Raw genomic sequence first — 144,179 nt, 5'->3', positions numbered from 1 at the left:
CTGGAGTGCTCCTTGCAACTCCGGCTGCCGATACGGGGTCCTGCACTTCGAGTCGGGGGTCCGCGCATACCGGCACCAAAACCATTTGCCCCTCCCCCCCCGATCGCGTGCCTTAGCCATCTTGGAGGACCACCCACCCCCTCGCCAAAGGATCCCCACGCCCCCCTCCCCCACCGTGAAGACCGCAGACTGTGTTCGCAGTCCCCATGCCGAGTGCCCACCGGGTGGAACCATGAGAGAACCACGCCGGCGGGAACTCGGCCAGTTGACTTTGGAGAATCGCCATGGAAGTCTTTTTCTTTTTTTTTTAAATAAATTTAGAGTACCCAATTCATTTTTTTCCAATTAAGGGGCAATTTAGCGTGGCCAATCCACCTACCCTGCACATCTTTGGGTTGTGGGGGCGAAACCCACGCAGACACGGGGAGAATGTGCAAACTCCACACGGACAGTGACCCAGAGCCGGGATCGAACCTGGGACCTCGGCGCCGTGAGGCTGCAGTGCTAACCCACTGCGCCACCATGCTGCCCCTTGGAAGTCTTTTTCAATGGCCCCCGATCGCCGCCATGTCGACCACATGCTCCCAATTCGCGGCAATTCTCCTGATCGTGGGTTTGACGCCCATTCTCCGCCACCCCAGCGCCGAGCGCGATTCCGGCGCGAAGGCTCAGAGAATTCCGCCCAAAGCCTATTTGGGAGAAATAGATCGTAAAGTAAGGCGGAAAGATGACCAAAAACGGGACAGGGAGGGTTGAGTCATGCGGGAAGACTGGAGTTATTGAAAGAGAGAGATTAAGAGAACATTGGATGTAAAGGAGCAAGTGAGTTGAAAGAAGTTAAGGCTGTGGTCGAGAGGCGAGTGGAGAGCGGGATTGTGCAGGATGGGAGTTGAATGCGAGTCGGGGCTGTAGCAAAGAGAGAGGAGAGTGTGAGGGCCATACAGAAAGGCGGTGCTACGATTCCTCTAATATATTTGCAGCAACAATTTTCAATACAATCTTGGAACTAAGGAATTATAATGGAAATAAAAGTGAGAAGAATTTGTGACCTTAACATAGAAACTGAATTAAATAGAAAGGAGAGTGTTGCGAAATGGATCATACACTCTAAGTGTGTTAAATTATGTCTGCACGGCCTTGGCTAATTACCCCACCGGTCTTTCCGGCCGCAGTGCCGCGGAACCCGCTGTGGGGAATGTGCCAGTTAAATTTACACTGATGTTTAGCGGGACTGGATGTTCCTGGTGACAGGCAAGGGTGGAAAATCCTGCCCTTAATTGTGACAACCCAGATGCAAGACTGACTTGTGAGAGTGAGTAATGACTGACTGACCCTTCTTTCCACAGCCAAAAAAGCATTCAGAATCAAGGCAACATTGAGATCCAGAAAATTCAACAACCAGCTGAGGAATCCCAGCAGTGTAGCCTACAGGAATTTATCAGCTGAAATCAGAAGTGCGGTAAGTTTAAAAACAACCATCCCTCTTTACAATTGTGGTCTGAGGGCAGATCCCGGATGGTGCGATTGACCGTGGCTTGGCCGAGATATTTAATTGATTCAATGCTCACCTTTCTGAAGGTGCCCCAAAGCTGAGGCTCCCTCGCGCTCTCTTGTGCCCAGCCAGCATTCACCTGTCTCCGTGGCATTGCCGAAGTTCCAGAGCTGCCTCTAATGGGGCAGGCAGTGTGGATGGTCAGATCACCCACGTCTTTAATTGGCCATCACCCACTGCCCGCCGGCTCCCAATGACCTCTTCCTGCCAATATTGGGGGCATGGCCCATCTCCTGCCTGGGTGTGCCGGCCACCCGAAACCCACCCTGATGATGGGACCTCCACCACTTCAGCAAAATTTCACCCACAGATACAATTTATGACCCCTGGAAATAATGCATCTCAGACAATATCCAATCAGTGCCCTGTTATATGGTTACAGGGAATCAGCCTCAGAGTTGGTTGTTTAAAGGTGTTTATGGACCTGTAGACAGTCACTGGAGGACAATTGTCCTCTTGACTTCCCCAATCATTTGTATTAATTTCCCTCTATTTTAAAAATGGAATTATTGGTGATGATACCAGATGATTTCATATCGAGTTACATTTAATAGATGTATCATTGAGAAATTATATATCTGAGAAATTCTGTCATCTGTAGTAAGTTTGCAGGTGACATCACGATTGGTGCCATAGTGGACAATGAAGAAGGTTATCTAGGATTGCAATGGGATCTTGATTAATTGGACCAGTGGGCCGATGAAGTTTAATTTAGATAAATGTGAGGTGATCAAACCGGGGCAAATCAAATTAATGGTAGGGAGTTGGGGAGAGTTATAGAACAAAGAGATCTCGGGGAAAAGGTTCATAGCTCCATAAAAGTGGAATCGCAGGCGGACAGGGTGGTGAAGGAGGTATTCGGCAGGCTTGGTTTCATTGGTCAGAACAATGAATACAGGAGTTGGGACGTCTTGTTGAAGTTGTACAATTAGTAAGGCCCACTTGGAATACTGTGTACAATTCTGGTCACCCTATTAAAGAAAGGATATTATTAAACTGGAAAGAATGCAGAAAAGATTTACTAGGATGCTACCAGGACTTGATGGTTTGAGTTAGAAGGAGAGGCCATATAGACTGGGACTTTTTTCCCTGAAGCGTAGGAGGCTTAGGGGTGAACTTATGGAGGTCTATAAAATAATGAGGGGCGTAGATGAGGTAGATAGTCAACATCTTTTCCCAAAAGTAGTGGAGTCTAAAACTGGAGGGCAGTGGTTTAAGGGGAGAGATACAAAAGGGTCCAGAGGGACAATTATTTCACGCAGACGGTGGTGAATGTCTGGAACGAGCTGCCAGAGGCAGCAGTAGAGGTGGGTACAATTTTGTCTTTTAAAAAGCATTTAGACAGTTATAAGAGGTATAGAGGGATATGGGCCAAATGCAGGCAATTGGGACTAGCTCAGTGATAGAAACTGGGCGGCATGGACAAGTTGGGCCAAACGTCCTGTTTCCATGCAGTAAACATCTATCACTCCATAAAGAGTAAAGGAGCTTCCATTGGCTGTAAAAAATAGAAAATGCTACAATTCACAGTGTAAAGATGATACTCAGGAAAGGTGAGTAAGCTCGTTTGTAAGATTGATACAAATATTGGAGAAAGAGAACAACAGGAAGATACGTTTAGGATCAGTGAGTGATTTAGGAGGTTGTTTTTGGGTGGCATGGTGGCACAGTGGTTAGCACCGCTGCCTCACAGTGCCAGGGACCCGGGCAATTTAGCACGGCCAATCCACCTAACCTGGACTGTGGGAGCAAACTGGAGCACCCGGAGGAAACCCAGGCAGACACGGTGAGAACGTGCAAATTCCACACAGAATCACCCACGGCTGGAATTGAACCCGGGTCCTGGGCATTGTTTGGCACCAGTGCTAACCACTGCGCCACGGTGATGATGATGTAGATAACACATTCGATTAACTACTCACTGGCATTCCTTTTAATCATCGAACTAACTATTCCGATGATCATGAGACTGGATTGTTCCCCATTAGTCTCTAGGTCAGTGTCAAAACAACAAACTTCCATGGTTTGTACAGCACATACCATCCACAGGACTGACACAAAAGAAATGTCTGTCGGACATCTGGATGAAATTACTCCTTCATCACTGGTTCTAATTCACTCACCAATGTTGGAACAAATGGTGGGCAAAATTCTCCGACCCCACACTGGGTCGGAGAATCTTCCGGGGCCGCCGAAAATCCTGCCCCCGCCGTGGCAGAAATTCTCCGCCACCCGGGAATTGGCGGGGGTGGGAATCGCGCCGCGCTGAGCGGCGTGCCCCCCACGGCGATTCTCCGGCCTGCAATGGGCCGAAGTCCCGCCGCTGGGAGGCCTCTCCCGCCGCCGTGGTTTGAACCACCTCGGGTGGCGGCGGGATCGGCGGCGTGAGCAGGCCCCCGGGGTCCTGGGGGGGGGGGGGGGGCGCGGGGCGAACGGACCCCGGGGGGGTGCCCCCACGGTGGCCAGGCCCTTGATCGGGGCCCACCGATCGGCGGGCGGGCCAGTGCCATGGGGGCACTCTTTCTCTTCCGCCGCCGCCACGGCTTCCACCATGGCGGAGGCGGAAGAGAAACCCGCAGCGCGCATGCGCCGGAGGTGTCGTCAGCAGCAGCTGGCCGCTGACGTCACCGCCGGCGCATGCGCGAACCGGCGAAGGCCTTTCGGCCAGCCCGGGCGGCGGGCGTCAAATGCCGCTGGCGCCGGGACCCCCCGCCCTGCCGTTGAGGGGAGAATGCCACCCGGTATCTCTTGAAATTTCCTGCTGTATATTATTTTAAATTAAAACAAGTGATTTTACACCACACCCTTAGCCCAGTAGCAGGGTTTATTTATGATTTCTGCTTTCCAGTAAACAATTTTTTGGAAATCAGAATTAATTGTTAAATCCAGGCTCTATTTGCCAATATGAACACGGTGGGGAAACATGAGGATAATTTCAGTTCTTGAGATATTTATGCCAAGAGATATTGTGATCTCATTGTGAAGACAAGAATGGTGTTAGAATGGTAACATTTGGGTAATCCTAGAGCTGCCAACTCAGACACACCCTACCTTACTAATGAGATGTGTGAGAGGATGAATGGAACTAGAAGACATTCTTAACAATAGTTGCTGGTGCTTTCCTTGTTATTACAGTGAAAACTAATATTTGTGTTTATTCTTTTCAGGTTGTGAAAACAGTACAAAATAAACTGATGGATGACAATTTTAATATCACCATCATTGGTTTTCAAAATGGAAGTGTGATAGCGAATCTCCTGGCTTTCCTGGACATCAACTCAAATGTTTCCACAGGCACACTGCTCAGTGTTTTTGGCGATGCGCTCAAGGCTGTCGATAACCAAAGCTTTGCCAATGTAACAGGTAGGCACTCTGATAGTCATAGAAAGAAATAACTTGCATTTATATAGCACCTTAGACAACCTCAGAATGGTCCAAAGTGCTAGACCGACGACAAAATGTGGTTGCAACTTGCCCAGGTCCGGACTTGCCGGGGATTACGTCATTTCTGAATTTTCTGGATTATAGAATGGGATTGGAAAACCGAACCACAAGTGTGTGAACCGGAAAACACAGCAGATGTACATTTTTACCAAAAGTTTGATAAAAGTAGTGATAAAAATTGTTTTAGTTACCCAAATACCTCCTTCTGCTCCCAGAGGAGTGAACTGAAAAGATGTTTTGGTCTGATCAAAAGAGTCCCAGACTATTGGTGTTTTCATACAATAGGTGCTGGACTGGAGAGGTTACAGTGTAATTCATTTCTTAAAAATAAATTTAGAGTACCCAATTATTTATTCCAATTAAGGGGCAATTTAGCGTGACCAATCCACCTAACCTGCACATCTTTGGGTTGTGGGGCTGAAACCCAGGCAGACACAGGGAGAATGTGCAAACTCCACACAGACAGTAACCCGGGACAGAATCGAACACATGTACTCAGCCTCGTAGCAGCAGTGCTAACCACTGCCCCGACCTGCTGCCCATTACAGAGTAATTCTGAAGTGTTCTCAATGTTGTCATATAGGGAAATGTGGCAACAAATTTATGTGTAGCACACCATTCCACAAAGAGCATTACGGCCGTGACCAGATTGTCTGCGTTAATGTTGTTGACTGAGGGATAAATATTGCTCAGGACACGAGGAACAAATCCTCTGGTTCTCTTCGAAAGAGTGCAGGGTACTTTATGTTCACCTGAAAGGGAGGATGGAACCTTAGTTAGTTTAATGCCTGATCTGAAAGACAAAAGCAGCAACACTGCAGCATTTTCTCAGTATTACATGGGAGTGTCAGCCTAGATTATGTTCTCAAGACCTGTAAGGGGAGGGGGTTGGGGGGGGGGGGGGTTTCAACCCATGACCTTCCGACCCAGAGGTAGAAGTATAATAATGCTAATCTTTATTGTCACAAGTAGGCTTACATTAACACTGCAAAGAAGTTACTGAATACTGCTCACAGTGTCTGGATAGTTTCCTTACATTTTGCAATGGTTCTAATTCATGATCTTAAATACTCTGGAATATAAAAGGAACATTAACAAGGGTCCAGTTGCCTTGGTTTGTTTAGTATATTTATATATCACATCTTTAACATACATCTCAGGGAATTTGAATTTCAGGGGTGGAGGAGGGTGGGTTTTGTCTTTATTCTTTCATGAGATGTGGGTATTTCAGGCACGACCATATCAGAGCCAACCACATTACTCTGAACCAAACCAAGTAAGGATGGCAGATTTCCTGCCTTAAAGTACTTTAGTGAACCAGGTGGGTCTTTTTGACAATTAGGCTTTTAGTTCCTGATATTTATTTATCAAACTCAAAATTCACCTCCTGCCATAGAAGCTCAGAAAATAGGACCAGGAGGAGGCCGTTCGGCCCTTCGAGCCTGCTCCGCCATTCATTGTGATCATGGCTGATCAGCCAGTTCAATAGCCTGATCCCGCCTTCTCCCCATATCCTTTGTTCCCCTTCGTCCCAAGTGCAATATCTTTTTTTAAAAATAAATTTAGAGTACCCAATTATTTTTTTCAATTAAGGGGCAATTTAAGTGTGGCCAATCCACCTAGCTTCACACATTTTTGGGTTGTGGGGGTGAAACCCACGCAAACACGGGGAGAATGTGCAAACTCCACACGGACAGTGACCCAGAGCTGGGATTGAACCTGGGACCTCAGCGCCGTAGGCAGCAATGCTAACCACTATGCCACCGTGCTGCCCCCAAGTGCAATATCTAACTGCTTCTGGAAAGCATACAATGTTTTGACCTCACGTGCTTCCTGTGGTAATGAGTTGCACAGACTCACCACTCTCCGGGCGAAGAAATTTCTCCTCATCTATCCTAAATGGTCTTCCCTGTATCCTCAGGATGTCACCTCTGGTTATGGATACCCCCACCATCGGGAAGGTCCTTCTTGCATCTATCCTATCTAGTCCCGTTAGCATTTTATAAGTTTTTATGAGATTCCTCCTTCATTCTTCTGAACTCCAGCAAAAACAATCCTACCCAACACAATCTCTCCTCATATGTCAGTCCCACATTCCAGGAATCAGTCAGGTAAACATTCGCTGCACAATCTCTATAGCAAGAACATCCTTTCTCAAATAAGGAGACCAAAAAACTGCACACAATATTCCAGGTGTTGCCTCACCAAGGCCCTGTGTAATTGCAGCAAGACATCCCTGCTCCTGTACTCGTATCTTCTCGCCATGAATGCCAGCATACCACTTGCTTTCTTTACCACCTGCTGTCCCGATGTCAGGCCAACCAGTCTATAATTCCCCGTTTTGTCTCTCCCTCCTTTGTTAAAAAGTGGGGTTACATTAGCTACCCTCCAATCCATTGGAACACTTCCAGAGTCTATAGAATGCTGGAAAATGATCACCACTGCATCCACTTTATTAATAACTCCGAATTCTCTTCACCGGTGAACATCCCCAGCAAGTGTCCTCGAATGAATGCTACCAAATCCTCTCAGCAGGTGCAAAAAGCCCAGTTATCCTTCCTCATTTTTATACTCTTTATGCAAGCAATGTCCAGCTCAAGAATTTACACCTGTGTCAACACAAATAATAACTTCCAACCACATTTTGACCTTACTGTACCTGATAATCTTACCTCAACTCATACCCTTTTGACCAGAAACCCATATTCAGAGCATTCTTCTAGTCCATCAGTAAGGGGAGCGGGAGTGCTGGAGCTCAAATGGGCAAAATGTATTCGAGGTATAAGACCATAAGACATAGGAGCAGAATTAGGCCACTTGGCCCATCGAGTCTGCTCCGCCATTCAATCACGGCTGATATTTTCTCATCCTCATTCTCCTGCCTTCTCCCCATAACCCCTGATCCTCTTATTAATCAAGAACCTATCTATCTCTGTCTTAAAGTCACTCAATGATTTGACCTCCACAGCCTTCTGTGGCAAAGAGTTCCACAGATTCGCCACCCTCTGGCTGAAGAAATTCCTCCTGATCTCAGTTTTACAAAATGGACCCTTTAGTCTGAGATGGTGTCCTCTGGTGAGCTCCATGTGTTCTTTCTTAAAGCCACATTGCATTTTTTGGCGCTTACAGACTTCTTATCAACATTCTGATAATACATACAAATTAAGACAGTTTATCACTAAGCTTATGTACAGTACATATTTGGCAATTTAAGCACTACTAATGACACAAATGCGCCAAGAAAGTGAAGTCTAACGATTGTTTCCTGCATTTTTTTGTCCCACGTGAAAAGGGCTCCTCCTGGCCAGGCATCCAGCTCCTGGCACATTTGGCTGGGTGAAGAAGCCAAGGTTGCTTTCCTGCTCGAGCATCAGGTTAAAATTGCAGATCAGGTCACTGTGTGCATTTAAAGAGAATCCTGTTGGCTTGGAATGGGGCATACAATGGAACAACTCCCCTTGAGACACAAACTACCAGGAATGTTGCTGAATCATGATAGGTCTTTAAACACACTTTCTATCTTATCCTGTTCCAGGTATTACACAAGCGCCAACGCCCCCGGTGCGGGAAGATTCCGGATTCCGAGTGTCCACAATAGTACTGGGAGTTCTTCTAGGTTTGGCTCTGCTGATTTTGCTGGCAATGGTTGTGGCAAAGATCCATGCGGCGAAAAATTCTGGGACATATTCTTTGAATTCCATTGATACACCCGCCCAAAATCCGTGATCTGATGCATAGTTTGCCATGGAAAACTTCAAAATGGACACATTTATTTACTTGGGGTGTGTGTGATGTTTAAAACCAATCTTGAGGTACTTTAAAAATTCATGTAAGGAAAGTAATGCTGTCAAGAAATACCAATGCTCAAATGTTCCAGTCTCTGACAATCTGGAGATCAGACTTCTGGCGGAGAATATGGGTAAGGACACAGTGGAGGATCTGCCGCGATCAGCTCCATAAGAATTGGCTGGGAAGGTTCAACTTTGAATGGGCAATTCTCCTGCTCTCTGGGACCCTCCGCAAATGTATCTGACTCGGGTCAGAGATTTTGGACGGATCTGCTGTACAAACTTGAATAGGTATCAAGGGAATGTTAGACCTAAAAATCCCAGTCCAATCCTGGATAACTCCACAGCTGAACACTCTACCGCCTTGACTCACACTGATGCCACCCTCCCCCACCCAAATCACTGCATACCCTCGCCTTCCCACCCACCCAACCAAGCGACCAGCACTGTCAACCAAACAGCTAATCCCTTGACCTCCCAACCACCCCCCCAACCCTATATTTAATAAGAGCACGGTTAATCTTCTACCTCAGTGCCACATCCCTCTGCCCATATCTTGTTTCCCATCGTGTCCAAAAATCTACTGACCTCAGCCTTGAATATATTTAACAACTAAATAACCAAAGCCCTCTGGGGTAAAGAATACAAAGATTCACAACCCTTTGAGTAAAGCAAGTTCTTGTCATCTCGGTCCTGAACAGCTCATTTAAAGATTAGTGATTCCGCTTATTCAGGGCGTGATTCAGTGGCCTCATCGCACCCGACCTGGTGTCGGGCGAGTCTGCTGAATCTTGCGCGATTCCCAATGCTCGAAACGCCTCGTGATCCAGATCACCGTATTTTAAAGAGCTATTAGGAACTCAGTGGCCACGCGTAAGAGACCCCAGCGGGGCATCATTTAGAATTAGTCCATAGAAATGTGGACTAGTCGGAGTGGCACTAGGGGGTTGTCTCCCAGGTCAATGGAGACACCCGGGTGGTCGGGGTCAGGGCAGGGTGGCGCCTTGACTCTCCCTCTGGCACCCAGTCACCTTGGCACTTCCAGCCTGGCAGCGCCACCCAGGCCTTCTTGCACTGCCAGGGTACCCAGCATGCCCGGTGAGATTGGCACTGCCAGGCTCGCAGTTCCAGGATGTCCGGGTGTCAGTTTGGTATTGCCAGGTGTCGGGCCTGGTTGGGGGGGGGGGGGGGGGGGGGGGTTCTTGCCAGATTTGGGAGAGGGGGCATTCCAGGGGACCTGGAAGAGGGGTCAGACGGGTTATAAACGGGGGAGCGGGAGTGCGGGAAGATCAGGGCAGCCTTCCAAAGTGACGCCGCAATCTGCGGAGGAATTTCCTGCAGCTCACTAGCGCGAAATCCCTTTAAGTGCTGCCTTGGTGGAAAGATTCCAACCCCCCCCCCCCCCCCCAATACACCAGAGCGGAATGTTTCTCGCCGTTGCAGGCACAGAGAAATACCTCGCTAAACATGCCATTCAGCAGATATTAACTCAAATTCGTTGAATCGTACCCGCCTTTTCTTTTTCAGTATATAGCTTATTCAGCGAGTGGGAGACTATTGAGCAATGTTCATATTGCCTGATTGATAAATATCAGCGGTGGTTCAGTGAACGATACATCAGTACCCCAAAAGCATCACTCAAGGGCATTAAGAACTCTTTCCAAATGGGATTTGAGGAACAAGGTTATATTTTTAAAGAGTGCTGATGATAAAGCATTGCCCAACGTAACAAGACCTTGAAGAAGGTTTGAGATTCTTCCACAGGTTATATTTTTAAGAGCTCTCAGCACGTTTGAAGAAATATTTTAAACTTGATGTAAACAGGTGAAAGGAATTATATTTTAGAGTGAGGACATCAATTGCTTGGGACCTGATTTATTAATTTTATTTTGAAACCATGCAAGTTAGTCCATTGCAACTGGGAGAGATTGGATGGTGCTGTGCCTGAGGAGATGCAATGATGTGCACTCAATGTTTACGATAGAAAGTGTGTTATAAGTCTCACTTTAGTGATTTAATTAAATGTTTGCAGCCGCCAATCAGATAAATAATCCCAATTCAAAGGATTTCCAGTACTTGACTATGGATGCTGTGTTACAACAATATTTGCAGTTTTTACCATCATACTTCAAAATGTTTAAATTTACAGGTGCAGCATGCACATTTATACGTGGTCAAGCCATAGGGAATAGTTTATATGTTTTCCAATGCAGATTTCCAGGTCAATACCATTATAACTCGGTTAACTATCTGCATCAATTGATCCAAATTTATTATCTTACTGCTATCCTTTGTCACTTTGTGAAGAAAGAAGTAACAAAGAAACATAGAAAATATAAGCAGGAGGAGGCCATTCGGCCCTTCAAGCCTGCTTCGCCATTCATTATGATCACAGCTGATCATCAAGTTCAGTACCGTGATCCTGCCTTCCCCCATATCCTTTGATCCTTTTAGCTCCGAGAGCTATACCTAATTCCTTCTTGAGCTCACACAAGTTGATTTTGAACTGGAGCAAGATGACTTATCAGACATCAGTAAGAATGTGCGCTAACTGCAAGAGACGAGATCAGGCAGCCTTCCAACGATGAACGACCGTGGACCTGCGTCAAAAACTTCCATTTCAGATGGGGCGTACTCATATGGAGCAGTAGTGGGCAGGTTCTGCCACAAGTCTCCCACATGAAGCCACCAAGTGTTGTGGGCAGTTGCTTTCGGATTTGCCATCTGTTACCGAGCTGCTGTAACCACTGGTCATCATGGTGGTGCAAAACAGACCATTGGAGATGTCACCATTTTTTGTCAGCTAGTGACACCCAGGTACAGCAACCAATTTATAGGGCCTCCCCTTCACCCTTGCAATCATCGTCCAAGCCAAGGTTTGGGAATCCGATTGGCCATCTGGGTACGGCTAGCTAACCGTACAGAATGTTCTTGGGTATGTGACCGTCTTCCACCTTTCAGACTTGCCTGAACGAACAAAACCACCTGACTGATGATGGCCAACAAACCTGGGAGCTAGGTCTTTGTGAGGACTGCCCCACTTGTGACTTTGTGCTGTCAGGATTTACCCACAATGCACTGCAGACAGCGACGATGGAAATTGTTGACCTCCTTGAGAGCTGGAGGCCATCCGCGTTTCACAGTCATACAGCAAAGTGCGGAGAACACAGGCCTGGGAAGCCACCAGCTTGGCTCAAATGGTCAGGTTGAAGTTATTCCCTGCGTGTTTCGTGAGTCAGCCACAGGTGGCAGCTACTCTTCCTCTGGGCGTATCAAAGAACAGTTTGTCAGTCACCTTGGACTCTTAGCAGAATTTGCCAACCACTCCAAGTGGGGTGTTATTTAGTGTGATTGAGAGGAAGATGCCACACTTTGTCCCATGCCCATAACTATCCTGGCATCAATAGCCAGGACAAACAAGTTCCAAGCATGTAAAAACAGACTGTGAGTATATATAACACAAGTCCTTCTGCTGCAAGATCTCCAACTGAAACAGAGACTGATTATTCTGAGCCATTGCTTTTGTTTAAGGAAGCGAGGATAGCAGCCCATTGGAAATGAAGTCACTGTAGAAAACAATTCCAAATCACTTGAAGCTTTGATAAAGGGTCACTGTCCGTGTGGAGTTTGCACATTCTCCCCGTGTCTGCGTGGGTTTCACCCCCACAACCCAAAGATGTGCAGGTTAGGTGGATTGGCCACGCTAAATTGCCCCTTAATTGGAAAAAATAATTGGGTACTCTAAATTCATCAAAAAAAAGGGCACTCTTTCAAAGGCTGGTGCAGATTCGATGGGCTGAATGGCCTACTTCTGCCCTTTAAATTCTATGATTCTATGATTATCCATATTCTCTGGATACTTTATCAAGGGAGAGTCGGCGACCCAAATATTTCAAGTACCCCTATCTGAAGATGAGACGAACCAGATTCAGAAACCTACTACCAGCGGACGAAGATGTGAAATTGCGGAGAAGGACAATTAGTAAAAGAATATCTGGCACAAGGGCTGGTTATGTTCCAACACTCAAGATGAATTCAGCACACAGGACGGATTGATGTTCAAGGCAGATTGAGCAGTTACCCAGTAAGAGATAGCTTGAAGCATTGAATTCATTCGAGTCGCACTTTTATTCAAAGTTGTCTCCGGAAGACTGGAAAACTTTACTGCTGCCATTAAATAAAGATGCATATAATGGTTACGGAGCTCCAGACTCGAAAACACCTCGATTTCTCTCAGGCACCTGACAGCAATTTAACCTGAGGAAATTGCAACAATTGGTGTAATGTATTATCGCTGTTCTGTCACCCATTGATCAAAATGCCAACTGGCAACTGGCAAAGTAGAGAATGCAAATTGCAAAGACAGTCTGAAAAAAGGCCCAGAAATTCAGTACAGACTCTTACCTCAATCTTTGCAATTACGCCGAGAGAAATTCTGAATTGTACACCGGCTTAACAACTGTTTGGCAGATGAATCAATATGTTCCTTCTTGCCAGCAAGTCAGCTCCTGAAACCAAGGCTGATGAAAAAGCTATGAGAGAAGCTGGACCTCAGTAAAGTGAAACAGATCCCGCGCTATACGGAAGATACGGAATACACATTGTTCAGGCTGGGAAAGAGGAAGACTGTCTGCAATCAACCAATGGAAAACTGTTCAGCAAAATGGAAATGATTACCATTTGCAGAAAATGGAACTTCGATCGAGAGGCATGAAAATTCAACACATTGTGTTGGATCAGTCAGTCAGTGCATCCTGAATAAAGGCAGTCACAGTAAGGGTGTTCAACACAAGACATTGGCAAGCGGGAGAGCTCGATGCAGAACCTCATGTTCCTCCCATCATCACCACAAAGAATAAACTCTGAAACAACACTCAATGGTCCAATATTGTCAAAGCCCTTGACAATGACTATGGGCGGGATTTCCCTCCGCCTCAGCGGCGTTTCCAGCAGCGTCAGAGGGCAGCTCGCCAGTGACCGGCAGCGGGGTCTTCCAGTCCTGCCGTTGTCAACCCACCCTTGGCCGCAGCGAAACCCGCAGCAGGAGTGCGCCATCGGCGGGACCGTAAAATCCCACCAACGTGAACGGTCAGAAAATCACACCCATAATTATCAATTTGGACAAATTATGAATGGCAAAATATTAGTGGGGGTGGGTGGGGTTGGGGTTGGGGGGAGGTGAATTGTAAATTTCCAAGTGATTCCGCTGCTTGCCCTCCACGACTTTGGCAAAAGAGTCTCGAGCTCGCAGAATTTGATGCTGAGCGATTGCTCTCTCACCAACGTTTATTTTCCTTGTGGAGGGTAATATATTGTTGTAACTTGTACCTGTGGTCAAGTACAGGAAGTAGGCAGACTGTTCTTTCTGACCTGGGAGTATTTGTATGATGAACGGATGCAAAGAGCGTGTTTTTATGTTCCTAAGTCTAGTGGCAGAATTTTACAGGACGACACAGGGAGCACACGCGCACAGTCTCAGTTGTCGATCAAATTAATTTGAAGGTCAATAAAATTCCATGGTTAACCCTTCTGCCATGCTTCTGCTCGCTCCCAACCTAGCTGCAATCGTATGAGGTCTTGGTCAGCCCTTTCCTACTCGTTCCAATCGAGGTGCTGAAGTGGCCATTAGGGGGCGCTTAATGCCTGGCCTTTATTATGAAGCCAGTACGAGGATAACTGGCTCCCTTTCCAATTGGTTGCACCACTTCCCCAGGGTCTTCCCTCCTGTTGAATGGCGGGAAACCCCACCCCTTGCAGAATTCTGCACTGTAACACTGGGCACAAAAACATTACAGGTTAGCGATTGCGATTTCCCGTCTACCTAAATCGGTGCAAAGTAACTGAGGGGTGAAGGTCTGAAGTGGCTCTGAAATGAAGACCGCCTGAATTCTAAAATAGATTCCTACTCCTAGTAAATGTATTCCTGTAACCGGACTGTCAAAATAAAACTATATTAAAAATAATCTCCAATTTAAAACCACCTTTGTCACTGTACTCAAGCTGGTTGTCACAAGATTCAAAATTGGCACTGAAATTAATGTGACTGATGTGTACCGCACTGATTTTCTTTACATTGTTGTTATTTTTCAGGTAAAATATTTATGGGTATTTATTCTTTCTCTGGGAATGTTTGATGTAATTTCAATGTTTTATTCTGTAAATAAAAATATACTTGTAACATTCTGGTGGAATTTGTATTGCAGACTCATTATGGAAGGATTAGTTTTACTGTACTGTGGTGTTCTTTGTGTTGTTTATTTCAGGATGGTTGGCGTGGTGTTCCACAAAGACCACAACATAGCTTTAACTGAAACAAAGCTATGATTTCATTTATACTACTAAACTGGGATTCGACACTTGGTCTTTAAGAATACACAATTGATCAATAACATCTGACTGCACTCATCTATTGCGAATCTCACTACTGGTATAAACTATAATCTAACCTTACTCACACTATCTGCTCTCCTGACCTTCACTAGCTATCTCCTGCATCCACTCCTCCCCTAAGGTCTAGCATCACTGTCTTATATAGTTGTATCTGCAGCTCCCTCTAGTGGCTACTCTCGACATCACATTAACCGTTGCAATGCTGATAGTTATGATAATACCACACTATACCCCTCCTGGTGTTGCTCACAGTGAGATGCCTTCCATTTATATAGCAGCTTTCACACAGTAACACACCAAGGGACTTCACAGGAGCATTGCTGGATAAAACAAGGCACTGGGTATAGAGATACTGAAACAGGTGACAAAAAGCTGGGTAAAGGGTGTTTGTTTTTAAAAGTGCCTGAAAGAGAGTTAGAGAGATAGAGAGATTTGGGGAGTGAATTCCAGAGATTAGGGCCAAGGAGCTGAAGGCAGAGGCATTAATGGTGAAAATTGGCAATGCTCAAGAGGCCTGGATTGGAACACTGGACGATTGAAGGGTGGGAGGAGACTACAGAGATGCAGTGGGGGCTGGTGCTGCGTGGAGGGAAAGGGGGTGGTGTTTATGGGAGGAGGGGGAAGGGACTAATGTTGCTACCCCTCCGGGAATGCTCTGGAGTCTCCAAGTATAAAAGATGGGCCTTTAAAGAATTCTTTCCATAGTTACATCTTTTTTTTTAACGCATTTTATTACAAACTTGTATCAAAGTTGGTTACAGCAAATAAACACCCTGGGAAACATACTTCCCAATAATCAGCTGTACAGTTTGTACAAATTTTTCTCCTTTTTCAACCCCCCCTCTCTCCCCATCACCGCCCCCACCACCCCCCTGCGATGCGCAGCTCCTCAAACACAGTCACAAACATCCCCCACCTTTTCTCAAACTCCCCTGCTGAGCCCCATAACTCATACCTTATCCTCTCCAACCACAGGAAGTCATACAGGTGACCCAACCATGCTGCTACCCCGGTGGCAATGCCGACCGCCACTCCAGCAAAATTTTCCGCCGTGCAATCTGCGAGTCGAAGGCCATGACATCGGCCTTCCTCCTCTCCATGAGCTCCGGCTTCTCCGAAACCCCAAATATCGAGACCAAAGGGTCCGGGTCCACTTCCTCCTTCACTATCCTGGCTAAGACCGCAAACACTCCTGCCCAGAATCTTCCCAATTTTTCGCCACCCCAAAAAATGTGCACGTCATTCGCTGGCCCCTGCCCACACCTCTCACACTCATCTGCTACCCCCTGAAAGAACCCACTCATTCTCGCCCTAGTCATATGCACCCTGTGCATCACCTTAAACTGTATCAGGCTCATCCTTGAACAAGAGGAGGTGCCATTCATCCTTCGCAGTGCCTCACTCCATACTCCCCAATTGATCTCCATTCCCAACTCCGCTTCCCATTTCTCCTTGATCTTCATTGGAATACTCGTTGGAATTTAGAAGGATGAGGGGGTATCTTATAGAAACATTTAAAATTATGAAGGGAATAGATAGGATAGATGCGGGCAGGTTGTTTCCACTGGCGGGTGACAGCAGAACTAGGGGGCATAGCCTCAAAATAAGGGGAAGTAGATTTAGGACTGAGTTTAGGAGGAACTTCTTCACCCAAAGGGTTGTGAATCTATGGAATTCCTTGCCCAGTGAAGCAGTTGAGGCTCCTTCATTACATGTTTTTAAGGTAAAGATAGATAGTTTTTTGAAGAATAAAGGGATTAAGGGTTATGGTGTTCGGGCCGGAAAGTGGAGCTGAGTCCACAAAAGATCAGCCATGATCTAATTGAATGGCGGAGCAGGCTCGAGGGGCCAGATGGCCTACTCCTGCTCCTAGTTCTTATGTTCTTATGTTCATCACCCACTCACCTCCTTGCTCCCCCAGCCACTTATATATATTCCCAATTCTTCCCTCCCCTTCCACATCCGGAAGCAGCAGTCGCTCCAGCACGGTGTATCCCGGCAATCTAGGGAACCCCTTCCAGACCTTTTGTGCAAAGTCCCTAACCTGTAGATACCTGAACTTACTACCCCTTAGCAGCTCTACCATCTCCCTTAGCTCCTCCAGACTGGCGAACCCTTCCTCCAAATATAAATCCCTCACCTTGACCAGCCCCACTTCCCTCCACCTCCTGCATACACTATCCATCCCTCTTGGCTCAAACCCAGTATTCGCGCACAACGGCATTAGCACCGACAACTCTTCCACCCTAAAATGCCTCCTCAGATGATTCCATATCTTCACCATGGACTGCACCACTGGGCTCCCTGAATACCTACTCAGAGCCATTGGCAATGCTGCCATCACCATAGCCCTCAAACTAGATCCCTTACAAGATTCCTCCACCATTCTAACCCATTTGACCCCTTCTCCTTCCCACCACCGCCACACGTTGTCCACATTCGCCGCCCAATAATAATGAAGCAAGTTCAGAAATGCCAACACTCCCCCTGCTGCCTCTGCCTCTGTAACAGGGTCCTCCCCACCCTCGGCACCTTCCCCACCCATACAAATTCAGAGAAGATTGTGTCCACTTTCCAAAAAAAGGCCTTTGGTATAAAGACCGGGACAGCCTGAAAGATAAACAAGAAAACCTCGGCAGAATATTTATTTTCACCACTTAGACACTGCCTGCCAATGTTAAGTGCAGTGTATCCCACCTCTTAAGATCCTCCCTGGCCTCCTCCACCAGCTTCGTTAAGTTCCACTTATGGAGCCCCATCCATTCCCTCACTACCTGAATCCCCAAATACCTAAACCTACTCCCCGCTACCGTAAATGGCATCCCCCCTAAATTAGCCCGCTGTGCCAACTCATTCACTGGGAATACCTCTCTTTTTCCGACATTCAGCTTGTCCCCCGAGAACCCTCCAAACCTCCCCAACAGGTCCATAATCCTTCCCATACTCTCCAACGGATCCGAAACATACAGCAAGAGGTCATTGGCACAGAGTGACACCCGATGCTCCCTCTGTCCCCTCAGTTATATCTTTTAGTTATAAAAATATTGTAGACGTGTTGATTGATTGGGATGTGGCTGCGGAGGGGCAGGGGGGCATTCGTGGGGAGGAGTGAGGAAGCTGATCTTCTGGGCAGATGGAGTTGGGAAACCATGTGGTGAAACCTCCAGGAATATGTCCACAGAGAGTTAGCAACTCTAGCGGTCAAGCCAATTGCGAGATTTGAATGAATACAAGCATGAGAATTTTAGGGGGTGCTGAATTTGAAACCAATGCAGATCATCATGCAAAGGATTGATTGATGCAACTTTGGACAAGGGATGTGTGTTGGATGAACTCAGATTTGAGGAGGGTGAAAGATAATAATAATTAATAATATAATATTAATCGCTTATTGTCACAAATAGGCTTCAATGAAGTTACTGTGAAAGGCCCCTAGTCACCACATTCCAGCACCGGTTCGGGGAGGCCGGTACGGGAGATAGGAGCCGGCCAGGTTTAAATTGCAAAATTTCAATAGGGGTAATTATTCCCATCGGTGCTTCAGCGATAAATGGACTAATCGGATCACCCACACATTGTAGAAGCCACCTTCTGTTTTTAAGAGGGCAGCACGGTAGCACAGTGGTTAGCACTGTTGCTTCACAGCGCCAGGGCCCCAGGTTTGATTCCCAGCTTGGGTCATTGTCTGTGCGCAGTCTGCATGTTCTCCCTGTGTCTGGGTGGGATTCCTCCGGGTGCTCCGGTTTCCTCCCACAAGTCCCGAAAGATGTGTTTGTTCGGTGAATTGGACATTCTGAAATCTCCCTCCGTGCACCCGAACAGGCATCGGAGTGGTGACTAGGGGATTTTCACAGTAACTTCATTGCAGTGTTAATGTAAGCCTACTTGTGACAATAAAGATTCTTATTATATAATGTGCCCTGTTCCTCTGATGCAACAAAGACTCACATTTGTGACCTTAAAGTGAGAATTTCAGCTTCAGAGCATTGGGGGTCACAGAGCAATAGTTCGCCAGGTTACAATTTCAGCACTTCCTTTCCTGATTAATTACACTACGGTCCCAGCCAGGGGTCGGCCTTCACCCAAAGATACCTAGTGTGTCTCTACAAAATCCATTTTACCTGTGTCACTGTGCGCTGAGATTTAAAACAAACAAATATGCACATACATGCACACCTATACAAACACACACACGCACACAAATAGATTATAGAGTGGTAACGGTCAATTAAGTAATTTGGAGTTCAGTAAAGCTAAAGGGGTTTATGGCTCTTGAAGGTTGGTGAATCAGTGGACTTCAGGTCAAATTCAATGGTCCTTCTGCTTTCAATTGGTGGCCCTGCTACTTAAGTCTTTTGGGGAAAAAAATCGATTCGGGGCTTCCAGCCAAGAAATTCAAAAATCTTTTTTTGGTTTAAAACCATAAGGCACGGTTTCACACCAGAGTACACAGACACACATACTGTGGTGAATAAGGTTGGTGAGTTACAAACACAAATAGTGTCGATGGGTCACCTCGCTTGGATGGTTTTCATCTCAAATTGTCAAAGGAAGTGGGAGGTGCAGATAGAGAAAGGGCTTGCCTTAAATTCTTTTTTTTTCTTTTTTTAAATTTAGATTACCCAATTATTTTTTCCAATTAAGGGGCAATTTAGCGTGGCCAATCCACCTACTCTGCACATTTTTTGGGTTGTGGGGGTGAAACCCACGCAGACACGGGGAGAATGTGCAAACTCCACACGGACAGTGACCCAGAGCCGGGATTCGAACCTGGGACCTCAGCGCCGTGAGGCAGCTGTGCTAACCACTAGGCCACCGTGCTGCCCTTGCCTTAAATTCTTAAGCTTCTCTAGATCTGTGGAAGATGCCCGAGGTTTGGAGAAAGGCAAATAATCTTTAGTATTGTCACAAGTAAGCTTACATTAACATTGCAATGAAGTTACTGTGAAAATCTCCTAGTCGCCACATTCCGGCGCCTGTACGGGTACACAAAGGGAGAATTCAGGATGTTCAATTTTCCGAACAGCACGTCTTTCAGGAGGAAACTGGGACCCAAGCCAGGAATCTGCCAGGACCCTGGCGCTATGAAGCAACAGTGCTAACATCCTTATTAACATGACATCCTTATTCAAGAAAGAGTACAAAGGCAGTCCAAACTATCACAGACCAGTTAGTCTAACATTAATGGAACTTAAGTGTTTGCAACCATTAATCAGTGATTTGAGTTAATTAAAGAGAACAATCCCAGATTTGGAAAAGGCATATTTTGTTTGACTGATCTCATTGAACTGTGTGATGACGACACAGAGGAGGTGGATGGAGGGAATGCAGTGGAAATTGTCTTCATGGATTGTCAGTAAGTGTTTGAAAAATTATCAGGTGCAGGATTGGTAAGCCAAATTGAGGCTTGTGCAATAGGAAGAGCAGTGTGCATAGTATCCATAGAATCCCTACAGTGCAGAAAGAGGCCATTCAGCCCATCAGGTCTGCACCGACCCTCTGAAAGAGCACTCTACCTAGGCTCACTCCCCCGCCCTATACCGGTAATCCCGCTCATTGATCATGATCAATCCACCTCACCTGCACATCTTTGGATAAAACAATTGGATAAAACATTGGTTGAAGGAGAGAAAGGAGCGGGGTGTGGTAGATGGTTGTTTTTCAGATTGGAAGATATTGACAGTGACATTTCCCAAGACCCAGTGTTAGGACCTTTGATTTTTATGCTATGTATAAAAGACTTTGATCCTGGAATACGGACTAAAACTTCAAAATTTACCAATAATAACAAAATTGGAGAAAAAGATAAATGGTGATACAAATTGCTTGTAACAAGACATAACCAGGCTGGTAGAACAGGCAGATAAGTAATTGGTGGAACTTAATTCAGAGAAGTGTTCGGTGCTGCATTTTGGAAGAAAGCATGGCAACGGATGATATAGACAGAATTCTGAAAGTGTGCAGGAAGAGAGGGACCTGGGGGTGGATAAGCAAAGATTAATTAAAGTAGCAGGACATATTGAAAGCATGTCTAGCAAAGCACATGGGATTTTTCACTTCATAAATAGAGACATTGCCCTGGGGTTTCGTCAGGTGCACAGAGTCGGGGAATTGCTGGCTCTGCGATCCTCACTTCAAAGGTGGATGCCCAAACATCTTGGCCGGGATTTTCTGCTGCACCGCCTTGATCGCACACCCTGATGAGACAAAGAATCAGGTGTAGGGGAAAAAAACGGGTTGATGTCAGGTGCCGACCTCCCACTGCCAGTGGGAGCATGTAAATAAATGTAAATAGGTCTCATTGATCCAAATGCATCCATTTAACGGGCCCGGTGAACTATGGTCCGGCCTCCTATGATTCTCCCTCTCCTCGGCCGGGAGTCACATGGCCACGGTTCACTTGTGGTCTCTACCAGCGTAGCCCTGGCTTGGTGGATCTCACGGTGGGCCAAGGGGGCAATGGTAGTCCCCTTAGCCCACCACACCAGGGCCACGCTGGTAGAGACCATCCAAGCCTATCTGACAGCCTCCCCCACAAAGATGCACCGCCTGCCCACGCCTCCTCTACCAGACTCCTCCTGCCCACAGGGTCACCCTACAATAGGGAAACCCCCCCAGGGACCCCTGCAATAGGGAAACCCCCCCCCCCCCCAGGGACCCCTGCAATAGGGAAACCCCCCAGGAACCCGTGTAATATGGTAATATGGTGAACCCCCATAGGTACCCTGTAATACAGTGAAGCTACAATACAGGACCATTTGCATATCAAACAACATAATTCATTTACGGGATGTGGGCATTGCTGGTTAGGCCAGCATTTATTGCCCATCCCCAATTGCCCTTCAGAAGGTGGTGGTGAGTTGCCTTCTTAAATCACTGCAGTCCTTCAGGTGTAGGTACACACACTGTGCTGTTAGGGAAGAATGCCCAGGAATTTGTCCCAGGAACGGCGATATATTCCCAAGTCAGGGAGGTGAGTGACTTGGAGGGGAACCTCCAGGTGGTGGGGTTCCCAGGTATCTGCTGCTCTTGTCCTTCTAGATGGTAGTACGGTAGCATAGTGTTTAGCACAATTGCTTCACAGCTCCAGGGTCCCATGTTCGATTCCCGGCTGCGCCACTGTCTGTGCGGAGTCTGCACGTTCTCCCCGTGTGTGCGTGGGTTTCTTCCGGGTGCTCCGGTTTCCTCCCACAGTCCAAAGATGTGCAGGTTAGGTGGATTGTCGATGCTAAATTGCCCTTAGTGTTGATTGAGTGGGGTTACTGGGTTATGGGGATAGAGTGGTGTGGGCTTGGGTAGGAGGCTCTTTCCAAGAGCCGGTGCAGACTCGATGGGTCGAATGGCCTCCTTCTGCACTGTAAATTCTATGATTATCTAGCAGTCGACGGTTTGGAAGGTGCCGTGATGGAATACTCTCCACTTGCCTGGATGAATCCAGTTCCAACAACACTCAAGATGCCCGACACCTTCCAGGGCAAATCAGCTGCTTGATTGGCATCCCTTCCTCAAACATTGACTCGCTCCTCCATCGGTGCACAGTGGCAGCAGTGTGTACCATCTACAACATGCGCTGCAGGAACTCACTAAAGTTCCCCAGACAGCACCTTCCAAACCCATGACCAATACAATCTAGAAGGACAAATGCAGCCTAGGATCACCACCACCTGGAGGTTCCCCTCCAAGTCACTCACTATCCTGAGTTGGAAATACATCGCCGTTCCTTCACTGTCGCCGGGGCAACATCCTGAAACTCCCTCCCTAGCATCACTGTGGGTGTACCTACGCACCTAGACTTCAGCAGTTCAAGGAAGCAGGTCACCACCACCTCCTCGGGGGCAATTAGGGATGGATAATAAATGCCAGTAAATTCCACATCCCATGAATACATTTATAAAAATCAGAATTTGAAGATTCCAACCTTCCAGCCAATTAGCTGCCGATCCTGGGCAAGGAGGGAGTGACTCTGACACTCCCCCAATTCCACCCCCCCCCCCCCTCCCCCCACCCTCACTCCCCCACCCACCACATGGTGCCACGTTGGGACTTCAATCCTGCTCCAAATCTGAATCGAAGGTGGGGCCCTGGAGTTGTGAAGCAACTGTGCTAACCATTGTGCTACCATGCTGCCCAAATGGCCGAGTCTTGATCCAGTGGTGGAGCAGGCTTGAAGGGCCGAATGGCCTACTCCTGTTCCTGATTCTTGTGTTCTTGGGTTTATTGCACTGCCCCCGCCCCAGGTCTTGGCCTCTTTCTTGGAGGTCCTGCTGCAGGGTCTGGGAGGTTGAAGATCGTAGAGGAATAGATTATTAAAATCCAAGGAGTGATAGAGAATGGGAGTTCGAGGGGGCGCTGCAGCTGTCACATTGGCCACTGCGGAATAACAGGCTTTAAGCATTGTCAGTGTGGCACAGTCCAAGGGCATGGCTGAGAGAGAGATTGTGCCCTCCCAAGTACACAGAATCGAAGAAGGCCCATCGTGTCTTCACATCCTCAGGGCTGAGAAAGAACTGCTCAGTTTAATCCCACCTTCCAGCTCTGGGCCCAGCACGTTACTGCACCTCAAGTCAGTGTTTCTTTTAAAGGCGATGAGGGTTCTTACCGCACCAGCCTTCCAGCCAGTGATTTCCACATATCACCATCCTCTGGGCAGAAATATTTCTTCTTGTCTCCTGGTGGCACAGTGGCACAATGGGTAGCACTGATACTTCCCAGCGCCAAGGGCCCGGGTTCAGTACCAGCTTCGGGTGACTGTCTGTGTGGAGTTTGCACTTTCTCTCCGCGTCTGCGTGGGTTTCCTCTCACAGTCCAAAGATGTGGAGATTAGGTGGGTTGGCCATCATAAATTGTCCCTTGGTGTCCAGATATGTGTGGGTTAAGTGGGGTTACGTGTTTGCTGGAATAGGTGGCTGGTTAGGGTGCAGGCTCGCTGGGCCGAATGGCCTCCTTCAGCACTGTAGGGATTCTGTGATTCTAATTCTTTCACCAATTACTTTTGTGAGCTGTCTGCTCGCTTTTTATCCACACTACCCTCATGGCTGTATCTACCACCATGGAATCTCCCCTCAGCCACCCCTTTTTCAATGAAATCCTCACAGTTAAAACTGTGTCTGGCAGCATCCTCGTTGATCTTCTGTGCACCCTCTGCTGTCCAGTCACATGCTTCCTGCAATATGGCAACTCAAACTATTTGCAGTACTTCAGATGAAGTCGAACTGCTGCTTTATTCAGATTCAACATAACCTTGCTGTTTTATACTGGAGCCAATAAAGGAAAATGGGGCTGGATTCTCGGTTTGGGAAAACGGTGGTGTTTTACGCCAGGAGAACTTCCGCAAAACGACCACCGATTCCCCACTCGGGGAGGGGGGGAGGGGGGGGCTAGCAGGGGGGCAGCGTCGGACTCCCAACTCCAGCTGCCGATAAGGCCCGGAGCATTGGCAGGTCCGTGGCCCCGTGGCCGCGCATGCGCACGGTGACGGCCTGCAGTATCGGTAGCGTGCTTTGGGGCGGATGCAGTCCACGGACGGATCTCAAAAATAGTCGTCCCCCCCCCCCTTCGGCCAGCTCGAGCGCAACGGACCACCCTCTCTCCCCCCCCCCCTCCCCCACAGTGTCTCCACCACCGATTGAAGCACCCCACTGCCCGTGGACCGGCCCTCCCCCGACTGTGGCAGCGCTGGACTGAGTCCGCAGCCGCCACGCTGAGTTCCTGAGGAATGAGACCACACATGTCCCAAGCCGTCGGGAACTCAGCCGGTCGGGGACGGAGCATCGCGGGGCGGGCCTACGGCAATGGCCTGAGGCCGTGGATACAGCATGCGGCGTACTCTCAGGCGGTGGAGCATCGTGAAAGCGGCACCGCCCCCGACTTGGTTGTCATCGGGGATTCTCCGCCCCGTTGCCGAACGCGATTTCAGCGTCAGGGATCAGAGAATCCTGCCCCACAGTTGTCTTCTTGACCACCTTATCGACCTGTCCTGGCACCTTCAGGGACCTCGGTCATGGACACCCTCTTTTCCTCTACATTTTCTGTGTCCCACCATTTTTACCTGTTCTAGCTACATTAGATATCACGCTGTCACTTGGCACATAACACTCACTCATGTCGGACTGATATCACCTCTAACTCAAACATCATGATATGAACAATGTAGATTCTGGAAACTTATCCCATGTCAGCAATAATTCATGTTAAAGAGTCACAGTGTAATTTAAGGCCATTCCGCCAATTCACCTCCGAGCAATCCAGTCAGTCTGTCATTCATCCCCGCCCTTTGAAGGTGGGCGGGAGGTAAATGTGAGTCCTCAGAGGAGGGTGAGGACACTGAGGAGGCACTGACACATGATTCATGCGTGCCCCCCAGCACCCTAGACGCACACATCTCAGTGGGTACGGCAGTGGATAGAGCGAGGTTCCCACATGCTGAGGAAGAACAAATGCTGGAGACAGAGACATGGCTGGAGTGTCCCCGTCGAAGGATACTTTGTGCAAAGCTGAGCTGAACGTAGATGCTGAATTTGGGGGCAAGGAGGGTGCCAAAGCAGCCTTCTCTGTCACCGTCATCTGTCCATAAATGTCTGAGATCCTGCCCTTCTCTAGCTCGTCCAATGACAGAACCCTATCCAAAACTGAAGGCGCTAGCACTAGGGAAAACAAAGGAAGATCTTTACGCACTAAGTCCTGCACCTGCAGATATCTAAATACATTCCCTCTCGGAAGCTGGAACTTCTCCGAACTATCTTCCAACTCTGAACACGCACCCTCCAAAAACGGGTGCCTAAAGCTCTCTAAACCCTCCCTCTGCCATGCCTTAAACGTTGAATCTAGACCAGCCAGCACAAACCTATGATTCCTACAGATCGGCACCAACACCAACAAAGAACCTAATTTAAATGCTGCCTAAATTGGTTCAAATCCTCAAAGAGGCTATAATCACTGGGCTCGACGACAATCTCGCCGGAGAGGACAGGAGAAGGGCGGTAACCAGAGCCCTCAAGCTCATTACTGTACAAGAAGCCTCCTCCATCCGCCCCCATATAGAGTCCGGATCCTTGAACCAACCCCTTATCCTATCAATGTTCGCTACCCAGTAATAACACAATAGATTAGGTATTGCCAGCAACCCCTCCTCGATTGTCTATCCCTCTGGAAAAGAGGTGTCTTGAAAACCCAAACAAAAGAAGATATTAACTTATTGATCCCACCAAATAAACTCTTAGAAAGAAAGACTGGGAGACACTGGAACAGAAGCAAAATCCTAGAGGGAATATTCATCTTCACCGTCTGTACTCTGCCCGCCAAGGTCAGAGGAAGGACACCCCACCTCTTCAAATCAGCCTTCACCCCATCAACCAGACTGATAAAATTAAGTTTATGGAGTGAGGTCCAATCATGAACCACCCGAATTCCCGGATGCCGGAAACTCGTCCTGGCTGGACGAAACGGCAGCCTCCTCCAATCAGCTCCCCTTCCCAGGGGTTCACTGAAAAAACTTCACTTTTGCCACGGTCTAACTTCTACCCCGAGAAGGAACCAAACTTCCCGAGCAACACCATTACCTCCTCCACATTGGAGAAAGGGCCCGTAATGTACAAGAACAAATCGTCCGCATACAGGGACATCCTAAGCTCCCTCTCTCCCCAGTCTATCCTCCTCCACTTAGAACACGATCTGAGCGCAATGGCCAGTGGCTCCATAGCTAACGCAAACAGCAGCAGGGATAATGGGCACCCCTGCCTCGTACCCCTGTTCAAGTGAAAGTAATTTCCCCAACGTCTCGGTCATCCACTGAGGGAGCAACAATGCTACAGACACCTCTGCTATTTTCTCCCCTTGCCTGATTTATTCCGAGTATTATACCCCATAGACATCACTCGACAGAGGGGATCTAATTCTGTCACTCTGTACCACTTTCTTCCGAAAAAAACACCCATTGAACGGGTCAAAAGGGCCAAAACCCAAATCCCCAGGCAGGAGCCACCTCGTGTGTGACTACTCCCCTCGTAGCTGCCACCGGACGTCATCCCAGGCATTTTCACTGAGGTTCGCAGGTGATGGACGAAGTGAATACATGCATAAATGATCAGATGTGGATGCCAGCTCACTAAATGTTATCTCGGATCAGGCCTGTACATTATGACTGCCACTTTGGGTAGGATAGAGGAAAGCCTCACCATAATGGCTCAACTAATTCAGCAGGGGGATGGGAACCTAAATTGTAGTCCCAGTGTACAGGATGTTGAGAGTAGTGAGGTCAGGGATAGGGTTAAAAGTTCGAAAGAGGGCACCGGCAAGCAGGACGCTGGTTTGAAGTGTGTCTACTTCAACGCCAGGAGCATCCGGAATAAGGTGGGTGAGCTTGCAGCATGGGTTGGTACCTGGGATCTCGATGTTGTGGCGATTTCGGAGACATGGGTAGAGCAGGGACAGGAATGGTTGTTGCAGGTTCCAGGATTTAGATGTTTCTGTAAGAACAGAGAAGATGGTAAAAGAGGGGGGGGTGTGGCATTGTTAATCAAGGAAAGTATTACGGCGGTAGAAAGGACGCTTGAGGACTCGTCTACTGAGGCAGTATGGGCCGAGGTTAGGAACAGTAGAGGAGAGGTCACCCTGTTGGGAGTTGTCTATAGACCTCCGAATAGTCCCAGAGATGTCGAGGAAAGGATTGCAAAGATGATTCTTGACAGGAGCGAGAGTAACAGGGTAGTTGTTATGGGGGACTTTAACTTTCCAAATATTGACTGGAAATACTATAGTTCGAGTACTATAGATGGGTCAGTTTTTGTGCAGTGTGTGCAGGAGGGTTTTCTGACACAGTATGTAGACAGACCAACAAGGGGCGAGACCACATTGGATTTGGTACTGGGTAATGAACCCGGCCAGGTGTTAGATTTAGATGTAGGTGAGCACTTTGGTGATAGTGATCACAACTCGGTTATGTTTACTTCAGCAATGGGCAGGGATAGGTATATACCGCAAGGCAAGAATTATAGCTGGGGGAAAGGCAATTATGATGCTATTCGGCAAGATTTAGGAGGTATAGGATGGGGAAGGAAACTGCAGGGGATGGGTACAATCGAAATGTGGAGCTTTTTCAAGGAACAGCTACTGCGTGTCCTTGATAAGTATGTACCTGTCAGGCAGGGAGGAAGTTGTCGAGCAAGGGAGCCGTGGTTTACTAAGGAAGTTGAAGCACTTGTCAAGAGGAAGAAGAAGGCTTATGTTAGGATGAGACATGAAGGCTCAGTTAGGGCACTTGAGAGTTACAAGTTAGCCAGGAAGGACCTAAAGGGAGAGTTAAGAAGAGCGAGGAGAGGACACGAAAAGTCGTTGGCGGATAGGATCAAGGAAAACCCTAAGGCTTTCTATAGGTATATCAGGAACAAAAGAATGACTCGAGTAAGATTAGGGCCAATCAAGGATAGTAGTGGAAAGTTGTGTGTGGAATCAGAGGATATAGGGGAAGCATTAAATGGATATTTTTCGTCAGTGTTTACACTGGAGAAAGACAATGTTGTCGAGGAGAACACTCAGGTTCAGTCGACCAGGCTAGATGGAATTGAGGTTCAAAAGGAGGAGGTGTTAGCAATTTTAGAAAATGTCAAAATAGATAAGTCCCCTGGGCCAGATGGGATTTATCCTAGGATTCTCTGGGAAGCCAGGGAGGAGATTGCAGAGCCTTTGTCCTTGATATTTATGTCGTCTTTGTCGACAGGAATAGTGCCGGAAGACTGGAGGATAGCAAATGTTGTCCCCTTGTTCAAGAAGGGGAGTAGAGACAACCCTGGTAATTATAGACCTGTGAGCCTTACTTCGGTTGTGGGTAAAATGTTGGAAAAGGTTATAAGAGATAGGGTTTATAATCATCTTGAAAAGAACAAGTTGATTAGCGATACTCAACACGGTTTTGTGAAGGGTAGGTCATGTCTCACAAACCTTATTGAGTTTTTTGAGAAGGTGACCAAACAGGTGGATCAGGGTAAAGCTGTTGATGTGGTGTATATGGATTTCAGTAAGGCGTTTGATAAGGTTCCCCACGGTAGGCTATTGCAGAAAATAAGGAAGTATGGAATTGAAGGTGATTTAGCGGTTTGGATCAGTAATTGGCTAGCTGAAAGAAGACAGAGGGTGGTGGTTGATGGCAAATGTTCATCCTGGAGTTCAGTTACTAGTGGTGTACCGCAAGGATCTGTTTTGGGGCCACTGCTGTTTGTCATTTTTATAAATGACCTGGAAGAGGGTGTAGAAGGATGGGTTAGTAAATTTGCAGATGACACGAAGGTCGGTGGAGTTGTGGATAGTGCTGAAGGATGTTATAGGATACAGAGGGACATAGATAAGCTGCAGAGCTGGGCTGAGAGGTGGCAGATGGAGTTTAATGCGGAAAAGTGTGAGGTGGTTCACTTTGGAAGGAGTAACAGGAATGCAGAGTACTGGGCTAATGGCAAGATTCTTGGTAGTGTAGATGAACAGAGAGATCTCGGCATCCAGGTACATAAATCCTTGAAAGTTGCCACCCAGGTTAATAGGGCTGTTAAGAAGGCATATGGTGTGCTAGCCTTTATAAGCAGGAGGATTGAGTTTCGGAACCACAGGGTCATGCTGCAGCTGTACATAACTCTGGTGCGGCCACACCTGGAGTACTGCGTGCAGTTCTGGTCACCACATTATAGGAAGGATGTGGAAGCTTTGGAAAGGGTTCAGAGGAGATTTACTAGGATGTTGCCTGGTATGGAGGGAAGGTCTTACGAGGAAAGGCTCAGGGAATTGAGGTTGTTTTCGTTAGAGAGGAGAAGGCTGAGAGGTGACTTAATAGAGACATATAAGATAGTCAGAGGGTTAGATAGGGTGGACAGTGAGAGTCTTTTTCCTCGGATGGTGATGACCAACACGAGGGGACATAGCTTTAAATTGAGGGGTGAGAGATATAGGACAGATGTCAGAGGCAGTTTCTTTACTCAGAGAGTAGTAGGGGTGTGGAACGCCCTGCCTGCAACAGTAGTAGACTCGCCAACTTTAAGGGCATTTAAGTGGTCACTGGATAGACATATGGATGAAAATGGAATAGTGTAGGTCAGATAGGCTTCAGATGGTTTCACAGGTCGGCGCAACATCGAGGGCCGAAGGGCCCGTACTGCGCTGTAGTGTTCTATGTTCTATGTTCTATGTTCTAACACTGCACTGAAGTACAGTCAAGTGCTACGAGGAGGAGTCGAAGAGTTCAGAAGCTGCTTCCCTTCTCGCAGAATGCATTCACGACTAATAAATAGACTTTCATTAAAATGTTATGGATATCACACTGATTGCAGAATTCTAATCAAAATAAAAGCACTTATAAGGAATCCGGGACCTCGGCGTTGTGAGGCAGAAGTGCTAACCACTGTGCCACTGTGCCGCCCCTAACTGATCTATATTCTTAACAGATAACAAAGGACTGTTAACCAATCTATATTTTTAAAACACTGAACTGTTATAAATCTAGAATGCAAGGGTGGCACAATGGCGCATTGGTTAGCACTGCTGCCTCACGGTGCCCATAATACTTTGAATGACCTTTAGAAATGGCACAGGATCCACAACCAAAAGAGGTAGACGGTTTAGTTACGACTGATGTATCTGAATATCTCCCATTAGAATGTAACTGAACTCCTGTTTAACTGTTTGAGGCACGGAGAGGTAATCTCCCTTTACTGAGAGTGGTTCCGTGTCTTGTGGGAAAATAGATTTACCTCCTTCAGTGGCTTTATCAGAAATAGGCTAGTAAGATAAATCAGTCGGGACCGGGAATACCTAAACTACTTGCAAAGAATAGTTAAAGTTTCACTGCTGCGATGGATCCGTGAGCTATATTACTTTCGTTAACAAGTGACGGAGCCAAATAGACCACAAGGTTTCCAAGTTCAACCCTTGGTCTACATTGGACTCACTGGTCCGAGGTGGAGTAAGTGGTCGGGGTGTTGCAATTGGGATCAACAGACTATGCCGACCAGGGAGGGTAAAAGCAGCCATGATTCCTGTACCCGGTTGCTATCTGGGAACCCCTGCTTGAAATGTGTATGCTCAGTGAGTACTAGATTGGAAGCAGCTGAATGACATGGATTGAACAATTGCATTCCTGCGGAATAGCTTACAATAAAATTTCGGTGAACTGTCACAGCACAGACAAAAGATAAAACATCCCATGCCCTGGGCTAACATGGCTGTCTTTGCAAACAACCTTGAAAAGATACCTGTTGCTGTGTTTTCCTCAGTGCAATCATGCAACTACCTTTTGATTTTTCCTCCACGCCCAACATTCTCCCTGCATTGCTTTCAACCTCCACAGCCACAGGAGCACCTGCGCTGAAATTTTTATTACTGCCTTAACAGAAACCACTGGCCATGCAAAGCTGATTAACTGTTGCAACACATTGGGCGGAATTCTCTGCTCCCCACGACGCCTGGGAGAATAGCGGGAGGGCCTCCCGACATTTTTTATGACCCTCCGCTATTCTCCCCCCCCACTCGCCCCACTCCCCGAATCGGCGCTTGCCATTTTTCACGGCGAACGGCGATTCTCCGAGCCCGATGGGCCGAGTGGCCGGCCGTTTACGACCTTTTCACAACGGCGGCAATCACATCTGGGCGCCACTGTCGTGAAACGGGCGCCAGAAGCCCGTTTGGGGCTTCTAGGCGCCCGATTGGCACAGCAGTACCACGGCCGTGCTAAGGAGGGCAAAGGCCCGCGATCGGTGCCCACCGATCATCGGGCCCGCGTCCGTAACGGACGCACTATTTTCCCTCCGCCGCCCCGCAAGATCAAGCCGCCACGTCTTGCGGGGCGGCTGAGGGAAAAGATAGCTCCGCGCATGCGCGGGTCGGAGCTGTCTGCATGATGACGTCATCCGCGCATGCGCTGGATGGAGCCGTCCAATCTGCACATGCGTGGCTGACGTCATACAAGCGCCAGCAGCGCGTCATTCTTCGCGCGCGGCCTTGACGACCGTTGTCAGGGCCGCACCGCCGAGACCCCCGGGACCCCGATCCTAGCACCGATGGGGGGGGGCGGGAGAATCGGGTCCCGGGAGGGGGCACGTAGGCTGCCATGGGTGACGGCCTCTTCAATGGCAGCCTTCCCGATTCTCCACTGTTGCGGAGAATCGCACCCATTGTAATTCACAGCTGAAACTGTCAATGATGTTTTAACCTGTCAATCGTCATTCTCACATTTTTAAGTTGTGGAGATGCTGGCGTTGGACTGGGGTGAGCACAGTAAGAATTGGGGGGTGAATGCAATGTGACGTTAATCCAAGGTCCAGGTTGAGGCTGTACTCATGTGTGCAGAATTTATAGAAACTTAGCAGAACTTATAGAAACAGCAGAAACTGACAGCCACGTTCCGCACACATGATACGGCCTCAACTGGGACCTGGGATTCATGTCGCATTACATTCACCCCCCCACCATCTGGCCTGGGCTTGCAAAACCCTACTGACTGTCCTGACTTGAGACAATTCACACCTCTTTAACCTGTGATTATCCCTCTCTCCAGTTGCTCCGTCTCAATTACCTGCAAAGACTTTCATTCAAAATATCGCCTTGCACCTTTGACTTTGTCTATATATATGTTTCTGAACCCATCTCTTCATTCACCTGAGGAAGGAGCTGTGCTCCGAAAGCTGGTGATTTGAAACAAACCTGTTGGACTTTAACCTGGTGTTGTAAGACTTCTTACTGTACATTTTTAAGCTGCGCTGACACATATTATTTTACCTCGTGGCAAATCTATTGCCAATGGCTGGCCATTCAGCAATTCTTCTTCCTCTGAGGCAGTCCCCCGGAATGAGGGTGACTTGTTTTCATGCCAGTTCAATGGGTTCTGGGATGGCTGAAAAGTCCAATGCACGATATACGGACTCTGCCACATTTAGGACATGTGGTGCTTGGAGGTGAAGCGTCGTGTCCCTATAGTGCCCAGTCGGCCAAAATACCCACCATAAGAAGAATTCATGAAGAGGTCCTTGGCCTCTTTACCAGGAGACATTGTGGCTGGTTTGACAAAAACAACCAAGAAATGCAGGCCATGATCCAAAGATGTACAAGTTAGTTGGATTGGCCATTCTAAATTGCCCCTTGCTGTCCAAATGTTAGGAGAGGATATGGGGTTTCAGGGATGGGGCAGGGGATTGGGCCTGAGTGAGGTGTTCTTTCAGAGGGTCAGTGTAGACTCGATGGGCCAAATGGCCTCCTTCTGCACTGTAGGGATTCTATGATTCTATGATCAAGCATAAGCACAAAGCTTCTATGATTCTATCATAAGTTTGAATGTGGTTAATTTAGAGGGCTACTGAGATAGGGCTGGGGAATGAGACTAACTAGGTAGCTCTTTCAGAAGTTGTTGCAGACACAATGGGCCAAATGGCCTCCTTCCGTGCTGCAAAATTCTGTGACTCAATGATTCGAAACCTGTCAGTGATTGAAAACTTAATCAAACCCAAGTAGAAAAGGAACCAACCTACAGGCATCTGAAGGCAGCAGTGCAGCACCAAACAGATAGTTCTTATCCAGCAACTTCCCAACCACAGAGGTCAAGCTAACTAGGCTATAGGTTCCTACTTTTTACCTCTCTCCCTTTTTGATTAGGGGCGTCAGGTTAGCAATCCACCAGGACCCTTCCAGAATCCAGGGAATTCTGAAATATCAAAAGCAATGCATCCACTATCTCTACTGCGGCCCCCTTAATACCCGAGGGTTCAGGCCATCAGGTCCTGGAGACTTAACTCCCTAATGATGGTTATTGCACCAAGTGGAGTCGGGTAGCAAGGTTCAGGGGTGCAGAGGATTGGGTGATTGGAGAGGGTAGATAGTAAGGATTGGCAGGGGAGACGATAGGGGGTGGTGGAGTGGCCAGGGTGGCTGTGGCTGAGGCCGAGTTAGGATTTGGAGGTAATTGGGTGGTGAGAAGTGTGGGAATAGTGGGGGTGTAGTCGGGTGCCAGTCGGGGATTGGAGGGGAAGGTGGGGGAGGTGGGGGGGGGGGGGGGGGGGTCAGGTGGTCGGATTAAATGGGGGTGGGGGTCATCAAGAGGGTAGGAGGGTGGGGGGTGGGTAATTAGGGATACACCGAGGGTATTGGAAGTGTCAGTACCACAATCACCCTGGAGTTAGAGGTGGTTTTAATCCTCACTATTCATGGGTAACTATTCTGCTAAGAGAGGCCGCGTCACTCAAAGTCTCCAATTCAAAGCAACGTTTGGGATGGTTCCAGGTGCAGAACAGAATTTTGAGCTTCCCGAACAATTCTGTACAGTCTTTCCAATGTAGACCTCCTGACAGCCCCAACAATTTACACTGCAGGAGAGAACAGTGCTGATTGGTTGAGAAGTTGACTCTGATTGCCTGAGGCTACCTCATCGAGATCCTCATCCGAGTCCTCGAGGAGAACTGATCTGCGATCTCTTCGTCCAGTAAGTTGGCACACACGATTTCCCTTTCACCAACTTGCCGATCGTCTTTTTGGCGATCGTCGTCAAGCATTAACTGTTTCCCTCTCCACAGATGCTGCCAGAGTTTTCCCCGAACTTTCTGTGCCTTTTTTCCAGATCTCCGGCACGCACAGTGTGCTGTTATCACAGTTCACCCATGACTGCTGATGCCCCGCGTGCGAATCCCAAGTCTAAACCATGTTTTTAGATGCACAAGGTGCCAGTTTCTTGAGCTGCTGGCCACGATTGCCAGATCAAGCGACTGCTTTTTCACCAGAGCTAGGGTGTAGCTGTGGCCATTCATCATGAGGTTGGTGGAGCTGGCATAGAGTCATAGAGGTTTTACAGCATGAAAACAGGCCCTTCGGCCCAACCTCTCTGTGCCGCCCAGTTTTTAACCACTAAGTTCATCCCAATTGCCCGCAATTGGCCCATATCCCTCTGGACCCAGACAGGGGAGCTGGGTTTAAGGCAGATACTAGGCTATTTAGGATTGAGATGACGAGAGATTTATCTGTTCAAAGGGTTGTGAATTTCGACTCTCATGAGCAAAAAATGCCCAGTCATTGCATACATTCAAAAAAGAGACTGAGAGATTTCTGGATCCTTCGGTATTCATATTATATAGGGGCAGGGAGGTGGAAATGATGGACAAGATCCGCTTTGATCTGTTTATTCTGCCAGTTATCTGAAGGGGTTTGACAGGGTGGATAGTTATTTCTCCGGGTCGGTGAATCTAGAACATGATGAAATCGAACACCGGCAGCAGGGTAGCACAGTGGTTAGCACCATGGCTTCACAACGCCTGGGTCCCAGGTTCGATTCCCGGCTTGGGTCATTGTTTGTGCGGAGTCTGCACGTTCTCCCCGTGTCTGCGTGGGTTTCCTCCGGTTTCCTCCCACAAGCCCCAAAAGATGTGCTTGTTAGGTGATTTGGACAATCTGAATTCTCCCTCTGTGTACCCGAACAGGCGCTGGAGTGTGGTGACTTGGGGGTTTTCACAGTCACGTCATCACAGTGTTAATGTAAGCCTAATTGTGACAATAAAGATTATTATATTATTATTAGTAGTAAATAAAGTTAGAATGGATTGAGAATTGATGGACAAAAAAAACAGAGACGAGGAATAAACAGGGTGATTCTCGGGGTGACAGGCTGTGACTAGTGGGGTACTTGGTCTGCAGCTGGTCACAATCTACATACATTTCCAAATTTCCAAATTTAGTGATGATACTGACCTGGGTAGGAATATAGTTGTGAGGAGGATACAAAGACGCTTCAAGGGACTTAGAAGAAGAATCCCTACAGTGCAAAAGGAGTTTTTTCAGCTCATCAAGTCTGCACCGACCCTTCAAATGAGCACGTTACCGATGCCCGCTCCCTGTAACCCCATAACCTGACCTGCACATCACTGGACACGAAGGAGCAATTTAGCATGGCCAATCTACCTAACCTGCACATCTTTGGGCTGTGGGAGGAAACCGGAGAACTCGGAGGAAACTCACACAGGCATGGGGAGGGGCATCACGGTGGCATAGTTGTTAGCACTGTTGCTTCACAGCTCCAGGATCCCAGGTTTGATTCCTGGCTTGGGTCACTGCCTGTGCGGAGTCTGCATGTTCTCCCCGTGTCTGCGTGGGTTTCCTCCGACAAGTCCTGAAAGATGTGCTGTTATGTAATTTGGACATTCTGAATTCTCTCTCCGTGTGCCCGAACAGGTGCCGAATATGGCAACTAGGGGTTTTTCACAGTAACTTCATTGCAGTGTCAATGTGAGTCGACTTGTGACAAAAGATTATTATTATTGTCATGACATGTATATTGACTGTGATGCAAAGGGTTAACGTAATGATAATGATTCACACCACTAGAGGGAACCACAGAACAGTCATATGATTTGGGGATTCTGGGATTAGATTAAGACGATCAGATAGTGAAAGGATTAGATAGTGAGGTGTGAGAAAGAACAGTTGTATACTTGAGAGTTCTGTAAATTAGAGATAGCATAATTTTATACAATAACCTTTTACTTTAGGAATGCAAACTAATCTTAGTAGTGTAAATACATTTTGTTTGTTAACAAAGCTTTGTGTTCTTTATTAACACTACGCATCCGAGCCATCCAGGTAAAACAGAATAGAGAACACGACAATAATTAAGTGCAAACTCCACACAGACATTCACTCGAGGCTGGAATTGAACCAGGGTCTCTGGCGCTGTGAGGCAGCAGGACCTTTGCCACCGTGCAGCCTGACTTGGACAGGTTAACTAAATGGACTGGGACATGTGAATAAGTGTGTAGTTATTCACTTTGGTAGAAGGAACAGACGGGCAGAATGTTTCTTAAATGGGGAGAGATTGGGAAGTGTCGATGTCCCAAAGAAACCTTGGTATCCTTGTTCATGAGTCACCAAGAGCAAGCACACGGGTGCAGCAAGCAATTAGGCAAGGAAATGGCGTGTTAGCAGTTGTAAAGGGCCCTGGTGAGACCTCACCTGGAGAATTCTGCACAGTTTTTCTCCCCTTATTTTAAGAAGAATATGATGTCCTTGGAGGGAGTGCGACGGAGGTTCACCAGATCAATTCTTGGGATGGCGGGATTGTTTTATGAGAGTTTGACATTTATTGACCTTCTGCCAAATGATCCTACCCCCACCCCCGCACCTCGGCAATGGCCTCCGACTAAAGCCTCATCTGTGCAGCTGGGAAGATTCTGCCCATCAAGCACAAAAGCAAAGAAGTCATGTAAAACCTCTATAAAACACTAGAGGGCAGATGAGGCCACATTTGAACATCTTCGCCTCCACTCACTGATCCCTGAGACTGGATGTGCAGTTTGAATCGATACCCTTCGAGCCCAGAGACCATATCATCATTCAGTCAAATCAGATCTCACGACTCAGCTTATCCTGATCTTTGATATTAAACAAACGCTCCATTCCTCAATCGTCACCATAGTTACCTCAGGCAAATCAAAGTTCATCCCTCGTAAATGGGCTTGGAGCAAAAATGGACCAACTCTATTGCAGCAATTCCTCATTTACTTATTAAATAAACATGAGGGTAAACATGAGGGTTCCAAGAGTTTGGATTTTCTTTAAAGTGGGTAGATATCAGGAGTTCTCCGACCACTGGGACTCTCTTTACCCGGCAGCAGTGCACCCCCGCCCACGGGTTTCATGGCTTCAGTGGGAAATCCCATTGACAAGCGGCGGGAAGAGAGAATCCAGCCGCCAGCGAATGGCACGCCGCTGAGAAATACAGGGCTGGATGACCAGAGAATCCAGCCCCATATATTGCGAGGGGAATAGAATACAAGGGTAGCAAAGATATTCTTCAGCAGTTACACAGGGCATTGGTGTGTGAAACCGCAACTGAGGTGGATTTGCCCCCCCCCCCCCCCCCCCCCCCCCAGAGGCCGGAGGCGGCTTGCCACTGTCAATGGGATTTCCCACAGAATCCAACCCCTGCTGCTGGGGCACTCTCGGTGGGTGTGGAAGATCCCGCTGGTGAGAATGGCCATACGATCCTCCCCCTTGGTGTATCGTGCACAGTATTAATCTCATCATCAAGGAAGGTGGAAAATGTGTTGGAAGCTGTCCAGAGAAGGTTTATCAGGCGAATGCCGGGAATCAGGAAAGGTTGGACAGGCACGGACTGTATCCGCTGGGAGAGGTGACCTGACTGAAACGTATCAGATCTGGAGGTGAAACTGAGGTTACAATCGGACCAGACAGGATGTTACTGAATGACGGAGTGGGCTCGAGGGGCAGGAGCGGGTAAATGGGCCTTCCCGCAGCGCTAACGTCGCTACATTTTATATGGAAATGTTTGATGACGACAGTAGTTTCAGGGAGGGGTGAACTCTTGCGTGCTCAGAAATTGATCCCAATCTTTTCTGCACAAATGTGACGCCAGGTATGACGTCTATTTTGGGCAATGCTGGTTCCCAAGCTAACACAATGGCTAACAGTTGAGGTTAGTCAATAGAGAGAAGCTGGATGGATTGTATGAATTGGAAGAGGCCTGAATTTGCTGAATCAAAGGGTGGGATTCTCCAGCCGCTCCCGCCCACTGACCGGATATTCCCGCCCAAAGCCAATGGCCCTTTACATGGTCCAGCTCCCGTCCGTGGCGACCCTGCGGCAGACGGGGCAGAAGAATCCGGCCCAGTATCATACATTTGGATGCAGAAGTGCAGAAAAACTCAGAATAGGACTAAGCTGGAGGAATAAGATGCCAAAGAAGATCGAAAATGGCATTCTTTCCAACATTTTGGGCCTAGCGTTGGAAGAAAACTGAGAAATGGGAGATTTGGAGATATCGGTGTGATATCGGCGCAACCTAACCATAACGAGAGAGAGTCCATTCTGTGCGGAATTAGAGGGGTCATTCCCAGAGTGACTCCTCTATCTAACGACACTCTGTGTGTTTTCGGGTCCCGGCAGGAAACTTTCCCCGAGGTTGCACTTAGCACCACTTCCTGCACTGAGGTGTTCCGAAGAGCACAGCTCGTCAGGACAGGAAGAGATCTCGCGTCCTGATCTCTTGATCCTCCGATGGTATGGCCGGACCCCTTCCCCCAGTGACCCAACTCACTTGTTGGGAGTCCTATGAGCCCCCCCCCCCCCCCCCCCCCCCCCCTAACAGCTCACCTCATATGGGCAGGGCGCCCCTGGTCTGATCCCCAGTGTGGGAAAAATGCCACCTGCACCACCACCCTGGCACCCTGGCAGTTCCACTGCCACCTTGGCAGTGCTACTTGGACACCCTGACAGTGCCAGACTGGCAGTGCCAAGGTGGGCGGGTGGCACCTGCAGTGCCAGCATGCCATCCTGCCCAGATACCAACCACCCGGGGGCCTCCGGTCCCGTTCCACCTGGTACCCATTTGTGAGGACCAGTGCAAACTGGCACCCGGCTGAGTTGTCCTCAGTGAGGCATGTAGCTCCTGGGAGCCGGTGAAATATGGCGTCGGCAGAGTTAAGTGAGCTGTTGAACTCACCTGCAAGTCTGCACCCCGCCCATTGTGGGCAGCGTCTTGATCACGACCTTCGGGAATCGTGGCAGAGGCCTCTCCCAGTATCCGCCGGCCCCTGGGCCACGCGGTTACTCCAATCAGTCCTTTGAAGGACATTTCATTGACCAATGTTCAGGAACTCCCAGAATGGTCATAAACAAATCCAATTGCATAATCTGATGGGTGAACATTTGAAGAAACAGCAATGGTTCTTCAGCGTTTCACATACATTTCCCTCCTGTCTTCATCCACAGGTTCTGTCCAGTGGCCCCAGTAATATGTCCTGCCCAAAAAGATTGATATATATATATAAATATTCCTTTCTTCATTAATCATAAATTAGCTGGTGATGGTGGTTGGCAATTCTTCAATTTGTGCACAATATAGAAATATTCCAGCAAGGATTAATATTATAAAGGAAAACCTATACATGGAAGTATATTCCCTTAGTCAGCGCGTCATTAAAAAATAACCTGTAATTGGTGCCTTAGTGCACTGCCACAGCATCAACTAGCCCCAGAGCGAAGAGGCAGAGGCTTGCCACCATCACCTGCATGCTTGCGTTGAGTGGGAGTGACGAAGTGAAGGGGCTCGCCCCAGGGAGGTAGATCCCTTATCGACATTGTGGGTCTTGGCTTCTGTGGTTCTTGTTCAGGATTGATGAAAACCTCGGTGTGTGTGTGTGTGTGTGTTGGGGGGGGGGGCAAAGCTTGTTGGTAAACCTTAACGTTTATTCACCAGTCTTCAAACTACGCGCAGGCCAAGGGTTAATACGAGGCTTCACATGGAACCATCAGAATGCTCTGCTGTCACGGTACATCGCGGATGCAGGCAGCACGGTTGCACAGTGGTTAGTACAGTTGCTTCACAGCTCCAGGGTCCCAAATTCGATTCCCTGCTTAGGTCACTGTCTGTGCGGAGTCTGCACGTTCTCCCCGTGTCAGCGTGGGTGTCCTCCGGGCGCTCCTGTTTCCTCCCACAGTCCAAAGATGTGCAGGTTAGGTGGATTGGCCATGCTAAATTGCCCTTAGTGTCCAAAAAAGGTTAGGTGGGGTTACTGGGTTACGGGGATAGGGTAGCGGTGTGGGCTTAGGTAGGGTGCCCTTTCCAAGGGTCGGTGTAGACTCAATGGGCCAAATGGCCTACTTCTCCACTGTAAATTCTATGATTCTATGCTGTGGACTGTCTTTTGCATTCCTTAATATGAACCCTTTACACATTGGATACAATGACCCCAAGTCTTATCCCGCAGGGTATCTGGAAGGAGAAGTGTCAGGGGTCAAGGGGCAGGTAGTGGCTGTGCTTTCAGGTTCCATTAGTGAGTGACAACTGAACACCAAAAACCTACGAGAATAAATAAAAAGTGTTGATACCTGACTGTTTTTCAGTTTCATATTGTCACTGCTTGCTATTGTTTGCCTGCTTGGAAAAAACCTTTTGCGAGTCACAGGTATGTAAATCATAACTGCATCGATGAAATCTGGAAAACACAAAGGTAAAATAGGTATTTAAGCTCTGCTCATGCCAGAAGCTTTCTATAGCCACTCCCCTTGACGCACCTACAGATAATGAAAAGTTGGTGGATCATTGCAATTCTTTAGCCTCTTACATAGGAAAGCACCTCTCGCAAACACCTCGAGAATGTTTAAATAGGATTTCACGCATCTACATCCACTCACTGCGAGAAGTCCGGTGTTCCAGCACCAATATGGAGCCAGGAAAGATATTCAGCTTAGCTTTAATAATTATGAGCTCAGGTAAGTCTGCCAATGATTAGTTTAATTTTAAATGTTACACTGAGCTCCCAGTTTGGGGGGGGGGAAGGAAGTTATATCATTTTCATATACATTCTCGTAATATTTATGGATGAGAAGTTGGATTGCAGAGTGGAAAAGCAGAAGATAAATAGGCCCTTTTACAGAGCTAAACAGATAGGTAGAGGGAACTGAGAGTCAGTACTCATGGACCCAACTCGAAAGCCTTGATGGAATTCAGCGCGGGTTAGTGTTAACATGCTGTTGGCTGGAAAAGTTCAAAAAGCTTCGAAGCCTTTACTGACTTCAATAGTCCGGGAGCAGGATTTAAAAAAAATTCGATTGGAAGAATTCCAACCAAATGCATAGCTCTAGACTGGCTGGTGAGGCGCCAATTAAACGCACAATATAAAGTGTAGTATCAGTTTAATGTCTGATACAACCCCCTTATCTGCGGAGCATATATTGAGTTAACCTTTGGAGCAAGAAGATGGAATAGGGGAGAAAAAAAACATTAATGCAGAGGGTGGTGGAAATATTTCTTAGTCAAAGTGTGGTTAGAATATGAATGGTTTCCGTAACAAATTCTGGGGGGGTTGGGGCGGGGGAAAGAGAGTCATGAATTATTTTGGAAAGATAAACAGTCCCTGCATTTGAAAAGAGAAATGTTGAAAAGTAGGCAAACTCAAGAATATGGTTGGCTATGAAGAGAAGCTGGATAAACCCGGGTCGTTTTTTTTCTTTGGAGCAGAGAAGGGGCCTGTTTGAGGTGTATCAGATTACGGGGGACATGGACAGGGTGGGTAGGAAGCAGCTGATCCCCCTTAGTTGAAGGATCAATAAAAAAGGAGGCATAATTTTAAGTTGAAAGGGAGGAGGCTTCGAGGGGACTTGAGGACATTCTTTTCAGTCAGAGGTTGGCGGGAACCTGGGATGCAGGACACATTTTAAAAAACATTTTCAACTGGGAAGCTGAAGCAACAAACATTTTTAAAATCAGAAAACCAGGAAATCAGAAAACTAAAGAGGTGAAAGAGCCACAAAAGGACTAAAATGGAAGTTGAAAGAGTGAGGATAGGTAAGCCGATAAGAGTTAAGCTAAGTAAATGGGGAAAAGAGAGACACAGCTGAAAAAGGGGCTGGTTTAGCACAGTGGGCTAAACAGCTGGCTTGTAATGCAGAACAAGGCGTGGGTTCAAATCCCGGACCAGCCTCCCCAAACAGGCTCAGGAATGTGGTGACGAGGGGCTTTTCACAGTAACTTCATTGAAGCCCACTTGTGACAATAAGCGATTATTGTTATTATAAAAGTGGAGTATATTAGTAAGGCAGTACATTGCTGGGCCTTTTAATGCCAATTTTAAATTCTGTCCTACAGTGCTATGCTTGGATGTGCAGTTCCACTGGATTTAGTGATTTATGATTGTTGAGGATGTTTGTCACAATAAACAAAGTACATTAACTTGAAGAATACAGCCTACATTTTCAGATACTTTGGCAACAACGCGTTGAAATGCTTTAACATTGTGTTTCTTTGGAAATATTTTAAGTCCTCCCTTGCTTAACTCAGGCAGCTGTTCTGATATTGCAAAGCCAGGTCCTTTATACATTTGTGCGACATTCCTGGTGCTCACAATTGATACATTTCAAAGCGTTGTTGCCAACATATCTGAAAATGTAGGCTGTATACTTGGGCTTTCAAGTTAATGTACTTTGTTTGTTGTTTGTAAAGAAGGCAAATGGTATGTTGGCCTTCATAGCGAGAGGGTGTGAGTATAGGAATAGAGATGTTTTACTAAAATTGTGTAGGGCATTGGTGGGTCCACACCTGGAGTATTGTGTGCTGTTTTGGTGTCCTTATCTCAGGATTTGGATTTTTGTTTATTGTCACGTGTACCGAGGTACAGTGAAAAGTATTTTTCTGCGAGCTGCTCAACAGATCATTAAGTACATGAAAAGAAAAGAAAAGAAAATACATAATAGGGAAATTTTAAAAGATTAGAACGATTGTAAGATAAATAAGAAGAGGACATAGGCAGCACAGTAGCATGGTGGTTAGCATAAATGCTTCACAGCTCCAGGGTCCCAGGTTTGATTCCCGGCTGGGTCACTGTCTGTGTGGAGTCTGCACGTCCTCCCCGTGGGTGGGTTTCCTCCGGGTGCTCCGGTTTCCTCCCACAGTCCAAAGATGTGTGGATTGGCCATGCTAAATTGCCCGTAGTGTCCTAAAAAGTAAGGTTAAGGGGGGGTTGTTGGGTTACGGGTATAGGGTGGATATGTGGGTTTGAGTAGGGTGATCATTGCTCGGCACAACATCGAGGGCTGAAGGGCCTGTTCTGTGCTGTACTGTTCTATGTCTATATGCTTGGGAGAGCTCACAGAGTTGCTAGCTCTTTGGCGTCCTCTTTCTTGCTATGGAGTGCTACGAAGGTTTACCAGGTTGATTCCTGGGATGACGGGACTGTCATATGAGGAGAGACTAAATCGGTTTGGATTATATTCATTGGGATTCAGAGGAGTGAGAGGGGAAACTTGTAAAATTCTAATAGGATTAGACAGAGTAGATTCAGAAAGAATGTTCCAGAACTAGGGGTCATAGTTTGAGGATAAGGGGTAAACCTTTTGGGACTGAGGTGAGGAGAACTTTCTTCACCCAGAGAGTGGTGAATCTGTGGAATTTGCTACCACGGATAATAGTTGAGGCCAAAATGTGTGTAATTTAAAGAAGGAATTAGATGTGCGAAAGGGATGAAGGGATATGGAGGGGAAGGCTTAATCAGGGTGCTGAATCTGATGATCAGCCATAATGAATGTTGGAGCAGGCCCGAAGGGCTGAATGGCCTCTTCCTGCTTCTATTTTCCATGCATGTTTCTAAAACTTAATAAAACAGGTAAAGTGTTCAGCTGGCAAAAGAATATTTTCATTTTTTTCAATTGGACAATCGTAACAATCGACGTAATTATTACACATTCCTTTTCTTTCTCCTTGTCTCTTTCTCTTATCTCAATCTCCCCCATTGCCCCTGTGTGACCAGTCTTCCCCTCAGCCTGTCTCTCCCCTTTAGGTTAATGATTTTGAAAGTTTAAACACAATAAAATCCAAAGCAGGTGTGTCAACAGAAGTATGCCATTTCCCTCCCCCGTCTCACATGCATTGCGCCCAATGTAAAGTCACACCTCAGTCGACCTTGTAAAACCTGCCCTCTTAGTTTTATAAATCATTTGGCAGAAGGTCAATAAATGTGCAATGATGCATCCTGTGAAATTGGGCAGACTGCATGTGTTCAGGCCGCGTAATACAAAGAACACAGTGAGGTTCTGGACAAATTAAACAGCTTCAGGTTCCTGCTTTCGTGAGGCTGAGAGTTCCATTTGAATATTTTGACAAATGCGTTAAAGGACAAAAGAAAATTCAAATGACAAACATGATCACATTATGTAAAATGGTACCTAAATTAATATGAAGTTATTTTGATCGCATAAATCGCTGGCTTTTAAAGCAGACCAAGTAGGCCAGCTGCACGGTTCGATTCCTGTACCAGCCTCCCCGAGCAGGCGCCGGAATGTGGCGACTAGGGGCTTTTCACAGTAACTTCATTGAAGTCTACTCGTGACAATAAGCAATACACATTTTTTTTAATGTGTGAAATTATAAATATTGCAGCTAAGCACATTTCAGAGAATTTACAGTGCAGAAGGAGGCCATTCGGCCCATCAAGTCTGCACCGGCTCTTGGAAAGAGCACCCTACCCAAGGCCATATCTCCACCCTATCCCCATAACCCAGTAACCCCACCCAACACTAAGGGCAATTTGGACCCTAAGGGCAATTTAGCATATCCAATCCACCTAACCTGCACATCTTTGGACTGTGGGAGGAAACCAGAGTACCCGGAGAAAACCCACGCACACACGGGGAGAACGTGCAGCCTCCACACAGACAGTGACCCAAGCCGGGAATCAAACCTGGGACCCTGGAGCTGTGAAGCATTTGTGCTAACCACTATGCTACCGTGCTGCCCATCATACACTGCGGCTTTTGTAACACAAATTAAAGGCAGTCACAGGAACATCAGCTGCTGCCATTACTTAGAATGAGGAAGAAGTTAACTTTCGTGTGTCTCCTTTGTTGAGATGTGGGGAGTCGCTGGCTGGGTCGGTATTTATTTCCCATCACGAATTGCCCTTGGAAGGTGCTGCCTCCGTGAGCTGCTGTTGTCCATGTAATGTGGGTACACCCACAATGTTGTGAGGGAGGAGGGGTTCCAGGATTTTGACCCAGCGACAGTGAAGGAACGGCGATATATTTCCAAGTCTGGATGGCGTCTGGTTTGGAGGCGAACTTGGAAGTTGTGGTCTTTCCCTGCATCTGCTGTCCTTTTGGGTGACACTGGCAGTGGGTTTGGTAGCTGCTGTTGCAGGAGCCTTGCGGTACATCTTGTAGATGGTACCCACTGTTGTTAATGCGCACCTATGATAGAGGGAGCAAATGTTAAAGTTGATCAATGAGCTGCTGATTAAGCAAGTTGCTTTGTCCTGGATGATGCTCCTGGAGTGTTGTTGGAGCTCTGCACACCCAGGCTAGTGGTGAATATTCCATCTCGTGCCACACAGATAGTGGACAGGCATTGGGAAGTCAGGAGGTGAGTTACTCACCACTAAAGACCAAACATCAAACCTACAGCCAAACTATTTCGCTAGCGAGTTCAGTTACATTGAATGGAATCCCAGAATGTTGATGATGGGGATTTCAGTGAAGGTAATGGTTGGATGCTATGGGAAGATGGTTAGATTTTCTCCCAATGGAAATCGTCATTGCAATAGTGCTTCCAAAGCACAAATGTTTCTTTCCTTGATCAGCCCAAGCCTGAATGTTGTCCAGGTCTGCATATGGGCAGAGACTACTTCAGTGCTTGAGGGGTGGCAAATGGTGCGGAACCCTGTTTTAACTTCACCAGGTTGGCACCTTTTTTTAAGCACGCCTGGTACTGCTCCTGGCATTATCGCCTGCACTCCGCATTGAACCAGAGCTGACCACTTGCCGAATCATGAGGTTACCGATTATGGTTGAAGACAATTCTGCTGCTGTAATGGTCTGAGGTGCCTCTTGCCCGTTTTTGAGATGCTAGATCGGTTCTGAATATAATCGATTTAGCACAGTGGCCGTGCTACATTAAGGATGGGCAACAAACGCTACCCGAGAGCAATACCTCCATTGTGTGAAAGAATAACAAAAAAAGGCAGAGTGTCTGTCACTCTTCCCAATACTGTTGTGGACAGATCCACCTACGACAAGTAGATTGATGAGGGCAAGGTCAAATATCCCTTCTGTTCTTTCCTCATCACAACCCGCAGGTGCTGCCTGGCAAATATTCCCTCCCGAAACTTGGTCAGTTTGATCAGTGATGCTGGCACTGATCTTCGTCATGGACATTGAAATCCTCCATTCGGAATATATTTGTCAACTTGCTAGCATCAGTTTTCCTCCCAGCCAGAAGGAGGCGTTAAATTTTTTGAGTGATATTTTCTCTGTCATGTGTCTGTCCGTGTCATCAGCCTACATCCTTCTGAACTCTGATACCGTCCTCCTCTTTGACTTCCTAGTATTAGTGTCAGATTATTTTAAATATTTACATAAATAATGAGTGTGGTAGCATGGCCCCTTTAAAGGTGGGGGGGGGGGGGGGGGGGGGGGGGGGTGCGGGCTCCAGGACCATGTGGCCGACTCAGAGCCAATCGCACGGGAATACGTGTACCCCGATGTAGTAATCCACGGGAGGCAGGAGTTCCGTCACCACACCAATATTTATTTACAATAACGATATTACAGGAGCAGCTACAAACAGTGCTGCTAGCAGTCCAGTCAACTTAAGACTGCTCACAAAGCCTACACAGGTGATTATATGGGGCCCTCAATGAGCTATCATTGAGGGAGCTCATACTCCAATTGGCCAACCAATAAAGCCAATTGGAGTTCATTACACCCGACCAATAGGGAGTTTGCATGGGACCATGGGAGCAGAAACCTAGGCAGTGTGGACCAGGGAACCAATTTGTTAAGACCTTCCCTTGCCTTTCATCAATAAACCCCTTTGTGAAGAGGAAGAGGAATTGTAAAAGGGGAAAAACGTTCCATGATTAAAAAAGGAACGCAGAGGAGATAAAGTTAAAAATTAGGAACCTACTGCAAAAGCTAGTGGTAAGCTGGAGGATTGGGAGAACTTTGAGGTTCAGCAAAAGGCTATTAAAAATAAAATCAAAAGAGCTAAGATGAACTACGAAAGGGAACTCGCAGAAAACATAAACACTGATACCAAAAGCTTCTATAAGTATATAAAGAGGAAGAGACTAGTTAAAATAAATGTTGGCCGTTTAGAGGACAAGACTGGTGAGGTAATAATGGAGAACACAGAGATGGCAGAGACACTGAACCAATATTTTGCCTTGTCTTCACGATAGAGGATAATAAAAAAAAACTGCAGTTAATGCAGAGGAACTTGGTGCAATAACCATCAATAGGGAGAAGGTATTGAATAAACTAATGGGATTAAAGGCAGATAAGTCTCCGGCACCTGATGGCCTGCACCCTAGGGTATTAAAGGAGGTGGCAGCAGAGATAACGGATGCATTGGTTATGATGTTTCAAAATTCTCTGGATTCTGGAAAGGTCCCAGTCAATCGGAAACATGCTAACATGACGCGCCTAAACAAAAAGGGAGAGAGGCAAAAAGTAGAAACTATAGACCGGTTAGCTTGACCTCTGTGGTGGGGAAGTTGCTGGAAGTTGGGGAATCAAACATTAAGGAGAAGATGACTGAACATTTGGAAAGACAAAGCTCAATCCACCAGTGACAGCATGATTTTATGAAATGTAAGACATGCTTGACGAACTTGCTTGAGTTCTTTGAGGATGTAACCAGCTAAGTGGATAATGGGGAACCGGTGGATGTGGTATATCTAGACTTCCAGAAGGTGTTTAACAAGGTGCCACATAAAAGACTGACCCAGAAGGTGAGCTTGCAGGGGACTGGGGGTAGAGCACTAGATTGGCTTGAGGATTGGCTGACTGACAGAAAGCAGAGGGTGGAGAATTGTAACTAGCAGCGTGCCGCAGGGGTCATTCCTCGAGCTTTATTTACAATCGATATAAATGATCTGCAAGCAGGAACAGAGTGTAACGTAGCAAAATCTGCAGATGATACTCAAATAGGTGGAAAGCAGGCAAAGAAGAGGAGATAAAGAGTTTACAGACGGATATGGAAAGGCTAGGAGAATGGGCCAAAGTTTGGCAGAGTTTAATATGTGGGTAAGTGTGAGGTTATCCATTTTGGCCGAAAAAATAGAAAGGCAAATTATTATTGAAATGGAAAGCAGATTCAACATGCATCTGGGCAGAGGGATCTGGGTGTCTTTGTTCATGAATCGCAGAAAGCTATTATGCAGGTACAGCATGTAATTAAAAAGGCAGATGGAATGTTAGCGTTTATTGCAAAAGGATAGGAGTATGGAAATAGAGAAGTGTTGCAATTGTATAGGGTGTTGGTGAGACTACATCTGGAGTATTGTGTCAAGTTTTGGTCTCCATATTTGAGGAAGGATGTGGTGGCATTGGAGGCAGTTCAGAAGAGGTTCACCAGTTTTATTCGGGGGATGAAAGACTTGACGTATGAGGAGAGATTGAACAATTTGGGGCCATACTCGCTGGAGTTTAGAAGAATGAGACGGGGTCTGATCGAGGCATATAAAATACTAAGAGGGATTCAGAAAGTAAACGTAGATCAAATGTTCCCCCTTGTGTGGCAGTCCAGTATGAGAGATCACAGACATAGGTTGAGAGGCAATAGTTTTAAAACTGAGATGAGGAGGTACTACTTCCCGCAGAGGCTCGTGAATTTGTGGAACTCACTGTTCCATAGTGCGGTGGAGTCTGAATCATTAAATGGTTTCAAGAAGGATATAGATGTATTTCTCATTGAGCACACAGGTTAAAGGGATGTGGGGAACCAGCAGAGAGATGGATTTGTGACCAGGAAGAGATCGGCCATGATCTGATTGAAGGGCTGAATTGCCCACTTCTGCTGCTAATTCCCATGTTCCTATGTTAACCACTGGAAGCCTCTAATGTATGTCTCAAGCCAGCACAATGAGCATGGGACAAAATGGGGGTCACAACTGTTCAATTCAATTCAGCCTTTTTAAAAAAATCATTTGATTTTGCTCCCTGATTTCTGTCCCTAACCTACTATGGTACGCACACTCCCACTTTAACCCCACGGGCTATTTTGTTAAATAGGAGAACGTTTTTTTAAATTCATCATTAATGATTCATGAATTTCAGTGACCAAGAATGTAATCTATAAATCTACAGTGATCTATAAATATTGTTTCATAGAACATAGAACATAGAACAGTACAGCACAGAACAGGCCCTTCGGCCCTCGATGTTGTGCCGAGCCATGATCACCCTACTCAAACCCACATATCCACCCTATAGCCGTAACCCAACAACCCCCCCCTTAACCTTACCTTTTTAGGACACTACGGGCAATTTTGCATGGCCAATCCACCTAACCCGCACATCTTTGGACTGTGGGAGGAAACCGGAGCACCCGGAGGCAAGTCTTCTCACCTTGTGATATGTAGCAGTTGCTCAGGACACAGCTTCATTGTACTATGGGCAGACTCTGTGCGAGTAAGCCAGCTACATTCATATTCATACATTGCTTTAAGAGCTATCAGCTGGCACAAGACGATGAGACCAAAATGATCTGCAGCTGCAAAAGAATTTGCTATTTTATTTTGTACGAGTAGGACTGAGATGATTGCCCATCAACATTTTCACGCGCAGTGCAGAAATGTGGGGCCAGATAAGACCATAAGACATAGGAGTGGAAGTAAGGCCATTCGGCCCATCGAGTCCACTCCGCCATTCAATCATGGCTGATGGGCATTTCAACTCCAGCATTCTCCCCGTAGCCCTTAATTCCTCGCGACATCAAGAATTTATCTATCTCTGCCTTGAAGCCATTTAGCGTCCCGGCCTCCACTGCACTCCGCGGCAATGAATTCCACAGGCCCACCACTCTCTGGCTGAAGAAATGTCTCCGCATTTCTGTTCTGAATTTACCCCCTCTAATTCTAAGGCTGTGCCCACGGGTCCTCGTCTCCTCGCCTAACGGAAACAGTTTCTTTGCGTCCACCCTTTCTAAGCCATGTATTATCTTGTAAGTTTCTATTAGATCTCCCCTTAACCTTCTAAACTCCAATGAATACAATCCCAGGATCCTCAGCCGTTCATCATATGTTAGACCCGCCATTCCAGGGATCATCCGTGTGAATCTCCGCTGGACACGCTCCAGTGCCAGTATGTCCTTCCTGAGATGTGGGGCCCAAAACTGGACACAGTACTCCAAATGGGGCCTAACCAGAGCCTTATAAAGGCTCAGTAGCACATCGCTGCTTTTATATTCCAACCCTCTTGAGATAAATGACAACATTGTGTTAACATCACGGGCGACATTCTCCATTCCCCGACGCCGATTTCATGATGCTGAAATTTGGGGCCGGGCCTATTTGACGCTGGTTTTTTATGCTCCGCCCCCTCTGAAATGACATAATCGTGAAGCGCACCGCGCGCAGCTGGAACGGCCTCAGCACGTCACCTGAAGGCCCTACCCCGCTGCTCCACACTCGATGGGCTGAGTTCAGATTCTCCGATCTGTGCGGAGAATCGGTGGTGTTTTACGTGAAAACAAATTGGCGCTGCCCCTCTCACCGATGCTGCAACCGGTAAGAGGCTAGCAGCTGCGTTACGTAAAACATTCGGCCCCCATGAAATAAACAGGTGGAGAATGGCCGGGTCCGTGGCCACACTTGCGCACAGTGATGCCCTGCAGCGTTCACACCGTCAAACATGGCGCCGGCCATGCGCAAACCCGACCTGGCAGAGTGTGCGATGCCGGCCACACCCCACCAGTCCCCCCAGCCCTCACGGAAACCCCCCCCGGCCAGCAGCACGTCTCCCGCCCGATTGTGGCAGCGCTGGACATAGTCCGCAGCCGCCAGGCCGGGTTTCCGTACAGCTGAAACCTGGGTGGGATTCTCCCCTACCCGGCGGGGCGGGGGTTCCCGGCGGGAACCACTCCGCCAACGGGCCGACCCAAAGGTGCGGAGGAGGGGCTAGGCCCGCCCCGTAGTGGTTGGCGCCCTGCCGGCTGGTGTGGAAGGCCTTTGGCGCCTTCTGAGCATGCACAGGAGCGTCAGTGGCTGCTGACGCCATCCCCGCACATGTGCAGGGGTGGGGGGATTCACCTACCCGTCGGCCATGACGGAGGCTAATGGTGCTGGAGAATTCGACGGCCAGAGGGGGCGGGATTCACGCCGCCCCCCGGCGATTCTCCGACCCGGCGGGGGGGTCAGAGAATCCCGAACCCTGAAGTGAACTGCGCTGTCGTGAACTCAGCCCATCGAGTGTGGAGCAGCGGGGTAGGGCCTTCAGGTGACGTGCTGAGGCCGTTCCAGCTACGCGCGGTGCGCTTCACGATTATGTCATTTCAGAGGGGGCGGAGCATAAAAAACCAGCGTCAAATAGGCCCGGCCCCAAATTTCAGCATCATGAAATCGGCGTCGGGGAATGGAGAATGTCGCCCGTGATGTTAACACAAGTTTCTTTTTCCCCAATTGCAATTGACAAGTTTGAGGCAAGGATTTTAAACTACAGCATGCATCTCTTCTTCGAGTAATGGATAGGGTTTTGTGGAAATCAAGATTTTATTTTCAACTTTCAGGCAACGTATCAGATAACAAGGTCCCTGCTTCCACAACAAGCCAGGTGGTCAGTGCAAGTAAAGATGGGTCATCACCATTCAATCTTACTGCTCTCAATTCAACAGCCACAGCGGAAGATTCAACTTTGTTAATCTCCACCGATTGCTTGTCCTCTATTTTGCACCATGCACCCCACAACAGCATAAACCCGATCCATTTCCAGTTCTCTCGAACATTGCCAATGAGTCACCTAGAAGGGAAATGTTAGCTCTCTTTCCACAGATGCTGTTAGCCTGCTGAGATTGTCCAGCATTTTCTGTTTCTGCACTAATTTGCTTTTGTTTTATTATAGATTTATTATCGCCATCAACTGGGGAAAGTACTTCTTCAGCAAATACCTCAACATCCACAGGAGCTGACACAAATTCAACAACGGTGTATTCGATGCTCTCAAATACTTCAACGCAAGCTATGACAAGTACATCAGTTGAAAATGAATCAAGTGTGACAACTTATAGTTCAGAAGAACCTACATCTGGTATATCAGATCCAGCAACGACACCAGATGCAACAAGTGTCTCCACATCGATGTCAGCAGCCCAAACACCTACTACGTCAAATATGGCCACATCCGTAATTTCTGCGCTGACATCCAGTACACCAAGTGTGCCAATAACAACTTCACTAGCTAGTACATCAAGTGTGTCAAATACTACATCACCAGCACCAACATCCAATTCATCAAGTGTGCCAGTTTCTACATCACCAGGCGCAGCATCTAGTTCATCAAGTGTGCCAGCTACTGCATCATCAGACGCAGCATCTAGTTCATCAAGTGTGCCAGCTACGGCATCATCAGACGCAGCATCTAGTTCATCAAGTGTGCCACCTTCTACATCATCAGAGGCAGCATCTAGTTCATCAAATGTGCCACCTTCTACATCATCAGAGGCAGCATCTAGTTCATCAAGTGTGCCAGCTACTGCATCATCAGACGCAGCATCTAGTTCAAGTGTGCCAGCTTCTACATCACCAGCCCCAACATCTGGTTCACAAACTGTGCCAGCTTCTTCTTCACCAGCCCCGACATCTATTTCACTTAATGAGTCAGCATCTATAACATCAGTCCCACCACCTAGTGCATCAAGTGAGCCAGCATCTACATCAACAGCCCCAACATCTAGTTCATCAAGTGAGCCAGGTTCTACAACAACAGCCTCAACATCTGGTTCTCAAACTGTGCCAACTTCTACATCACCAATCCCAACACCAAGTGCATCAAGTGAGCCACCTTCTACATCATCAGAGGCAGCATCTAGTTCATCAAGTGTGCCAGCTTCTACAACACCAGTCCCACCACCCAGTGCATCAAGTGTGCCACCTTCTACATCATCAGACGCAGCATCTAGTTCATCAAGTGCGTCAGCCTCTACATCACCAGTCCCACCACCCAGTGCATCAAGTGAGCCACCTTCTACATCATCAGAGGCAGCATCTAGTTCATCAAGTGCGTCAGCCTCTACATCACCAGTCCCACCACCCAGTGCATCAAGTGAGCCACCTTCTTCATCATCAGAGGCAGCATCTAGTTCATCAAGTGTGCCAGCTTCTACAACACCAGTCCCACCACCCAGTGCATCAAGTGTGCCACCTTCTACATCATCAGACACAGCATCTAGTTCATCAAGTGTGCCACCTTCTACATCATCAGATGCAGCATCTAGTTCATCAAGTGTACCACCTTCTACATCTGACGTAGCATCCAGTTCATCAAGTGTGCCAGCTTCTCCATCACCGGCCCCAACATCTGGTTCACAAACTGTGCCAGCGTCTTCCTCACCTGCCCCGACATCTATTTCATCAAGTGAGCCAGCATCTATATCAACAGCCCCAACATCTAGTTCATCAAGTGAGCCAGGTTCTACATCAACAGCCTCAACATCTGGTTCTCAAACTGTGCCAGCCTTTACATTACCAATTCCAACACCAAGTTCATCAAGTGCGTCAGCCTCTACATCACCAGTCCCACCACCCAGTGCATCAAGTGTGCCACCTTCTACATCATCAGAGGCAGCATCTAGTTCATCAAGTGTGCCACCTTCTACATCATCAGAGGCAGCATCTAGTTCATCAAATGTGCCACCTTCTACATCATCAGAGGCAGCATCTAGTTCATCAAGTGTGCCAACTTCTCCATCACCAGCCCCAACATCTGGTTCACAAACTGTGCCAGCGTCTTCCTCACCTGCCCCGACATCTATTTCATCAAGTGAGCCAGCATCTATATCAACAGCCCCAACATCTAGTTCATCAAGTGAGCCAGGTTCTACATCAACAGCCTCAACATCTGGTTCTCAAACTGTGCCAGCCTTTACATTACCAATTCCAACACCAAGTTCATCAAGTGCGTCAGCCTCTACATCACCAGTCCCACCACCCAGTGCATCAAGTGTGCCAGTTTCTACTTCACCCGCCCCAGCATCTAGTTCAAGTATGCCAGTTTCTACTTCACCAGCGCCAACACCTAGTGTATCAAGTTTGCCAGCTTCCACATTACCAGCGCAAACATCCAGTCCATCAAGTGTGCCACCTTCAACATCCCCAGCCCAAACATCTAGTCTGTTAAGTGAGCCAGCTTCTACAACACCAGCCCCTCCATACAGTTCATTAAGTGTGCCAGCTTTTACTTCACCAGCGCCACCGTCTAGTTCAGGTGTGCCAGTTTCTACTTCACCAGCTCTAGCACCTAGTCAGTCAAGTGTGCCAGCTTCTACAACACCAGGCCATGCATCTAGTTCATCAAGTGTGCCAGCTTCGACATCACAAGCATCAACACCTGGCCCTTCAAGTGTGCTAGCTTCTACATCACCAGCCCCAACATCTAGCTCATCAAGTGTGCCAGCTTCCACCTCACCAGCCTTGACGTCTCGTTCAAGTGTGCCAGCTTCTCCTTCACCAGCCCAAACATCTAGTCCGTCAAGTATGCCTGCTTCGACAGCACCAGCCCCAACATTCAGTACATCAAGTGTGCCAGCTTCTACTTCAGCAGCTCCAGCATCTAGATCAACTGTGGCAATTTCTACTTCACCATCACCGACACCTAGTTCATCAAGTGTGCCAGCTTCTACATCACCGGCCCCAGCATCTAGTCAGTCAAGTGTGCCATCTTCCACATCACCAGCGCTAACATCTAGTCCATCAAGTGTGCCAGCTGCTACATCACCAGCGCTAGCATCTATTTCACCAAGTGTGCCAGCTTCTTCCTCACTAGTGTCAGCGTCTCGTTCAAGTGTGCCAGATTCTTCCACACCAGCCCCAACGTCTATTTCATCAAGTGTGCCAGCGTCTACTTCACCAGCGCCAACACCTAGTTCATCAAGTGTGCCAGCTTCCACCTCACCAGCCTCTACATCTCGTTCAAGTGTGCCAGTTTCTCCTTCACCAGCCCAAACATCTAGTCCGTCAAGTGTACCAGCTTCTACATCACCAGCCCCAACATCTAGTTCATCAAGTGTGCCAGCTTCCATATCACCAGCGCAAACCCCAATTTCATCAAGTGTGCCAGCTTCCACCTCACCAGCCTTGACCTCTCGTTCAAGTGTGCCAGTTTCTCCTTCACCAGCCCAAACATCTAGTCCGTCAAGTATGCCAGCTTCTGCAACACCAGCTCCAGCATCTAGTTCAAGTGTGCCAGTTACTACTTCATCAGCGCCAATGTCTAGTTCATCAGGTGTACCAGTTTCTACATCACCAACCCCAACATCTAGTTCATCAAGTATGCCAGCTTCTACTTCAGCAGCTCCAGCATCTAGATCAACTGTGGCAATTTCTACTTCACCATCACCGACACCTAGTTCATCAAGTGTGCCAGCTTCTACATCACCAGCCCCAGCATCTAGTCAGTCAAGTGTGCCATCTTCCACATCACCAGCGCTAACATCTAGTCCATCAAGTGTGCCAACTGCTACATCACCAGCGCTAACATCTAGTCCATCAAGTGTGCCAACTGCTACATCACCAGCGCTAGCATCTATTTCACCAAGTGTGCCAGCTTCTTCCTCACTAGTGTCAGCATCTCGTTCAAGTGTGCCAGATTCTTCCACACCAGCCCCAACGTCTATTTCATCAAGTGTGCCAGCGTCTACTTCACCAGCGCCAACACCTAGTTCATCAAGTGTGCCAACTTCTACAACACCAGCCCCTACATCTAGTTCATCAAGTGTGCCAACTTCCACATCACTAGCACAAACGCCAAGTTCATCAATTGTGCCAGTTTCTACTTCACCAGCACAAACTCCTAGTTCATCAAGTGTGCCAGCTTCCACCTCACCAGCCTCTACGTCTCGTTCAAGTGTGCCAACTTCTACTTCATCAGTCCAAACATCTAGTCCGTCAAGTATGCCAGCTTCTGCAACACCAGCTCCAGCATCTAGTTCAAGTGTGCCAGTTACTACTTCATCAGCGCCAGTGTCTAGTTCATCAGGTGTACAAGCTTCTACATCACCAACCCCAACATCTAGTTCATCAAGTATGCCAGCTTCTACTTCAGCAGCTCCAGCATCTAGATCAACTGTGGCAATTTCTACTTCACCATCACCGACACCTAGTTCATCAAGTGTGCCAGCTTCTACATCACCGGCCCCAGCATCTAGTCAGTCAAGTGTGCCATCTTCCACATCACCAGCGCAAACCCCAATTTCACCAAGTGTGCCAGCTTCCACCTCACCAGCCTTGACGTCTCGTTCAAGTGTGCCAGTTTCTCCTTCACCAGCCCAAACATCTAGTCCGTCAAGTGTACCAGCTTCTACATCACCAGCCCCAACATCTAGTTCATCAAGTGTGCCAGCTTCCATATCACCAGCGCAAACCCCAATTTCATCAAGTGTGCCAGCTTCCACCTCACCAGCCTTGACGTCTCGTTCAAGTGTGCCAGTTTCTCCTTCACCAGCCCAAACATCTAGTCCGTCAAGTGTACCAGCTTCTGCAACACCAGCCCCAGCATCTAGTTTAAGTGTGCCAGTTACTACTTCATCAGCGCCAGTGTCTAGTTCATCAGGTGTACCAGTTTCTACATCACCAACCCCAACATCTAGTTCATCAAGTGTGCCATCTTCCACATCACCAGCGCTAACATCTAGTCCATCAAGTGTGCCAGCTGCTACATCACCAGCGCTAGCATCTATTTCACCAAGTGTGCCAGCTTCTTCCTCACTAGTGTCAGCGTCTCGTTCAAGTGTGCCAGATTCTTCCACACCAGCCCCAACGTCTATTTCATCAAGTGTGCCAGCGTCTATTTCACCAGCGCCAACACCTAGTTCATCAAGTGTGCCAGCTTCCACCTCACCAGCCTCTACATCTCGTTCAAGTGTGCCAGTTTCTCCTTCACCAGCCCAAACATCTAGTCCGTCAAGTGTACCAGCTTCTACATCACCAGCCCCAACATCTAGTTCATCAAGTGTGCCAGCTTCCATATCACCAGCGCAAACCCCAATTTCATCAAGTGTGCCAGCTTCCACCTCACCAGCCTTGACCTCTCGTTCAAGTGTGCCAGTTTCTCCTTCACCAGCCCAAACATCTAGTCCGTCAAGTATGCCAGCTTCTGCAACACCAGCTCCAGCATCTAGTTCAAGTGTGCCAGTTACTACTTCATCAGCGCCAATGTCTAGTTCATCAGGTGTACCAGTTTCTACATCACCAACCCCAACATCTAGTTCATCAAGTATGCCAGCTTCTACTTCAGCAGCTCCAGCATCTAGATCAACTGTGGCAATTTCTACTTCACCATCACCGACACCTAGTTCATCAAGTGTGCCAGCTTCTACATCACCAGCCCCAGCATCTAGTCAGTCAAGTGTGCCATCTTCCACATCACCAGCGCTAACATCTAGTCCATCAAGTGTGCCAACTGCTACATCACCAGCGCTAACATCTAGTCCATCAAGTGTGCCAACTGCTACATCACCAGCGCTAGCATCTATTTCACCAAGTGTGCCAGCTTCTTCCTCACTAGTGTCAGCATCTCGTTCAAGTGTGCCAGATTCTTCCACACCAGCCCCAACGTCTATTTCATCAAGTGTGCCAGCGTCTACTTCACCAGCGCCAACACCTAGTTCATCAAGTGTGCCAACTTCTACAACACCAGCCCCTACATCTAGTTCATCAAGTGTGCCAACTTCCACATCACTAGCACAAACGCCAAGTTCATCAATTGTGCCAGTTTCTACTTCACCAGCACAAACTCCTAGTTCATCAAGTGTGCCAGCTTCCACCTCACCAGCCTCTACGTCTCGTTCAAGTGTGCCAACTTCTACTTCATCAGTCCAAACATCTAGTCCGTCAAGTATGCCAGCTTCTGCAACACCAGCTCCAGCATCTAGTTCAAGTGTGCCAGTTACTACTTCATCAGCGCCAGTGTCTAGTTCATCAGGTGTACAAGCTTCTACATCACCAACCCCAACATCTAGTTCATCAAGTATGCCAGCTTCTACTTCAGCAGCTCCAGCATCTAGATCAACTGTGGCAATTTCTACTTCACCATCACCGACACCTAGTTCATCAAGTGTGCCAGCTTCTACATCACCGGCCCCAGCATCTAGTCAGTCAAGTGTGCCATCTTCCACATCACCAGCGCTAACATCTAGTCCGTCAAGTGTGCCAGCTGCTACATCACCAGCGCTAGCATCTATTTCACCAAGTGTGCCAGCTTCTTCCTCACTAGTGTCAGCGTCTCGTTCAAGTGTGCCAGATTCTTCCACACCAGCCCCAACGTCTATTTCATCAAGTGTGCCAGCGTCTACTTCACCAGCGCCAACACCTAGTTCATCAAGTGTGCCAGCTTCCACCTCACCAGCCTCTACATCTCGTTCAAGTGTGCCAGTTTCTCCTTCATCAGCCCAAACATCTAGTCTGTCAAGTGTGCCAGCTTCTACATCACCGGCCCCAGCATCTAGTCAGTCAAGTGTGCCATCTTCCACATCACCAGCGCTAACATCTAGTCCATCAAGTGTGCCATCTTCCACATCACCAGCGCAAACCCCAATTTCACCAAGTGTGCCAGCTTCCACCTCACCAGCCTTGACGTCTCGTTCAAGTGTGCCAGTTTCTCCTTCACCAGCCCAAACATCTAGTCCGTCAAGTGTACCAGCTTCTACATCACCAGCCCCAACATCTAGTTCATCAAGTGTGCCAGCTTCCATATCACCAGCGCAAACCCCAATTTCATCAAGTGTGCCAGCTTCCACCTCACCAGCCTTGACGTCTCGTTCAAGTGTGCCAGTTTCTCCTTCACCAGCCCAAACATCTAGTCCGTCAAGTGTACCAGCTTCTGCAACACCAGCCCCAGCATCTAGTTCAAGTGTGCCAGTTACTACTTCATCAGCGCCAGTGTCTAGTTCATCAGGTGTACCAGTTTCTACTTCACCAGCGCAAACACCTGGTTCATCAAGTATGCCAGCTTCTACCTTACCGGCCCCAACATCTAATTCCACACGTTTGCCAGCTTCTACATCATCAGCACCAACATCCAGTTCACCAAGTGTACCAGCTTCTACTTCACGAGCCACAGCACCTAGTTCATCAAGTGTACCAGCTTCTACTTCACGAGCCACAGCACCTAGTTCACCAAGTGTACCAGCTTCTACTTCACGAGCCACAGCACCTAGTTTATCAAGTGCACCAGCTTCTACTTCACGAGCCACAGCACCTAGTTTATCAAGTGCACCAGCTTCTACAGTGCCAGTGCCAACATTTAGTTCAACAAGCATACCAGCTTCCACTTCACCAACCCCAGCATCTAGTTTAAGTGTGCCAGTTTCTATTTCACCAGTTCCAACAACTAGTTCAAGTGTGCCAGCTACTCCATCACCAGTCCCTACATCTGGTTCATCAACTGTGCCAGCTTCTACCTCACCAGCCCCAGCATCTAGTTCAAGTGTGCGAGTTTCTACTTCACCAGCGCCAGCATCTAGTTCAAGTGTGCGAGTTTCTACTTCACCAGCGCCAGCATCTAGTTCAAATGTGCGAGTTTCTACTTCACCAGCGCCAGCATCTAGTTCAACACCAAGTGCATCAAGTGAGCCACCTTCTACATCATCAGAGGCAGCATCTAGTTCATCAAGTGTGCCAGCTTCTACAACACCAGTCCCACCACCCAGTGCATCAAGTGTGCCACCTTCTACATCATCAGACGCAGCATCTAGTTCATCAAGTGCGTCAGCCTCTACATCACCAGTCCCACCACCCAGTGCATCAAGTGAGCCACCTTCTACATCATCAGAGGCAGCATCTAGTTCATCAAGTGTGCCACCTTCTACATCATCAGACACAGCATCTAGTTCATCAAGTGTGCCACCTTCTACATCATCAGATGCAGCATCTAGTTCATCAAGTGTACCACCTTCTACATCTGACGTAGCATCCAGTTCATCAAGTGTGCCAACTTCTCCATCACCGGCCCCAACATCTGGTTTACAAACTGTGCCAGCGTCTTCCTCACCGGCCCCGACATCTAGTTCAAGTGTGCGAGTTTCTACTTCACCAGCGCCAGCATCTAGTTCAAGTGTGCGAGTTTCTACTTCACCAGCGCCAGCATCTAGTTCAAATGTGCAAGTTTCTACTTCACCAGCGCCAGCATCTAGTTCAAATGTGCGAGTTTCTACTTCACCAGCGCCAACACCAAGTTCAACAAGCGTGCCAGCTTCTACTTCATCAGCCCCAGCATCTCGATCAAGTGTGCCAGTTTCTACTTCACAAGTTCCAACAAATAGTTCAAGTGTGCCAGCTACTCCATCACTAGTTCCTACATCTGGTTCATCAACTGTGCCAGCTTCTACCTCACTAGAACTAGACACTGGCGCTGATGAAGTAGTAACTAGAGCCACAGCATCTAGTTCATCAAGTGTGCCAGCTTCTACATTACCAATTCCAACGTCCAGTCCATCAAGCGTGCCAGCTGCTACATCACCAGCCCGAACATCTAGTTCATCAAGTGTGTCAGATTCTACATCAGCAGCCCTAACATCAAGTCGATCAAGTGTGCCACTTTCTACATCATCAGTCCCAACATCCAGTACATCACGTGTGCCAGCGTCTACACCACCAGTCCCAACACCTAGTCCATCGAGTCTCCCAGCTTCGACTTCACCAGTCCCAACACCCAGTTCAAGTGTGCCAGCTTCTACTTCACCAGCGCCAACACCTGGTCCATCAAGTGTGCTTGCTTCTACATCATCAGTCCCAACAACTAGTTCATCAAGTGTGTCAGCTTCTTCATCACCAGCGCCAACATCTTCGTCAAGTGTGCCATCTTCCAGATCACCTGCGCCAACATCTAGTCCAGCAAGTGTGCCAACTTCGACAGCACCTGTTCACGAATCCAGCCGTTCAAGTGTGCAGGATTCCACGTCATCCGCCAAAACCTCCAGTTCATCAAGTGTGACCCTTTTATCCTCCCTTCCAAGTATATCAAGTACTGCACATCTGTCCAGCACCACGTCGCCTGCTTTTTCAGCTGGCGCATCAAGTGATTCAACCTCTGCTTTATTTGAACCTACCTCGACTGGTTTAAATGGATCTATACCTCTATCAGCAACCTCTCCCTCTGGTACATCAAGTCCGTTAATGTCCACATCAGCTGCAGCTTCTTCTGTTACATCAATTGTGTTATCCTCTGTCCCAGCTACATCTTCATCTGGTGCATCAGGTGAGTCAACTTCTCAGTTGGATCCTTTTTTTTTAGGAGAATAAATGAATCACTCTCCAAATCAGCTATATCTCATTCCAGATCTCATTCCAGAGTATCAGTTAAATCCAGCTCTTCACCCATTGCACTGATGTCTGTTATGTCACATTTTCCATCTTTTACGTCATGGCCTTGATTCTTAACGTCAGTTAGACCAAACTATATTATATCAGTGATTCCCATCTCAGCATCAGCCACAGGTACATGTAATGCAGGACTTGATTCACACTTGATTCAACACCTGGTACAACAGATGTGCCCAATTCTCTGCAGTTGCATCACAGATTTTTAGTGAGTCAGCTGTTATGCATGAAGAGTGACCGTGTCTATGTCAGCTCTGGTAAATATTAAGAGCGGAGCAACTGCTCCAGTTTACAGCGGGGAGGGATTGCAGAGAGGGTGGAGAATCTAGACACTGCTTTGATTTATATTTATTTATTCCACACTCCTTCCAAAGGTGTTCACTTCCTAACTGTTTCAAGCTTGACCAAATCCGAGCCATGAGACGAAGCTGGGCCTTTGATACTAGATTCATGCTGCCTGCTGTTTTGACTGGTTGCAGCGTCTAACCAGTGTTGACCCTGTTGTTGGTTGGCTGAATCCCTGAGCAATGGGCTAATATTGTAACTGGTGAACAGGAGTCAAACCTGGCCTATGCAACTGAAAGCTAACATGCACCTTTTGAAGGGAAGGCTTTGGAGCTGGAGCAGGGGTTAGGGGTCCTTTACGAGCTGAACCTGAAAATGGAATGATGGAATATTGACAAAACGTGGGAGAGAGCTGTAAGGTCAATCTTCAGTGTCCCTTGGTTTTCCAGATCATGATGTTCATTTGCCAGGCTAATGCCCCCATGGGATTGTCTGCTGACTCCATAGGTGGGACTCATGGGGTAGGTTTAACCCATAAGGACACAACTATATCGTCTCATAATGACTTTATTGTGAAAGAAAAGAGAGAAACTGATTTCAAGGTGGGCATGTGGGAAGATCAGCATGTCCTAAAAATCGGATCAAACCATGTTTTCTTTCGATGAAAAGGCTATCCGCTTTCCTGCTGGGAAGTGTTTTTCTTCTGCTGGGAAGTGACTACTGTAAACATAGTTTCCCAAATTATATGAAAAATAAAATTTGTATCTGGACCAATGACCAAGAGACATGAGTTCAAATTCCAGCAGGAGAATTTAAATCCATCTAATTAAAAGTTGTCCCAATTCCAAGCCAAGATACAGTAAAAAAAAACCTTCCCAGTTTGGGATGCCCAGAGTCAAGGGGGCAAATCCCAGCCTCCGAAAAGCACACCACAGTCTTGTCTCAAAGATTGTAATACTGATACCGGCATTGTTAGCCACAGTCTGATGCCATTTGAACCTGTCGCTCGAGCAACATAAATGCAATTTATATACTTTACACATATGATTCATATTTCTCTTCAAAGCTGCCGCTGTGCTGGAAGTATCAACAAGAATTACAAATGTGGAATTTACACAAGAACTTGGAGACAGCAGAAGCAGGTTGTTCAAAGAATTTGGAAAGAATTTCACTGCTGATGTAAGTTATTTTGTACGTGCGGTGGGATATTCTCCAGACTGATTGATGCCACATTTTTGTGTCAACCTTTACTCATGATAATTGCTGGCCCTTGGGTGCTAGGTTTAGTCATACTGTAATAACCAACTTGGGGCGCAATCTATCGTCCACGTTATAGATGAAAGGCAGCGCGGCGCGACCGGAAAACGTTGGGAGATCCCCCTTCCTGCCTCACCAAACCCCACGAGATCAAATACGACCTCGCGAAACGTCGCGGTTTGAATCCCAGCCATTGTGGACAGATCAATTTTTAGCAAATCTGGATATTAGAGTGAGACAGGTGGCATTGCCAGCTGGCAGGGGCACTGTCAGGATGCCAGTGCCAAGGTGCTAAGCTGGCATTTTTCCAATAAAGGGATTGGGTCCGGTGGTGCCCTGCGCGTATGAAATGAAATGAAACGGAAATCGCTTATTGTCACAAGTAGGCTTCAAATGAAGTTACTGTGAAACGCCCCTAGTCGCCACATTCCGGGCGCCTGTTCAGGGAGGCTAGTACGGGAATTGAACTGTGCTGCTGGCCTGCCTTGGTCTGCTTTCAAAGCCAGCAATTTAGCCCTGTGCTAAACCAGCCCAGATGGGTGTGGGGTGGAGTCCCTGAGGGCGCCTTTATATGTGAGTTTGAATTTTGAGGTGGTTCAGGGGTCACATTGTGGGGTTGAGGAATAAACAACATAAATGACTATCTGGGGGGAAGGGGGTGTGGGATCAGGAGATTTGCGGATGGCACAAAGATTAGCCGGGTGAGTAACAGTGAGATTGAGTGTATTGGGTTAGAAGAGAGAGACGCGATGGTCAAATGGGCAGAAAAGTGGCAGATGGGCTGGTTTAGCACCGTGAGCTAAACAGCTGGTTTGTAATGTAATGCCAGCAGCGTGGATTCAATTCACGTACTCGCCTCCCCGAACAGGCGTCGGAATGTGGCGACTAGGGGTTTTTCTCAGTAACTTCATTGAAGCCTACGCGTGACAATAAGTGATTATTATTATTATATGGACTTTAATGCCAAAAAGTGTGAGGTGATACACTTTGGAAGGAGTAATTTGACAAGGAAGAATTCAATGAATGGACTGACACTGGGAAGTTTTATGGAACAAAAGGACATTGACCTGTTTGTCCATAAATCTCTGGAGGAGGCAGGGCAGGTTAATAAGGTGGTGAAAAAGGCATATGAGAAACTTGTCTTTATCAATCAAAGCATAGATTACAAAAGCAGGGAGGTCATGTTGGAGTTGTATCGAACTTTGGTGAGGCCAAATTCTATTCGCCACATTATAGGAAGGATGTGACTACACTGGAGGGGGTGCAGATGAGACTCACAAGGATGTTGCCTGGGATGGAAGAGATTATGAAAAGAGGTTGGATAGGATGGGTTGTTTCCATTGGAGCAGAGAAGACTGAGGGGTGAACTGATTGAAGCGTACAAGATTATGAGGGGCATCGACAGGGTGGATAGGGAGCAGCTGTTCCCCTTAGTTGAAAGATCAGTCATGAGAAGAATACGTTCAAGGTGAGGGGTAGGAGGTTGAGGGGGAATTTGAGAAAAAACATTTTTACCCAGAGGGTGGTGATGGTCTGGAATGCACTGCGAGGGGAGGGTGGTAGATGCGGAATTTCACCCATTAAAAATACCTAGATGAACTCTTGGCACGTCATACCATTCAAGGCTCTGGGCCAAGTGCTGGCAAATGGGATAAGCCAGGTCAGGTGTTTTTCACGTGTTGATGCTGACATGACGGGCTGAAGGGACTCCTCTGCACTGTGCGATTCTGTGATTTTGTGAATTACTTAAAGAGAGACAAATGGTGAGGCGATGTTATGAGATCAATGGCATCCATGTGGAACACTGGGAAACTACAATTAAACCTGCAGCAAAACCTCCTGGAATATAATGCTGTCCTTAAGTTTCAGTGTGGACTATATGTCCAGATCAGGAGTTCGGGTTGAAGCAACAGCTTCTCAACTCTCAGGGAAAGGTATCGTTAACTGAAACAAAGCTGGACACACCTCCATTTGCAGGCATTAGAATACTGTGGGAAGTCCTTATTTCAATATTTAGAGGCGTAAAGTTTGATGCTCATGTTCTCTGGTGGGAGTGCGGTGGAGAGACAAATGTTAGAAGTGGATATCTGTTTTCTCTTTCAGCTGATGAATGGATTGAACAAAACATTCCAGGGGTCAGATCAAAATAGACAAATTAAAATTAATGTCACGTCCATTGAAAACGGGAGCATACTTGTGAATTTTACGGTGGCAGTGTCAACAAACGTGATTGTCACGACAGCCAGCGTCAGAGAAGCGCTCATTGAAGCTTTAAACAACAGTCAGAAGTTCGATGTAGATCTTCAAAACACAACCATTATCGGTAAGGAGTTCTAACACAAGCATTTCAACCACTGGTTTTGTAAGTCTTCGCAAGTATCGAGAAGGATGTATTTTTTTTAGATTGTAAAAGTTAAATGAACGGATGGGGCCTTTCATCCAGTCTAAATAGAGGCAAGTTTCAGTTAACTGATGTCAAGTTTGGGTTTTATGGGGCCGGGCTTGGCAGGTTGGAGGAGACAATGTACAGGGCCTGACAGATGGTTAGTATCCCACAGATGTTTTTTTTTGTTGTCGGGTCTGATCCAGTATAGTTGATTCTGTGAGGCGAAAGTCTTTGATTCAAACCATCGCAACATCACGATTCAGCTGCGTCACATTGACCAACTCCGAAATTTGCTGTTGGCTGGAATGGACGGTCACAGGAAAGCAACACAGTTGTCAATGTCTTACAAAATGTTAAATGCAGATTTTTGTGAGGGGATGCAGAGCACCTATGAGAAGAGGTTGAGTACAGTTTGGCCTGTACTCATTGGAATTTAGAAGAATGAAAGGTGACCTTATTGAGAATGACAGGATTCTCAGGGGGCTTGACAAGGTCGATGCTGAGAGGATATTGTCCCTTGTGGGAGGGTTTAGCACCAGAGCGCATAATCTCAGAGTAAGGGGTCGTCTATTTAAGATTGAGATAAGGAGGAATTCCTTCTCTCAGAGAGTAGTGAATCGTTAATTATGTTCAAGGCTAAGAGAGGCCAATTTCTAATAAGTTAGGGACCAAGGGTTATGGGGATCAGGCAGGAAAGTGTAGTTGAGGATTATCATATCAGATCAGTCATGTTCTCATTGAATGGTGGAGCAGACTCGGTGGCCCAAATGACCTACTTATGCTCCTACGTCTTATGGCCTTATGGTCTGATGAACAGCATTGTTACATCCTGGAGTATCAGCGAGAGCCTGACGGGTACATTACCATGAGAAGTAGAATACTCTAAGATCCTTTCTAGCTCAAACGCACAAATGACCCCTTTTTAACGTGAGTTGTACGTTAAAGCAAGTGGCTGTGTTGCTAATTTTTATCTGAACAACTATTGGAAAGGAAGATCTTGGGATAAAGATTTTTCTTAGTCACCAGTGCAGATCAGCGATAGTGAATGGTGGCATGAGACAGCACAGGGTGAGGCCATTTAGCCCATCATTTGTGCTGGGTCTTGTAAAGGTTTGTCCAGCTAGTCTCACTCATCTGCCATCTCCGCATTGCCCTAGATTTTGGTTTCTATTCAAGTATGTTCCCAAATCCCTTTTGAACGTTACTATCAGCTGTGTTTCCACCCTTGATTCAGGTACTGTTTCTAGCTCATAACAACTAAATGCATCAATTAAATTCTCTTCTCCTCCTTGCCTTTCTTACCTGTCTTGACTCCATTCAATTTTCTTTCGCATTAACTTGCCACCGGCCGAGACAAAGTCATGCCAAATGGGAGTGACAATGACATTTTTAAATGAAGAAGGTTTTCCATTGCGCCACCCTTCAAAGGACTTTACCTTCATTATCAACTGCCCTTTTTGTACCTACAGATCCCGTTTTGGACGCTTATAACGGGGCGCCAAGATGACCCCGCTATCACTGCTGGTTTTTATTTAGCCTCAGTCAGGAACCGCCCCGCGAAGGCTGCTCCTACCTCATTTCCTACACCGATGCACTCAGCTCTTCAGTGTAGGATGATGATTTGCGGATTGGGGTGCCATTTTTAAATGGCGTCCCAATCTTTACCCCAACCCGCCTGCTCCTCCGCCGCGGCCTCCTGAGCACCCTCTCTCCCCCCCAGATTGCTCCAGCGTACCTCAAGATTGGTCAGCAATACAAATACAAGCAATCTGACAAATTAGTAAAAGTTGCTTGATTTTAATTTTCATCTTAAGTTCCACCACATTCAGTGGGAGTGTTGCAACAGGACTAATCTTGAGCTTCACTGCCTCATCAACAAATCTAATTTCAACACTTGCTGCCACTTTAACTGCTGTACCTTCTCAGATATCTGAGAATGTCGCCGCCCCATCAGCTCACCAAATGCCAGTGGCCGAACACCAAACCCAGCGAGCAGCGTAAACCCTGCCCTCACCAACACTTTCTCTCATACAAACTAACCTCACTCCACCTCCAATAAACAGTTGTGTGGGTGTAGCATTGGTGCATTCAACTACAATTTCTGTCAACAGTTATCAGCGGAACGACCTCTGCCACCATCAGCTCTCCCACAACAACCGTAATGACCTCTTCTGCTCGTCCAACAACAACTCTGACAACAGTTATCAGCGGAACGACCTCTGCCACCACTAGCTCTCCCACCACAACCGCGACGACCACCTCTGCTCGTCCAGCAACAACTCCGACAACCAGCTCTACAGTAACCACCACTAGTGCCACCACCACAGCCACTGCTGGTCCATCCTGTGGTAAGTTGCATGATTATTTGATATGACAGAGCTAATGTTTACTCAGTAATTAATGGAGAATCGTCATATCATGGCTCTCTGTTAATTACAGGCCACATTTGATTGGATGTTGAAAAAATATATTTACGTTGGGATCTTACTGTAGATTACTGCAAGTCAAAGAAACAAAGCACATTATGGCCAAGTTCACCAGCCTGCCTTTTGATAACTCATGGGTAATACTGTATATACCTGAGTTTCCGATACCTGCTATCGGTAGGCAGATTTTTCCGCCAACAATACAAACTTAGAACAAATAAGAAGGGGGGGGGGGGCACGGTGGCATAGTGATTAGCACTGCTGCCTCACTGCACCAGAGACCCGGGTTCAATTCTGGCCTCAGGTCACTGTCTGTGTGGAGTCTGCACGTTCTCCCCATCTCTGCATGCATTTCCTCCCACAGTCCGAAGCTGTGCGGGTCAGGTGGATTGCCATGATAAATTGCCCCGTAGTGTCCAAAGATTAGGTGGGGTGACAGGGTTAGGGCGGGGGGAGTCTAGTTCGGGTGCACTTTTGGAGGGTTGGTGCAGATTCGATTGGCCGAATGGCCTCTTTCTGCAGTGTAGGGATTCTATGATTCTATAAGCACATATTCGGTTACTGTTTGAAAAGATGAACTGTTGCTAATTTCCCGGTAAGAAAAGTGATCCATGACGATTTAATATAGGATGCAAGGATGAATGGTGCGCTGGGGTTTCATTGGCAGAACTTTACTCTTGTGATTAAATGGATTAGAGTGAAGGTTATCAAGTGCAGAATACATGGAGATGGCGGATCGGTTTGGGTGATGGATCATATCCTCTTGTGCTTTCCGCAATACATATTTTGAATGCAATATTAAGAAAATGTCATTACAGTGTGCATTCTTAATTGTTCCATTCAATCCATTCATTGCTGAAGATACCACTAGAGTTCTTCCTCTCCAGTTATTTTTCCCTAGTAGGATGTCATACGTTTTATGTCAATATATTTAAGTGTTTAGGATGACAATGATTCAGATGCTTCAGTACAAAGATGTGTGATTTTATTACAGACCCACTGAAATTCATTCGTATTCGTTTTGTAACGGTGGAAAGTGAGACAATTTCCATCACCTGGGATACAAACAATGCAATCATAAAGCCCGTCTTCAATGTCACAATCTCCACATCTCCAGTGACGAACATTGAAACTACCCAAAAAGAAGCTACATTCAATAACCTCCAGCCAAGTATTGAATATGAGATTACAGTTTCCACAAGAACGTGCGGTCAACTGCAGACAATTACAGAGAAAGTCAGGACAGGTACGTTGCTCAAGCATTATGTTGCTGCTGTTCTTCCCGCAGAGCTCCCAGATGCTTGTTAGCTGGAATATTTGGAATCTGTACTGGGGCAAGTGTACAGTGCAGTCCAGTTTAGGATTAACAGCAAGGTGAACCAATGAAGAACTGAAAGCATTTATCCATTAAATTAGGTGCATAGACCTGCAGCATTGGAGTTACATTGCACATTTGCGATGATGCAAATTACATTGGAGAGTGGGAAAGGAGAAAATCCACAATACATTGGTTCTGGATGGGCTGAGCAGATTTTCGCATTCTAAATTTTAAAAATTTCTCGACGGGGTGGCATGGTGGCTCAGTGGTTAGCACTGCTGCCTGACAGTGTCAGGGACACAGGTTCAATTCCAGCCTCGGGTGATTGCCTGTGTGGAGTTTGCACTTTCTCCCGGGGTGCTCCGGTTTCCTCCCACAGAACAAGGATGTGCAGAATTTGTGGATTGGCCGTGATAAATTGCCTCTTCGTGTCCAAAGATGTGCCGGTCAGGTGGGGTTATGAGGTTACGGGGATAGGGTGGGGGAGTGGGCCTGGGTAGGGAGATCTTTCAGAGGGTTAGTGCAGACTTGATGGGTTGAATGGCCTCTTTCTCCGCAGGAGGAATTCGACGTTTCTATTGTGGTTAACTCATGAATGTGAATCATTCCCACAACACCCGTGGCTTTAGCTGGAATACACAGGTAGAAATTTAATCGCGCCTCCTCCGCACGCCCCACGGCCAAAAAACATGTCCGAGCCACGAGATGAAGCTGGGCCTTTAATTCCAGATTCATGCAGCCTGCTGTTTTACCTCATTGCAGTGTCAACCAGTTTTGACCTTGCTGTTGGTTGGCTGAATCCCCGAGCAATAGGCTAATATTGTAACTGGCGAACGCAGGCAAACCTGGCAACTGAAAGCTAACATGCACCTTTTGAAGGGAAGGCATTGAAGCTGGAGCAGGGGTTAGGAGTCCTTTGTGGGATGATTCTGAACATGGAATGATAGAAGATTGACACACCGTGGGAGAGAGCTGAAAGATCAATCTTCAGTGTCCCTCGGTTTTCTGAATCATGATGTTCATTTGCCAGGCTAATGCCCTTATGGGATTGTCTGCTGGCACCATAGGTGGGACTCATGGGTTAGGCTTAACCCATAAGGACACAACTATATCACCTCGCAATGACTTTACTGTGAAAGAAAAGAGAGAAACTGGGTTAAGGGTGATCATGTGGGAAGATCAGCATAACCTAAAAATAGGACCAAATCATGTTTTCCTTCAATGAAAAGGCTCTCAACTGAGGAATGTTTTTTTCTGCTGGGAAGTGGCTAAGGAAGACATTTGACAGGATTCTCCGTTGCCCGACACCGATATCGTAATCGGGCGTCGAATCCCTTTTTGCGACCGAATCGGGGGCGGTGCCTGTTTTCAGATGCTCCGCCCCCTCCAAAGCACTGGCGGTGAAGGTTCAGCACTGGTTTTGGCGTTTGAAAACGCCACAGTTCCCACGCCGGCATCGGCACTTTGCTCCAAAATCAGAGAATCCAACCCATAGTATTCCAAATTTTTTGACAAAATATTACTTGGATCTGGACCAATGACGCAGAAAGATGAGTTCAAATTCCAGCAACTGCAGGAGAAATTAAATCCACCTTATTAAATGTTGTCCCAAATCCATGCCAAAATACGGTAAAAAAAACTTGCCCAGAGGGGCAAATCCCAGCCTCCGAAATGCACACCAGAGTCTTGTCTCAGAGGTTGTAATACTGATACCGGCATTGTTAGCCACAGTCTGATGCTATTTGAACCTATCGCTCGAGCAACATGAATGAAATTTATATAATTTACACATATGATTATATTTCTCTTCAAAGCTGCTGCTGTGTTGGAGGCAGCAACAAGAATTACAAATGTGGACTTTATACCAGCATTTAGCAACAGGGAGAGCAAGCAGTTCAAAAACTTTTCAGAGGATTTCACTGTTGATGTAAGTTATTTTTTATGTGTGGTGGGATATTCACTCGACTGACTGATGCCACATTTCTACGTCAACATTTACTCATAATAATTGCTGGCCCTTGGGTGTAAGGTTTAGTCATACTGTAATAACCAACTTGGGGCGCAATCTACTGGCCACGTTATGCCCGAAAGGCAGCGGGGGTGAACAGTAGATGCTGGGAGATCCCTCTTCCTGGATCTACACTGCTCACCACGCCTCACGAGATCTAACGTGATCTTGCGAAACGTTGCGATGTGAATCCCGGCAATTGTGGGCGGATCAACTTTTAGCACATCTGCATGTTAGAGTGAGACAGGTGGCATTGCCAGCTGGCAGGGGCACTGCAGGATGCCAGGGTGGCAGTGCCAAGGTGCTAAACTGGCATTTATCTCGTGATGGGGATTGGGTCCGTTGGTGCCCTGCGCGCATACGTGTGGGATCAGCAGGTTTGCGGATGACGCAAAGATTGGCCGGGTGGTTAACAGTGAGGTTGAGTGTCTTGGGTTAGATGAAGAGAGAGATGAGATGGTCAAATGGGCAGAAAAGTGGCAGAGGGAATTTAACGCTGAAATGTGTGAGGTTATACATTTTCGAAGGATTAATTTGACAAGGATGTATTCAATGAATGGCCTGACACTGGGAAGTTCTAAGAAACAAAGAAACCTTGGCCTGTTTGTCCATAGATCTCTGAAGGTGGAGGGCAGTTTAATAGGGTGAGGAAAAGGGCATATGGGACACTTGCCTTTCTCAATCAAAGCATAAATTAAAAAAGCAGGGAGGTCATGTTGGAGTTGTATAGGACTTTGGTGAGGCCACCATTCTTGTCATCACATTATAGGAAGGATATAATTAAGCTGGAGGAGGTGCAGTTGAGACTTACCACAATGTTGCCTGGGATGAAACATTTAAGTTATGAATAGAGGTTGGATAGGCTTGGGTTGTTTTGGGTGGAGTAGAGAAGAGGGAGGGGTGACCTGCTCGAGGTGTCCAAGATTATGAGGGGCATGGACAGGGTAAATAGGGAGCAGCTGTTCCCTTAGTTGAAGGGTCAGTCATGAGGAGGCAAAGTTTCAACGTGAGGGGTAGTTGGTTTACAGGGGATTTGAGAAAAAAACATTTTTACCCTGGGGGTGATGACGGTCTGGAATGCACTGCGGGGGAGGGTTTAGAGGTGGGTTGTCTTTCACCCTTTAAAAAGTACCTGGATGAGCTCTTGACACGTCATAACATTCAGTGTGGACTATATGTCCAGCTCAGGAGTTCAGGTTCAAGCAACAGCTTCTCAACTCTCAGGGAAAGGTGTCGTTAACTGAAACAAAGCTGGACACACCTCCATTTGCAGGCATTAGAATACTGTGGGAAGTCCTTATTTCAATATTTAGAGGCGTAAAGTTTGATGCTCATGTTCTCTGGCGGGAGTGTAGTGGAGAGACAAATGTTAGAAGTGGATATCTGTTTTCTCTTTCAGCTGGTGATTGGATTCAGCAAACGACTTCAGAATTTACACAAAACTGGAAAACTTATAATTATTATCATATCCATTAGAGAAGGGAGCCTACTTGTGAATTTTACAGTGGCAGTGTCAACAAACGTGAGTGTCACGACAGCCAGCGTCGCAGAAGCGCTCACTGAATCGTTAAACAATAGTCAAATGTTCGCTGTAGATCTTCGAAACACAACTATTGCAGGTAAGGAGTTCTAACAAAAGCATTTCAACCACTGGTTTCATAAGTCTTCGCAAGTATCGAGAAGGATGTATTTTTTAGATTGTAAAAGTTAAATGAACAGATGGGGCCTTTCATCCAGTCTAAATAGAGGCAAGTTTCAGTTAACTGATGCCAAGTTTGGGTTTTATGAGGCTGGTACTTGGCAGTTTGGAGGAGACAATGTACAGGGCCTGACAGATGTTTAGTATCCCATAGATGTTTTGTTTGGTTGTCCAGTTTGATTGATTCTGTGAGGTGAAAGTCTTTGATTCAAACCATCGCAACATCACGATTCAGCTGCGTCACACTGACCAACTCCGAAGTTTGCTGTTGGCTGGAATGGACGATCAACAGAAAGCAACCCATTGCCAATAGCTTACAAAATGTTGAATGCAAATTTTTGTGAGGAGCTGCAGAGCACTGTCCAGGAGCTGGATCCTCTGGTCTGCTAGCCACGTGTTTGTCGGTAGCAGCATTCTATCTTCCCGTCATTTGTCAGTGGAATTCCGGCTCAGTCTTAATTGCCAATATGTGTCCCCTTCAATTAAAGGCCCTGAAAGAATTGTTTCTCAATGAAGTAAATCCCCATGAATTATAATGAAAACAAAAAAGGTAAAGGAACTACCAGATAGTCCTTGGTTGATGGGATCAGTGTTTCGGATTAGGAACGTAATCTGATTTTTATACTTTACAAATTTCAGATTAAGGTAAAATGTCTGAAGGCCTAAGTTCTGCTTGCTCTCTGCAATACAGTGACTAGCCATAATGTTACCACATTAATGATTCTGTTGGAAATACAGGACTTCAAAAATATACCTGCTCGGTTTACAAGGCTTTCAGCATACAGTTAATGTTCAGAATTCTCACTTATTTCATATTTCACAGAAACTGCATTCCCACGGAAGGCTCCTTTTCTGCCATGGGGTTGGCGTTTCTAGACACTGCTTTGATCTATTTTTATTCATTCCAGACTCCTTCCTAAGGCTTTCACTTCCTAACAGTTTCAAGCGTGCAAAAGTTGGACTTGCCAGCTGGCATTTTGTTGCTTGAACCTTTGCAGAATTGTAACACCAAGGCTGGGAAATGGGGAGCACTTCTTATTTCAGACGCCCTGTGTCTCCCTCACGTCCTCGAGTGCTACAACCCTCGGAGATCTCTGTGCTCCTTCCATCCAGGGCTCCTGCACATAGTCCAATTTTGATTGCTCACCCAATGGCCGCCACGCCTTCAGCTTACTGGGTCCGAACCTCTGGAATTCCCTCCTCAAACCTTTGGTCTCTCTCCCGCTGTCTCCTTCTTTAAGATCTTTATAATTGGATTGGATTGGATTTGTTTATTGTCACGTGTTCCAAGATACAGTGAAAAGTATTTTTCTGCGAGCAGCTCAACAGATCATTAAGTGCATGGGAAGAAAAGGGAATAAAAGAAAATACATAATAGGGCAACACAAGATGCACAATGCAACTACAAAAGACCGGCATTGGGTGAAACACTCAGGGGTGTAGTGTTAATCAGGTCAGTCCATAAGAGGGTCGTTTAGGAGTCTGCTAACAGTGGGGAATAAGCTGTTTTTGAGTCTGTTCGTGCGTGCTCTCAGACTTCTGTATCTCCTGCCCGATAGAAGAAGTTGAAGTCAGCCAGGTGGGAGGGTCTTTGATTTTGCTGCCCGCTTTCCCCAGGCAGAGGAAGGTTCAGAAGGAATTAATGGATGGGAGGCAGGGTCGTGTGATGGACTGAGCTGTGCTCATGACTCTCTGAAGTTTCTTGCGGTCTTGGGCCGAGCAGTTGCCATACCAGGCTGTGATGCAGCCAGATAGGATGCTTTCTATTTAACCGACCTGTTGACCAAGCTTTTGATCTCCTGTCATTTGTCTATGTGGCTCAGTGCCAGATAGTGTTTGATAATATTGTTGTGGAGCACCTTGGGGTGGTTCTGTGAATGGAATCTCTAATTTAATGGCAGTTTATTATGGGGAGATTTTTTCAACCTGGGTCGGAACTGAGTGCAAATGAATTCTAACTACCCACACTCATTTTCTTGTGAATGTCATGAACTCAAGAGGGTGCAGCAAGATCATCAGAGCTGGGGGGAAACTCAAGGGTGAAAATAATGGGATGATGGTTTTACAATTCTGTGCTCAGGATATTTCAATCATTTTTCTTCTGTATGTCTTGTGACAGAGCAAGACAGCTGCCAGCCAGGGCTGAATGACTGTTCAGGTAATGGAACATGTATAAGACAGAACGCAAGCTACACCTGTCAGTGTAATGCTGGGTTCAATGACACAAGCCCCAGTGTACCTGGAAGGAAGTGTGAAGGTAGGACATTGCCTAAGTTGAACGTGATTTGAAATCATTGGGTTAAAGTAATTTGTGCTCCAAGTGATAGTTTTGATCAATTCCTTGTTTCAGACATTGACGAGTGCCAGACTGGGATCAATACGTGCTCTGATTTAGCTGCCTGCACAAACACTCCAGGAAGTTTCTCGTGTCGCTGTCTCCAGGGGACTAACGATATCAATCCGACAAACCCAGGAACAAATTGCTCAGGTAAAGGCCTGTATAAAAATAGGGAAGAACCCCAAAAGCTGTACAAGACACCAGTTGGATCAGACCTGGAATACTTGGAACAAATTTTGTCCCCTTATCTATGGAAAGATATACTGGGGTTGGCGGCAGTGGACAGAAGGTTCATTCGGTCTATCCCAGGCATGGAGGGAGTTTCTTATGAGGATAGGTTGAGCAGTTTGGCCAGCACTCATTGGAATTTAGAGGAATGAGCGGCGACTTTATTGAGATACATAGGATTCTCAGCGGACTTGACAAAGCAGATACTGAGAGTCTAAGACCAGAGGGCATTATCTCAGAGTCAGGGGTCGCCATTTAAGATAGAGATAAGGAGGAATTCCTTCTCTCACTGGGTAGTGAATCGTTAAGTATGTTGAAGGCTACGTATGCCGATTTGTAATCAGTTAGGTAATCAAGGGTTATGGGGACAAGGTAGGAAAGTGGAGTTGAGGATTATATCAGATCAGTCATGTTCTCACTGAATGGTGGAGCAGACTTGATGGCCCAAATGACCTACTTCTGCTCAAACGTCTCATGGGTTTATGAACAGCATTTGCACGCGATCTCACGAATCGTCACAATGTGAATCCGGGCCATTGTAGGCAGATGGATTTGTAGCGAACCTGTATATTAGAGTGAGACAGGCCGCATTGGCAGCTGGTGGGGGCACTGGCAGTGCCAAGGTGATGCCCTGCCCGCATGCAGATGGTTACGGTGGGAGGGGGGGCGGGGGGAGGGGGGGGTGCATTGCTGAGGGAGCCTTTACAGGTGAGTTATGGCTTTGAGGGTATTCGGGGGTAACATTGGGGGGGGGGGGGTCGAGATATAAACAACATGAATGACTATGTGGGGAGGGGGGTAGGATCAGTCAGTTTGCGGATGATGCAAAGATTGGCCGGGTGGTTAACAGTGAGATTGAGTGTTTTGGGTTACAGGAAGATATAGACGAGATGGTCAAATGGGCAGAAAAGTGGCAGATGGAATTTAACACTGAAAAGTGTGAGGTGATACATTTTGGAAAGTATAATTTGACAAGGACGTATTCAGTGAATGGCCTGACACTGGGAAGTTATAAGGAGCAAAGGGACTTTGGCTTGTTTGTCTATCAATCTCTGAAGGTTGAAGGGTAGGTCAACAGGGCAGTGAAAAAGGCATCTGGGGCACTTGCCTTTATTAATCAAGGCACAGATTGCGAAAGCAGGAAGGTCATATTGGAGTTGTCTCAAACTTTGGTGAGTCCATTCTGGTCGACACATTTTAGGAAGGATGTAATTTAATGGGAGGAGGTCCAGATGACACTCATTATGATGTTGCCTAGGATCTTTGGGTTAAAGTAACATGTGCTCCAAGTGATAGTTTTGATCAATTCCTTGTTTCAGACATTGACGAGTGCCAGACTGGGAACAACACATGCTCTGATTTAGCTGTCTGCACAAACACTCCAGGAAGTTTCTCATGTCGCTGTTTCCAGGGTATTGACGATACCAATCCGACAAACCCAGGAACAAATTGCTCAGGTAAAGGCCTGAATTCTTTTAACCAGGAATGATCGGACAGTATACAATATTGGAAATAATTCTTAGTCAAGTTAATGTGTGACTGTTTCCTTTCTCTGTATGTTGATTTTAAGTATTATAATTTGGTTGCTAATTAATGATGCCAAATAGTTTTGAAGTGAGATAATCCATAGGAGGTGTGCTCTATTCACGCAGAAGACAGGAAGTAACAAATTCCACAGTGTCACACCAGAAGAGCTTTTATTTTTAAACAATTTAAACATTATGGGTTCCCATAAAATGTTACCAGGAAAACAGTTTTTGCGCATATAAATATCAAATAAATTCCGACATATAACTTCCATTGAATATTGAAGCATTCGATACGGTACCACACATAGAATCATTGAATTTACAGTGTAGAAGGAGGTAATTCGGCCCATCGAGTCTACATCGGCCCTTGGAAAGAGCACCCTATCCCCATAACCCAGTAACCTCACCTAACCTTTTTTGAACACTAAGGGCAATTTAGCATGGCCAATGCACCAAACTTTTGGACACAAAAGTCTACTTTTAGTAAGATAAGAGCCCATGATTTTGGGGGTAATGCATGGATAGAGGATTGATGGATGACAAAGGGTCAGCATATGAGGGATAGTTTCAGGATGCTAACTTGCCACAGGGATCACTGCTGGCGCCATAATTATTTCCAAAATATTCTAATGACTTGGACGAGGGAAGTGAATGTATTATTACCAAATTTGCAGATGACACAAAATAGGTGGGAAGGCAAATGGTGATGATAACACATAGATTCTACACAGGGCTACAGACGGATTAGGTGAGTGGGCAAAAACTTGGCAGATGGGATATAATATAGGAAAACCTTTGGTTATGCACATTGGTAGGAAGAATAAAGGAGCTGAATATTATCCAGATGGAGAAAGGCTGCAGAAAGCTGCAGCAGAGAGGGATTTGGGTGTCCTCAAATTGGGAATTGCAAAACGCTAGCGTACATGTTTAGCAGGTCACAGGGAAGACAAATGAAATGATGGCCTTTATTGAACGGGCATGGAGTATAAAAATAGGGAAGAACCCCAAAAACTATACAAGACACCAGTTGGATCAGACCTGGAATACTAGGAACAGATTTGGTCCCCCTTATCTAAGGAAAGATATACTGGCATTGGCGGCAGTGGACAGAAGATTCACTCGGTAGGTCCCAGGTATGGAGGGATTTTCTTATGAGGGTAGGTTGAGCAGTTTGGCCTGTACTCATTGGAGTTTAGAAGAATGAGCGGCAAACTTGTTGAAATACATGGGATTCTCAGGGGACTTGACAGGGCAAATACTGAGAGTCTCGGATCAGAGGGTTATCTCAGAGTAAGGGGTCGTCTATTTAAGATTGAGATAAGGAGGAATTCCTTCTCTCAGAGAGTAGTGAATCGTTAATTATGTTCAAGGCTAAGAGAGGCCGATTTCTAATAAGTTAGGGGACCAAGGGTTATGGGGATCAGGCAGGAAAGTGTAGTTGAGGATTATCATATCAGATCAGTCATGTTCTCATTGAATGGTGGAGCAGACTTGGCGGCCCAAATGACCTACTTATGCTCCTACGTCTTATGGCCTTATGGTCTGATGAACAGCATTGTTACATCCTGGAGTATCAGCAAGAACCTGACGGGTACATTACCATGAGAAGTAGAATACTCTAAGATCCTTTCTAGCTCAAACGCACAAATGACCCCTTTTTAACGTGAGTTGTAAGTTAAAGCAAGTGGCTGTGTTGCTAATTTTTATCTGAACAACTATTGGAAAGGAAGATCTTGGGATAAAGATTTTTCTTAGTCACCAGTGCAGATCAGAGATAGTGAATGGTAAAATGAGACAGCACAGGGTGAGGCCATTTAGCCCATCATTTGTGCTGGGTCTTGTAAAGGTTTGTCCAGTTAGTCTCACTCATCTGCCATCTCCGCATTGCCCTAGATTTTGGTTTCTATTCAAGTATGTTCCCAAATCCCTTTTGAACGTTACTATCAACTGTGTTTCCACCCTTGATTCAGGTACTGTTTCTAGATCATAACAACGAAATGCATCAATTAAATTCTCTTCTCCTCCTTGCCTTTCTTACCTGTCTTGACTCCATTCAATTTTCTTTCGCATTAACTTGCCACCGGCCGAGACAAAGTCATGCCAAATGGGAGTGACAATGACATTTTTAAATGAAGAAGGTTTTCCATTGCGCCACCCTTCAAAGGACTTTACCTTCATTATCAACTGCCCTTTTTGTACCTACAGATCCCGTTTTGGACGCTTATAACGGGGCGCCAAGATGACCCCGCTATCACTGCTGGTTTTTATTTAGCCTCAGTCAGGAACCGCCCCGCGAAGGCTGCTCCTACCTCATTTCCTACACCGATCCGCTCAGCTCTTCAGTGTAGGATGATGATTCGCGGATTGGGGTGCCATTTTAAAATCTTTACCCCCGACCCCGCCTGCTCCGATGCCGCGGCCTCCTGAGCACCCTCTCTCCCCCCCCAGATTGCTCCAGTGTACCTCAAGATTGGTCAGCAAGTGTATAAATACAAGCAATCTGACAAATTATTAAAAGTTGCTTGATTTTAATTTTCATTTTAAGTTGCAACAGTGCTGCAACAGGACTAATCTTGAGCTTCACTGCCTCATCAACAAATCTAATTTCAACACTTGCTGCCACTTTAACTGCTGTACCTTCTCAGATATCTGAGAATGTCGCCACCCCATCAGCTCACCTAATGCCAGTGGCCGAACACCAAACCCAGCGAGCAGCGTAAACCCTGCCCTCACCAACACTTTCTCTCATACAAACTAACCTCACTCCACCTCCAATAAACAGTTGTGTGGGTGTAGCATTGGTGCATTCAACTACAATTTCTGCCAACAGTTATCAACGGAACGACCTCTGCCAACACCAGCTCTCCCACAACAACCGCGACGACCACCTCTGCTCGTCCAGCAACAACTCCGACAACCAGCTCTACAGTAACCACCACTAGTGCCACCACCACAACCACTGCTGGTCCATCCTGTGGTAAGTTGCATGATTATTTGATATAACAGAGCTAATGTTTACTCAGTAATTAATGGAGAATCGTCATATCATGGCTCTCTGTTAATTACAGGCCACATTTGATTGGATGTTGAAAAAATATATTTACGTTGGGATCTTACTGTAGATTACTGCAAGTCAAAGAAACAAAGCACATTATGGCCAAGTTCACCAGCCTGCCGGTTGATAACTCATGGGTAATACTGTATATACCTGAATTTCCAATACCTGCTATCGGTAGGCAGATTTTTCCGCCAACAATACAAACTTAGAACAAATAAGAGGGGGGGGGGGTGGCACGGTGGCATAGTGATTAGCACTGCTGCCTCACTGCACCAGAGACCCGGGGTCAATTCTGGCCTCAGGTCACTGTCTGTGTGGAGTCTGCACGTTCTCCCCATCTCTGCATGCATTTCCTCCCACAGTCCGAAGCTGTGCGGGTCAGGTGGATTGCCATGATAAATTGCCCCGTAGTGTCCAAAGATTAGGTGGGGTGACAGGGTTAGGACGGGGGGAGTCTAGTTCGGGTGCACTTTCGGAGGGTTGGTGCAGATTCGATTGGCCGAATGGCCTCTTTCTGCAGTGTAGGGATTCTATGATTCTATAAGCACATATTCGGTTACTGTTTGAAAAGATGAACTGTTGCTAATTTCCCGGTAAGAAAAGTGATCCATGATGATTTAATATAGGATGCAAGGATGAATGGTGCGCTGGGGTTTCATTGGCAGAACTTTACTCTTGTGATTAAATGGATTAGAGTGAAGGTTATCATGTGCAGAATACATGGAGATGGCAGATCGGTTTGGGTGATGGATCATATCCTCTTGTGCTTTCCGCAATACATATTTTGAATGCAATATTATGAAAATGTCATTACAGTGTGCATTCTTAATTGTTACATTCAATCCATTCATTGCTGAAGATACCACTAGAGTTCTTCCTCTCCAGTTATTTTTCCCTAGTAGGATGTCATACGTTTTATGTCAATATATTTAAGTGTTTAGGATGACAATGATTCAGATGCTTCAGTACAAAGATGTGTGATTTTATTACAGACCCACTGAAATTCATTTTTATTCGTTTTGTAACGGTGGAAAGTGAGACAATTTCCATCACCTGGGAGACAAACAATGCAATCAAAAAGCCCGTCTTCAAAGTCACAATCTCCACATCTCCAGTGACGAACATTGAAACTACCCAAAAAGAAGCTACATGCTATAACCTCCAGCCAAGTATTGAATATGAGATTACAGTTTCCACAACAACGTGCGGTCAACTGCAGACAATTACAGAGAAAGTCAGGACAGGTACGTTGCTCAAGCATTATGTTGCTGCTGTTCTTCCCGCAGAGCTCCCAGATGCTTGTTAGCTGGAATATTTGGAATCTGTACTGGGGCAAGTGTACAGTGCAGTCCAGTTTAGGATTAACAGCAAGGTGAACCAATGAAGAACTGAAAGCATTTATCCATTAAATTAGGTGCATAGACCTGCAGCATTGGAGTTACATTGCACATTTGCGATGATGCAAATTACATTGGAGAGTGGGAAAGGAGAAAATCCACAATACATTGGTTCTGGATGGGCTGAGCAGATTTTCGCATTCTAAATTTAAAAATTTCTCGACGGGGTGGCATGGTGGCTCAGTGGTTAGCACTGCTGCCTGACAGTGTCAGGGACACAGGTTCAATTCCAGCCTCGGGTGATTGCCTGTGTGGAGTTTGCACTTTCTCCCGGGGTGCTCCGGTTTCCTCCCACAGAACAAGGATGTGCAGATTTTGTGGATTGGCCGTGATAAATTGCCTCTTCGTGTCCAAAGATGTGCCGGTCAGGTGTCCTATTGAGCAGCTCAACAGCCCCTATGCGAGCAGCTCAACAGATCATTAAGTGCATGGGAAGAAAAGGGAATAAAAGAAAATACATAATAGGGCAACACAAGATACACAATGTAACTACATAAGACCGGCATTGGGTGAAACATACAGAGGTGTAGTGTTAATCAGGTCAGTTCATAAGAGGGTCGTTTAGGAGTCTGATAACAGTGGGGAATAAGCTGTTTTTGAGTCTGTTCGTGCATGCTCTCAGACTTCTGTATCTCCTGCCCGATAGAAGAAGTTGAATGAGTGAGTCAGCCAGGAGGGAGGGTCTTTGATTTTGCTGCCCGCTTTCCCCAGGCAGAGGAAGGTGCAGAAGGAATTAATGGATGGGAGGCAGGGTCGTGTGATGGACTGAGCTGTGTTCATGACTCTCTGAAGTTTCTTGCGGTCTTGGGCCGAGCAGTTGCCATACCAGGCTGTGATGCAGCCAGATAGGATGCTTTCTATTTAACCGACCTATTGACCAAGCTTTTGATCTCCTGTCATTTGTCTATGTGGCTCAGTGCCAGATAGTGTTTGATAATATTGTTGTGGAGCACCTTGGGGTGGTTCTGTGAATGGAATCTCCAATTTAATGGCAGTTTATTATGGGGAGATTCTTTCAACCTGGGTCGGAACTGAGTGCAAATGAATTCTAACTACCCACACTCATTTTCTTGTGAATGTCATGAACTCAAGAGGGCGCAGCGAGATCATCAGAGCTGGGGGGAAACTCAAGGGTGAAAATAATGGGATGATGGTTTTACAATTCTGTGCTCAGGATATTTCAATCATTTTTCTTCTGTATGTCTTGTGACAGAGCAAGACAGCTGCCAGCCAGGGCTGAATGACTGTTCAGGTAATGGAATATGTATAAGACAGAACGCAAGCTACACCTGTCAGTGTAATGCTGGGTTCAATGACACAAGCCCCAGTGTACCTGGAAGGAAGTGTGAAGGTAGGACATTGCCTAAGTTGAACGTGATTTGAAATCATTGGGTTAAAGTAATTTGTGCTCCAAGTGATAGCTTTGATCAATTCCTTGTTTCAGACATTGACGAGTGCCAGACTGGGATCAATACGTGCTCTGATTTAGCTGCCTGCACAAACACTCCAGGAAGTTTCTCGTGTCGCTGTCTCCAGGGGACTAACGATATCAATCCGACAAACCCAGGAACAAATTGCTCAGGTAAAGGCCTGTATAAAAATAGGGAAGAACCCCTAAAACTGTACAAGACACCAGTTGGATCAGACCTGGAATACTTGGAACAAATTTTGTCCCCTTATCTATGGAAAGATATACTGGGGTTGGCGGCAGTGGACAGAAGGTTCATTCGGTCTATCCCAGGCATGGAGGGAGTTTCTTATGAGGATAGGTTGAGCAGTTTGGCCAGCACTCATTGGAATTTAGAGGAATGAGCGGCGACTTTATTGAGATACATAGGATTCTCAGCGGACTTGACAAAGCAGATACTGAGAGTCTAAGACCAGAGGGCATTATCTCAGAGTCAGGGGTCGCCATTTAAGATAGAGATAAGGAGGAATTCCTTCTCTCACTGGGTAGTGAATCGTTAAGTATGTTGAAGGCTACGTATGCCGATTTTTAATCAGTTAGGTAATCAAGGGTTATGGGGATAAGGTAGGAAAGTGGAGTTGAGGATTATATCAGATCAGTCATGTTCTCACTGAATGGTGGAGCAGACTTGATGGCCCAAATGACCTACTTCTGCTCAAACGTCTCATGGGTTTATGAACAGCATTCTAACGCAATCTCGCGAATTGTCGCAATGTGAATCCGGGCCATTGTAGGCAGATGGATTTGTTGCGAAACTGTATATTAGAGTGAGACAGGCCGCATTGGCAGCTGGTGGGGGCACTGGCAGTGCCAAGGTGATGCCCTGCCCGCATGCAGATGGTTACGGTGGGAGGGGGGGTGGGGGGGGGGGTGCATTGCTGAGGGAGCCTTTACAGGTGAGTTATGGCTTTGAGGGTATTCGGGGGTAACATTGGGGGGGAGTGGTCGAGATATAAACAACATTAATTACTATGTGGGGAGGGGGGTAGGATCAGTCAGTTTGCGGATGACGCAAAGATTGGCCGGGTGGTTAACAGTGAGATTGAGTGTTTTGGGTTACAGGAAGATATAGACGAGATGGTCAAATGGGCAGAAAAGTGGTAGATGGAATTTAACACTGAAAAGTGTGAGGTGATACATTTTGGAAAGTATAATTTGACAAGGACGTATTCAGTGAATGGCCTGACACTGGCAAGTTATAAGGAGCAAAGGGACTTTGGCTTGTTTGTCTATCAATCTCTGAAGGTAGAAGGGTAGGTCAACAGGGCATTGAAAAAGGCATCTGGGGCACTTGCCTTTATTAATCAAGGCACAGATTGCGAAAGCAGGAAGGTCATATTGGAGTTGTCTCAAACTTTGGTGAGTCCATTCTGGTCGACACATTTTAGGAAGGATGTAAGGAAGGGAGGAGGTCCAGATGACACTCAACATGATGTTGCCTGGGATCTTTGGGTTAAAGTAACATGTGCTCCCAGTGATAGTTTTGATCAATTCCTTGTTTCAGACATTAACGAGTGCCAGACTGGGAACAACACATGCTCTGATTTAGCTGTCTGCACAAACACTCCAGGAAGTTTCTCATGTCGCTGTTTCCAGGGTATTGACGATACCAATCCGACAAACCCAGGAACAAATTGCTCAGGTAAAGGCCTGAATTCTTTTAACCAGGAATGATCGGACAGTATACAATATTGGAAATAATTCTTAGTCAAGTTAATGTGTGACTGTTTAAAATAATTGCCTGACATTCCTTTCACTGTATGTTGATTTTAAGTATTATAATTTGGTTGCTAATTAATGATGCCAAATAGTTTTGAAGTGAGATGATCCATAGGAGGTGTGCTCTATTCACGCAGAATTCCACAGTGTCACACCAGAAGAGCTTTTATTTTTAAACAATTTAAACATTATGGGGTACCCATAAAATGTTACCAGGAAAACAGTTTTTGCGCATATATATATCAAATAAATTCCGACATATAACTCCCATTGAATATTGAAGCATTCGATACGGTACCACACATAGAATCATAGAATTTGCAGTGTAGAAGGAGGTAATTCGGCCCATCGAGTCTACATCGGCCCTTGGAAAGAGCACCCTATCCCCATAACCCAGTAACCTCACCTAACCTTTTTTGAACACTAAGGGCAATTTAGCATGGCCAATGCACCAAACGTTTGGACACAAAAGTCTACTTTTCGTAAGATAAGAGCCCATGATTTTGGGGGTAATGCATGGATAGAGGATTGATCGATGACAAAGGGTCAGCATCTGAGGGATAGTTTCAGGATGCTAACTTGCCACAGGGATCACTGCTGGGGCCATAATTATTTCCAAAATATTCTAATGACTTGGACGAGGGAAGTGAATGTATTATTACCAAATTTGCAGATGACACAAAATAGGTGGGAAGGCAAATGGTGATGATAACACATAGATTCTACACGGGCTACAGACAGATTAGGTGAGTGGGCAAAAACTTGGCAGATGGGATATAATATAGGAAAACCTTTGGTTATGCACATTGGTAGGAAGAATAAAGGAGCTGAATATTATCCAGATGGAGAAAGGTTGCAGAAAGCTGCAGCAGAGAGGGATTTGGGTGTCCTCAAATTGGGAATTGCAAAAAGCTAGCGTGCATGTTTAGCAGGTCACAGGGAAGACAAATGAAATGATGGCCTTTATTGAACGGGCATGGAGTATAAAAATAGGGAAGAACCCCAAAAACTATACAAGACACCAGTTGGATCAGACCTGGAATACTAGGAACAGATTTGGTCCCCCTTATCTATGGAAAGATATACTGGCATTGGCGGCAGTGGACAGAAGATTCACTCGGTAGGTCCCAGGTATGGAGGGATTTTCTTATGAGGGTAGGTTGAGCAGTTTGGCCTGTACACATTGGAGTTTAGAAGAATGAGCGGCAAACTTGTTGAAATACATGGGATTCTCAGGGGACTTGACAGGGCAAATACTGAGAGTCTCGGATCAGAGGGTTATCTCAGAGTAAGTGGTCGTCTATTTAAGATTGAGATAAGGAGGAATTCCTTCTCTCAGAGAGTAGTGAATCGTTAATTATGTTCAAGGCTAAGAGAGGCCGATTTCTAATAAGTTAGGGGACCAAGGGTTATGGGGATCAGGCAGGAAAGTGTAGTTGAGGATTATCATATCAGATCAGTCATGTTCTCATTGAATGGTGGAGCAGACTCAGCGGCCCAAATGACCTACTTATGCTCCTACGTCTTATGGCCTTATGGTCTGATGAACAGCATTGTTACATCCTGGAGTATCAGCGAGAACCTGACGGGTACATTACCATGAGAAGTAGAATACTCTAAGATCCTTTCTAGCTCAAACGCACAAATGACCCCTTTTTAATGTGAGTTGTAAGTTAAAGCAAGTGGCTGTGTTGCTAATTTTTATCTGAACAACTATTGGAAAGGAAGATCTTGGGATAAAGATTTTTCTTAGTCACCAGTGCAGATCAGAGATAGTGAATGGTGGAATGAGACAGCACAGGGTGAGGCCATTTAGCCCATCATTTGTGCTGGGTCTTGTAAAGGTTTGTCCAGTTAGTCTCACTCATCTGCCATCTCCGCATTGCCCTAGATTTTGGTTTCTATTCAAGTATGTTCCCAAATCCCTTTTGAACGTTACTATAAACTGTGTTTCCACCCTTGATTCAGGTACTGTTTCTAGATCATAACAACTAAATACATCAATTAAATTCTCTTCTCCTCCTTGCCTTTCTTACCTGTCTTGACTCCATTCAATTTTCTTTCGCTTTAACTTGCCACCGGCCGAGACAAAGTCATGCCAAATGGGGTTTTAAATGAAGAAGGTTTTCCATTGCGCCACCCTTCAAAGGACTTTACCTTCATTATCAACTGCCCTTTTTGTACCTACAGATCCCGTTTTGGACGCTTATAACGGGGCGCCAAGATGACCCCGCTATCACTGCTGGTTTTTATTTAGCCTCAGTCAGGAACCGCCCCGCGAAGGCTGCTCCTACCTCATTTCCTACACCGATCCGCTCAGCTCTTCAGTGTAGGATGATGATTCGCGGATTGGGGTGCCATTTTAAAATCTTTACCCCCGACCCCGCCTGCTCCGATGCCGCGGCCTCCTGAGCACCCTCTCTCCCCCCCAGATTGCTCCAGTGTACCTCAAGATTGGTCAGCAAGTGTATAAATACAAGCAATCTGACAAATTATTAAAAGTTGCTTGATTTTAATTTTCATTTTAAGTTGCAACAGTGCTGCAACAGGACTAATCTTGAGCTTCACTGCCTCATCAACAAATCTAATTTCAACACTTGCTGCCACTTTAACTGCTGTACCTTCTCAGATATCTGAGAATGTCGCCACCCCATCAGCTCACCTAATGCCAGTGGCCGAACACCAAACCCAGCGAGCAGCGTAAACCCTGCCCTCACCAACACTTTCTCTCATACAAACTAACCTCACTCCACCTCCAATAAACAGTTGTGTGGGTGTAGCATTGGTGCATTCAACTACAATTTCTGCCAACAGTTATCAACGGAACGACCTCTGCCACCACCAGCTCTCCCACGACAACCGTAATGACCTCCTCTGCTCGTCCAACAACAACTCTGACAACAGTTATCAGCGGAACGACCTCTGCCACCACCAGCTCTCCCACAACAACCGCGACGACCACCTCTGCTCGTCCAACAACACCTCTGACAACAGTTATCAGCGGAACGACCTCTGCCACCACCAGCTCTCCCACAACAACCGCGACGACCACCTCTGCTCGTCCAACAACACCTCTGACAACAGTTATCAGCGGAACGACCTCTGCCACCACCAGCTCTCCCACAACAACCGTAATGACCTCCTCTGCTCGTCCAGCAACAGCTCTGACAACAGTTATCAGCGGAACGACCTCTGCCACCACCAGCTCTCCCACAACAACCGTAATGACCTCCTCTACTCGTCCAGCAACAACTCTGACAACAGTTATCAGCGGAACGAACTCTGCCACCACCAGTTCTCCCACCACAACCGCGACGACCACCTCTGCTCGTCCAACAACAACTCTGACAACAGTTATCAGTGGAACGACCTCTGCCACCACCAGTTCTCCCACAACAACTGTAATGACCTCCTCTGCTCATCCAGCAACAACTCTGACAACAGTTATCAGCGGAACGACCTCTGCCACCACCAGCTCTCCCACCACAACCGCGACGACCACCTCTGCTCGTCCAGCAACAACTCCGACAACCAGCTCTACAGTAACCACCACTAGTGCCACCACCACAGCCACTGCTGGTCCATCCTGTGGTAAGTTGTTTGATTATTTGATATAACAGAGCTAATGTTTACTCAGTAATTAATGGAGAATCGTCATATCATGGCTCTCTGTTAATTACAGGCCACATTTGATTGGATGTTGAAAAAATATATTTAAGTTGGGATCTTACTGTAGATTACTGCAAGTCAAAGAAACAAAGCACATTATGGCCAAGTTCACCAGCCTGCCGGTTGATAATTCATGGGTAATACTGTACATACCTGAATTTCCGATACCTGCTATCGGTAGGCAGATTTTTCCGCCAACAATACAAACTTAGAACAAATAAGAGCGGGGGGGGGGGGGGGGGGGGGGGGTGGCACGGTGGCATAGTGATTAGCACTGCTGCCTCACTGCACCAGGGACCCGGGTTCAATTCTGGCCTCAGGTCATTGTCTGTGTGGAGTCTGCACGTTCTCCCCATCTCTGCATGCATTTCCTCCCACAGTCCGAAGCTGTGCGGGTCAGGTGGATTGCCATGATAAATTGCCCCGTAGTGTCCAAAGATTAGGTGGGGTGACAGGGTTAGGACGGGGGGAGTCTAGTTCGGGTGCACTTTTGGAGGGTTGGTGCAGATTCGATTGGCCGAATGGCCTCTTTCTGCAGTGTAGGGATTCTATGATTCTATAAGCACATATTCGGTTACTGTTTGAAAAGATGAACTGTTGCTAATTTCCCGGTAAGAAAAGTGATCCATGATGATTTAATATAGGATGCAAGGTTGAATGGTCCGCTGGGGTTTCATTGGCAGAACTTTACTCTTGTGATTAAATGGATTAGAGTGAAGGTTATCAAGTGCAGAATACATGGAGATAGCGGATCGGTTTGGGTGATGGATCATATCCTCTTGTGCTTTCCGCAATACATATTTTGAATGCAATATTAAGAAAATGTCATTACAGTGTGCATTCTTAATTGTTACATTCAATCCATTCATTGCTGAAGATACCACTAGAGTTCTTCCTCTCCAGTTATTTTTCCCTAGTAGGATGTCATACGTTTTATGTCAATATATTTAAGTGTTTAGGATGACAATGATTCAGATGCTTCAGTACAAAGATGTGTGATTTTATTACAGACCCACTGAAATTCATTCGTATTCGTTTTGTAACGGTGGAAAGTGAGACAATTTCCATCACCTGGGATACAAACAATGCAATCAAAAAGCCCGTCTTCAAAGTCACAATCTCCACATCTCCAGTGACGAACATTGAAACTACCCAAAAAGAAGCTACATTCAATAACCTCCAGCCAAGTATTGAATATGAGATTACAGTTTCCACAACAACGTGCGGTCAACTGCAGACAATTACAGAGAAAGTCAGGACAGGTACGTTGCTCAAGCATTATGTTGCTGCTGTTCTTCCCGCAGAGCTCCCAGATGCTTGTTAGCTGGAATATTTGGAATCCGTACTGGGGCAAGTGTACAGTGCAGTCCAGTTTAGGATTAACAGCAAGGTGAACCAATGAAGAACTGAAAGCATTTATCCATTAAATTAGGTGCATAGACCTGCAGCATTGGAGTTACATTGCCCATTTGCGATGGTGCAAATTACATTGGAGAGTGGGAAAGGAGAAAATCCACAATACATTGGTTCTGGATGGGCTGAGCAGATTTTCGCATTCTAAATTTTAAAAATTTCTCGACGGGGTGGCATGGTGGCTCAGTGGTTAGCACTGCTGCCTGACAGTGTCAGGGACACAGGTTCAATTCCAGCCTCGGGTGATTGCCTGTGTGGAGTTTGCACTTTCTCCCGGGGTGCTCCGGTTTCCTCCCACAGAACAAAGATGTGCAGATTTTGTGGATTGGCCGTGATAAATTGCCTCTTTGTGTCCAAAGATGTGCCGGTCAGGTGGGGTATGAGGTTACGGGGATAGGGTGGGGGAGTGGGCCTGGGTAGGGAGATCTTTCAGAGGGTTAGTGCAGACTTGATGGGTTGAATGGCCTCTTTCTCCGCAGGAAGAATTCAACGTTTCTATTGTGGTTAACTCATGAATGTGAATCATTCCCACAACACCCGTGACTTGAGCTGGAATACACATGTAGAAATTTGATCGCGCCTCCTCCGCACGCCCCACGGCCAAAAAACATGTCCGAGCTACGAGATGAAGCTGGGCCTTTAATTCCAGATTCATGCTGCCTGCTGTTTTACCTCATTGCAGTGTCAACCAGTTTTAACCTTGCTGTTGGTTGGCTGAATCCCCGAGCAATAGACTAATATTGTAACTGGCGAACGCAGGCAAACCTGGCAACTGAAAGCTAACATGCACCTTTTGAAGGGAAGGCATTGAAGCTGGAGCAGGGGTTAGGAGTCCTTTGTGGGATGATTCTGAACATGGAATGATAGAAGATTGACACACCGTGGGAGAGAGCTGAAAGATCAATCTTCAGTGTCCCTCGGTTTTCTGAATCATGATGTTCATTTGCCAGGCTAATGCCCTTATGGGATTGTCTGCTGGCACCATAGGTGGGACTCATGGGTTAGGCTTAACCCATAAGGACACAACTATATCACCTCGCAATGACTTTACTGTGAAAGAAAAGAGAGAAACTGGTTTAAGGGTGAGCATGTGGGAAGATCAGCATAACCTAAAAATAGGACCAAATCATGTTTTCCTTCAATGAAAAGGCTCTCAACTGAGGAATGTTTTTTTCTGCTGGGAAGTGGCTAAGGAAGACATTTGACAGGATTCTCCTTTGCCCGACACCGATATCGTAATCGGGCGTCGAATCCCTTTTTGCGACCGAATCGGGGGCGGTGCCTGTTTTCAGATGCTCCGCCCCCTCCAAAGCACTGGCGGTGAAGGTTCAGCACTGGTTTTGGCGTTTGAAAACGCCACAGTTCCCACGCCGGCATCGGCACTTTGCTCCAAAATCAGAGAATCCAACCCATGGTATTCCAAATTTTTTGACAAAATATTACTTGGATCTGGACCAATGACGCAGAAAGATGAGTTCAAATTCCAGCAACTGCAGGAGAAATTAAATCCACCTTATTAAATGTTGTCCCAAATCCATGCCAAGATACGGTAAAAAAAACTTGCCCAGAGGGGCAAATCCCAGCCTCCGAAAAGCACACCAGAGTCTTGTCTCAGAGGTTGTAATACTGATACCGGCATTGTTAGCCACAGTCTGATGCTATTTGAACCTATCGCTCGAGCAACATGAATGAAATTTATATAATTTACACATATGATTTATATTTCTCTTCAAAGCTGCTGCTGTGTTGGAGGCAGCAACAAGAATTACAAATGTGGACTTTATACCAGCATTTAGCAACAGGGAGAGCAAGCAGTTCAAAAACTTTTCAGAGGATTTCACTGTTGATGTAAGTTATTTTTTATGTGTGGTGGGATATTCACTCGACTGACTGATGCCACATTTCTAAGTCAACATTTACTCATAATAATTGCTGGCCCTTGGGTGTAAGGTTTAGTCATACTGTAATAACCAACTTGGGGCGCAATCTACTGGCCACGTTATGCCCGAAAGGCAGCGGGGGTGAACAGTAGATGCTGGGAGATCCCTCTTCCTGGATCTACACTGCTCACCACGCCTCACGAGATCTAACGTGATCTTGCGAAACGTTGCGATGTGAATCCCGGCAATTGTGGGCGGATCAACTTTTAGCACATCTGCATGTTAGAGTGAGACAGGTGGCATTGCCAGCTGGCAGGGGCACTGCAGGATGCCAGGGTGGCAGTGCCAAGGTGCTAAACTGGCATTTATCTCGTGATGGGGATTGGGTCCGTTGGTGCCCTGCGCGCATACGTGTGGGATCAGCAGGTTTGCGGATGACGCAAAGATTGGCCGGGTGGTTAACAGTGAGGTTGAGTGTCTTGGGTTAGATGAAGAGAGAGATGAGATGGTCAAATGGGCAGAAAAGTGGCAGAGGGAATTTAACGCTGAAATGTGTGAGGTTATACATTTTCGAAGGATTAATTTGACAAGGATGTATTCAATGAATGGCCTGACACTGGGAAGTTCTAAGAAACAAAGAAACCTTGGCCTGTTTGTCCATAGATCTCTGAAGGTGGAGGGCAGTTTAATAGGGTGAGGAAAAGGGCATATGGGACACTTGCCTTTCTCAATCAAAGCATAAATTAAAAAAGCAGGGAGGTCATGTTGGAGTTGTATAGGACTTTGGTGAGGCCACCATTCTTGTCATCACATTATAGGAAGGATATAATTAAGCTGGAGGAGGTGCAGTTGAGACTTACCACAATGTTGCCTGGGATGAAACATTTAAGTTATGAATAGAGGTTGGATAGGCTTGGGTTGTTTTGGGTGGAGTAGAGAAGAGGGAGGGGTGACCTGCTCGAGGTGTCCAAGATTATGAGGGGCATGGACAGGGTAAATAGGGAGCAGCTGTTCCCTTAGTTGAAGGGTCAGTCATGAGGAGGCAAAGTTTCAACGTGAGGGGTAGTTGGTTTACAGGGGATTTGAGAAAAAACATTTTTTACCCTGGGGGTGATGACGGTCTGGAATGCACTGCGGGGGAGGGTTTAGAGGTGGGTTGTCTTTCACCCTTTAAAAAGTACCTGGATGAGCTCTTGACACGTCATAACATTCAGTGTGGACTATATGTCCAGCTCAGGAGTTCAGGTTCAAGCAACAGCTTCTCAACTCTCAGGGAAAGGTGTCGTTAACTGAAACAAAGCTGGACACACCTCCATTTGCAGGCATTAGAATACTGTGGGAAGTCCTTATTTCAATATTTAGAGGCGTAAAGTTTGATGCTCATGTTCTCTGGCGGGAGTGTAGTGGAGAGACAAATGTTAGAAGTGGATATCTGTTTTCTCTTTCAGCTGGTGATTGGATTCAGCAAACGACTTCAGAATTTACACAAAACTGGAAAACTTATAATTATTATCATATCCATTAGAGAAGGGAGCCTACTTGTGAATTTTACAGTGGCAGTGTCAACAAACGTGAGTGTCACGACAGCCAGCGTCGCAGAAGCGCTCACTGAATCGTTAAACAATAGTCAAATGTTCGCTGTAGATCTTCGAAACACAACTATTGCAGGTAAGGAGTTCTAACAAAAGCATTTCAACCACTGGTTTCATAAGTCTTCGCAAGTATCGAGAAGGATGTATTTTTTTAGATTGTAAAAGTTAAATGAACAGATGGGGCCTTTCATCCAGTCTAAATAGAGGCAAGTTTCAGTTAACTGATGCCAAGTTTGGGTTTTATGAGGCTGGTACTTGGCAGTTTGGAGGAGACAATGTACAGGGCCTGACAGATGTTTAGTATCCCATAGATGTTTTGTTTGGTTGTCCAGTTTGATTGATTCTGTGAGGTGAAAGTCTTTGATTCAAACCATCGCAACATCACGATTCAGCTGCGTCACACTGACCAACTCCGAAGTTTGCTGTTGGCTGGAATGGACGATCAACAGAAAGCAACCCATTGCCAATAGCTTACAAAATGTTGAATGCAAATTTTTGTGAGGAGCTGCAGAGCACTGTCCAGGAGCTGGATCCTCTGGTCTGCTAGCCACGTGTTTGTCGGTAGCAGCATTCTATCTTCCCGTCATTTGTCAGTGGAATTCCGGCTCAGTCTTAATTGCCAATATGTGTCCCCTTCAATTAAAGGCCCTGAAAGAATTGTTTCTCAATGAAGTAAATCCCCATGAATTATAATGAAAACAAAAAAGGTAAAGGAACTACCAGATAGTCCTTGGTTGATGGGATCAGTGTTTCGGATTAGGAACGTAATCTGATTTTTATACTTTACAAATTTCAGATTAAGGTAAAATGTCTGAAGGCCTAAGTTCTGCTTGCTCTCTGCAATACAGTGACTAGCCATAATGTTACCACATTAATGATTCTGTTGGAAATACAGGACTTCAAAAATATACCTGCTCGGTTTACAAGGCCTTCAGCATACAGTTAATGTTCAGAATTCTCACTTATTTCATATTTCACAGAAACTGCATTCCCACGGAAGGCTCCTTTTCTGCCATGGGGTTGGCGTTTCTAGACACTGCTTTGATCTATTTTTATTCATTCCAGACTCCTTCCTAAGGCTTTCACTTCCTAACAGTTTCAAGCGTGCAAAAGTTGGACTTGCCAGCTGGCATTTTGTTGCTTGAACCTTTGCAGAATTGTAACACCAAGGCTGGGAAATGGGGAGCACTTCTTATTTCAGACGCCCTGTGTCTCCCTCACGTCCTCGAGTGCTACAACCCTCGGAGATCTCTGTGCTCCTTCCATCCAGGGCTCCTGCACATAGTCCAATTTTGATTGCTCACCCAATGGCCGCCACGCCTTCAGCTTACTGGGTCCGAACCTCTGGAATTCCCTCCTCAAACCTTTGGTCTCTCTCCCGCTGTCTCCTTCTTTAAGATCTTTATAATTGGATTGGATTGGATTTGTTTATTGTCACGTGTTCCAAGATACAGTGAAAAGTATTTTTCTGCGAGCAGCTCAACAGATCATTAAGTGCATGGGAAGAAAAGGGAATAAAAGAAAATACATAATAGGGCAACACAAGATGCACAATGCAACTACAAAAGACCGGCATTGGGTGAAACACACAGGGGTGTAGTGTTAATCAGGTCAGTCCATAAGAGGGTCGTTTAGGAGTCTGCTAACAGTGGGGAATAAGCTGTTTTTGAGTCTGTTCGTGCGTGCTCTCAGACTTCTGTATCTCCTGCCCGATAGAAGAAGTTGAAGTCAGCCAGGTGGGAGGGTCTTTGATTTTGCTGCCCGCTTTCCCCAGGCAGAGGAAGGTGCAGAAGGAATTAATGGATGGGAGGCAGGGTCGTGTGATGGACTGAGCTGTGCTCATGACTCTCTGAAGTTTCTTGCGGTCTTGGGCCGAGCAGTTGCCATACCAGGCTGTGATGCAGCCAGATAGGATGCTTTCTATTTAACCGACCTGTTGACCAAGCTTTTGATCTCCTGTCATTTGTCTATGTGGCTCAGTGCCAGATAGTGTTTGATAATATTGTTGTGGAGCACCTTGGGGTGGTTCTGTGAATGGAATCTCTAATTTAATGGCAGTTTATTATGGGGAGATTTTTTCAACCTGGGTCGGAACTGAGTGCAAATGAATTCTAACTACCCACACTCATTTTCTTGTGAATGTCATGAACTCAAGAGGGTGCAGCGAGATCATCAGAGCTGGGGGAAAACTCAAGGGTGAAAACAATGGGATGATGGTTTTACAATTCTGTGCTCAGGATATTTCAATCATTTTTCTTCTGTATGTCTTGTGACAGAGCAAGACAGCTGCCAGCCAGGGCTGAATGACTGTTCAGGTAATGGAATATGTATAAGACAGAACGCAAGCTACACCTGTCAGTGTAATGCTGGGTTCAATGACACAAGCCCCAGTGTACCTGGCAGGAAGTGTGAAGGTAGGACATTGCCTAAGTTGAACGTGATTTGAAATCATTGGGTTAAAGTAATTTGTGCTCCAAGTGATAGTTTTGATCAATTCCTTGTTTCAGACATTGACGAGTGCCAGACTGGGATCAATACGTGCTCTGATTTAGCTGCCTGCACAAACACTCCAGGAAGTTTCTCGTGTCGCTGTCTCCAGGGGACTAACGATATCAATCCGACAAACCCAGGAACAAATTGCTCAGGTAAAGGCCTGTATAAAAATAGGGAAGAACCCCTAAAACTGTACAAGACACCAGTTGGATCAGACCTGGAATACTAGGAACAAATTTTGTCCCCTTATCTATGGAAAGATATACTGGGGTTGGCGGCAGTGGACAGAAGGTTCATTCGGTCTATCCCAGGCATGGAGGGAGTTTCTTATGAGGATAGGTTGAGCAGTTTGGCCAGCACTCATTGGAATTTAGAGGAATGAGCGGCGACTTTATTGAGATACATAGGATTCTCAGGGGACTTGACAAAGCAGATACTGAGAGTCTAAGACCAGAGGGCATTATCTCAGAGTCAGGGGTCGCCATTTAAGATAGAGATAAGGAGGAATTCCTTCTCTCACTGGGTAGTGAATCGTTAAGTATGTTGAAGGCTACGTATGCCGATTTTTAATCAGTTAGGGAATCAAGGGTTATAGAGATAAGGTAGGAAAGTGGAGTTGAGGATTATATCAGATCAGTCATGTTCTCACTGAATGGTGGAGCAGACTTGATGGCCCAAATGACCTACTTCTGCTCAAACGTCTCATGGGTTTATGAACAGCATTTGCACGCGATCTCACGAATCGTCACAATGTGAATCCGGGCCATTGTAGGCAGATGGATTTGTAGCGAACCTGTATACTAGAGTGATACAGGTCGCATTGGCAGCTGGTGGGGGCACTGACAGTGCCAAGGTGATGCCCTGCCCACATGCAGGTGGTTACGGTGGGGGGGGGGGGGGGGGGGGTGCATGGCTGAGGGAGCCTTTACAGGTGAGTTATGGCTTTGAGGGTATTCGGGGGTAACATTGGGGGAGGGGGGGGGGTCGAGATATAAACAACATTAATGACTATGTGGGGAGGGGGGTAGGATCAGTCAGTTTGCGGATGACGCAAAGATTGGCCGGGTGGTTAACAGTGAGATTGAGAGTCTTGGGTTACAGGAAGATATAGACGAGATGGTCAAATGGGCAGAAAAGTGGCAGATGGAATTTAACACTGAAAAGTGTGAGGTGATACACTTTGGAAAGTATCATTTGACAAGGACGTATTCAGTGAATGGCCTGACACTGGGAAGTTATAAGGAGCAAAGGGACCTTGGCTTGTTTGTCTATCAATCTCTGAAGGTAGAAGGGCAGGTCAACAGGGCAGTGAAAAAGGCATCTGGGGCACTTGCCTTTATTAATCAAGGCACAGATTGCGAAAGCAGGGAGGTCATATTAGAGTTGTCTCAAACTTTGGTGAGTCCATTCTGGTCGACACATTTTAGGAAGGATGTAATTTAATGGGAGGAGGTCCAGATGACACTGAACATGATGTTGCCTAGGATCTTTGGGTTAAAGTAACATGTGCTCCAAGTGATAGTTTTGATCAATTCCTTGTTTCAGACATTGATGAGTGCCAGACTGGGAACAACATGTGCTCTGATTTAGCTGTCTGCACAAATACTCCCGGAAGTTTCTCATGTCGCTGTTTCCAGGGGATTAACGATACCAATCCGACAAACCCAGGAACAAATTGCTCAGGTAAATTATTTTAACCAGGAATGATCGGACAGTATACAATATTGAAATAATTCTTAGTGAAGTTAATGTGTGACTGTTTAATATAATTGCCTGACATTCCTTTCTCTGTATGTTGATTTTAAGTATTATAATTTGGTTGCTAATTAATGATGCCAATAGTTTTGAAGTGAGATAATCCATAGGAGGTGTGCTCTATTCACGCAGAAGACAGGAAGTAACAAATTCCACAGTGTCACACCAGAAGAGCTTTTATTTTTAAACAATTTAAACATTATGGGTTCCCATAAAATGTTACCAGGAAAACAGTTTTTGCGCATATAAATATCAAATAAATTCCGACATATAACTTCCATTGAATATTGAAGCATTCGATACGGTACCACACATAGAATCATTGAATTTACAGTGTAGAAGGAGGTAATTCGGCCCATCGAGTCTACATCGGCCCTTGGAAAGAGCACCCTATCCCCATAACCCAGTAACCTCACCTAACCTTTTTTGAACACTAAGGGCAATTTAGCATGGCCAATGCACCAAACTTTTGGACACAAAAGTCTACTTTTAGTAAGATAAGAGCCCATGATTTTGGGGGTAATGCATGGATAGAGGATTGATGGATGACAAAGGGTCAGCATATGAGGGATAGTTTCAGGATGCTAACTTGCCACAGGGATCACTGCTGGGGCCATAATTATTTCCAAAATATTCTAATGACTTGGACGAGGGAAGTGAATGTATTATTACCAAATTTGCAGATGACACAAAATAGGTGGGAAGGCAAATGGTGATGATAACACATAGATTCTACACAGGGCTACAGACAGATTAGGTGAGTGGGCAAAAACTTGGCAGATGGGATATAATATAGGAAAACCTTTGGTTATGCACATTGGTAGGAAGAATAAAGGAGCTGAATATTATCCAGATGGAGAAAGGTTGCAGAAAGCTGCAGCAGAGAGGGATTTGGGTGTCCTCAAATTGGGAATTGCAAAAAGCTAGCGTGCATGTTTAGCAGGTCACAGGGAAGACAAATGAAATGATGGCCTTTATTGAACGGGCATGGAGTATAAAAATAGGGAAGAACCCCCAAAACTATACAAGACACCAGTTGGATCAGACCTGGAATACTAGGAACAGATTTGGTCCCCCTTATCTAAGGAAAGATATACTGGCATTGGCGGCAGTGGACAGAAGATTCACTCGGTAGGTCCCAGGTATGGAGGGATTTTCTTATGAGGGTAGGTTGAGCAGTTTGGCCTGTACACATTGGAGTTTAGAAGAATGAGCGGCAAACTTATTGAAATACATGGGATTCTCAGGGGACTTGACAGGGCAAATACTGAGAGTCTCGGATCAGAGGGTTATCTCAGAGTAAGGGGTCGTCTATTTAAGATTGAGATAAGGAGGAATTCCTTCTCTCAGAGAGTAGTGAATCGTTAATTATGTTCAAGGCTAAGAGAGGCCGATTTCTAATAAGTTAGGGGACCAAGGGTTATGGGGATCAGGCAGGAAAGTGTAGTTGAGGATTATCATATCAGATCAGTCATGTTCTCATTGAATGGTGGAGCAGACTCGGCGGCCCAAATGACCTACTTATGCTCCTACGTCTTATGGCCTTATGGTCTGATGAACAGCATTGTTACATCCTGGAGTATCAGCGAGAACCTGACGGGTACATTACCATGAGAAGTAGAATACTCTAAGATCCTTTCTAGCTCAAACGCACAAATGACCCCTTTTTAATGTGAGTTGTAAGTTAAAGCAAGTGGCTGTGTTGCTAATTTTTATCTGAACAACTATTGGAAAGGAAGATCTTGGGATAAAGATTTTTCTTAGTCACCAGTGCAGATCAGAGATAGTGAATGGTGGAATGAGACAGCACAGGGTGAGGCCATTTAGCCCATCATTTGTGCTGGGTCTTGTAAAGGTTTGTCCAGTTAGTCTCACTCATCTGCCATCTCCGCATTGCCCTAGATTTTGGTTTCTATTCAAGTATGTTCCCAAATCCCTTTTGAATGTTACTATAAACTGTGTTTCCACCCTTGATTCAGGTACTGTTTCTAGATCATAACAACTAAATGCATCAATTAAATTCTCTTCTCCTCCTTGCCTTTCTTACCTGTCTTGACTCCATTCAATTTTCTTTCGCATTAACTTGCCACCGGCCGAGACAAAGTCATGCCAAATGGGGTTTTAAATGAAGAAGGTTTTCCATTGCGCCACCCTTCAAAGGACTTTACCTTCATTATCAACTGCCCTTTTTGTACCTACAGATCCCGTTTTGGACGCTTGTAACGGGGCGCCAAGATGACCCCGCTATCACTGCTGGTTTTTATTTAGCCTCAGTCAGGAACCGCCCCGCGAAGGCTGCTCCTACCTCATTTCCTACACCGATCCGCTCAGCTCTTCAGTGTAGGATGATGATTCGCGGATTGGGGTGCCATTTTTAAATCTTTACCCACGACCCCGCCTGCTCCGATGCCGCGGCCTCCTGAGCACCCTCTCTCCCCCCCAGATTGCTCCAGTGTACCTCAAGATTGGTCAGCAAGTGTATAAATACAAGCAATCTGACAAATTATTAAAAGTTGCTTGATTTTAATTTTCATTTTAAGTTGCAACAGTGCTGCAACAGGACTAATCTTGAGCTTCACTGCCTCATCAACAAATCTAATTTCAACACTTGCTGCCACTTTAACTGCTGTACCTTCTCAGATATCTGAGAATGTCGCCACCCCATCAGCTCACCTAATGCCAGTGGCCGAACACCAAACCCAGCGAGCAGCGTAAACCCTGCCCTCACCAACACTGCTCTCATACAAACTAACCTCACTCCACCTCCAATAAACAGTTGTGTGGTGTAGCATTGGTGCATTCAACTACAATTTCTGCCAACAGTTATCAACGGAACGACCTCTGCCAACACCAGCTCTCCCACGACAACCGTAATGACCACCTCTGCTCGTCCAACAACAACTCTGACAACAGTTATCAACGGAACGACCTCTGCCAACACCAGCTCTCCCACGACAACCGTAATGACCTCCTCTGCTCGTCCAGCAACAACTCTAACAACAGTTATCAACGGAACGACCTCTGCCAACACCAGCTCTCCCACCACAACCGCGACGACCACCTCTGCTCGTCCAACAACAACTCTGACAACAGTTATCAGCGGAACGACCTCTGCCACCACCAGCTCTCCCACAACAACCGTAATGACCTCCTCTGCTCGTCCAGCAACAACTCCGACAACCAGCTCTACAGTAACCACCACTAGTGCCACCACCACAGCCACTGTTGGTCCATCCTGTGGTAAGTTGCATGATTATTTGATATAAAAGAGCTAATGTTTACTCAGTAATTAAGGAGAATCGTCATGTCATGGCTCTCTGTTAATTACAGGCCACATTTGATTGGATGTTGAAAAAATATATTTACGTTGGGATCTTACTGTAGACTACTGCAAGTCAAAGAAACAAAGCACATTATGGCCAAGTTCACCAGCCTGCCGGTTGATAATTCATTGGTAATACTGTATATACCTGAATTTCCGATACCTGCTATCGGTAGGCAGATTTTTCCGCCAACAATACAAACTTAGAACAAATAAGAGGGGGGGGGGGGTGGAACGGTGGCATAGTGATTAGCACTGCTGCCTCACTGCACCAGAGACCCGGGTTTAATTCTGGCCTCAGGTCACTGTCTGTGTGGAGTCTGCACGTTCTCCCCCTCTCTGCATGCATTTCCTCCCACAGTCCGAAGCTGTGCGGGTCAGGTGGATTGCCATGATAAATTGCCCCGTAGTGTCCAAAGATTAGGTGGGGTGACAGGGTTAGGGCGGGGGGAGTCTAGTTCGGGTGCACTTTCGGAGGGTTGGTGCAGATTCGATTGGCCGAATGGCCTCTTTCTGCAGTGTAGGGATTCTATGATTCTATAAGCACATATTCGGTTACTGTTTGAAAAGATGAACTGTTGCTAATTTCCCGGTAAGAAAAGTGATCCATGATGATTTAATATAGGATGCAAGGATGAATGGTGCGCTGGGGTTTCATTGGCAGAACTTTACTCTTGTGATTAAATGGATTAGAGTGAAGGTTATCAAGTGCAGAATACATGGAGATGGCAGATCGGTTTGGGTGATGGATCATATCCTCTTGTGCTTTCCGCAATACATATTTTGAATGCAATATTAAGAAAATGTCATTACAGTGTGCATTCTTAATTGTTACATTCAATCCATTCATTGCTGAAGATACCACTAGAGTTCTTCCTCTCCAGTTATTTTTCCCTAGTAGGATGTCATACGTTTTATGTCAATATATTTAAGTGTTTAGGATGACAATGATTCAGATGCTTCAGTACAAAGATGTGTGATTTTATTACAGACCCACTGAAATTCATTCGTATTCGTTTTGTAACGGTGGAAAGTGAGACAATTTCCATCACCTGGGATACAAACAATGCAATCATAAAGCCCGTCTTCAATGTCATAATCTCCACATCTCCAGTGACGAACATTGAAACTACCCAAAAAGAAGCTACATTCAATAACCTCCAGCCAAGTATTGAATATGAGATTACAGTTTCCACAACAACGTGCGGTCAACTGCAGACAATTACAGAGAAAGTCAGGACAGGTACGTTGCTCAAGCATTATGTTGCTGCTGTTCTTCCCGCAGAGCTCCCAGATGCTTGTTAGCTGGAATATTTGGAATCTGTACTGGGGCAAGTGTACAGTGCAGTCCAGTTTAGGATTAACAGCAAGGTGAACCAATGAAGAACTGAAAGCATTTATCCATTAAATTAGGTGCATAGACCTGCAGCATTGGAGTTACATTGCACATTTGCGATGATGCAAATTACATTGGAGAGTGGGAGAGTGGGTTAGGAGTCCTTTGTGGGATGATTCTGAACATGGAATGATAGAAGATTGACACACCGTGGGAGAGAGCTGAAAGATCAATCTTCAGTGTCCCTCGGTTTTCTGAATCATGATGTTCATTTGCCAGGCTAATGCCCTTATGGGATTGTCTGCTGGCACCATAGGCGGGACTCATGGGTTAGGCTTAACCCATAAGGACACAACTATATCACCTCGCAATGACTTTACTGTGAAAGAAAAGAGAGAAACTGGTTTAAGGGTGAGCATGTGGGAAGATCAGCATAACCTAAAAATAGGACCAAATCATGTTTTCCTTCAATGAAAAGGCTCTCAACTGAGGAATGTTTTTTTCTGCTGGGAAGTGGCTAAGGAAGACATTTGACAGGATTCTCCTTTGCCCGACACCGATATCGTAATCGGGCGTCGAATCCCTTTTTGCGACCGAATCGGGGGCGGTGCCTGTTTTCAGATGCTCCGCCCCCTCCAAAGCACTGGCGGTGAAGGTTCAGCACTGGTTTTGGCGTTTGAAAACGCCACAGTTCCCACGCCGGCATCGGCACTTTGCTCCAAAATCAGAGAATCCAACCCATAGTATTCCAAATTTTTTGACAAAATATTACTTGGATCTGGACCAATGACGCAGAAAGATGAGTTCAAATTCCAGCAACTGCAGGAGAAATTAAATCCACCTTATTAAATGTTGTCCCAAATCCATGCCAAGATACAGTAAAAAAAAACTTGCCCAGAGGGGCAAATCCCAGCCTCCGAAAAGCACACCAGAGTCTTGTCTCAGAGGTTGTAATACTGATACCGGCATTGTTAGCCACAGTCTGATGCTATTTGAACCTATCGCTCGAGCAACATGAATGAAATTTATATAATTTACACATATAATTTATATTTCTCTTCAAAGCTGCCGCTGTGTTGGAGGTAGCAACAAGAATTACAAATGTGGACTTTATACCAGCATTTAGCGACAGGGAGAGCAAGCAGTTCAAAACATTTTCACAGAATTTCACTGTTGAGGTAAGTTATTTTTTATGTGTGGTGGGATATTCACTCGACTGACTGATGCCACATTTCTGTGTCAACATTTACTCATAATAATTGCTGGCCCTTGGGTGTAAGGTTTAGTCATACTGTAATAACCAACTTGGGGCGCAATCTACTGGCCACGTTATGCCCGAAAGGCAGCGGGGGTGAACAGTAGATGCTGGGAGATCCCTCTTCCTGGATCTACACGGCTCACCACGCCTCACGAGATCTAACGTGATCTTGCGAAACATCGCGATGTGAATCCCGGCAATTGTGGGCGAGTCAACTTTTAGCACATCTGCATGTTAGAGTGAGACAGGTGGCATTGCCAGCTGACAGGGGCACTGTCAGGATGCCAGGGTGGCAGTGCCAAGGTGCTTAACTGGCATTTATCTCGTGATGGGGATTGGGTCCGTTGGTGCCCTGCGCGCATACGTGTGGGATCAGCAGGTTTGCGGATGACGCAAAGATTGGCCGGGTGGTTAACAGTGAGGTTGAGTGTCTTGGGTTAGATGAAGAGAGAGATGAGATGGTCAAATGGGCAGAAAAGTGGCAGCGGGAATTTAACGCTGAAAAGTGTGAGGTTATACATTTTGGAAGGATTAATTTGACAAGGATGTATTCAATGAATGGCCTGACACTGGGAAGTTCTAAGAAAAAAAGAAACCTTGGCCTGTTTGTCCATAGATCTCTGAAGGTGAAGGGCAGTTTAATAGGGTGAGGAGAAAATATGGGAGACTTGCCTTTCTCAATCAAAGCATAAATTATAAAAGCAGGGAGGTCATGTTGGAGTTGTATAGAACTTTGGTGAGGCCACCATTCTTGTCATCACATTATAGGAAGGATATAATTAAGCTGGAGGAGGTGCAGTTGAGACTTACCACAATGTTGCCTGGGATGGAACATTTAAGTTATGAATAGAGGTTGGATAGGCTTGGGTTGTTTTGGGTGGAGTAGAGAAGAGGGAGGGGTGACCTGCTCGAGGTGTCCAAGATTATGAGGGGCATGGACAGGGTAAATAGGGAGCAGCTGTTCCCTTAGTTGAAGGGTCAGCCATGAGGAGACAAAGTTTCAACGTGAGGGGTAGGAGGTTTACAGGGGATTTGAGAAAAAAAATGTTTTACCCTGAGGGTGATGACGGTCTGGAATGCACGGCGGGGGAGGGTTTAGAGGTGGGTTGTCTTTCATCCTTTAAAAAGTACCTGGATGAGCGCTTGGCACGTCATAACATTCAAGGTTAAGGACCAAGTGCCGGCAAATGGGGCTAAGCAGGTCAGGTGTTGATGCAGACTCGACGGGCTGAAGGGACTCTTCTGCACTGTGCGATTCTGTGATTTTGTGAATTACTTAAAGAGAGACAAATTCTGCGAAGGTGTCATGAGATCAATGGCATGCATGTGGAACATTGATAAACTACAATTAAACCTGCAGCAAAACCTCCTGGAATATAATGCTGTCCTTAAGTTTCAGTGTGGACTATATATCCAGATCAGGAGTTCAGGTTAAAGCAACAGATTCTCAACTCTCAAGGAAAGGTGTCGTTAACTGAAACAAAGCTGGACACACCTCCATTTGCAGGCATTAGAATACTGTGGGACTGTGGGAAGTCCTTATTTCCAATATTTAGATGCGTACGGTTTGATGCTCATGTTCATGGCGGGAGTGTAGTGGAGAGACAAATGTTAGAAGTGGATATCTGTTTTCTCTTTCAGCTGGTGATTGGATTCAGCAAACGACTTCAGGATTTACACAGAACTGGAAAACTTATAATTATTATCATATCCATTAGAGAAGGGAGCCTACTTGTGAATTTTACAGTGGCAGTGTCAACAAACGTGAGTGTCACGACAGCCAGCGTCGCAGAAGCGCTCACTGAATCGTTAAACAATAGTCAAATGTTCGCTGTAGATCTTCGAAACACAACTATTGCAGGTAAGGAGTTCTAACAAAAGCATTTCAACCACTGGTTTCATAAGTCTTCGCAAGTATCGAGAAGGATGTATTTTTTTAGATTGTAAAAGTTAAATGAACAGATGGGGCCTTTCATCCAGTCTAAATAGAGGCAAGTTTCAGTTAACTGATGCCAAGTTTGGGTTTTATGAGGCCGGTACTTGGCAGGTTGGAGGAGGCGAGGCTGGTTTAGCTCACTCGGCTAAATCGCTGGCTTTTAAAGCAGACCAAGCAGGCCAGCAGCACGGTTCGATTCCCGTACCAGCCTCCCCAGACAGGCGCCGGAATGTGGTGACTAGGGGCTTTTCACAGTAACTTCATTGAAGTCCACTCGTGACAATAAGCGATTTTCATTTCAATGTACAGGGCCTGACAGATGTTTAGTATCCCACAGATGTTTTGTTTGGTTGTCCAGTTGATTGATTCTGTGAGGTGAAAGTCTTTGATTCAAACCATCGCAACATCACGATTCAGCTGCGTCACACTGACCAACTCCGAAGTTTGCTGTTTGCTGGAATGGACGATGAACAGAAAGCAACCCATTGCCAATAGCTTACAAAATGTTGAATGCAAATTTTTGTGAGGAGCTGCAGAGCACTGTCCAGGAGCTGGATCCTCTGGTCTGCTAGCCACGTGTTTGTCGGTAGCAGCATTCTATCTTCCCGTCATTTGTCAGTGGAATTCCGGCTCAGTCTTAATTGCCAATATGTGTCCCCTTCAATTAAAGGCCCTGAAAGAATTGTTTCTCAATGAAGTAAATCCCCATGAATTATAATGAAAACAAAAAAGGTAAAGGAACTACCAGATAGTCCTTGGTTGATGGGATCAGTGTTTCGGATTAGTAACGTAATCTGATTTTTATACTTTACAAATTTCAGATTAAGGCAAAATGTCTGAAGGCCTAAGTTCTGCTTGCTCTCTGCAATACAGTGACTAGCCATAATGTTACCACATTAATGATTCTGTTGGAAATACAGGACTTCAAAAATATACCTGCTCGGTTTACAAGGCCTTCAGCATACAGTTAATGTTCAGAATTCTCACTTATTTCATATTTCACAGAAACTGCATTCCCACGGAAGGCTCCTTTTCTGCCATGGGGTTGGCGTTTCTAGACACTGCTTTGATCTATTTTTATTCATTCCAGACTCCTTCCTAAGGCTTTCACTTCCTAACTGTTTCAAGCGTGCAAAAGTTGGACTTGCCAGCTGGCATTTTGTTGCTTGAACCTTTGCAGAATTGTAACACCAAAGCTGGGAAATGGGGAGCACTTCTTATTTCAGACGCCCTGTGTCTCTCTCACGTCCTCGAGTGCTACTACCCTCGGAGATCTCTGTGCTCCTTCCATCCAGGGCTCCTGCACATAGCCCAATTTTGATTGCTCACCCAATGGCAGCCACGCCTTCAGCTGACTGGGTCCGAACCTCTGGAATTCCCTCCTCAAACCTTTGGTCTCTCTCCCTCTGTCTCCTTCTTTAAGATCTTTTTAATTGGATTGGATTGGATTTGTTTATTGTCACGTGTTCCGAGGTACAGTGAAAAGTATTTTTCTGCGAGCAGCTCAACAGATCATTAAGTGCATGGGATGAAAAGGGAATAAAAGAAAATACATAATAGGGCAACACAAGATACACATTGTAACTACATAAGACCGGCATTGGGTGAAACATACAGAGGTGTAGTGTTAATCAGGTCAGTTCATAAGAGGGTCGTTTAGGAGTCTGATAACAGTGGGGAATAAGCTGTTTTTGAGTCTGTTCGTGCATGCTCTCAGACTTCTGTATCTCCTGCCCGATAGAAGAAGTTGAATTAGTGAGTCAGCCAGGTGGGAGGGTCTTTGATTTTGCTGCCCGCTTTCCCCAGGCAGAGGAAGGTGCAGAAGGAATTAATGGATGGGAGGCAGGGTCGTGTGATGGACTGAGCTGTGTTCATGACTCTCTGAAGTTTCTTGCGGTCTTGGGCCGAGCAGTTGCCATACCAGGCTGTGATGCAGCCAGATAGGATGCTTTCTATTTAACCGACCTGTTGACCAAGCTTTTGATCTCCTGTCATTTGTCTATGTGGCTCAGTGCCAGATAGTGTTTGATACAGTAATATTGTTGTGGAGCACCTTGGGGTGGTTCTGTGAATGGAATCTCCAATTTAATGGCAGTTTATTATGGGGAGATTTTTTCAACCTGGGTCGGAACTGAGTGCAAATGAATTCTAACTACCCACACTCATTTTCTTGTGAATGTCATGAACTCAAGAGGGTGCAGCGAGATCATCAGAGCTGGGGGAAAACTCAAGGGTGAAAATAATGGGATGATGGTTTTACAATTCTGTGCTCAGGATATTTCAATCATTTTTCTTCTGTATGTCTTGTGACAGAGCAAGACAGCTGCCAGCCAGGGCTGAATGACTGTTCAGGTAATGGAACATGTATAAGACAGAACGCAAGCTACACCTGTCAGTGTAATGCTGGGTTCAATGACACAAGCCCCAGTGTACCTGGAAGGAAGTGTGAAGGTAGGACATTGCCTAAGTTGAACGTGATTTGAAATCATTGGGTTAAAGTAATTTGTGCTCCAAGTGATAGTTTTGATCAATTCCTTGTTTCAGACATTGACGAGTGCCAGACTGGGAACATGTGCTCTGATTTAGCTGTCTGCACAAATACTCCCGGAAGTTTCTCATGTCGCTGTTTCCAGGGGATTAACGATACCAATCTGACAAACCCAGGAACAAATTGCTCAGGTAAAGGCCTGAATTCTTTTAACCAGGAATGATCGGACAGTATACAATATTGAAATAATTCTTAGTCAAGTTAATGTGTGATGTGGAGATGCCGGCGTTGGACTGGGGTGAGCACAGTAAGAAGTCTTACAACACCAGGTTAAAGTCCAACAGGTTTGTTTCAAACACGAGCTTTCGGAGCACGGCTCCTTCTTCAGGTGAATGGAAAGGCTTGTTCCAGAAATGTTTATATAGACACTGTGTCTATATAAACATTTCTGGAACAAGCCTTTCCATTCACCTGAAGAAGGAGCCGTGCTCCGAAAGCTCGTGTTTGAAACAAACCTGTTGGACTTTAACCTGGTGTTGTAAGACTTCTTACTAAGTTAATGTGTGACTGTTTAATATAATTGCCTGACATTCCTTTCTCTGTATGTTGATTTTAAGTATTATAATTTGGTTGCTAATTAATGATGCCAATTGTTTTGAAGTGAGATAATCCATAGGAGGTTTGCTCTATTCACGCAGAAGACAGGAAGTAACAAATTCCACAGTGTCACACCAGAAGAGCTTTTATTTTTAAACAATTTAAACATTATGGGTACCCATAAAATGTTACCAGGAAAACAGTTTTTGCGCATATAAATATCAAATAAATTCCGACATATAACTCCCATTGAATATTGAAGCATTCGATACGGTACCACGCATAGAATCATAGAATTTACAGTGTAGAAGGAGGTAATTCGGCCCATCGAGTCTACATCGGCCCTTGGAAAGAGCACCCTATCCCCATAACCCAGTAACCTCACCTAATCTTTTTTGAACACTAAGGGCAATTTAGCATGGCCAATCCGCCAAACCTGCACTTCTTTGGACACAAAAGTCTACTTTTAGTAAGATAAGAGCCCATGATTTTGGGGGTAATGCATGGATAGAGGATTGATGGATGACAAAGGGTCAGCATATGAGGGATAGTTTCAGGATGCTAACTTGCCACAGGGATCACTGCTGGGGCCATAATTATTTCCAAAATATTCTAATGACTTGGACGAGGGAAGTGAATGTATTATTACCAAATTTGCAGATGACACAAAATAGGTGGGAAGGCAAATGGTGATGATAACACATAGATTCTACACAGGGCTACAGACAGATTAGGTCAGTGGGCAAAAACTTGGCAGATGGAATATAATATAGGAAAACCTTTGGTTATGCACATTGGTAGGAAGAATAAAGGAGCTGAATATTATCCAGATGGAGAAAGGTTGCAGAAAGCTGCAGCAGAGAGGGAATTGGGTGTCCTCAAATTGGGAATTGCAAAAAGCTAGCGTGCATGTTTAGCAGGTCATAGGGAAGACAAATGAAATGATGGCCTTTATTTAACGGGCATGGAGTATAAAAATAGGGAAGAACCCCTAAAACTATACAAGACACCAGTTGGATCAGACCTGGAATACTAGGAACAGATTTGGTCCCCTTATCTACGGAAAGATATACTGGCATTGGTGGCAGTGGACAGAAGATTCACTCGGTCGATCCCAGGTATGGAGGGATTTTCTTATGAGGGTAGGTTGAGCAGTTTGGCCTATACTCATTGGAGTTTAGAAGAATGAGCGGCAAACTTATTGAAATACATGGGATTCTCAGGGGACTTGACAGGGCAAATACTGAGAGTCTAGGACCAGAGGGCATTATCTCAGAGTAAGGGGTCATCAGAGTAGGGCCTCACGGTAGCATGGTGGTTAGCATCAATGCTTCACAGCTCCAGGGTCCCAGGTTCGATTCCCGGCTGGGTCACTGTCTGTGTGGAGTCTGCACATCCTCCCCGTGTGTGCGTGGGTTTCCTCCGGGTACTCCGGTTTCCTCCCACAGTCCAAAGATGTGCGGGTTAGGTGGATTGGCCATGCTAAATTGCCCGTAGTGTAAGGTTAATGGGGGGATTGTTTGGATACGGGTTACGTGGGTTTAAGTAGGGTGATCATGGCTCGGCACAACATCGAGGGCCGAAGGGCCTGTTCTGTGCTGTACTGTTCTATGTTCTATCTATTTAAGATAGAGATAAGGATCTCCCATTATTTGTGCTGGGTCTTGTAAAGGTTTGTCCAGTTAGTCTCACTCATCTGCCATCTCCGCATTACCCTAGATTTTGGTTTCTATTCAAGTATGTTTCCAAATCCCTTTTGAACGTTACTATCAGCTGTGTTTCCTCCTCAATTTTCTTTCGCATTAACTTGCCACCAGCCGAGCCTAATTCATACCAAATGGGAGTGACAATGACATTTTTCAGTGAAGAAGGGTTTGTATTACACCGCCCTTCAAAGGAATTTACATTCACCATTGACTGACTGACTTGTCCTTTTTGTACCCGCAGATCCAAATACCTGTTTCACAATTGAGGATACCTGCGCCTTGTTTCAATGTCTGACGAATAACGGTTGTCCCCGTAAGTAACCTCACTCTGATGAATGGTATCGGTAACTGCTTTAACTGTACCTTGCCTTTAATACATTGGCCCTTTAAGACCAGGCTTGGAACCCTGGGGAGTCTCCGCCTCTGGCTCCGCCCCTCGGAAACGGTATATAAGAAGATGCTCACTGGGCAGCAGGCTGTGAGCACACTTCTCGGCACCTGTCCGGTTCTCTGATGATTAAAGCCTTTGAATTACCAATCTTCTCTCCCGTGTCGTAATTGAGGGTATCGCACTCACATTCCCTGGTCTAAAGCTGCGATACAGTCCAGGCATTGAGCCCCTTCACTGTGCGATTAACTGGCAATTAAGGACCTCAGCCTACCTCCAGTGGCACAATATGCTCGGCAGTGGCAGGTGGGCAACAGTGGGAAGAACCATTTTTTCTTCACCAAAGTTGGGAAAGGCTGGGAAGGAAGGTGGGATCATTTGCCAGCGGTGCCCTGTCGCATTACAGAGACAGGGGGAGGGGGGGCAAATCATCCTGTGAAAAGCAGAAGTTAGAACTCCTAATGTTTCCATTTTTGTAAAAGTGAAGACTCATTTTTGGAAGAGGGGCTTTAATTATTGACTGCAGAAAACCTACGTGTAGCTCTATATCCTGCTCAATCCTCCTCCCTACCCTCAACTCTGTTCCTCTAGGGCAGCAAGGTGGGGGGGGGGGGGCAGTGGGTTAGGCCTGTTGCCTCATGACGGCGAGGTCCGAGGTTCGATCCCAGCTCTGGGTCACTGTCCGTGAGGGGTTTGCACATTCTCCCCGTGTTTGCGTGGGTTTTGCCCCCACAACCCAAAGATGTGCAGGCGAGGTGGATTGGCCATGTTAAATTGCCTCTTAATTGGAAAAAATTAATTGGGTACTTTAAATTTAAAAAAAAAAACTTGTTCCTCTGACGGTGGAATCCTGTGCATCCCACAATTGGCAGCTGTGCTTTGGCAGCTAAGGCCCCAGGCCATGGAATTCCCAAGTTAAACCCTCCGTCACGACAAGCAAAAACCCATCCAGGACCAAATAAAACCCTGTGAAAATCAGGATAAAAGCATACTGGTCCAAACTGTTTTTCCTTCCCGGGAAGTGGGTGCTGCCGGCTGGGCCAGCATTTATTACTGATTCCTGCGGATCTGGAGTCACATGTAGGGCAGACCAGTTAACGACGCCAGATTTCCTTCCCGATTGGACATTAGTGAACCAGATGGGTTTTTACAACAATTGGCAATTGTTTCATTGTCATCATTAGGCTTTTGATTCCATATTCATTTCTCATTGAATTGAAATTTCACCATCTGTCATGGTGGGATTTGAACCCGGTCTCCAGAGCATCATCAAGTTACTCGCCTAGTGACAATATCACTTGGCCACTGCCATCCCTGTTGGGATGGTGACAATGAAAAAACAAAACAAAGTGCTGGAAATACACAGCCGGCCAGGCAGCATCTGTGGAGAGAAAAAGAGTTAATTCTTCAGCTTCGACGAAAAGTGATCAGCCACGATTATGATATACAATTCCATCGTAAAATTACGGGCCTCAATAACCAATCAGTGTGTTTTATCAGAGATTGAACGCTCGCTGGGTGTCTAATGATTGGGTAATTGTTATTTCCAAAGCCAAGAAAATATTCAAGACAACAATCACGTTATTGTCCAAGCTATTCAGTAATGAGCTAAAAAATCCAGCAAGTGACGACTACAAGAGCCTAACGGCGGAAATTAGAACTGCGGTAAGTGCTTTGTTCCAATCATAGCCTTGTTCAGCCAACAAGAGAGATGGCACCCCTAGGGTGGGGGCGGCGGAAATTTGAAAGGGGGTTGAGGAGGGAAGAAGGAGGAATATGATAAACTTGTGCTTAAATTTTGCTCAAATGGTCTTTATTCTGTAGTCAAGTTGGATATCGATACTGCCCCAACATTTACATTCACTTTGATATGTTTTAACATCTGAAGCAAATCATTGTTAAGGGAGAAATGTGGTTGAGGCTGAAAATATTAAACATGTTTCAATCACTGGACACTCTCTGCCTCATGTACATTGTTACCACCTGTATAATTCAAAAACAGTCGCTGTCTTCTCGCTAAAGCTAAAACCTAAAAAATACCCTGCAGCATAATTTTCTTTGAAGTAAAATTGCTGGCCAGAGGGTGTCTGGAAAATCCTGACCTTATCACAGCCAGTCGATCTGCACGGATAGGGAAATGGAATTCTAATATTCAGCCTGCGTCAGAGTGAACAGACAAGTGAGTTAATTTTTGGCTTGACAAAAGCGACAAGGAAATGGAGTGCGGGAGTTTGACCTTGTGTGACACACACGCCAATTCCCTGTAACAAATGGAGCAGAACAGTCTCGGGACAGGATATTCTGACCCTTCCCGCCGGCGGGATCCTCCGGTCAAGCCGAAGGTGACACCCCCCCCCCCCCCCCCCCCCCCCCCCCCCGCCACCAGCCTCATCCCCATGGAGGTTCCCCAGCAACTAGGGAGGGAGAACAATACAAAACTGTGTAGACATCAGCAGCACTGGAAGATCTCGCAAAACGGCCGAATGTGAGCCCGCATTCACCGCCAGGAAATTTGGAGATCTACTAACAGTCATCAACTCTCCAAGTTGCCTCATCCTGCCCGCGGCAATGGTCGCCAGGGACAGAACTAGAAAATCCCGCACTTAGAAAAAAATAAGGAAATACAGCTTGAGTGGAGTGGTTTTGTTGTCACTGTCAGACTTGCATAGTAATAAATAGGTGTCGTACCACCAAAACTGGTAAGCAAAATATTGTTATTACCTTCAATTTGGATATGGGATAAGCAGGATTTCTCCTCCTGACTCTCTTGGCCACTGCCTGCTTCTATTGGAACCCTTCCACTGTCCTCCCTCTACTTTGCCTGAGCGCAGCATCTGGCGAGGGAACAACCCAAAATTTAGTCCTCCGAAAGGCTGTGCTGTCTGGGGAGGTGAGATGAGTGCCTAGGTCATCTGTTTGTCAAGGCACTGAGGACAGGTTTGAACGAATAAGCATTGTGGGTGTAGCTACACAAGGACAGCAGCTGGGCAAGAAGACGGCTCAACACCACCTTCTCAGGGGCAATTTGGGATGGGCAATACACGCTGGCCTAGCTGGTGACGTCTTCGTCTCACAAAAGAATAAATGACAAAAAGCAACAAATGCGAGCCTTGTTGGCGACTCTCACATCCCATGGAAAATAAATTAGATGGAGCCAATGCAACTACCCCGAAATATCCCGCAGCGCTAATGAGGGCACTGAATATGCCATCAAGCTGGTGCCTACTGGGAAAATAACATTTCCTTTTCTCCTTTGTAGCTTGTACCAGTTGCACGAAACAGACTGAATGATAGCACGTTTAATATCACCATCGTTGGTTTTCAAAATGGTAGCGTGCTGGTAAATCTCTTGATCCTTCTGAACAACACCTCCAACGTCACTGCGAACACCCTGAAAAGTGTTATTGCTGATGCAATCAGGACAGTTGATAACCAAAGTTCTGTCAACGTGGCAGGTAGGGCTGATGATTTTCATGGACGATTTTAACATTTTCTCACAAAGCGCTGTTTTAATTCCTCACCCAATTTACAGTTGAACTGCCATTGTTCAAAGCATAGTCAAGGAAATGCATAGAACATATTCAGACTGAAGAACTGGAGGTCTTGTAGAGGTCTTGTCACAAGAACTGCACCAAAGGAAGGAACATTCAGTGCAGGCACCTGGGACAAGGGCTGAATTTAACAGCACCCCAGCAGTAGGTTTGCAGCCAGGAGGCCCATCCCTTTGCGCTCCCTCCCACCTGTCTGCAACCCTTCAGAGTGGATAGCCAGATGCTCTTTCCTAGGGTAGGAGGGTCAAGTACTCAGGGACATAGGTTTAAAGTGCGTGGGGAAAAGTTTAGAACAGATGTGCGAGGCAAGTTTTTTACACAGAGGGTGGTAAATATATGGAACGCGCTGCCTGGGGAGGTGTGGGAGCAGGTACGATAACGGCATTTAAGGGACATCTAGACAAATATATGAATAGGGTGGGAATAAAAGGATACGGACACCGTAAATGCAGATGGTTTTAATTTAGGCAGGTACCATGGTCAGCGCAGGCTTGGAGGGCCGAAGGGCCTGTTCCTGTGTTGTATTGTTCTTTGTTCTTCTGTAATTTTAATGGAAGCCTAGCCACCTGCCATCACCCTAATTTCGGGCCCCTAAATAGCCCCAACATGCCCAATTCACCGAACCAGCATATCTTTGGACTGTGGAACAACACCTCAGCACCCGGTGGAAACCCACGCAGACACCGGGAGAACGTGCAAACTTCACAAAGGCAGTCACCCAAGGGCGGAATCAAATACGGTTCCCTGGCGCTGTGAGTCAGAAGTGCCAGCTGCTGTGCCACCGTGCTGCCCCTGGTTGTGTCTTTACAAAGGAGGACACAAATAACATACCAGAAATGTTGGGGAGGCACAGGGTTTAGTGAGAGGGAGGAACTGAAAAAGTCAGTATTTATTGGGGAAATGGTGTTGGGGAAATAGATGGGATTGGAGGCTGATAAATCCCCAGGGCCTTATAATGTCTACTCCAGATTACTTAAGGAAGTGGCTCTAGAAATAATATTTTCAATGTTTCCATTTACCTGGTCGCTCTGCAACATTCTTGAACTGTTGCGTCATCTTAGAAGCAAAAGAAACGTCCACTCTATTTCCTTTTCTGTACAAAACAATTCACCCCTATGTGACACTGCTTGGGAGGAAAATCGCCGGGGGCCGGCGTCAATCCCGCCCCTGCCATGTCCAGAATTCTCCACCACCAGAGATTTGGCGGGGGCAGGAATTGCGCCGTGCCGGTCGGCGGGACCGGCCCGCGATTCTCCGGCCCGCGATGGGCCGAAGTCCCGCCGCTGTCAACCTTCTCCCGCCAGCGTGGATCAAGCCATCTACCTTACCGGCGGGAGCAGGCGGCACGGGCGGGCTCCGGGGGGGGGGGGGGGGGGTGGGCGATCTGGCCCCGGGGGGTGCCCCCACAGTGGCCTGTCCTGCGATCGGGGCCCACCTATCGGCGAGGGGGCTGTGCCATGGGGGCACTCTTTTCCTTCCACCTTCGCCATGGTCTTCACCCTGCGCATGCGCAGGGATGACGTCAGCAGCCGCTGACGCTCCGGCGCATGCTCGGACTTACGCTGGCCAGTGAAGTCCTTTCGGTCCCGGCTGGCGTGGCATCAAAGGCCGTCCACGCCAGACGGCGGAGCGCCAACTACTCCGGCGTGGGCCTAGCCCCTCAAGGTGAGGGCCTGGCCCCTAAAGGTGCAGAGACCTATGCACCTTTGGGGCGGCCCGACGCGGGAGTGGTTCATGTCACTCCGTCCCGCCGGGACCACCCGCCCCGCCGGGTAGGGGAGAATCTCGGTCCATGTGTGGAAAATTTCTAAAATTCCTTCATGCAATGCAGATGTTGCTGGCTCAGCCAACATTTACCTACAATTGCCCTTGAACTGAATGGCTTGCTTGGCCATTTCAGAGTGGCAGTAAAGAATCAAGTCAACCACAGTGCTGTGGATCTGGCCAGACTGGGTAAGGACAGCAGATTTTTTTCCCTGAAGGGCATTAATGTGGCAGGTGTTTTTTTTTATGTGACAATCGTCTTTTTTATGACAATGGTTTCATGGCCACCATTAAGACTTTTAATTCCAGATGTTTCTTTAGTCAGTTCAAATTTCACCATCTGCCGTGGTGGGATTTGAACCTGGGGCCCTGGAGCTTTGCCCTGGATCTCTGGATTACTAGCCAATGACGATACCACTATACCACTGCCTCCCAAATATTCATAATACATATTTCATGCCATCTTGTCCAAAACATTGTGCTCTTGTGTGGTCATTATGTGTGGTATTTGTTCTATGCCTTTTTCTTTACATGTCCAACTTATCCTGTTTCAGGTGCAATGCCGGTAACAACCCTGGCTCCCACCACGTCTCAGACTGTTCTCACAGAGCAGACTCCATCGGATAACTCTGGGTTCAAGGTGGCTACGATAGTGTTGGGAGTCTTACTTGGTGTAGCTCTGCTCACCATCCTGGCACTAGTATTGACGATGGTTTGTATGATGAAAAAATCTGGACGTTACTTCATAAGTGGTTCAGACATGCTCCAGAGATTCAACTACACGAACATATAGCACAGTCGGGTAAAGCCTCTCCATAGACAAATCATTTTCCAAGGAGTTTTGCAGCTTTTGAAACAAATCTTTCACAATGTCAGGGAAGAGAAATAATACTGGAAATAAATACAGTGTACATTAATGGAGAGAACTTATAGATTTCTTGTCTCTCATTCAGTCTGATATATTTTTTTCTAAACAGATTGATCTGTGAATGGGAGACTATATTAGATTTTATTCATGGCATCTATAATGAAAAAAGGGCTGATTTCACAATTGCTACACAGATCAGGAAATTTGGGACCTGCAAATCATAAACCATTAATATTAATAACATTCATATCAATATTCAGCAATTCTGTGTAATCCTTATAAGAATCGTGCCTTGTTATTCATCCACTTTGTGGATTCAAACGCTCAGGAGCTATTAAGAAATCTTAACAACTACAATGTGTAATGGTAACTGAAGATAATTGTAAAAAGTCCAATGTAACAAGGACTTTGAATAGCTTTAAGCGTCTGACCCTGAATGCTTCAACCTTGGGATACATTTCCAACTGTTCTGAAACATTTGAAGGAAGATCATTGGTGTTCCTGAAGGAACGGATTATGGAATTTGTATTTGGAGTGTTCTCTTGCGTTAGGCTTGGGTTACGAACCATGCTAATTACAGTGGGCATGCCACATTTGCACAGCTGTTTGTGCCATCGCACCTCATTCATTGCTCAGGGTCAGCATTGTACTATAATTCTTGGAATGTCTCAAGGCTGCAAAATGCTTCAAATCTCAGGTGTCTCGTGCCCATCTGCGTGTGTGGGTGAAGGTTTGCCAATGTTTTCTTATTTATGTGTTGTTTGATGTTAGTGCCGGAAGAAATTCTTGCAAATGAGCAGTGAGTCATGAGTTCCGGTGACAGTCCAAAATTTTGTAATCTTGGGTGGCTGTGACCCATATTTCTTGCACTTATTCTGAAAGAGAAAAAACAATAATGAAAACACTTTGCACTTTAAAAAATACTGAACGTCACGTTCCTTCAGGTCACAATGGGCATATTTTACTTGGCAAGGAGCGACAGGTTTGCGTGGGGGTAGAGGGTTCTGATGCAACCATCAATTCACACGAGACGATTAGTAGAAATCAGCAGTGGTTTTGATAAGCTAGATCTGTGCCTGCCTGCGACTGCTCTGTACTGAGTGCCGCCTACAGGCTGCAGATTAATGTACCAACCCCGAGAGGGCAGAGCCACAGGCGGAGCCCACAGGGGCATCAACATAATACAATGCAATACAGTGGTAAATTGTAGTAGCAATACGTTCACCACAGGTTCGATCTCCCAAAAGTGCCAGACACCCAATCTGATTGGATTTCTGGCTTTTACTGGGGTGCGTTTCCGCCCAAAATCCTGTGCGGATGTTGAGTGTCTAAGTTAGATATGCTGAAGTAGAACGGATTCAGGCTTTGCTGAAAATTCCAACTGTTCCTGAGCTGTCCGATACTCACAACAAGCCCATGGCCCAGCAGGAATTTATTGAGTGTAACTGACCATTTGGAAAGTCCTTGAAGAGTGAAATTGCACAGCTGTTTGCCTGCCCATTTGTGCTTCCAAGGGCATCCTCTGAGAGTCTCCCTCGATTGACAGGTGATTTTGACTTTGGAAGTGTAGCTTGGACCTGATTAACCTTGTTCTGCACCGCTCTGCTGTTACCCTTCACAGCAGCATATGATCTACCTGGCCCACTATCAGCCTCCCCATGCTGTTAGGTAAACGCCCAGTGCGTCAGCAACATTGTGAACTTCAAAGTGATGTTATGTCTGATTACAGTTCCTAGCAATATCCGCAGTTGCTGAAAATAGTGAACACAGGGTATTTGCATGATTAGCATCTTAATAAAACATCAGAAAATAACCCCTATCTCAGGGAAACACACTGAATGTGCAGTTTGTTTTGTTAAACGGGAAATTTTTCAATAAATGTCCTGTTATAATTAAATCATGACACATGAATTCATGATTTGTCAATGTTGGAGCGTTAGTACCTATAGGTTCGTCATATAGATCATGACACAAGGGTGAATGAAGCCAAGCTTTGCATTCATGTTCTATGCACTGTCATTATTTCTTCAGGTGTTGAAAATGCTGAATATGTATTACTTTTCCATTTATGTTTGAAATTGTCACAGTGTACTCTTCTACAAATAAATATATATCGCAAATCAAACTGTATGAGATTTGTGCATGCATCATTCTAATCGTATTATTCAAACATATGGGGCGGAATTCTCCACTCCCGCGCAGCATCGGGAAGACCGTCATGAACTCGGCCGAGTTACACGATGGCCTCGGAGGCGGCTCCTTGCACCCTATTCCCCCCCAGGGGGCTAGAACATAGAACGATACAGCACAGCACAGGCCCTTCGGCCCTCGATGTTGCACCGACATGGAAAAAACTAAAGGCCATCTAACCTACACTATGCCCTCATCATCCATATGCTTATCCAATAAACTTTTAAATGCCCTCAATGTTGGCGAGTTCACTACTGTTGCAGGTAAGGCATTCCACGGCCTCACCACTCTTTGCGTAAAAAACCCACCTCTGACCTCTGTCCTATATCTATTACCCCTCAATTTAAGGCTATGTCCCCTCGTGCTAGCCACCTCCATCCGTGGGAGAAGGCTCTCGCTGTCCACCCTATCTAACCCTCTGATCATTTTGTATGCCTCTATTAAGTCACCTCTTAACCTTCTTCTCTCTAACGAAAACAACCTCAAGTCCATCAGCCTTTCCTCATAAGATTTTCCCTCCATACCAGGCAACATCCTGGTAAATCTCCTCTGCACCCGTTCCAAAGCTTCCACGTCCTTCCTATAATGAGGCGACCAGAACTGTACGCAATACTCCAAATGCGGCCGTACTAGAGTTTTGTACAACTGCAACATGACCTCATGGCTCCGGAACTCAATCCCTCTACCAATAAAGGCCAACACACCATAGGCCTTCTTCACAACCCTATCAACCTGGGTGGCAACTTTCAGGGATCTATGTACATGGAAACCGAGATCCCTCTGCTCATCCACACTACCAAGAATTTTACCATTAGCCAAATATTCCGCATTCCTGTTATTCTTTCCAAAGTGAATCACCTCACACTTCTCCACATTAAACTCCATTTGCCACCTCTCAGCCCAGCTCTGCAGCTTATCTATGTCCCTCTGTAACCTGCAACATCCTTCCGCACTGTCTACAACTCCACTGACTTTAGTGTCGTCTGCAAATTTACTCACCCATCCTTCTGCGCCTTCCTCTAGGTCATTTATAAAAATGACAAACAGCAACGGCCCCAGAACAGATCCTTGTGGTACGCCACTCGTAACTGAACTCCATTCTGAACATTTCCCATCAACTACCACTCTCTGTCTTCTTTCAACTAGCCAATTTCTGATCCACATCTCTAAATCACCCTCAATCCCCAGCCTCCGTATTTTCTGCAATAGCCGACCGTGGGGAACCTTATCAAACGCTTTACTGAAATCCATATACACCACATCAACTGCTCTACCCTCATCTACCTGTTCAGTCACCTTCTCAAAGAACTCGATAAGGTTTGTGAGGCATGACCTACCCTTCACAAAACCATGCTGACTATCCCTAATCATATTATTCCTATCTAGATGATTATAAATCGTATCTTTTATAATCCTCTCCAAGACTTTACCCACCACAGACGTTAGGCTCACCGGCCTATAGTTACCGGGGTTATCTCTACTCCCCTTCTTGAACAAAGGGACCGCATTTGCTATCCTCCAGTCCTCTGGCACTATTCCTGTAGCCAATGATGACCTAAAAATCAAAGCCAAAGGCTCAGCAATCTCTTCCCTGGCTTCCCAGAGAATCCTAGGATAAATCCCATCAGGCCCCGGGGACTTATCTATTTTCACCTTGTCCAGAATTGCCAACACTTCTTCCCTACGCACCTCAATGCCATCTATTCTAATAGCCTGGGTCTCAGCATTCTCCTCCACAATATTATCTTTTTCTTGAGTGAATACTGACGAAAAGTATTCATTTAGTATCTCGCTTATCTCCTCAGCCTCCACACACAACTTCCCACCACTGTCCTTGACTGGCCCTACTCTTACCCTAGTCATTCTTTTATTCCTGACATACCTATAGATAGCTTTTGCGTTTTCCTTGATCCTACCTGCCAAAGACTTCTCATGTCCCCTCCTTGCTCGTCTTAGCTCTCTCTTTAGATCCTTCTTCACTTCCTTGTAACTATCAAGCGCCCTAACTGAAACTTCACGCCTCATCTTCACATAGGCCTCCTTCTTCCTCTTAACAAGAGATTCCACTTCTTTGGTAAACCACGGTTCCCTCGCTCTACCCCTTCCTCCCTGCCTGACTGGTACGTACTTATCAAGAACATTCACTAGCTGTTCCTTGAACAAGCTCCACATATCCAGTGTGCCCAACCCTTGCAGCCTACTTCTCCAACCTACACATCCTAAGTCATGTCTAATGGCATCATAATTGCCCTTCCCCCAGCTATAACTCTTGCCCTGTGGGGTATACTTATCCCCTTCCATCACTAACGTAAAGGTCACCGAATTGTGGTCATTGTTTCCAAAGTGCTCACCTACCTCCAGATCTAACACCTGGCCTGGTTCATTACCCGAAACCAAATCCAATGTGGCCTCGCCTCTTGTTGGCCTGTCAACATATTGTGTCAGGAAACCCTCCTGCACACATTGTACAAAGAACGACCCATCTAATGTACTCGAACTATATCTTTTCCAGTCAATATTTGGAAAGTTAAAGTCTCCCATAACAACTACCCTGTTACTTTCGCTCTTTTCCAGAATCATCTTCGCCATCCTTTGCTCTACATCCCTAGAACTATTAGGTGGCCTATAGAAAACTCCCAACAGGGTGACCTCTCCTTTCCTGTTTCTAACCTCAGCCCATACTACCTCGGAAGAAGAGTCCCCATCTAACATCTAGTCCCCATCTAGGAGCGATGCTCCGTAAATCTCGGCTGCCGGGCCTTGACGCTTGCGTCAAGGCGGCGCGCCGAGAATGACGCGATGGCGGCGCCTAGGTGACGTCAGCCGCGCATGCGCATGTTGGCCGGCTCCAACCCGCGCATGCGCGGCTGACGTCACGACGGCTGCCGGCTCCAACCCGCAATTGCGCGGTTGCCGTCTTCCCCTCCGCTGCCCCGCAAGACGTGGCGGCTTGATCTTGCGGGGCGGCGGAGGGGAAAGACTGCATCTCTTGGAGACGCCGGCCTGACGATCGGTGGGCACCGTTCGCGGGACAGTCCCCTCCCGAGCACGGCCGTGGTGCTCACTCCCCTCTCCGCCCCCACAAGCCACAAACAAAACTTTGGCGCCATGTTCATGATGGCAGCGACCAGGTGTGGTGCCGCCGTCGTGAACCGGTCGGGAACGTCATCCGGGCCGGAGAATCGCCGGTCGCTGTGAAAAACGGCGTGTGGCGATTCATGTGAGCGGGGAGTGGGAGAATCGCGGGGGGGGGTGCCAGGGCGGCCATGAAAGTGGAATCTGTCCCTTTCAGCTATGCTGCAATTAAGCTGTATGGCCCTTCATGTTATCCAGCTACAGGAACCAAGTCATTCCCTCCACGACAGATGGACAAACAAATACAGATTAATTCATGGGAGCAGCAGATCCTGGGAAAATTCCTCTCGTTCAAAAACAAGCACTAATAAAGAAGGCATATCACCCAACATGTACCAATGTCACTCTCCTCCAGAAATTGGTTCAACCCTCTCTATTAGCCTTAGTCCAGCTGGTAGCACTCACCTCTAAGTCAGGAAGTGCTGGGGGAGGGGGGTGGGGGGAATCCTCAAACTGTGTTCATGTCCAATCCAGAGCTTGAGCAGAAGAATCAAGGCTGGCACTCCAAAGGAGTACTGAGGGATTACTATATTGTTAGAGGTACCGCCTGTACAATGGGACATGAGACGAAGACCATGACTGTGCGGCCTGCTGGATACAAAAAAAAAATTCTCTGGCACTATTGCAAAGAATTTCTGGTGGCACGGTAGCACAGTGGTTAGCACTGTTGCTTTGCAGCGCCAGGATCCCAGGTTCGAATCCCTGCTAGGCCACTGTCTTTGTGGACTCTGCACATTCTTCCCGTGCCTGCGTGGGTTTCCTCCGGGTGCTCCGGTTTCCTCCCACAAATCCCGAAAGACAGACATACTTGATGAAATGAAATTAAATGAAATGAAAATCGCTTATTGTCACGAGTAGGCTTCAATGAAGTTACTGTGAAAAGCCCCTAGTCGCCACATTCCGGTGCCTGTTCGGGGAGGCTGGTACGGGAATCGAACCGTGCTGCTGGCCTGCCTTGGTCTGCTTTAAAAACCAGCGATTTAGCCGAGTGAGCTAAACCAGCCCCTGTTAGGTGAATTGGACATTCTGAATTCTCCCTCCGTGTACGTGAACAGGCGCAGGAATGTGGCGACTAGGGGATTTTCACAGTAACTTCATTGCAGTGTTAATGTAAGCCGACTTGTGACACTAAAATATTATTATTATTATTAAGACTAGCTTCTAGAGAGAAAATACTAGTTAACAATATAATGGCATTTTTCTCAGTCCCTTTTCTGATCCTCTACATTTCCTAGTAAGAATGAGGACCAATGCGAAACACAGTGGGGTGAGCTTCCCCAGGCAAGGGAAGGCAGGCATCCAGCTAAATTGTCTGAAATTGATGTCAGGGTTCCAACATCAAACTGAACTGAGGATGAATTTGATCCGTTGTGTATGTAGTTAAGTTACTTAAAATGCCTTTAAGACCTCTCCTAATTCTGTGTCTCCTAGCCGGAGAATCCGTTTCAAGACCTGACTGCAACATGCCGGATCACTGAGCAAATTGCACAGGAAGAGCTTTTAGAGTAAAACTGACAGTCTGAGTAGTGTTTGATTTCACTCCATGAAAATGGAGTGCTCTAGGTGTAGCCAGCTGGGAGGCAACTGGCCTTCTTCTTTCAGAGTGCTCTTTCAGTGCGAAACAGTTAATTCCCAACTTCTTAGAAGGTTCTTCAACTTGTCTCGGTCTTCATTCACCCTCAGCTGCACTTGCTTGCGGGGAGTCGGATATTTGTTTCTTGATTGATTGTATGCTCGCAGTCCCCACAGATTCTGACTGAGAGGTCTGGTTTTAAAACAGAGACGACAGGAGCTGCCCACTCTGAAAATTTCATGGGTTTTACGGTATAAAGCCTCACCCTGAAAGCTTCAGAGTGGAGTCTGGGTTCATATAAATCTGGTCGAACCCATTCTAAAACATATTTTTATAATTGCGTAAGATCGCCAACTAATCTCCACGAAGATCTCCAACCAATTTAGCTGGATTTGAGGCAGCCAATCCCCCCCCCCACCCCAAGCCCCCATCAGACTCGGCTGTTGACCTTCTACAAAAATTGAAGATAAGGGAACATCTTGTTGCGGATACGACACTGGCATCGAAGGTGTCCCCCAAATAGTCAGGGTCTCCGCTGTACTGTTCTATCTTCCATAAGTCACCAGCTTTGCAGTTATGCTGCCGGGCTCAAAGATTGAACTCCTTGAAGGAATGTGAAGGTTTGTTCGCCCACAACCGCGCTGACACTCCTTTATCAACCTCCATGCTTAATGAGGACTATTTCGTTTCGCTCACTTTCACCATAGTCAGCCTGCAAATTTCTGACTCTTCATCGGAATTCTTCTCCGTTTAATACACTGGAATCATTGTCAGTTTTTTTAAAAACGTGGTGCGCCCTGCTTGGCGCAGTGATGTGTCTGAACATAGCCCATTCCTGCTGCACCTAAAACCGATGAATTCTCTGCAGTTACTCGTTTCTTAGGGGTCATGTCCCCCACATCTATAGCATTCGTCAAAATTCCTGGGTTGACGGCCCCTTTTTCCACCCTGACCTCTGGCTACGATCTTGCCCTGGGACTGTGGCTGAACCTGCTCAGCCTGGGTGCCCACCTTTCAGCCATACCGCTCCACAGTTGTTTCAACTTACGCTCCAGCAGATATTGAAGCTCTGAAACATCCTTCTCAGCACCTTTGATTGCCTGGGCTACTTCAATCACCATGTCGAGGGAAACCTTTGTCTCAGCCAGCAGCTTCCTCTGCACGTTGAGGTTATTGATGCCTCAAACTAAGCAGTCACGCAGTTTGTCGCTCAATGCTGTGCCGAACTGGCAATGCTCAGCCATTGTCGGAATCTGATAACGAAAGCCAAGATGGACTCTCCTGGGTTTCCTGTCAGCTGAAATAAGTTTGTACTTCTGTGGTTTGATGGAGTGTCTGGGGTTGATGTGTTCCCCCACCAGCGTCACCAATTGGTCAAATTAATTATGGGATGGTAGGTCAGGGGCCCACAAACTGTCAATAAAATAACCTTCTGCTTATCCTCAGTGATTTTGATAGCAATGAAGAAATACCAGAGTCACTCGATATACTGGCCCCCTGAGCAAACAGGTTGGTTTTCCCAATCATAGAAATGGTTCTCTGTTTTCTTTTTACCCACTGTTTTTCGACGTAGCCCCTTCCCCCACGAATCCTGAGACTGCCGATGACTGGTGATGGCTCTTCGATTTATGCTCGTCGCCAATGTGGTGGCTTGAGGCAATACTGCAGAGTCTTCCTGTATAACCAGGGGTTTATTGAGAAACAGGAAATGGATAACTATCTCCAGGAACACAGGTCACTGAAACTGGTCTTTACTCTACGAATTTGGGTCCACACTGCCCGTGCCCCGACTCCCAGGGCCCCAAATATTCCCCCATTGGTCGGGGTTCGCTCGTTCACGCATGATAGGCTCCAAACGAGGGCTCACCCCCTAAACGGACCATGCCACCACATCTTCTTACACCTACTTTAACTTCCTCTTAGATCTCAATTTGCATTTAAGTGGATTCATTCAATTTCTACTCTTGGAAACTTTGTGAAATTAATTTTTCAATCTTTACCAAGGGGATTCTTCAGAGCAGTGATGGGCAACATAGGCTAGTGAGTGGGTCGAGTTAGTGGCCCTTCTTCATCTCAGTGGGCTGCAAAATTGAAATCGGGCTCGGACCAGGACCCCATAAATAGGATTAGATATATTTGATACATGATGAATGTTTCATAACAAGTTATAGGAAATGCTCAATCATTTATATATTAATAGAACTATCATCACCTTCAAATGGTAAAAGACAAACAAATATTTAAACTTTGGACGCAGTGGGAGTGAATGGCTCTCACAGTCAATGTAATGTGAAATCAGCATTGACCTCACTTCACATGCCTTTGCTTCAGATGCATTTCAGCACAGCTATACCGGTAAGCAAAAAAAACAATATAGACGGAAATCAGAAGATTGTGATGACCCTAGGCCTGGGTAGCAGTCAACAGAATGTCTTGTGGGTTGCATGAGGGCCCTGGGACACAGGTTGCCCACCATTGCTTCAGAAGAAGATGTTCATCTCCACATCTTGGATTGGATTGGATTGGATTTGTTTATTGTCACGTGTACTGAGGTACATTGAAGAGTATTTTTCTGCGAGCAGCTCAACAGATCATTAAGTACATGAAAAGAAAAGGGAATAAAAGAAAATACATAAAAGAAAATACATAATAGGGCCACACAAGGTACACAATGTAACTACGTAAGCACCGGCATCGGGTGAAGCATACAGGGTGTAGTGTTAATGAGGTCAATCCATAAGAGGGTTGTTTAGGAGTCTGGTGACAGTGGGGAAGAAGCTGTTTTTGAGTTTGTTCATGCATGATCTCAGACTTTTGTATCTCCTGCCCGATGGAAAAAGTTGGAAGAATGAGTAAGCCGGGTGGGAGGGGTCTTTGATGCTGCCCGCTTTCCCCAGGCAGCGGGAGGTGTAGATGGAGTCAATGGATGGGAGGCAGGTTCATGTGATGGACTGGGCTGTGTTCACGACTCTCTGAAGTTTCTTGCGGTCCTGGGCCGAGCAGTTGCCATACCAGGCTGTGATGCAGCCAGATAGGATGCTTTCTATGGTGCATCTGTAAAAGTTGGTAAGAGTTACTGTGGACATGCCGAATTTCTTTAGTTTCCTGAGGTGGTATAGGCGCTGTTGTGCTTTCTTGGTGGTAGCTTCGACGTGGGTGGACCAGGACAGATTTTTGGAGATGCGCACCCCTAGGAATTTGAAACTGCTCACCATCTCCACCTTGACCCCGTTGATGCTGACAGGGGTGTGTACAGTACTTTGCTTCCTGAAGTCAATGACGAGCTCTTTAGTTTTGCTGGCATTGAGGGAGAGATTGTTGTCGCTGCACCACTCCACTAGGTTCTCTATCTCCCTCCTGTATTCTGACTCGTCGTATTCGAGATCTGGCCCATTATGGTCATATCGTCAGCTAACTTGTAGTTGGAGTTGCAACCAAGTTTTGTCAAACACTCGTGTGTGTACAGGGGGATCCGGAATTAACACAAAAAATGCTGCAAAAACCTCAGCAGGTCTAGCAGCACCTGTGGAGAAAGAAACAGTTGGCGTTTCAAGTCTAAACATTGTAGGTGTTATATTCTAGTGCATGGACAATGATTGATCAGTGCACCAAAGAACACCTAGCTCCAGAGTAGTCGAGTTTATTATTGTATAAGAAACCGTGGGTTGGAAACTAATACTAACAAACTGGAAAAATCACAATCGCAACTAACCACGATGATGGCTTCTGCAGACTTCCCTAGATTTCAGTGTTACATGGTATAACTTGCCTGCCACCTAGTGGTCGGAGGTCAAACATATTTATATGTATAATTGCTTATGCCTATCACTACAGTCGGCATCTGGAATAAAATGTATTTCCTTACCATAGATAGAATCGCTACAGTACAGAAGGAGGCCATTCAGCCTACACCTACATTCTAGACTACACCGACCATTCGAAAGACCACCTAGGTCCAATCCCCCACCTTATTCCTGAAACCCCACCCGAAGGGGCAATTTAGCATGACCAATCCACCTAATCTGCATATGTTTGAACTATGGGAGGAAACCGGAGCACTTGCGGGAAACCCAAACAGACACGGGGAGAATGCGCAAGCTCCACACAGACAGCGACCCGAGGTCGGAATCGAACCCGGGTCCCTCGCACTGTGAGGCAGTAACTGGTCTGGTTTTGCAAAGATCTTATCAGAATAACATTTGCTTTTACGGGATTGCTGTTTTGTAAGAAGCCTATTTATTTTGTCAAATGGTGTTTTACCATAAAGGGAGAACAGAAATATTTTGCATTCCCTCAGAGAAAAGGAACAATGAGTAGATGACATGAAATGATGCGTGACGACTTATCATGTTCAGATCGAATTCCTTTGGCCGGCCCTTTTATCAAAGACATCAACGTTTTTGTTCCTTTCTGCATACGTCACTGGCTTGACCATTTCAGAGGTCAGTGAAGAGTCAACCACATCGCAGTGAATCTGGAGTCACGTGTCGGTCAGACCGGGAAAACACGGCAGATTTCCTTCCTGAAAGGGCAGGAGTGATCCAAGTGGGTTTTTAGTTTCATGGTCATCAGTAGCTTTCAATTCTAGATTCTTTCAATTCACTGATTTTAAATTCCCCCAGCTGCTATTTAAACTGATCCCCCAGAATATGTGCCTGGACCTCTGGGTCCTGGTGTCAAACTGTTACCACTATGCCACTGTCACGTCCCACAGATAGGCTTACCTTAAATGGACGACCCCTCAGTTGCTGAGATGAACAAAGGAATTTTATGTAAATGCTTTGGGCAGGATTCTTCGTCGGCCGATGCCGGAATCGGGAAACCCGATTGAGTGGAGAATCGGTTCCGACGCCGGAATCGTGGCAGGGACGGTTTTGCGCCAAATCGCAATTCTTCATTGCCTCAACAGCAGGGCCGATGCACGTACAGTAAACGCCGTTGGCATCTCATTAGCAGGCCCGACCCGGTATTCTCCGGGGCGTCCGCGATTCTCCGGCTCCAATGGGCCGAATTGCCGACGGCGAAGTTCACTTGTGCTTTTAACAATCGTGAAACCGGTGTCGTGTCTGACGACGGTGAGAGAGGAGGTAGGACACAGAGAGGCGCGACCGTGGGCTGTCGGTTGGACACTGGGCGGGGTGGCTGGGGAAGGGGGTTGAGCGTGATGGGGCCACAGGCTGTGGTCACCCCCAACGGGACAGGTGTGGTGTCCGGGCATGGACCGCCATTGACGCGGCCTGCAAGGCAGCCATCTTGCTGCACAACCCGCTGACCACCCACCTTGGTCCCTGGTGCCTCTGACCGTATGGGTGCTGCCAACCCAGCATCCCCACACCTCAGGCCCCACTTCTACCCCAGCAATCCCGTCCCCCAACCCCACTCCCACATCCACCTTCTGCTAAAACCCCCCCAACTGGCTGCCACCCACTGGCAGGCATCATGCAGCCCATCCAAATGCAACACCCACAGGAGCCTTTAGAGGGGAGTGCCGGATAGGGGCCATGGAATGAACTGCTGGTATGGGCAGCACAGGCTGACGATACCTCTGGAGCATTGTCGGGCACCAGAACCAGAGGCCCCCACGGTGCCGGGAACCAATGGGCCATGGGTGTGGGCTTGGGGGAGCATGTGGGAGCAGAGTCCGCAGTGCCAACCAAGTGCACCATGTAGCCCATTGCACCTAGTTGGGCACAGGGGTGCACACCATGCTAACATGTTGGCCTTTCGCCCCCTGCAGGCAATGGATATTGGAATACACCCAGCAATGGTGGTCTTCCTGCTGGTCGCCGCAACCTGGGGGATACACTGCAGAAATATGAGCTGGAGCTGCTCGAGGAGGAGGGCCCTGTAGCAGCGGAGCCTGCCCCAGAGAAACAGGATGCAGCCGCTAAGGATGGAGACCCAGCCACCCAATTGGCCGAGGAGGAGGTGCAGAGCAAGCGCTGAATGATGCCATGTGTACCTGGCGGGCAGGGCATGCCGTCGAAGACTCCGGCTGAGAATGGAGACAGTGCGACATATCTGCCAAATCATGGCGCACCTGGAAACACGGGGGAATGAGGGAGAACACCCGCTCCCGGTGGCTGTCAAGGTGATGGTCGCCCTGAACTTTTACGCCATGGGCTCCTTCCACACGCTGAGTGGGGACCTGTCAGGGATCTCATAGAGCTCCATGTACAGGTGCATCTGCGCCATTATGGAGGCCCTATATGCCCAGTTGATGCAACACATCTATTTCAACGTGGACCAAGCCCAACAGGATTCCCGGGCAGCGCGGTTCGCCACTATCGCCAAGGTGCCCCAGGTCCAGGGGGTGATTGACGGGATGCATATCACCCTACAGCACCTGCAGAAGACACGCTGCTCTACCCAAACAGAATGGGGTGGGGTGACGGTGGGACACCGGAGTGATAAGCGCTGGCTGAGCTGCAGTTCCCGGGCCAAGTCCACTCCCAATGTCTGGGCTGGTCCGTGGCCCGCCCAGACCAGCCCAACCTGCACTACCATCTGACAGAGCACCGAGGCAGGTTGTAACATTATGCACATTGTGACAACATATTACAGATGCGTGCTCTAGCTCCTAGCACTAAACTCTGCCCTGCGGCCCTGCCAACTTAACTGGTGTCTAACATTCTGGCCTAATACTATGTGTCGGTGGACTTCCAGCCAGTACAGCAGGAGTGGAGGCAGCCTGCTGTGATTCCCGCCCTGTGACCTGGGTCCCCTTTGGCACCCATCTTCATGCTGCAATTGTGCCACCACCTCCTGGGTTTGTGTCACAACAGTCAGCGACTGCGCCACCTCCTTCTGGGACTGGGCCACCTCCTCTGTGTCTGCAACGTCGGCCAGTGGCTGGGCAATGCTGCCGGCGCTCTCAGTCATGGCCCGCTGTAACTGGGCCATGCTCAGGAGCCCTCAGCAATGACCAGGTGGCTATGGTATATGGCAGCTTGTGAGAGGGCAGCTCAGTACTGGGCCTCAGCCACCGCCTGCACAGATTGCCCCAGGCCTTGGACATGCTGATCTATTGCCAAAACCCTCGCCCTCAAGGCCTCCACCACAGACGCCACTCGTGCAATATTGGCCAGGGTGGCACACATGGCCGGCACCACCTCCTGCTCCTGCATGCGGTTGGACTCCTCCAACTGCACCTGCAGGTGCTGGATGCTTGCCGACAACCCCTCATGTAGTTCCTGGCTCTGTGACTGCATCTCTAACAATCGATGGAATTGCCCATTCCTGAAGCCCAAAACCCGTCTGGACGGCAGCTCGTCACTGGGGCCATCTCACACTCCGCCCGTCCGCACCCGGGGGAGTTCCTACCTCCACCTGCTGAACCGAATCAGCCGTGAGCACCAGAAAGTGTCCCAGGAGCCTCTTCACTCACATGTCCAACCGAGATGAGTGTCTCTGGGATGGTGGAGACCGCTATGATGGGAAATCAGTGACATCATCGAACTCGAGGTCTGGAGTGTCCTGGTTTTGGGTTGCTGGCTCGCATCCGTGTTGGTTTCCATGTCGCTGACCCGCACCTGGGGATCCGGCTGGGCTGTGGCTGGGGGAAGGGGACACTAGAAGGCCCCCCCACCCCCTCCCCTCTTCTCCCCCCCCCCCCATCACCAGCAGCTCCTGCAAGACACAAGACAAGATGCATGATTAGATGGCGGGCTGGTGGGGAGTGGGGGTGGTGGGGCCTCGGTACAGTAATCTGACTTTTTCAGTAATAGCTATGCTGAGTTACAAAAATACATCATCAATCTTCTAAATGGCACTTTATATTTATTATGGGGAAAAAATTAAAAGACAGGTTTACATCTAAAGATTAAACACTTCAAATCAGCCTGTTATGACTACATCCCAGGACCATAAGGATATAAGAAATAGGAGAACGAGTAGGCCATTTGGCCCTAGGAGCCCGTTTTTCCATTCAAATAGATCAGGGCAGCACGGTAGCACAAGTGGATAGAACTATGGCTTCACAGCGCCAGGGTCCCAGGTTCGATTCCCCGCTGGGTCACTGTTTCTGTGGAGTCTGCACGTTCTCCCCGTGTCTGCGTGGGTTTTCTCCGGGTGCTCCGGCTTCCTCCCACAGTGCAAAGTCGTGCAGGTTAGGTGGATTGGCCATGATAAATTGCCATCAGTTTCCAAAAAGGTTAGGAGGGGTTATTGGGTTACGGGGATATGGTGGAAGTGAGGGCTTAAGTGGGTCAGTGCAGACCCGATGGGCCGAATGGCCTCCTTCTGCACTGTACGTTCTATGACTGATATTCTGTCTCACGATCGTTTTCCCACACTATCCTCATATTGTTGGCTGCATCTACTATCTGGAAATCTAGGTCGCACCTGGTATCAAAGGAAACAGCTCTAACTACCAATCTTCTTACATGACCAAGACCTTGTTTAGGATTCAAATTTCACAGCAACATTGGGCTGAATTCGACTGCAGGGTTGCTGGTCCTGCCAATGGCATGTGAAACAGATGCCCCTTCAGCTCGTGTACCCAGCAGCTGGCCAAATATGATCACATGGCAGTCGATTAATTAACTTCAATTAGATGCAGTGGGAAGTGACACTACTTTGGCAGCTGGTGGGGGTGGGGGGAGGGGGGGATGGTAGGAGCTGCTGTTTGGTAGCCAGGTACCCTCAAGGACAGGGAGGTCATGTTGTGTGATAACATTGATCCCCGCTGGGATTTTTTCTGCAAGGGTATCTTTGCTGTTTCTACACCCTCATGGCCCATAAAAGAGGGACCTACCTCCCCAGGAACCTACTGGGCGCCAATTAGGTTTCACCCCCTTTCCCCCCCCATGCCGGGCCGGCCCGTCTGCCATGGGAAAGATGCCCGCAGAGGACGGAAATTGACCGTAAGTGTCTTTATAAATGATTCAAGTGTATTCCCAGCAGGCCGTTAATCTGCCATTTTCCCTGCTGGCACGGTGGTGTGAAGATGCTAAACAATCCCACCCCCCACCCCCTCCCCCTCTCCTCCCCTCCCTGCTTTCCAATACTATTTTTCCAGCCTTCCCAACTTTCTGCCCATCCCTAAAGCCCTTCGTGACTATGATCAAATGGAATGGTCGAGCAGGATCGAGGGGCTGAATGGCCTGCGACAACCACCTCTGTTCCAGACATCGAACACTGACAATGTCGGAGATCCAAATCACTCCAAAAAGTATTGGAGGTACTGAGTGGGAGCGTGCTCAGCTGTAAAGAGAAAGGGAAAGTCATAATGTTTTATGTATGAAAATTAAAGCAAAGTGCTGTTGGAAATCTGAGCTAAAAACAGAAAATGCTGGGCCTGGCAGCATCTGTGGAGAGAGGAAGTTTTGGGTCCGTATGACTCTCAGAGGTGGGTATGCGTAGATAAGTGATTATTATTATTATTATTGCCCTATCCAGAGCGAAGGATCGTGCCATGTTGTTTTGGTTCTGATTGCGGTTCAGTCTGTTTGGCCATTCAGAAAAAGCTGATCCAGACCTACTTAGCGATCCTTCTTGGAAATATTCACAGGTGTGTGATTTGAATGACCAGAAAGGAGCTACCTCGGGACATAAACGTCAAGTAGAAGAACCCTTCCTTTACAGCTAATGACTGGGAAAAAAATCATTTCAGTAACGTTGAAGGAAAAGAGTGTATGAGCATGGGGGAAGGCAACAGAAACTCAAAAAGCGGAGACAAATGTTAATGAATTGAATGTCATTACAGGGACAAATTTGCAAGGCTCAAATGTCCATACAAAGGGATTCCTGAGCAGGAAATAAGGATGAAAATGTCTCGAACCTTTCAGTTTTCAGTTGCACCACACACATAACCTGAATTTCCTGATCTTTAGTGAAATGGTTCCTGGAAAATATGTAAAAGGGTACACCCTAAAATGTAGATTTAGCAAAACAGGATCTTACACAATACTTCCCTTGATTTGCGACTGAGCATTAGAAAAGGTCAAGCACCTCATTTACGAATCTGTTTACTTGCGATTGTTTATCTTGTTGCGCTGTCAACTGACATAATTTGATGTCAGTGCCAAGCCATGAGTGCAACATGCAATTGGCTGGTAATAATGCAGAATTAGTTCCAATTTCCCCTGCTTGCTGCAGTTCTATAGAACCTTAGTTAAGCCACACTTGGAATATAGTGTTCAATTCTGGTCGCCACACTACCAGAAGGATGTGGAGGGTTTGGAGAGGGTACAAAAGAAGTTCCCCAGGATTCTGCCTGCTATGGAGGGCAATAGCTATGAGGAGTGGCTGGATAAACTCGGTCTGTTCTCACTGGAACGACGGAGGTTGAGGGGGGACCTGTTAGAGGTCTACAGGATTATGAGGGGCATGGACAGAGTGGATAGTCAGAAGTTTTTTCCCAGGGTGGAAGAGTCAATTACTAGGGGAGATAGGTTTAAGGGCAAAGTTTAGAGGAGATGTGCGAGAGATTTTTTTTACACAAAGGGTAGTGGGTGCCTGGAGCTCATTGCTGGAGGAGGTGGTGGAAGCAGATACGACATGATGCTTAAGGGGCGTCTTGACAAATACATAAATAGGATGGGAATTGAGGGATAGCATGGTCAGTGCAGGCATGGAGGGCCGAAAGGCCTGTTCCTGTGCTGTACTTTACTTCGTTCTTGCCTCGCTCCTGAAGGCCTTGACTCAAGTTAATGCCTGCAGAGACCACTTAGCTTCTCACACCTGTGCATATTCCCAAGAAGGATTGCTAAGTAGCTCTGGATCAGCTTTTTCTGAATGGCCAAACAGACTGAACCGCAATCAGAATGTGCACACTTGGATAAGAAAGTTATTGAACTCAGATATAAGAAGGTTCCCCCATGGTTGAAGGGCCTGGCTTAGTCTCATTGTTAAGGATCACACAAAACGAATGGTCAGATAGGCTCCCAGTAAATGGGCAAATATTCACCGGCTCTTTTTTTTAAAAATATAAATTTAGTGTCCCCAATTATTTTTTTTTCCAATTAAGGGGCAATTTAGCTGGCCTATCCGCCTAACCTGTACATCTTTGGATTGTGGGGGTGAAACCCACGCAGACACGGGGAGAATGTGCAAACTTCACACGGGCAATGACCCAGGGCTGGGATTCGAACCTGGGTCCTCAGCGCTGCTGTCCCAGTGCTAACCACTGCGCCAACTGCCGCCCTCACCGGCTCTTTCAAGGGAAAGAGAGGTGGTGCAGAAACTGAGTGAATAAATATTGCAAACGCTACTGTGATTGTTACTTACAAACTCGTCCTAAAATAGAAACCAAATACATTGTGAGGTCATTTTAATTTCAGTGCATTGACCTTCAGTACATTCCCAGTTGTTCTAAATTTTGAACATTTAGTTTGTCAGTTGACTTCTATTATTTTGAACTATACATCTTTTCTGCCTATTGGGATAAGAGGCAGTCAAAGCATGTATTTAAATGTGCTTCCACGGCTAGTTTTTCCGTGAAAGATCACCAACCTGGTGCCAGAGGCTGGAGGGGAGGCCGTTTTTGCAACAACCATGAATTTCTCCTACTCAAGTTGAGCCCCAACTCTCCAGCTACTTTTCCGTTCCTGCTTATGTCTATTTAAACAGTATTGTTCTATTTGGGTAGGGCTGACTGTCAAAGGAATGCTGACATAGTTGATCTTTCTTAAGAAAAACTGGTTTAAACTTGGCTCATATTGCAATGCCCACTAACCTAAAAGCCAAACATTGCGGACGCTGAAGTGAAGTTATGCCAGGTGATTTATGTTCTCTAAATGTGATGATTGACCTTTGTTTAATCTGTGACCATTATTATGTAGGTGAGGGATGTAAGGAATGTCTTTAATCTATTTTAATTCACCAATGTCTGTGCTTTGATCTAAAACACAGGCAGTCCTCAGACTTAAGACAAAATTAGTTCCTGAAAATGGCATCTTCAGTCGGAGCTGATTTTCCCATTGGAACAGTATAAAAAAATGGGGGATTGGTCCACGAAGCGAGGTCTGATATCTTATTTACTAGTTATCCATTTCTCATTTCTGAATAAGTCTCAGAGGTTTATGTTCAATGATTTGGTTGATGATATCGCACTTTCCCCATTTTCAGGTTTTTCAACAGGGGATAATGGCTTTTTTTGGGCTTCGTCTTGGAATGTTTTTATGACCAGGAATTCACATCCTCTACCCTGGGGTCCATCATTCACCAAGGAGGGCGTCGTCCATTGTTGCGTGTTTTACTGCTCCGATCTGGTACTGTTAGATGGTTGCCCGAGATACGACCAATTGGCTTTGGCAGCATTGGACGATACTTGAGCCCAGATAGGGCCAGTGGGTTGCATGGAATGGGCCAAGTGCAGCCTTCCTGGATAAGTGCTAGAGAGCAGTTTCCATATTGGTCCAGGTCATTGGGCGGCAGAGTCCATACTGACCAGCTCAATTCACTAGGCTCCCACACCAGCAGTTCACTGCTTCACATCGCTGCCATTGATGCCAGTGCCAGAGCAGCTTGACGGAAGAGGGTAGGTGGATGGGTCATCAGCGCAGTGTTTAGCAATATTCAAACATGACCCCAACCTGTGTCGGTGTAGCATTTCCACAGTAAAGGCGTCAGACCGCATGCCGCAGAATCCCATTGAAATCAATGAGCAAACCGACACTTTCTTAGCGACAAATTGCGACCTAATTTCCTGCAGGTTTTAGACTTGTTTTCGGGACATTTGGCACCACCAGCACCCAGCTAGTACCCTCTGGTGCAACAAAGTGTTCAGGCGCAAAAGCATTGGTCCTGGTTTCTGGGCTCTCGTTCCGCTGTGCAGTCCCCCAGTGACTGGAGGGTCCTGAATGTTCGGAGGGAGGTCTTTCCACTTGCCTGGGCTCGTTCAGGATCAGTGACCCAATCTGAAATAAAATGATAAAAGATGTGCGGTGTGGAATGTCAATGTGCACATGGCGTGGGATCATAAAGTTGAGACTGGAGTTGTAAAGTTGAAATGGGGTGTCAATTTATAATCGTCACAAGTGCCGTTCGTAGCAATTTGAACACCAGAAAACAAAGGACGAACTAGAGAAGGTACAATACACGAAAAGGGAAGCAGAAGCACATCTGATTTCATTCCTTTCATACATTACAGTATTCTGTGAGATATCCGATACCGAGCTTCAGTCACAGAGCTCAGCCAAACGAGCTGCATTCCTCCTACTATTAGTCTTTTTCATAATAGTAAAACAGTATTAGGAAAACACTATAAGGCTAGGTTAGAAGTCTTGCAACACCAGGTTAAAGTCCAACAGGTTTGTTTCAAATCACTAGCTTTCGGCGTGCAGCTCATTCCTCAGGTGCCTCCACATCATGACGATTAGACTAGCTGTCCTCCAGTAGCAGCGCTCTTTTTTAAACCTAATTACCTCAGCCCGAGTGAGCCTGAGTCATGTCTCAGCAGGAAGGGAAACTGGTTTCTGGGCTTTTGGGGCTTCATGTTAATCATCTAGCCCCACAGCAGGCAGCTGCTGAGAGTCTCCAGACATTGGTTTGCATTTTATTACATCAAATAATGGCTGCACAGCTGCGAAAGGAATGAGACCACCATTTTCAATGATTGGCCTGCCTGCCCACAGAGCTTCTGCGATAATCAGCATTATTTGCTTGAAATATTGTTTTAAAACCGCCCAGATTGCTTTAACTAGCCGCCGGGGAGATTGGTGGTCAATCCAGTGGACCTGTCGCCATTTCAGGAGGGTTGTCAACCCTAGCAGATGTTGAGGATCTGAAATACAAAAAGCAAATGCTGGAAAATCTCACCAGGTCTGGACGATTGAGCTTCAGTGATAGTAGTAGACAGAGTCAGCTCTCTGAGGAGACCTTTCCCTCCACATCACCTCATTTTCTTCCAGCAATGAAATGAAATGAAAATCGCTTATTGTCACGAGTAGGCTTCAATGAAGTTACTGTGAAAAGCCCCTAGTCGCCACATTCCGGCGCATGTTCGGGGAGGCTGTTAAGCAGCACCTTCCCATGCAATCATACCTGCACCTTTTCCTCTTCCCCTACACTGAGGACACCAAACGCAGACTGGTTGAGCACTTTGCAGAACTCAGTTCGCCAGTATGGCCGTGGGGAAATGCTTCGAACATCAGAAGCACAAAGAGACTTGGGAGTCCTCCTTGGGCGCGATTCTCCGAGGCCGCGCCGGTTGGGAGAACCGCCGGCCGTGCCATTTTATCGCGCGACGCCGGTCCGATGCCGTCCCGCCATTCTCCCAACCGGTGAGAACGGCCCCGTCAAGTTCTGCGCCGCACCAGCCAGAGAATCGCCCGAGACACTCAAAACGGCGATTCTCCGGTACCCCCGCCATTCTCCGGCCCGGAAGGGCCGAGCGGCCGCTCCAACCCGACAGGTTCCCGCCGGCGCCATCCACACCTGGTCGCTGCCGGCGGGAACTGTGCGAGAACACTGGGGGGGGACCTGTGGGGGGGGGGGGGGGGGGGGGGGTGGGGTTCCTTCGCCGGGGCCTCCTCCGATGGGGGGGCAAACCTCTCTAAAGGAGGACCTCCTTTCCTCCGCCGCCCCGCAAGATCCATCCACCATCTTCTTGCGGGGTGGCCATTTCGGAGAATCGCGCCCCTTGTTCATGATTCTTTTAAGATTAATGTGCAGGTTCAGTCAGCAGTTAAGAGGCAACTGCAATGTTAGCATTCATGTCAAGAGGGCTAGAATACAGGACCAGGGATGCACTTCTGAGGCTGTATAAGACTCTGGTCAGACCCCATTTGGAGTATTGTGAGCAGTTTTGGGCCCCATTTCTAAGGAAGAATGTGTTGGTCTTTGAAAGGGTCCAGAGGAGGTTCACAAGAATTATCCCTGGAATTAAGAACTTGTCATATGAGGAACGGCTGAGGACTCTGGGTCTGTACTCGGAGTTTAGAAGGATGAGGGGGGTCTTATTGAAACTTACAGCATACTGCGAGGCCTGGATAGAGTGGACGTGGAGAGGATGTTTTCACTTATAATGAGATCTAGAACCAGAGGACACAATCTCAGACTAAAGGGACGATCCTTTAAAACAGAGATGAGGAGGAATTTCTTCAGCCAGAGGGTGGTGAATCTGTGGAACTCTTTGCCGCAGAAGGCTGTGGAGGCCAAATCACTGAGTGTTTTAAGACAGAGATAGATAGGTTCTTGATTAATAAGGGGATCAGGAGTTATGTGGAGAAGGCAGGAGAATGGGGATGAGAAAATATCAGCCATGATTGAACGGCAGAGCAGACTCGATGGGCCGAGTGGCCTAATTCTGCTCCTATACCTTATGGTCTTATGGTCCACTTGCCCACCCCCTCTTCCTCAAGAGCAAAAAAAGCACCACAGTTCTGAAGAAATATCATATTGCACACAAAATGTTAACTCTTCCTTTTTTCATATAAATTTCGGGTACCTAATTATTTTTTTCCAATTAAGGGGCAATTTATGATGGCTAATCGACCTAACCTGCACATCTTTGGATTGTGGGGATGAAACCCACGTAGATACAGGGACAATGTGCAAACTTCACACAGCCAGTGACCCGGGCTGAATTCGAACCTGAGTAATCGCCGCTGCAGGCAATAGTGCTAACCACCGCACATCGTGCCGCCCTGAAAGATTAACTCTCCCTCTCATACATTCATAGAATCTTAACAGTGCAGAAGGAGACCATTCGGTCCATCGAGTCTGCATCACCCCTTGTAAGAGCGCCCTACCTCGGCTCAATCCCCCACCCTGTCCCCATAACCCCACCTCGGGGCAATTTAGCATGGCCAATCCACCTAACCTGCACATCTTTGGACTGTAGGAGGAAACCGGAGCAGCCGGAGGAAACCCACGCAGACACTGGGAGAATGTGCAAACTTCACTCAGACAGTGACCCAAGCTGGGAATCAAACCCGGGTCCCTGGCGCTGTGAGGCAGCAGTGCTAACCACTCTGCCACCGTGCCGCCCATCTCTCTCCATGGATGCTGCCAGACGTGCTGATGTTTTCCAGCACGTTCTGTTTTTATCTCAACGTCCTCTCTCCTGTACTGTCAGCTTCTCTAACAACCTTCCTAAAAGTTTCGAAGAATGGCATGAGCTGACTTTACTTGCTGATGTCGTCCCAACTCCTCCACCCACCCCAAGTCCTCAATTCAGAAGCCTAATCATTGCATCCGATGAATGACACTTCTGACTGCGAGCACCAAACAAGTTCTTTCTGAGCTATTTGAAATCTTGCACAAGGTGAATGCCGGGCAGTTAAAAGTATGAAGAGAAATAGCATTCTGACAACTATCATAAGCCTCAGACAGGACAAGTGACATTTATGTTGTTATTCTGAGTGTTGGAATATTTTCCCTTTTCTTCTTGGTGAATAGACTTCAGGTCACAGGAACATACATTCCTTCTTCAATTGAAAAATGTCAGCAAAGGAGTCTCAATGCTTTGAGAATCTATATCAAAATGTCAGTCTATTTGTGTCAGTGTAAAAATGCAGTTGTACTGGTTCCTCTGTCTCTCATTGGAGTCAGTGTAATCTGTTGTTTTTGTTCGTTCATGGGATGTGGGTATCACAGAAAAGGTTAGCATTTGTTACCCACCCCTAAGTGCCCTTGTGAGCCACCAATAGTCATCGAGATCAACAGCATAGAAAAGGCCATTCGGCCCATCGAGCCGGTGCCCATCAAAAGCAACCACCAAACTATTCTAATCCCATTTTGCAGCATTTGGCCCCTAGCCTTGTATGCCTTGACATCATAAGTGCACATCTAAATACTTCTTAAATGTTATGAGGGTCTCTGCCTCCACCACCCTTTCAGGCAGCGAGTTCCAGACCCCCACCACCCTCTGGGTAAAAACATTTTTCCTCCTATCCCCTCTAAATCTCCTGCTCTTTACGTTAAATCTATGCCCCCTGGTCATTGACCCCTCCACCAAGGGGAAAGGTTTCTTCCTGTCTACTCTAACTATCTGCCTCAAAATTTATACATCTCAATCATGTCTCCCCTCAGTCTCCTCTGCTCTCTGGAAAACAACTCCAGTCTATTCAGTCTCTCTTTAATCACAGAATTTACAGTGCGGAAGGAGGCCATTCAGCCCATCGAGTCTGCACCGGCTCCTGGAAAGAGCACCCTACCCAAGGTCACCAACTCCACCCTATCCCCATAACCCAACCCAACACTAAGGGCAATTTTGGACACTAAGGGCAATTTATCATGTCCAATCCACCTAACTTGCACATCTTTGGACTGTGGGAGGAAACCGGAGTACCCGGAGGAAACCCACGCAGACACGAGGAGGACGTGCAGACAGTGACCCAAGCCGGAATCGAACCTGGGACCCTGGAGCTGTGAAGCGATTGTGCTGTCCACGATGCTACCGTGCTGCCCTACAATCTTTATTAAAACTCTCCAGTCCAGTCAACATCCTGGTAAATCTCCTCTGCACCCTTTCCAGTGCTATCACATCCCTCCTATAATGTGGATTCCTGATCTGCACACAATACTCTAGCTGCGGCCTAACCAACGCTTCTGGAACTGTTGCAGCCCATGAGGTGCAGGTCCACCCGCAGCACGGTTTGGGAGGGAATGACAGGATTTTGACCCAGCGACAGTGAAGGAATGCCATCATATTTCCAAGTCAGGATGACATGTGGCTTGGAGGGGAACTTGCAGGTAGCGGGGTTATCTAATAATAAGGGGATCAGGTTTTATGGGAAGAAGGCAGGAAAATGGGGATGAGAAACATATCAGCCGTGATTGAATGGCGAAGCAGACTCGATGGGCCGAATGGGCTGATGCTTTGTCCTGATTGATGTTGAGCTTCTTCGGTGTTGTTGGAGCTTCACTCATTCAGACAAGTGAGGAGTGTCCATCGCACATTCAGATTTTTACTCTGTAGTTCTTGGGCACAGTGAGGTAATCCAGGAGATGAAATCGAAGACTCCGACCTGCTCTTGTAGCTTCCATGCTTAACGGCTAATTTCTAGTCAATGGCAACCCTTCCTCACCTGGCCCGACTAGCCTCCAACTTGACAATCGCTTCCGAACTTTTACTACTTCACTGACCCACCTACCCCTCACCCGCCCACCAACCTCAACCAACTCACCCCTCTACTCTACCCATCTACCACCTTACCTATCTGTCATTTTAGCAACCTACCCAGCTGCCGCTCTACCATCCAAGGGGCTGTGCCTTCTGCGCTGTTCATCTTTGCTGCTCTTGATGTGGATTCCAACACTGAAGGTGTTCTTCTGTCAGCCACATTGAAAGTTGGAGCCTTTTTAAAACATAGCCAGGTACGTGTGCAATTTTCTCCATCAGTTGCACTGGCTCTGATGTTAATCGGAGCATTTGAGTCAATGACTTCAATGGGCACAGGCTGTCCTTGCCTGTGAGCCAGGAGCTACGGGTTTGAGTCTCACTTCAGGACTTGATGGCCAGAGAAAGGGTGTTCACAATGTGACCAAACTGGTTGATTCTGTAAAGGGTTCACAGTTATCCACCAAAACATTAATGTTAATCATAGTGTAAACATGTCATGAGGGTCAGATGACAAGAGACGCTGAGGGAGCAAGACACGGAACAACGTGCTAACTCCGTGGAAATTGTAGCTTGGACTTTCAGCTTCCTACATTCATACATTTTTCTGGAGAACAATGGGGGCGATTCTCCAAAATGGAGCCCAAGTGCTCGCGCCGTCGTGAACGCCGTTGTGTTTCAGGATGGTGCGAAACAGGCATGGGGATGACCGATTTGGGGATGGCCACAGGGGGCCAGCATGGCACTTGGGCAATTTACGCCACTCCAGCCTCCGTTCCCGGCGGCAAATGGGCGCCGCGCCTACACGTGCATGCGCGGGGGACTTCTTCAGCGCGGCGGCCCCGACTCAACATGGTGTTGGCCGTGCAGGAAAGTAGGCCGGGCGAGGCAGGCCCACCGATTGGTGGGCCCCGATCGCGTGCCAGACCCCATTGGAGGCCCCCCCCCCACCGGGGACAGAGCCCCTCCCCCCAACAGGCCACCCCCCGACCGTTTGCGCAGAGTTCCCGCTGGCAGAGACCAGAGGTGAACAGCGCCGGCAGGACTCTGTCGTATCTGGGCCAGAGAATCGGCAGCCCCACCAGTTCCAGCGGCCCATGGCCCGCGTCTGGCACCACGCCAAACACGCTGGCGCAAATGGCGCCGATTCTCCCCACCTCGGATAGCTATTCAGCCTCTCCGCATAGCTAACACCCTGCAAACCAGGTAACATCCTGGTAAACCTCCTCTGCACCATCTCCAAAGGCTCCACATCCTTCTGGTCGTGTGGCGACCAGAATTGTGCTCAATATTCCAAGTGCAGCCTTATATATTCCTAAGAGTTATGCCATTTATGGTATGTTTCCCTTCTATGTTAGACCTGTCAAAATGCATGACCTCACATTTGTCCGGATTAAACTCCATTTGCCATTTCTCTGCCCAATTCTCCAACCTATCTATGTCCTGCTGTATCCTCTGACAATCCTCAACACTATCTGCCACTCCACCAACATTGGTGTCATCCCCGAACTTACTAATCAGACCAGCTTCATTTTCCTCCAAATCGCGAATGTACACTACAAACAACAGAGGCCCCAGCACAGATCCCTACGGAACACAACTAGTCACATCCTTCCATTCAGAAAAACACCCTTTTACTGCTACACTTTGCTATCCTCTGCCATATTAAGTCTCCTCTTTGATGATGGTGAATGATTATATAATGAAATAGTTATACAGAACATTAATATATTCAACTTACCACAGGATGTAGTGATTGATGTAGACACAGGGCTGGTGGATTTTGGGGTGGTCCTTGGTCCGGAGGTTGTGTCAGTGCTTGGGCTGGTGGTAGAGCCAGGGTTTGGACTGGTTGCAGAGCCAGTGGCTGGGATGGTGATGGTTGAAGTGGGAATAAAGGTTGGGGTGGAGGTCGCGGTGGAGTTTGGGGTGGTGGTTTGAATGGTGATGGGGATGGTGATTGGGATAGTGGTTGAGCTGGAGCTTGGTATGGTGGTCCGGCTTGAATTTGGTGGTGTTTGGTAGTGCTTGGAATGATGGTTGAGCTGTGGATTAGTGTGGTATCCAGGCTAGTGGTGGGGCTGATGGTTGGTGGGGTGTTTGTGGTGGAGATTGGGCTGGTGTTTGAGGTGGTGGTTGGGGTGG

General features: G+C 46.8%; 3 protein-coding genes across 22 annotated transcripts in view; all 3 read left to right on the top strand.

Moving 5' to 3' along the window:
* Positions 1–9,815, top strand: part of LOC119968752 (transmembrane matrix receptor MUP-4-like) — a 32,672-nt gene extending 22,857 nt beyond the window's left edge. Inside the window, exons 8-10 of the mRNA XM_038801437.1 lie at positions 1,347–1,459; positions 4,720–4,915; positions 8,532–9,815. Coding sequence (XP_038657365.1) covers positions 1,347–1,459; positions 4,720–4,915; positions 8,532–8,722 — 500 coding nt within the window. The 3' untranslated portion in view covers positions 8,723–9,815. The remainder of the gene's footprint in view (positions 1–1,346; positions 1,460–4,719; positions 4,916–8,531) is intronic.
* Positions 9,816–41,208: 31,393 nt separating this feature from the next.
* LOC119968648 (flocculation protein FLO11-like) lies at positions 41,209–55,147 on the top strand. The gene is made up of 3 exons (XM_038801269.1): positions 41,209–41,412; positions 52,528–55,099; positions 55,135–55,147. Exons 1-3 carry the CDS (start codon positions 41,364–41,366, stop codon positions 55,145–55,147), a joined length of 2,634 nt encoding a protein of 877 aa, XP_038657197.1. The 5' UTR covers positions 41,209–41,363.
* Positions 54,975–119,257, top strand: LOC119968751 (mucin-17-like). 20 transcript variants are annotated; one of them, XM_038801415.1, is made up of 33 exons: positions 54,975–59,709; positions 59,755–61,875; positions 63,349–63,461; positions 65,643–65,862; positions 68,037–68,273; positions 69,346–69,597; positions 71,484–71,596; positions 73,077–73,296; positions 75,496–75,633; positions 75,727–75,864; positions 77,262–77,399; positions 80,302–80,448; positions 81,522–81,773; positions 83,140–83,277; positions 83,371–83,508; positions 84,899–85,036; positions 87,928–88,704; positions 89,793–90,044; positions 91,931–92,043; positions 93,524–93,743; positions 95,944–96,081; positions 96,175–96,312; positions 97,706–97,843; positions 100,739–101,155; positions 102,229–102,480; positions 103,639–103,751; positions 105,473–105,692; positions 108,081–108,218; positions 108,312–108,446; positions 110,800–110,871; positions 112,499–112,611; positions 114,206–114,401; positions 116,816–119,257. In XM_038801415.1, the coding sequence occupies exons 1-33, from the start codon at positions 55,158–55,160 to the stop codon at positions 117,052–117,054; spliced, it is 12,726 nt and encodes a 4,241-aa protein (XP_038657343.1). In that variant the 5' UTR covers positions 54,975–55,157; the 3' UTR covers positions 117,055–119,257. The 20 variants fall into 20 exon arrangements, with proteins under 20 accessions (XP_038657343.1, XP_038657351.1, XP_038657344.1 ...); XM_038801423.1 differs by having other exon boundaries at positions 54,975–60,226; positions 60,686–61,875; XM_038801416.1 differs by lacking the exon at positions 77,262–77,399 and having other exon boundaries at positions 54,975–61,875.
* The last annotated feature ends 24,922 nt before the right edge of the window (positions 119,258–144,179 follow it).

The sequence above is a fragment of the Scyliorhinus canicula genome, chromosome 7 (genome assembly GCF_902713615.1).
Source record: "Scyliorhinus canicula chromosome 7, sScyCan1.1, whole genome shotgun sequence".
Lineage (NCBI taxonomy): Eukaryota > Metazoa > Chordata > Chondrichthyes > Carcharhiniformes > Scyliorhinidae > Scyliorhinus > Scyliorhinus canicula.
This window is presented reverse-complemented; position numbering and strand designations above follow the sequence as displayed.

Bases quoted from the DNA above. Each gene is read 5' to 3' on its own strand.
- LOC119968751 (XM_038801415.1), top strand. From the start codon at position 55,158: ATGCCTGCTTCGACAGCACCAGCCCCAACATTCAGTACATCAAGTGTG. The intron at 73,297-75,495 runs GTAAGGAGTTCT...GTCTTGTGACAG, and splicing joins TCGAAACACAACTATTGCAG to AGCAAGACAGCTGCCAGCCA. The intron at 105,693-108,080 runs GTAAGGAGTTCT...GTCTTGTGACAG, and splicing joins TCGAAACACAACTATTGCAG to AGCAAGACAGCTGCCAGCCA.
- LOC119968648 (XM_038801269.1), top strand. From the start codon at position 41,364: ATGGAGCCAGGAAAGATATTCAGCTTAGCTTTAATAATTATGAGCTCA. The intron at 41,413-52,527 runs GTAAGTCTGCCA...GTTTTATTATAG, and splicing joins TTTAATAATTATGAGCTCAG to ATTTATTATCGCCATCAACT.